Source organism: Notothenia rossii (genome assembly GCF_949606895.1).
Source record: "Notothenia rossii genome assembly, contig: scaffold_58, whole genome shotgun sequence".
In the NCBI taxonomy this organism is placed as follows: Eukaryota; Metazoa; Chordata; class Actinopteri; order Perciformes; family Nototheniidae; genus Notothenia; species Notothenia rossii.
Window position 1 is genome coordinate 237466 of NW_027640126.1, and position 144179 is coordinate 381644.

The window sequence follows — 144179 nt, forward strand, 5'->3', positions numbered from 1 at the left end:
ACTTTAATTAAAAGAGGCGCGGTAGTGTTACAGACAGAATATTGTTCCGGCAGAAAACAGCTGTGATCTGGCTCTCCTGAGCAAGAAGAGAAGGCCCATCCCCCGTTCGGTGCCGTTATATCCTCTGCTGGCTCCTCCCCGCCAGCCGGCTCGCCTCGCCTCTAATGTCCATTGTTGCATTTAAACAGAGGATTGGTACTTTTCACCTTCAACATATGCTTAACACGCCTTTTCTCCTCATATTCTCTTTCATCACTTTTCATGTAACACATTCTAAACGCTGTAATCAATACTTTAAAACATACAGAAAATACTTCACGGCTGGTTTGGTTTCCGGATGTTGTCACATGCTACTCTCGTCTGTAAACAATGTATTCAAATAAACTGTACTTTCATTTAATATTCAGCATGGTAGTATCTCGACATCTATAGTTGTAGTGTTAAATCAGTAGGTTTCGGTTTGCACCACTCCATGTCATTTCGCTACTCAATTCACCTCTTTAGGAAATCGTATATTAGCCACATGCTAAATGCTAACCGTAGATGAAGGATTTTCAGAATAAAAGCTTAACTGCTTGTGCACAAGAATTTCAGTTTTTTCAGTATAAAAGAGCGTTTAAACTGACGGTATGTTTAAGCTACATTATACCATCAAAACATTGATTTTAAATTTCTAACACTTTGTATACAAAGCATGTTTGTATCTTTGCCCTGACACATGTCTATCTGATGTATTGGTTTCAACATATAAATTGCCTATTACCATTTTAACAAATCTGTAAACAATCTATAAACAAGTAGGCTAATTTTGATGGAGGAAATGTAGGAAATGAAATTTTATCATTACTAAACACAAGTTAATACGTCTAACAAATGTGTACACTGATATAGCCTACGCAAAAACAATAAAAGTAAGGAAAACCAGACAAAAAACGTGAATGCGGATTTAACCTTCCGTATCCCGTTCTGTGTCATCTTCCGACGAATTGTTCTTTCGCACACTCCGAACACCTGCGCGTGTGGCACCAACGAAGATGTGCTTCAATAACGTTTGGGTGCAACATGTAAGATGGACGCCCAAGGGTCGCCTCCTCTGTTTCCGAGAGGATTTCAAGTTGGCGGGCAACCTCTTGAAGACTCTCAAACACAGCCGGGTTAACATCCACATCCATGTTGAGCTGATCCAAGTCCTCTATACATCGTTGCACACGAAACTGGACATAATGTTTTGGTTCTCCGTTCTCTAAATGGTCCGCTAATGATCGTAAATGATCTCCAATGGCTTCTAAACCAATATCCATAAATAAACCTTACAACTGTGGATAAAGTATGGATGTATAAAGTTAAGGGCTAAACAGTAAAGCTCCTGCATTCGAATCAGCGCGGTTAGCCAGACGTTAGTAGTAGAGCCCTCTGCCAGAAATGATCACACACTCCAATAACCAATCGTGCTTCAGACTGAGGTTAGGACCGCCCACCTCATTAGCATACGGGCACATAAATACATAAATAAATAAGTGTATGTCGTGTAAATGTAGAAATATATGAAAGATATATAATAACGTGTGTTCTGTTTTATTTTTGACTTTTATTGATTTATTTATACATTGGTGTATTTATTTCCATATTTATTTATGCATTTATTTATTCTTTTATTTATTTATTTGTGTATTTATTTCAACATTTATTTATTTATTCATTTATTTATTCCTGTATTTATTTATTCCTGTATTTATTTATTTATGTACGTATTTATTTATTTATTCCTGTATTTCTTCATACATTTATTTACACATTTATTTATACTTATGTCATGTTCCGTCCTCCATACAGTAGAGCGTTCCCGCATTGACGTCACTTCCGGCTCCCCCCAAAACCTCAAAATGAGTCGAAGAAATTTCCCCGCGATGTTCGAAATTATTGATATTTATCGGAACGGTATCGCTTTTTCTTTTTTAAACTGACGGTTCGAGATTACTAGTAGCCCAATATTTCATTGCACAACAGTTGTTGGGTCGCTGTCACAGGCTCTTTAATGTACCTTAATGAACTGTGGGCTAAGCCCCGAATGTTTCCAGGTCCAGGAAACGCCCCTGATGTGACATGAAGCAATAGAAAATAAATGACACATTTCTGCTACATTTTCATCACAATACCTAAATGAAATAGAACAGTTAGTACAATTCTATACAAAGAGGTGGGTCCTAGTTGTGTAACAAAGTCATTTCAAGATTTTATATTTATTGGACTACAATTGTGTTACTTAGGTCTCACTTTAAGAATACATGCATGATTCAGCATACAAGGTTTGCCTTAGTCGCTCCATCATCTATTTCTTTCAGTAAAATATTAGTTCTTAAACTTACATCTGGATCTGGATCTGGATTAATACTGAGCAGAATCCAGAGGTATCACGCTCAGTGGGGGATGGATGATCCCCGCTAAATGTCTCTTAAAATTTGCCGGAAGCACTCCACGGTTTCTGCGATGACAGCTTCTTCTGGTAGCAAGTTCCACTCTCTGATTGTTCTTGGAAAGAAGGAGTATTTAAGAGTGTCACTAGTTGCGAAAATTCGCTCGAAGTTCAAAGAGTTGGCTTTGCGGGTTGCACTTCTTCTAACTGGCTCCAGGTACATTGATGCATCAATGGCTGAGATGTTATGGACAATCTTGAAGAAGAGAACCAAACGAGCCAATCGCCGCCTTTCACTTAATTCCACCCAGTTCAACCGCTTGAGCATTTCTGTGACACTGCTGTCCCATTCATAATCTCCAAAAATGAATCTTGCACCTCTTCTTTGTACTGATTCCAGGGCATCACTGTCTTTATCAGTGTAGGGGTCCCAGACCGAGCTGACGTACTCTAGTTTAGAACGTACTAGAGCCACAAAAGCTGTCTCCTTCAGTTTCTGGGGACAGCGTCGCAGGTTCCGGCGTAGGAAGCCGAGCGAACGGTTTGTCTGTGTTACAATTTGGCCAATGTGTTGGCCAAATTTCAGGTTGTTATGGATTTCTACCCCAAGATAAGGCTGGTGGGTCACCTCTTTTAACACCTGGCTACATAGAGTATAGTTTTTAATGTGCGAGTTTGTTGATCTGCTTGTTCGTAGGATGTAGCACTTACTAGTATTAAAGCACATTCCCCAAGTGTTAGCCCATTCCTGAAGTCTAGTCAGGTCACCCTGTAGGTCTTCTTGGTCACTTCCATTTTTAATGGGCCTGTGGAGCAGGCAGTCATCCGCGAATAACCGCACTGTAGATGCTACATGTGACGGCAGGTCATTAATGTAGCATAAGAAAAGCAATGGACCCAGCACAGTGCCTTGTGGGACACCAGAGTCAACGTGAACTGTACTTGATTTCACCCCTTCTATGACTACTTGTTGGCTCCTTTGCATAAGAAAGTTTGTGGTCCAATCAAGTATTGGGCCGGTTATACCCATGTGGGCCAGCTTTAGCAACAGGCACTTATGTGGAACCGTGTCAAAAGCCTTTGAGAAATCAAGGATTGCCACATCGACTTGCAATTTCTGGTCATGATATTTTGCCAGGTCATGCATTGTGACTAGGAGTTGAGTTTCAGACGAATGGTTTTGTCGAAATCCATGCTGGAACGGGGTGAGGACATTATGCCTTTCCAGGTGATTCAACAGGTGTTTGCAAATGATGTGTTCCAGGAGTTTACAACATACTACTGTCAGGGAAACTGGTCTGTAATTTGCGGCGGTGTGCCAGTCCCCTTTCTTGAATATAGGTGTAGCGGCGGAAATCATATAGAAATAAAACAGATAATTAACTTAAAATAATACAGCCGCTGAGGCACTAGTTAGTGGATCTTACGCAGGGCAATGATCCAGGTCCAGACAAGATTCTCCATTTGTGCAATTTATTCCAATAACAAAAGTACAACGAACAAGTTTCCTATATCCCTTTTCCTTAAGCCTTTCCTATGGCTTTCCTTTTGCTGGCTTGAAACACCCTGGTAAAAAACCTTTTGCCTACTAGTGATCTGGCTCCCACCACCCACCTGTCTCCAATATATACAATTACACCAGGTGCTCTAATCACGCAGTGCCCAAAACATGCCTTCAAAATAAAAGCATAGAAACTACTTTAACTTATAAAGCTAACTAAGAATACATATAAATAAATGATAATAATAAACAGCAAGAAAATAAATGTTAAACTATTAAATAATATAAAGACATATATAGCTCCAACATTCCGGCCCCTAATTGTGAACTGTGTAAACACACAATTACTTAAATGATATATACATGGAGCTATACTCTATCCGTATCCCAACTATACAAATAATGTTCTCCATTTTATTCAGGCAACAGCCTCCTGGAAAATAAATAGAAAGAGAGAGAAAAATATTATAGAGAAACAGAAAGAATATATATGTCATCCAAATCCTCTTCATAAGGAGGCTCCACTGTGTCTCCATCACTGTTCACAACATCTATCTGGAGGTCGGATTCCATTTCTTCATCCTGTGTTTCAGTCTGAGGTTTATGACTTTGTTGACTCTCTGATGTCTTGGAGCTGGTCTCCTCTTTGTGATCTATTTCCTGCTCCTTACTCTCTGTGGGCTTTTCGCATTGCACTGTTGATGTTTTTTCTTGTAAAACCTGATGGGTTCGATGTTTGATGGACATCTTTTCTTGTTGTTCCAATGCAAGCTGAGAGGTTACTACAACAGGGCAGCCAGAGCTGAATCCATTGTCCTCTCCAGGTCCACCGGCCCCAGTATGAACACTTGTCTGTGACTGTCCAGGTGAAAAATGTGCTTTAATTAAGGATGTGCCTGTATCCTCATCTTCAATCTGAAGGGCTGACAGTTGCTTCTGGTGACACACACTGCACTTCTAATATCTCCAATAGTCTTTGATTATGTGACCAGCATGGCAAACAAAACTAGATCCATCCACCTTTATGGAATTTGTTTCCTCATTTTCTATTTTCATATTGAAGCTTGAACATGTATCCTGTGAGTGATGGTTGTGTTGGAGAGAAAAACTGTTGTAGTTTGGGGCAGAAGGAAACTTTATCTTTTCAGATTTCTGTTTACCATTTTCCACAGATCCTTTCGATCCACGCCTCGAGTGGATTTTCAGTATGTCAATTTTGGCATTGTGTGCAGACAGTTTTAGTTCAAAAGCAAGTTTTGTCTTTTCTTTTCTAAGCTCCTCCTCTTGGGCTTCCAATGCATGCTTCCTCTTCAATGCAGCCATGCGTTCTTTAAGGACTGCTAAATGTGCTTCAGCTTTGATTATTGCAGATGAGCGGTATGATAATCTGAAGGATTTCTGTGGTCTGGAATCATTGTCCTTTAAACATAACATGTGTGGTGCAATGTCCTTAGGATTTACCTCGTCAGAAGATCCACTTCTGTCCTTTAATGCAACTTCTTGCATCATCTTCGATTGTCCTTATTTAAATATCCACATGTGTTATTCTTTTCACAGAAGAAAACGCTGCCTGCGCGTCAGAGATCAATCAATGTGCGCACCCATTCCCAATGTCCGACTATTCTTTAGACTTTTTCCACTGTTCATTAATATGCGGCGAAACAATGACTCCAGCACTCCAATAGTGAGGCCGTTTTCCTATACAGCCACTGGAGAAAATGTTCACATACCGCCCATGTTCCTGTGCCGTTGTTGAAGTCCGTCCAGGGCCCGGTGTGCCTTTTAAAGTGAAATCCAATACTCCACTTCAAACGCGGACAATCCAAAAATCCACAAAAAATAACTTCAAAAAACTATTACGCTTTGACGACAAGGTTTTTTACTTTGTAGCGGCCAAAATCATATAGAAATAAAACAGATAATTAACTTAAAATAATACAGCCGCTGAGGCACTAGTCAGCAGATCTTACGCAGGGCAATGATCCAGGTCCAGACAAGATTCTCCGTTGTACATTTACTATGATCCAATATCATTGACAATGAACAGGTTTCCTATGGTTTGTTCCTTAAGCCTTTCCTATGGCTTTCCTTTCCTGTGGTTGGAAAACCCTGTGGCTCGAAACACCCTGTTAAAAAAACCGTTTGCCTACTAGTGCCCTGGCTTCCACTTCCACCTGTCTCCAATATATACAATTACACCAGGTGCTCTAATCGCCCAGTGCCCAAAACATGCCTTCAAAATAAAAGCATAGAAACTTATGAGACTAACTAAGAATACATTTACAATAAACACTATAAAACAGCAAGAAAATAAATATTAAACTAGTAAATAATATAAAGAGATATATAGCTCCAACAATAGGCGTAACATTTGCCTGCAGCCAGTCATCGGGTAGATTTCCTGTTTGCAGTGACCGCGTGAATACGCACTTGAGCAGTGGGCCTATTTGGGGGGCCAGCATTTTGAGTATACGATTGGGTAGACCATCTGGGCCGCTAGCCTTGTTAATCTTAATATTTGCCAGTAGTTTGGTCACTCCTTCAGTCGTGATGATCAGGTCTTCTATCTGCGGGGCTGGATCTCCTGATACAGAGGGCTGGCTACCATCATCCTTAGTAAATACAGATTTAAATTGTTTTTTGATGAGTTCAGCCTTGTCTTTGCTGCTACTGTAGAGGTATTCACCCTCTCTAATAGGGGAGACTCCAATGTTGTCCGCTCCACACTCTTTGACATATTTCCAGAATAGTCTGGTATTGTTTTCAGCAAGACTCTGGGTGAGTGTGTTTTCGATATAGTCACAGTGTGCACTGCGAAGGTTATTTTGAACATGTTTCTTTTGGTTGCGGAAGTTTTCTCAATCACGAGTTTTGTCTGATCGCTTGGCTTTGTTGTACAACTTCTTTTTATTTTTTATTTGGCATTTCATGCAGTGAGTGAGCCAGGGCAGTTTGTGACGTGTGGTAGTGAACTTGGTCGGGATATGCTTATCCATCTGTGAAAACAGTTTGTCTCTGAGCATATTCCAGTTGTCATTCACAGTTCGCTGGTTTTCTGTTCGAACAAATTCTGTGCTGAACACTTCCAGCTCGGTTTGGATGGCTTCCCAGTCTGCTAATGTACATTTCTGTGTCTGTGGTTGCAATCCTTGTTTCTGTAAAGCCTTCCTTTATGCCGATGAAGACTCCACCTCCATTTATATTGCGCTCCTTCCTAAAGATAGTATAGTGTTTGGGGAATATTGCACCATTCTTTATGGTTTCATCTAGCCATGTCTCGTTCCCAATTATTCAATCTGGTTTGGTGTCATCGATGAGAGCATGCAGGTTGGGGGTCTTGCCCTTTCCGCCACCACAGTTGATCAAGATTGTTTGCCATTGATTATGTCTGTTGGTTGTGGTCCCTACAATTTTGTTGGCTGAGTCATCCGCAGAGGTTGTGTTTATGGTTGACAGTTAGTTTGCTTAGTTTGACTAGTCGCAGGTTCCAGGGTGGACCGCAAACTCGGAAGACGTAGTTTTTTGACTCATCGGCTGCTGTTTTTGCCTTGACCTCCTCGACTTTATTCCTGATGAGTTCACAATCTTCCTTGTTGTAGTCATTTGAAATGCTTATTCTCTGATACTTGTTTTCACTGTTTTTTAGTTTCCTCACATTCTTGAATATTTTCTCTTTGGGCCCTGGGTAGCCTGTGTTCCTAGTCTGATAACTTGTTTGGTCCGAAGTTTCCCTATTTCAAAAATGTTTTCACAAAGACTGTCAAAGAACTCTACCAGGGTTTCTTCAGTACTTTCATCTGCTTGGTAAATAATCAGGTTGTTCTCTCTGGATTCAAGATCATCTGTTTCCTTCAGCTGTTCATCAGCTTCTTTCATTATTTTTCTTAAAGTTTGATGGTGCAGATGTGTCACTTGCTTTGGTCATTTCTGCCCAGGTCTTCACTGTGTCGGCATATGAAATGTGTATCTGCTGCTTTGCGTCTGCCAGGAGACATTCTACTTTTTGGAACACTATTTTCGAAATCGCCTCGGCTGTTTGGTCTATCGACAGTTGGCTAAATAGTTCCTTGGTAGCTAACCTAGCAGCTTGAATTGCAGCAGGTTCACACGATAGGCAGTACCAATGTAATGAAGCAAATTTGTTTATGGCCTTACCCATGGCTGCCGGTGTTGCAGTATAAGTTGAGTCATGACAACTGGCGACATTCTATTATTTTCGTCATAGGAATCCGGGGCGTGTACATTGAGGACCCATTGTTGACTTACCAGGAAAGAAACATGCCGATCGCCTCGTTTGTCGTTTACGTTCATTTTTTGCTATATCTGCCTCCATAGGATCCCTTTGATGTACATTCAGTACTCGTATGTGAGGTTGTGGGGGAGAGGTCGATATCGTGACGCTTACAGGGAGGTATCAAACATTACAAAGTAGGTGACTGTGTAGATGCCTGTTCAAAATATTGCAAACTTGAATAAATCATTTAAATTATATTATTTGTTTCCGACTTTCATTTGTACATCGTTCCTAATGTGATGTATAGTAGCTTTGATAGCTGTCCATACCTTCAGACAGCCTAAAAGTAAAACACAAGTTGTTTATTCACAAACGCTCATCGACATGACTGGATCACTCATGACAAGTTGTGATCAGCTCCGATTAAATTGTGATATCAATTCTGTAGCTATTCTCCAGGGAGCACGTTTTTTTGATAAAATACCTGTATCCCTCTCATCACAACAAGACTCTACACTGTGCAGGAAAAACAATTACATACATGAAAATAACCTTGATGCATGGGAATGAAACACACAAACTATCTTCCGTGGCTATGCTGATATGTCACAGTAACAGTCAACCACATAAAAGTAAGTCCAGCGGGGCACACGTTGAATACATATAAAACATTTGTAAATCATTCTTAAGGTGATGTATAGTAGCTTTGATAGCCTAAAAGTAAAACACAAGTTGTTTAGTCACAGCCCGAAAGCAGCATCGAGATGACTGGATCATCTGCAGTGTTGGGCAAGTTACTTCCAAAATGTAAGACAGTACATTACTTACTAATGTCTTTTTTAAGTAATAGGCTACGTTACATTACAATATTACTGTCTCTGAAATGTAATGACTAACACTACTTTTATACTATTTTTGAGTTACTCTGCCAAAATAACCTTAAAAGAATGGCTAAGTATTTCAAATGCTAAAATGTAGTTTGGTGCAGCTCATTATACATCCAGTGAAGGACAATGTGGTATAGCATAACAACTGTGTAGGCCATTAAGGCTACTCACAACTTTTATTAAACGGCTTAGTTGAATACTGTTGGAGATTTGGCGGATGTTGAAAACCAACCTCGTCTCCGCGTGTCGTTTGCTAAACTGGGTAAATTCGGGAAAAGGGAGGTATTAAGAAACACCAGAATACAAGTTAAACAATAATCCTGCTTTAATGATATACAGTAACGATACAAATACAAAGAAATCACGAAGCACTCTGCAGAGTACTCCGGGCTCAGGTTCTACCACCCGTGTGAGACAGGTCTCAGGAACGGCCGGTGAAAAACAAGAGCGCGAACCAAAGGAAAACACAGTCTTTCATACTAAAACACAGGAGAAGGAGGTGTACGTGCTTTCCCCCAGAGGTCATCTTATTGGCAGAGACCAACACATGGCCTGTCGTACCCAATCAGTGCGACACAGCAGAAGAAACCCGGAAACAAAAAGTCTCATTCAGTTTGACGAAGACCAGACACCTTTTGATGTCTGGTACGAACTTGCTCTCAACAACAAGTTTCCTTATCTTATTTCACATCTTGCAGCCAGCACACACACATCCCCTTTATGGCCCTTGGTCCCTGAGTCCATCTCCCCCCCTCAGGTTACCACACACAAGTTAAAAGTATGTTTTAAGATATAGTTGTTATAGTTGGCTAAATATACGTAATACATGTTAATTACTTTCATATCAATAACAACGAGGAACACATTACCTATGCTCTTAAGCAGTATTAGAGATGCTTTTCAAATAGTCAAACTTCTCACAGGCTTACCTATAGCCCCTCCATTTGTTTGAGCTATTGTTCACATCTTTACTTCAAATAAAAGGTTTCACATTGTATATTTCCAGCTTCCTTTACACATACTGCTATTATTAACACAAAGTAACTAACCACACACCTCTATTGAAAACAAGTCGATTCCCCTGACAATTGACCTGCTGAACCTCTTCGGAATGTGTCCCTCCCCCACCTCTCTCGTCCCTGTCATAAAAACTGCTTCCATTTCATATAGAGTAATAAAAGATGTTTAAGCTAATTTCTCCACAATGTTTGTAGCCATTTAGTACCCACACATGAAAGAATAAGAACAGAGGTATAGTTGACCAGTAATCATGTAGCACTTATATTTACTTCAATGAAAACACATACACATCTGCTACAAGATTGTGTCACGCACACCCTTCTTTTACGAGGAAAACATTCCAGCGTCTGGCACTATTCCCAAATATGGTGTCCCCTTCTCACCTCTCTCTCCATACACAAGGACTTGACCTCAATATATTGGGGGAGGGAAAAGATACTTTGTCCTTTCTAATTTAACACACATGAATATAAATAAGGTGGCATTAAAAGGAATATACCAGATTTAACTTTCCTGTCATACCACGTTACTTTAATACTTCAAATAATTCAAATAATCCTTCAATTCCCCCTTTTTGGTCTCGCATTAACGAGACCAACACACATAAGACATTTGAAACAAAACTACTGTCCTTCTTTAATACTGTGTCTGTCCCCCTTCATTAAACCTTTGAGAACAGAAAACAACCTCCAATGACAATGAAGAAACTATCAGAGTGAGAGCCTGAGTGCCAGACGGCAGCATCCTTGCGTGTTGTTGAATCATCAGGGCCCCCCCCCCCCCCCCCTCAGCGGAATACGCCAACAAGGGCAGCTGATAGGGAGGGGGAGATGCGGCCTTTCCTTCAAAGGTGGAACTGATGAATCTGATCAGAGAGAAGTAGACTCCTCTGCTGCCTCGAGAAGTCCCCCAGCCCGCTGACGCCTCCTTCCAAGTCGTCTCCTGTAGGGATGTCCGCGAAGTCCTTCTCCTCCAGTCCGCTGATGCCTGCTTCCAAGTCGTCTGCTGTAGGGATGTCCGCGTTGACGATAGCCAGGTCCATTCTGATGTCCTCCAAGGTCCTAGCCGGAGTGTTCCTCGCCGCACACTGGCTCCAGTAGTACCAGATGTCCCCCTTTGCTCCTCGGCGGACGGCATGAGATGTCCTCTGGGTCACTCTGTAGAGGCCGGAGAACCTGGGGTTGAGTCACGTAGGCCTGACGACCTTCAGCCAGACGAACTCCGCTGTGTCGGCCTCCTGCTCCTCGGGTCCCCCTTTTGGCGTCAGCAACCTGTGTGGAGAAATCTGATACCCACCCCTCAAGTCTACGCTCAGGGCTTCTGGGCCCTCAGGGGTTTGACCCACCGCTGGTAGGCCGCTTCAGAATTCTAATACTTGGCCTGTGTCAACAAAATAAACCCCAACATCTTCAGGTGAACTAAATATCTCAATAGCTCTGAATTCCTGACAAGCATCTGTGTTATTATAAATGAAATCCTTGAGATCCCATTTAAAATCTAAATATAATATGAACTGCTAACGTCTCTGGTAATGGAACACACTAATGTTATGGATTAAAAACAACTAAAATCATGATACTGACAAAGTGAATAATTTCCAGGCGAGACTGCTTCTACCTGTCACTGCTTGGATATTATCAAGCTGAAAAATGAATACAGAAATCCAACATACTGTCATCAAATGTCTTTCTATTATGACTTTAAATTAAATGTACATCCCCATAATGATCTAAACAGTCTATGGCTTTTACTTCTTTACCAGGCTAGTTACAAGATGTTGTCTAAATTAAATTCTATCTCATTACATTACTATGTTTTAACTTAGCTGTAATATGTTCTTTCTACATTTCAAACCTCAGTTACTTTAATACCTGTTGAAATATTACAAAATTGTTTTCATTATCACAGTTCACCCTCTCATTCTCATTCTGGAATGACATCTCTCTCAGTAGCCCCTTGGCCACTGATTCTGCATCTGTGTTACCTGTTATAACTCAATCAATATTAGAAACATGTCAACATTAATCAAACATTATCTTATCCCCAGATAGGGAGCAGGTTAAATCTAAAACTGTCAATCAATGGTCAGATTGAACATCTGAGTTGGGGCGGCAGGTTTCTTCCAGTCCCTAAATGAAAATATCCCACAATACTCGATTCTGATTCATTGAACATGTGACACGTTGTTAATACAGTAGTACAGACCACTGTTGATGACTACAATGAAGGTTGCTAAGGAGGATCAAGAAAGAGAAAGCAAAAGAGGTTAAAAGACGGAGCGCTGAACGTCAGATAAATCACCAGAAGAAGGCAGAGAGGAAGTAAACACTAACAGGAACACGGAATGGGCTCTGTAGTGTGTTTAGTATGGCCGTGTAATAAGCGGGATATTTGTGCAGCGAGGCAGTCATGGGGAAAAGAACATCCGACAGCCTGGATCTTGATGAGCCTGAACGGTAAACAATTTTTCTCTTGTGTCAGAATGTCTTGCGATGTTGCTAAATGGTTCAAAACATAAAACCATTTAATTTCGGGTTAAAATGTGTTGTTACTGCGTTACTGAGAATTGTAACGGGTAATATATTACCCACATTTTATTAGTATTGCATTACATTACTTCGTTACAGCAAAAAGTTATACATTACTGTAACTCCGTTACTTTTGTAACGCATTACACCCAACACTGTAACTGAAGCATGTGTTCATCACAGGATCGATCACACACTGGCCACAGCTGACCATCTGGGACAAGCTGTGATCTGCTCCTTGATTGTCTCTAGTGCTATATAAACTGGTGGAAATGACACAAATGTATGAGGATAGCGAGAGAGATATAGCGAGAGAAATAGCGAGAGAGACATTTAGAGCGAGAGAGACATTTAGAGAGAGACATTTAGAGCGAGAGAGACATTTAGAGTTAGAGCGAGAGAGATATTTAGAGAGAGACATTTAGAGCGAGAGAGACATTTAGAGTTAGAGCGAGAGACATTTAGAGTGAGAGACAGATACATAGTGTTAAATATGTTCTTTATTCTCGCGTCCAGGAGAGAAGCTTTAAAATGAGACTAAATGGAGTCTCTGAAAAGATTCAAATGGGATACTTTAATTAAAAAAGGCGCGGTAGTGTTACAGACAGAATATTGTTGAGGCAGAAAACAGCTGTGATCTAGCTCTCATGAGCAAGAGAAGAGAGCGAATCCCTCGTCCGGTGCTGCTATACTGTATATATCCTCTGCTGGCTCCTCCCCGCCAGCCGGCTCGCCTCGTCTCTAATGTCCGTTGTTGCATTTAAACAGAGGATTGGTACTTTTCACATTCAATATATGCTTAACCCGCCTTTTCTCCTCATATTCTCTTTCATCACTTTTCATGTAACACATTCTAAACGCTGTAACCAATACTCCAAAATATACAGAAAATACTTCACGGCTGGTTTGGTTTCCGGATGTTGTCACATGCTACTCTCGTCTGTAAACACTAGGCTTGTTTGAGACGCGTTGCGGCTCGCCTCGAAAGTAGACGAGAATAGCCGATCGCAGCTGGGGGAGGTCTCAAAAAGCTCGCCTGAAGTCGGACAGCTCCGAGTCGGCTTCTTCTTCTTCTTCTACTACTTTTTCTACTTCTTCGCCTTCTTCTTCTTCTTCTCTCGGTTTTTTGGTGGATTGCAAACCACTTTAAGGTGCATACCGCCACCTCCGGAGTTGGCTTGACTCAGTTTGCATTTATAAAGAATGCACACATGTGTTTAATCGTTAATGTCAGATATGTACGAAGTAAATACATTTGTTCCTGCTCAAGATTAGATTCAACTGTATTGTTATTGCACATATTCCAGGTACTGAGACAACGAAATGCAGTTTAGCTTCCAACCAGGAGTGCAACAAGCAGTAAAGTGAAAAGTAATGTACACAATCTACAGGATAAAATATAGAATGAATTGAATGATGAATAAACAGTGAGGGGTATGAATACACTAGATATACACAGCAGCCTGTGAGCAGTATGAACAGTGTGTATGAATATGCTAAGATATATAAAGTATGAAAATGGTAAGCAGTGCAAGTATAGTATAACATATATAGATATTAATTTCATGATGATAAACATTGTGGAACAATGATGAAAAATGTGAATGGAAGTGGCGACGTAAAACTGACACAAAACAACAACAAACTTTTGCCGAGCCAATGGAGAGCTTCATCAGCAACACGGGGTAAAAACCACCAATGAGCGCTCAGCTCGAGATACCAGCGAGTCGTTTCCCATCAAGCATTTCGCCTCCGCAGCCCGTGGAGAGGAACTGCGGCGCCTCGCCGTGCCTCGCTCTCAAGGCTGCGGGCGTCTTTGTCCCGCGAGATTTCAACGTCTCATGTGAGCGGCTCCAGAGCAAGTCGGACAAAATGACTAACCATCATGCAACGCACGAGCAAGACGTTGATCGAAATTGCGCAGATAGGTCTGCGCAGGTCTCGCTTGTCTCAAACAAGCCTAATAATGTATTCAAATAAACTGTACTTTCATTTAATATTCAGCATGGTAGTATCTCAACATCTATAGTTGTAATGTTAAATCAGTAGGTTTCGGTTTGCACCACTCCATGTCATTTCGCTACTCAATTCACCTCTTTAGGAAATCGTATATTAGCCACATGCTAAATGCTAACCGTAGATGAAGGATTTTCAGAATAAAAGCTTAACTGCTTGTGCACAAGCATTTCTGGTTTTTCAGTATAAAAGAGCGTTTAAACTGACGGTATGTTTAAGCTACATTATACCATCAAAACATTGATTTTAATTTCTAACAGTCCCTCCTTACACACCTAAAAGGTGTGTATAATACTGAAATCAATGAGTTTTTCATCTGAGCTTCGCATAGTACATATCTCATATTACAAACATGCAATCTAAATGGAATGGTTCAACAGGCTTAACTTTACAGAAATACAAAATAAATTATTTGCCTGTGCTCAAACATAAAAGTTTTCCATTGTGTATAACTTCTAGTGTTTGCATTCAATATCATTCTTCAAAATAGCAGCAATGGCTTGGTATCAGAACATTTCTTCCTCCCTCCTTTCACAGAAACCGTTCTCATACCACGCTCAGTGTTAAGGCACTTGTTTTTACAAAGTGAAAAGAAACAAACCATTTTAGAATAGCAATGATTTATACAACATGAAATCTACCATATTAGAATAGTATAAAATAATAAAGTCAAATAAAATGGACTATCTTAGAATAGTGTCAAATTAATTGGAATAATAAAAATATACTATCTTGGAATAGTATGAAGTAAATTGAAATGGATTCACTCCATTTTAGCATTTTAATTTTGCTCACTTCTTCACATGATTTCATCATTTAAAGAATCACATCGGCTGGACATTCATTGATCAATCTCATCTCCGAACATCCATATCATTTAAACTAACTCATCATTGTCATCAACATCTGTATACGGGGGTTGGTCGTCTTGTTCTGCTAGCATTTGTGACTGTCTCCTCATGAGAAATGTACCCTCCCTCCTTTCATGCCATTTAAGGTATGAAAGTAATATGTTCTCTAGAAGGGGCCGTTGTGCGTTCTACTCTGGGGTACGGCATTCTAGACAGTCATTTCTGGGAGAAGATTTTGGTCAGTTACAACAGTTGCAGAATTTCATCACTTAAAAGTTCCTACTAAATACCTTTGGGTGGTCTGTTCTAATGCAGTGATAAAGTCCCTGAAATGGTGTGAAAACTCGTGGAATATCAATAACTCATTATACTAATTTATTTTCAATTCTGGTCTACTTAAATAGCTATGCTAACCCCTTTAACAGTGTGTGGAACCTTGGGTGCCGAGCATGTGATAATTACTTCCTCCTTTAACAAGGATTTTAAAAACAGAAGTCATTTCATTAATGGTTTGTAGTTTAATTCAGGAATTTACACTTATGGCAGATATGTTTCTCCTTCATCATCTCTAAATGTCAGGTCATCCCTGATTAAATGGTGTCTTTTAAAACTCATACTCTGGTGCCGTGCGCTCCATGTGAAGCTGCAAGTAAGATTTAAAACATCTGCAGGGTGGGTTGAGCGACCCCTTCTCCCTGAACGATATTTGTTGTAACAAATATGCACCATCACAATGAGTGACCCAAGGCCCTGCATGTATTGCTCCCAACTACATTAGTTTTAAAAAAATTAAACTTTGCTATCGGTCTTTGCCCAGTGTCTTTTTAAAACTCTACATCTTGGACGACAAACAAATGTTATTTCCTCCTTAACAGTTATCATGTGGTAATAACCATGCTACAATGGAGAAATCAATACTTTAGATTTGAATACTATCTTTGCCTTGGTACTAGCTCTACCTTTAACATTTTCCATACAAATAAAGATTTGTCTGCATTTATAGAGTGGTTACTAAAACCATCCCTTTAAACTGTAGATCTACAGTATACTCTAACAAATTAAATCTTCCCCAAATTCAAACATGAATAAAAATCTCTTAAAGAATAATTTGTTCATATGATGAAAAGATTGAATAATATGTTCTACACTCAGTGTGTTTTTAGGATTATTTAATAGTTTCCTCTTTCTTTCTTTATAAATTCACCAATTGATTAATTCATGGCTAATAAATCTTTTTCTTTACGTATTTCTCGTTGGTGAATAAGTGTGTTTATGTGTAAACTCACTCACTCCCGTTTCCCTTCCCTCCCCCTCTGGTTGTCAAGCCACGACCCCCTCACGTTCTGCCGGACCATGCCAACTCCTCCGTCCTTTCCTCTCCTCCGTCCACCTTCTCCTCAGTCCATCCGCTCTTGGATCCTTCTGCTGTAACTCTTTTCAGTGTCCCATCTGCTTTGCATTTCATCTCCTCCTTTACAGTCTCTACTGGTTGCATGGAGGGCGTATTCCGCTCTCATGTCCCACACTCTGCTCTTGTGCCCAAATCTTGTGGCTCAGCTTGGAACTTCATGTCCTGTGGGGGACCGATGAGAGTGTGCCTTTTTAGGTCATCTGTAGTTCTGGATGCCTCAGGTGGAGATGGTTCAGCACTGCTTCTCTGTCTGTTCGATGGAGGAGGAGGAGTCTTCCTTGGTGAGGTCTTTTGTCTGCTTGGAAGTTGGGGTCGTAGCGTTCTGACAGGCGGAGAGAGAGAGAGATCTCGGGACGCATTATCTATAGTTAATTCTAACACACTGAGGTAAAATAAATCCAACCTTTTCCGCTCTATTTTCCTAATCTTAACATCTATCTTAGTTGTTAAATATCATCTAAACACAATTCATGTCTACTAATAATTTTACCATATCCCTAAACATTGCTTTCACCCACTGTAACATGTCTACTCCAATTAACTCTTTCTGGAAACCATTTTCTTCTATACATTTAAATACCTACATGTTTCAAGCACCACATATTTCACACACTATAAAAGAACGTCCCCATATTTTCTCCATCCCAATTCAATCTCACTGTTATTTAGAACCTTAGTAACTTTTGTGACTGGACATATCTGCAATCTCGCCACTATCTGCTGGGAAATTTTGTTCATAGAGTTTGTACGTACAAAGCTGTACTTGTGGGTTAGTAGCCTGTTTCTACTGTAATCATTTTCAATAATTGTGCTCAGGTCACCGGTCGGTTGTTCATAACTTAACAGGGGGTGTTTCTGGTACAGACTAAAACATGGATCCAGTATATTTGGAGATTCCCCTAATCTGTGAATCCCCATCACTTATATATCCCGATCACTTAAACCCATCTCATCATTTGATACAAGAACTGCATATGGGGGGGTGAATCATCTTGATTATAACCGCCTCTGGTTTGGGACCGAGTATTTCTAACTCCTCCTCTTGTTGCTCAGCTGATCTTTTGGCTCTGGGGATAAGTGTAAGTCTCTGAAACACAGCTGGAGTCTTGTTAGTGATGTGGGCATTCTCTATGAGTGAACTAATGGTTCCATGTTTTACTTGATATTGTACTCCCCTTCCAACCAGAAAGGTGCCAAGTGTAATGAGCACAATCAACAATGCTATTCTGCCTCTTATCCCTAGGGGACCCCACAATTGGTTTGGCTTTTTTCTTGTCATTATCTCTATTTTATCCCTGGTTGTGTCCGTTACAGAATTTAAATGATGATTACAAAAATAACATATAAAAAATTGGACTCTTTTTCAGATGTAAAACAAAAAATAGGTTTTCAGTACAATCTATAAAAATCTATAGACAATTTTTCTTTTGAGCTGTTTCTATCTTTATCTTATTTCTATTTATTGTTTTGTTCCAGCTCTGCCAAATAAGTCCTTACTCCCAATAATGTTCTGGATGTTTCCAGTGAAGGGTGACAATGTGTGAGGTGGTGTCAATTTGCTCCTTTTTCATTACCTTTAACCGGAGCGCGTGTGAAGTTTGTTACAACTTTTCACGCTTCCGTCCACTGGAGATGAGCCCACTGTCTTTTGTGAACTTTCACCCTCACCCAATCACCTGGCCGAACAGGAGTCTCTTCTGGTGTCTCGTCTGGTATCTCTGTAGTTTTCATAGCCTGTATGCAAAACTTGCATAAAATTACTCAGAGTTCTGACATATTCATCCACTTCTATCTGTCTAATATCTAAAACTGGACCACTCCCTCCTTGGAGAAGGCCCAAGCTTCGGCATACCTCTTGTTGTTATGAGACCTATTGTTGACTACATGTTATTATTTATTAACTACAACGTCACTGAAATCAACATATCTGTATAATCATGACACTCCCTCCTTTGAGCATAAAATGCTCAATTAATATCGCAATGATTATTATGAATAGGACATGTAAAACCCACAACGTTGCATTAAATAAATATAACTTCTCCGTGTACCCACAAGGGGTACAAAAATATTGTATGATTTATGGTTTTCTGATGGTATAAATGCATATTCACTAAAAAATCTGCCATTAGCACAACAAATAGTTTACTTGTTCCAATAATGGCTTTTGTCTTGGTATTATGCATCATCGTTGCTGCGAAAAACAATACCCCTGGTGTCGCTAATGCGTCTCAATAACTCTAAAAAATAACTAAATAACTAAAAAATTCTCTTTCTCCAAACTAGAGGAAAAATATGAACTATTCCCACAGAGAGTGACCTGCATGAAGGGCTGGTGCCCCTCGCTCAAAATGAGATATTGCCTTACGCACTACACTATAAATCAGTAAAGTTACTCAAGAATAAATAAAGACTGATTCGTGAAACTGTTGTAAAAACCCTACAACTTCTTCATCCAAGCTCTTAATCAGTGTTATGTTATTTAATCTGTGGCTCATGCCTTAAAACAGATACTTCAGACCGATTATAAAATTGTGTTTATGAGAAAAAATTAATCTGACTCCATAAACATATGGATTAATTGTTTGATTAAAAACTGCACTTTCTGGCTAAGAATAAATGAAGTTCCCCTTTAAACACAGCCCCGGTCTTCTGACGGGGTCTATCTATGTACTGGCTGGAAAATGTTGGGCCAGTCTCTGTCGCTCGGTCAAAGTTCTCCCGCTAACAGTCACTCTCTAGTCCAGCTGGGTTCTTGTTGACTTCTTTACTGGTTTGAGACAAGCGACCCTATTGGAACACCTCCCTTTGTAGCCAGACTTCACCAAAGCAGAATCGAGTTTCTGTTTTCAGGTCTGGAGAGCTTCACGTCAGGTGTATCGCCGCCCCTTGCATATTTTGGGTGGAAGCCCGTCTTCTTGACCTCACTAGTTGTGTGGACACAATAGTTTTCTGTGTGGGGGAACATCACTCGTAATGTATTTTCCTTCTCATAATTACAAAAATAGTCTGCTAAATGTTCTACTATGTCTTAATCTTCTACTACTCTGTGGATGCTTTATGTGTAAATGCAATATTCTACTCACTATCTTTTAAATAACATTCAACTAAGCAATCCAAGCTTCCTCATTGTTGTGGTTGATACCAGGCTGTCAGTGGCATTTGGTTCATGTTTGGAAATCCTGTACGTCTTTGACATCTCTGGGACCCCCTGCTTCCGTCGTCATAATGGAAACTGCATGGTGGGCCATTGTTTGGTGCATGTGGTGGGTATTTCATTTGTTGTTGTGGACAATCTCTAGCCCAATGGCCCAGCTGATTGCATATGTAGCATCCCTCGAACCGGAGAACTTTTCCTCTGCCTCTGCCTCCTCGGAAACTTCCTGGTTGTTGGTTCTCCATCTGATTCTCTGGCACTATCTGAGATTCAACTGTTTGAGATGTCTGCCCTACATTCTCTGGTTCTTCCTGAGCTTGAATTGTTGGAGGAATCTGCACTGCCTTCTCTGATGTTGCTGCCATTTGCCTTGCCGCTTTCTTGTTTTTATTAGCTTCGGTATCTTTCTCAGCCATTTGTATCTTCAAGAGTCTTAGTTGTAATGTTTTAATTTCTTCGTCTTTTTCCCTCTGGGTTGCTTGGTATTTCATATCGTGGTAAATGAGATGTTGTCTCCATTCTTCAATGGGTATAGCGTCTAATGCCACCACATCTCCCAGGCTTGCCTGCACTGATTGGGGAAGGGCGTTAATGACCGCGTTCTTCCACAGCATTACGACAGACGGTGAAACGTCATGTCGTTCTCCAGTGCAGTCCTCCCACACTCCTTCACATCTCTTCAGGAAGGCATACATGTCTTCCCCCGGTTCTTTTCTCAGGCTGTTGAGGGCATGTAAACTCCGTGTTGTTGGGTAGATTTGACGAATGGCAGCCCAATACCTCGACCTGACTTTGTTGAAGGAAATGTAATCTGGAGAGTTGGTGCATTTGGCCTTGGAATCCACTGCTCTTGCCTCTAGTCTTCCTTCTATTCGTCCAAGCAGTGCCCTCATGTCTCCCAAGCACAGGTGGTCTTGGACTGTGTATTTCTCCAGATCATTCACCCACTTCTGACCTCCTTGTGTAAGTGGAGGTAGTTTTGCCAGTAATGCTTCCATGTCTCTGTGAGCCCATGATTGGTATTTCAATCCTCCTTCTCCAGCCGCTATCACCGGTAGCATGAGTGTTGAGCAGTTCTTGAGTCTTCCAGCTTCAGTTATGGTTGTAGTGTCTGGAGAACCTTCGCCTTCTCTTCTCTTGAGTTGTGCTTCCATACTTTTGCTGAGTTCTTCCATCTTTCTGTTGAGCTCCTCTTCCATTCTTCTGCCTAGTTCTTTCAATCTTCTGTTGAGCTCACCAGATAGGAGTCTTACCTCATACTCCAAGTCTTTGACACGTGTAGCTGTGGGGAGACCGTCCAACTCCAATACTCCTCCTAAAACACTTAGAGTTGGAGCTTGTATTGGGGGTTGAAAAAACTGTATTCTTCTGTCATGTAGGGAGGAGGCGCATCTGTCAGGCTTGGAAGGAGCTTTGAAGGTTGGATTACTGGAGCTTCTTCTGTCTTTTCTTTCTTATCTTCCTTTGTTGTGAGCTCTGCTCCTTGAGCCACATACATGCTGTTCGTTGATTCTTGGCTGACATATTTTAGATGGAGTACCAGACTTGTAACTCTAGATTTTCTTTTTTCAGCTCTGTTTATAGTGCTTTTAGCAGGTCCATACCAAGGGGGTTGTCCGGCTTTGATCCATGCCTGTTGTTCTCGCAGGTATTCTCCATTTTCATGTTCAATTACTGCTTTTCTATGGGCTTTCGTTGGTGCTGGTTGATCATCAGCTGGATACAGTCCTCTCGTTTGCCATTGTTCCAACAGTTTCTCCATGTGGTTCCATGTCTTTTGTCTAAGATTTGGAACTGTTATAGCATCTGATCTGATTTGTATCCTTCCCTTGATATCTGCTGTTGAGCTTGGCCCTGCGTCTAGTCTCAACTTAATTTGTTTTGGTGACATGATCTCTATTTATTTATTCACTTATCAAAGATGAAGCACTAATCTTCTGACTAGCACCTTCGTTGCTGTTCGTCCGAACTTTAAATCTTTTTTTAATTTTTTTGTTTTATTTGCTCAAGGTTTTATTATTATTATTTATTTATTTTAATTACAGATTTTTTTTTTCTTTTTAAGTTTTAGGTAAAATATTAATAAAGTTAATTAATATATAAAAAATATGCAAAATTAAAATATGAAATGTTAAAATAAAGTTGTACCGTGTATGGTTTTGACTTTGAAATATGAATATGGTTCAAATCAAAATCTCCTGTGTACAGTGCATACCGAAATGTATGAAATTATGCTAATGTCACTCCTTGTGTTAGCTTCAATAAATTGGTGTTTGAAAAACTATTATGTAAAGTTTCTTCTCTTATAATTAGAAACCACTTGCAATTCTATCTTGGCGATCAAGCATGTGTTTATTTATAACCCTTAAAATTATACTTCACAATGTTATGGTGTTTCTTCTATTTGTGTAATAATTCTGTACTACCACCAGAGTGCGCTATTTTAATTTCCAGCTTCATCCACTAGGGAATAGCTGTTGCAAAACTGACTTGTTGTTAACAAGGAGAAACTTATTTTCCTTAAAAATATCTTTAAAATAGCTCTCTCGTCCCTGTCATATGTCATATTATTCTTTGTGAATAAGTGTGTTTATGTGTAAACTCACTCATTCCCGTTCTCCTTTTCTCCTCCTCTGGTTGTCTCAAGCCGTGACCCCGGCCTCCTCACTTCAAATCGACCATGCCAACTCCTCTGATTCTGTCTTCTCTTCAGTCAATCAGCTCTTGAATCCATCCGCTGTAACTCTTTTAGACAGCCTTTGGCCCAGTCACTTCTGCAGCCCACATCATGCCACTGTTCTTTGCACTGCTTTGCATTTCATTTCCTCCTTTACAGTCTCTCTGCTGCTTTATGGAGGGCGGATTCTGCTCTCATGTCCCCCAGTCTGCTCCTGTGCCAAATCTCGTGGCTCAGCTTCATGCCCTGTCTGAGGGACTGATGAGAGTATTTCTGTATGTCAGCAAGCGGTTCGGTTCTGGATGCCTCAGGTGGAGACGGTTCAGCTCTGGTTCTCTGTCTGTTTGATGGAGAAGGAGGAGTCTCCTCTTGGGTTAGGTCTTTTGTCTGCTTGGAGGGACGGGGTCGTAGCCTTTCTAACTCAGAGGGGGAGTCCAGGTCCCGGGAGGCATTATCTCTAAGAAATCTAGCACACTGAGGTTAAATAAATCCAACCCTTTCCACTCTGTCTTTTTCTAATCGTACTATCTGTCTTAGTTGCTAAATGCCATCTAAACAACACCATTAATGTCTACTAATGATATTAAAAAAACTCCCTGTAAAAATTGTTTCATCCATTGTTACATATCTACCCAACCTGACTCTTTCAGGAAACCATTTTCTTCTATAAATTGAAATACCTGTTTCAAGCATCACATATTTCACACACTACGAAAGAACATCTCCATACTTTCTCCAATATTTTAAATCCCACTGTTACTTAGAACAATAGTAAACCTGCAGAGCACACTGATCAGATCACAGTAATATAATTTGACTCAAGTGTAGGCCTATGTCTACTTTCCATTATACCTATTATTTTGGTGAACATTTATTTATATTGTCTAAATTCTTTGTATATGATGTGCAAACAGTTAGAGTATAAAAATGTGTTTTTCTCAATGTATTTACACTCCACGGATTCTTGAGTTTACTCATCTCCTGGTGTTGTCGTTCCTAAAAATGTGAGCAAACACAAAACTCCCACTACAACATTTATAGATAAATTGATCTAGCAAAATGAACTATTTTCTAATTCAAAATGTGACAAAAGAACAATGATTTGTCTTCACAAGATGGTGGTCTAACAGAATGACTCTTGACCTCATGGGGTCAAATAGATTTAGCCATGAGGCGGCTGACTTTAAAATGAACTGGGACAAAGAAACGAAATGCATGTGGGTAAATTATAGTTAAGACAAATACCATGAAATTCACAACGCAATGCAACGGTATCAATCAATTCTCAAAGACTATGTTTAAATAGCAGCAAATCATTGTTTCTTATTTATTTCAATATATCTACTACATCAAATCACACATTGATCTGTTAATTTTCAATGTATTTCACTCCAACTTCAGGCATTAGAGTAAAAAACAAGCAGACACACTCCGGGCTGCTGCTGCTCTCGAGAAGAAAAAGGGGGGGGGACTCTCACAGACAAATACTGACACCCCCCTCTATCTCCCCCGCTGTAGCTCTCAGCCTTTTTAGGAAAAGGGGGGCTTCTTTCAACAATTAACACTTCTGCTATCATTTTATTCAATTTTTCTGCTTGAACCCACTGTTCTCGTAAGCCCTTAACTCACGCTCCTCTCGTTCAAATTCTCCCTCTATTATGACTCTGTATCTATTTATCTGACTAAGGCTGTTTCATGTTCAATAATATATTCTATTTATTCACAATGAAATATATCCTCCTTACTGTCTGTCCAGCTTTTAAGATGCGATATTTCTTTCAACAGAATGGGAGTTTAAACCCCAACAGACTTATAACGCACCTCCCGCCCCATGAGCGTCGGATCTGTTATTTAATTTTGTCTTAGATGCAGACTCAATACTAGCACCTTCAGCTAGCTGCTGTGCGGGACTCTACATGTATACCCGCAACCAACACTACACTGGCTTATAACGCACCTCTTGGTTCCTATGAACCTCAGATTTGTTATTCACTTTAGCCATGGATAGAGACTCGATACTCTACTTGGCTTCCCCAGCAAGTATAGCCTGTGAGGACTCCCATACCTCCACTAGGCCAGGGACTCTATACCCTTCCAGCCATTAGAGCAGGGGTACTCAAATACAAATCTTAAAGGTCCAACATTTTTTTTTCAATAAGACAAAGGTCCGTTTATTACGGTCCTTCAAACTTTTAAACAATTACAACAAGACAAAAAGACAAACATAATCTGTATGCAGCAGTTTTCATTGTTATTGTGTCTGTGCTTGATCCCTCAGGGTCGCAGTGTAAGAGCTGCAGTTATGAATAAAGGCAGCTGCACCCTCTTTCATTCAGCATTCCCATTATTGCTTTTGTCTTGCCCCCTTGTGTGTCCACTGAGGTTCGTCAGGCCCAAAACATCTTCAACAAACTCCCCCTTTGCCTCATCATAAAAACTCACAAACACCAGCAATTGAGCATTGTCAGGCGTGTCAGTGGACTCATCCACAGCTAAGGAAATGCATTGTGCATTTTGTAGCCCATCACAAGGCTGATTAATCAAATCACCAGCCAGTATTTATGTCCTTCTGGTTGCTGCGGAATCTGAGAGGGGGATTTGCTTGACCTGTTATTTCCTCTTTTTATTTGCCTTCAAACATGGTCTCCATCACTTCAGTCATGCATTCTTTAATACAGGGGTGGGGAACCTTTTTCCTCTCGAGGGCCATTTCAATTTTTTCAACATCCTCCGAGGGCCGTACAAATTATTGACCTCTGCTTAAAAGAACTAAGATCACAGCCCATTCATTTGGCCTTTCTTTCATGCTGTGCAAAGAAAAAGCAACCTCTTAATCCAGATATCTCACCAGGACTCGCGCATGCATGCACGTGCACGGTTTGGCATGACCACCACAACAGAAAGATATGGACACAAGATGTGTGCAAATGCATTTAGTGTCATATCCATGTGGACATGATTTAAGTGGGGGGGTACCTCACACCCTCTAGGGGGGTCCGGGGGGCATGCTCCCCGGGAAGATTTGTTTTTAAATATTGAAGTTAAAAGCATCAATCTGGTGCACTTTGAGAGCAACATGAAGAGATCTATGGATACATCTCTCAACACCCATTTGAAACAGAACTGTAAGCATTTTTTCTTTTTCTTTATGGATATTTTACAAATCACTCCCCTTTCAAACTGTATTCTTCTTTATTAATAACAACTTTGTTTTACTGTCATACAGTATTTTATACCTGTTTACTTTATTGCAGTGGTCGCCAACCAGTCGATCGCGATCGACTGGTTGATCGCGAGTGTGGTGCGGGCAGATCGCGGACCGTTAAAAAAAAAAGTAACAAAAGAAAGAAAAATTAAATTAAAATAATGTTTGAAAAATACGTTTTTAGATGTAAACCTATCATCCACCACCCCGTTAGCAGGTGCCACTTGATTAACGTATATTTGAGACACCTCGATAATATAATACATTAACCGTGCTTTACGTGAACCTCATCATGACACAAGAGACAACGGCAGGAGTGTAATTTCCCGTGTTCACTGAACGCAACAGAGGCAAGACACCACACCAATCAGAGAGTTGCATGGAAATACACGTGTGCTTGTGTCATTCAAGCTCGGCTCTGTGTGTGTGTGGCAATAGCGCATTTAGTGTGATAGAGAGAGGGAGAGAGGGACGGAGAAAGGGAGAGAGAGGGACCGGTGCTAGCGGGGACCGTGATGTTAGCATCTGGTTAGCTAGCTGCACTAACTAACTAACGGACATAAGGAGCTGTTACCACAACAAGCTGGAGGAGAGTCCTCTCCTGTCAGACTGAGGGACTCAGGTGAGCTAAAGGACTCTCTGAGTGTTTAGAACGGTTTTGTCACAAATTATTCAAAAGATCATTTCCACGGCACACCTTCATATGATCATTATAGTTATACAAACAATAAGAGAATACATGAAAAACAGGTATGAAATAGCCTACTATACAGTATGTCAGTAAAACAAGAATACAGTTTAAAAGGATTTGTAAAATATCCATAAAGAAAAAGAAAATCTGTTTACAGTTCTGTTTCATATGGGTGCTGAGAGAGGTATCCTTAGAACTCTTCATGTTGCTCTCAAAGTGCACCAGATTGATGCTTTCAACTTCAATATTTAAACAATTTTTTTCCCGGGGGAGCATCCCCCCGGACCCCCCTCGAGGAGGTGAGGTCCGCCCCCCAATAGCACTTTACCCCTGCCTATATGCCGTGAGCTGATTATGGAGCCTTCATTGTAGCAGTAATTCAGATGCAATTAGCCTATATAAAAGGCCTCAAATTGGAAGCATTGCCTGGGCCGTCTTTTTCACTCAATTCTGCAATAGGTAGATCTCGCCTTTCACCTAGGCCGAGGTCTGCGATCTTGGGCTTAAAAAGGTTGGTGACCACTGCTTTATTGTCTTATTTTTTTATAATGATCATATCAATAATAATAATAATAATAATAATACATTACATTTATAAAGCGCTTTTCCTGGTGCTCAAAGCGCTTACAAGCAAGTAAAACAAGATAACAACAGATAAATAAAGATAAAATAAATAAAGATGATGATAAAGATGTGCCTTTACCTCACTGGTTGGAGAAAAAGCTTCTTATATTCGTTAGCATAGCTAGCTAACCAGATGCTAATAACAACAAAGTTATTGACTGTATGATCAGTATGACAGATGAACAGATCGCCCACTGGGCTTTCAACTAAAGACACAGCCACGCAAAAACTGCGGCATGTGTACGGCTCCTTATGGGTACGTACTGCAATTTCTCAAGTGCCGGAGCGGCGTTCTGGCTTTCTGGTGCTCTCTGTCAAAACTGCACCCCTGTCAGACACGTTAGGCTCGTGTTGTGTTCAAGGACCCTAATGTTGGCCAGGAAAAACAGGCACTCGTAGGCACACACATTTTTTTGCGGTCTATATTTCTTCAATTTTTTTCTTTTTCTGCGTGTGTTTATAAATTACCTCGAGGGCCGTACCAAATGGTCTCGCGGGCCGTATACGGCCCGGAGGCCGGAGGTTCCCCACCCCTGCTTTAATACTTCAGTTATTATCCAGTGGAAAGCCCTTACCTACTGGCCTAGTTCAATCAAAATGGTTACTTTCTGTGGGAAGTGTAGTTTTACACACCGTCTTATTTGACTTTCTCAGGACTTAAAACAGTTTTTTGGGGGCAGACCCCATTTTTACACATATAAGGTCATCATCTTAACAGTTTTGTATGCTCATCCGTGAGCAGAGCATCAAGTTGACATGTCTATTACAGCTGAATGCCGCGATTACCATGTTGTTCAGCAAAACGCCTCACAAACGTATTAAGATCCAAAGCTTTAGTGCGTTTTGATTCAATGCAGAGTACAGCCACACTGACAGTCTCTTCTCTGTCATTGTAGACCGCAAATACCTCATTCCTTCAGTACTTGAGCCACAACTTTTCTTTCAAAACAAAGCTGCCAACTGGGGTGGCAGCTGGGGTGGCAAGGCCTATTTTGAGGGTAGCAGTTGCCCCCCCATGCCACCCCAGTAGGTGAAACTAGGCTACAGTACAGATGCAACTAGATGAGCTGTTAACTCTCGCTCTGACTTTTTTTTTTTAAACACACGCATTTTTCCCACCCGCATTCCGCGAAGACCCGCCCTACTGTGCCTCTGATTCGCAGAATGTTGGTGGGGGAAAAAAACGCTGACGGGATGCTGAATGTGATTGGACCAATGCGTTCACAGACACACACAGACAGTGGAACAGTCGGACATGCAGAGCGCTGTTTGTAGTGGACATAGCGGAACATTTGGACTCTTTGCGTTGTGGCGATGTCTCGCAGATAACACATATGAAAAGTATAATTTGCTCAGAGTCCAGAGACAGTTGTGGTTCGGTCCGGATCCGGACCGGAGTCCGGACTTTGAGGATGCCTGCATTAGAGACTCAATACCCTACGCTGAAATACTTGCTGATTCACTTTTATATGTACAGGACTGTCTCAGAAAATTAGAATATTGTGATAAAGTTCTTTATTTTCTGTAATGCAATTAAAAAAACTAAAATGTCATACATTCTGGATTCATTACAAATCAACTGAAATATTGCAAGCCTTTTATTATTTTAATATTGCTGATTATGGCATACAGCTTAAGAAAACTCAAAAATCCTATCTCAAAAAATTAGAATAGTTCCTCAGACCAAGTAAAAAAAAAAGATTTATAACAGCAAAACACAATCAAACATTTGAAAATGTCCATTAATGCACTCAGTACTTGGTTGGGAATCCTTTTGCACGGATTACTGCATCAATGTGGCATGGCATGGAGGCAATCAGCCTGTGGCATTGCTGAGGTGTTATGGATGCCCAGGATGCTTCAATAGCGGCCTTTAGCTCATTAGCATTGTCGGGTCTGGTGTCTTTCAGCTTCTTCTTCACAATACCCCACATATTCTCTATGGGGTTCAGGTCAGGGGAATTTGCAGGCCAATCGAGGACAGTAATGCCATGGTCAGTACACCAGTTACTGGTGGTTTTGGCACTGTGGGCAGGTGCCAGATCATGCTGGAAAATGAATTCCTCATCTCCATAGAGCTTTTCAGCAGACGGAAGCATGTAGTGCTCTAAAATCTCTTGGTACACAGCTGCATTTACTCTGGGCTTGATGAAACACAGTGGACCAACACCAGCAGCTGACATGGCTCCCCAAACCATCGCTGACTGTGGGAACTTCACACTGGATTTCAAGCAACTTGGATTTTGCTCCTCTCCAGCCTTTCTCCAGACTCTGGCGCCTTGACTTCCAAATGAAATACAAAACTTGCTTTCGTCTGAAAAGAGGACTTTGGACCACTGTGCAACTGTCCAGTGCTTCTTTTCCTTAGCCCAAGTCAGACGCCTCTTCCGTTGTCTTGAGTTCAGAAGTGGCTTGACCATGGGAATACGGCTATTGTAGCCCATTTCCCGGACACGTCTGTGAACAGTGACTTTTGATACCTGGACTCCAGCTTCAGTCCACTGTCTTTGAAGCTCCCCCAAATTCTGGAAGCGACTCTTCTTCACAATGCTGTTAAGGCTGCGGTCATCTCTCTTGGTTGTGCAGCGTTTCCTGCCACATTTCCCCCTTCCAACAGACTTTTTGTGGATGTGCTTTGAAACTGCACTCTGTGAACAGCTTGCTCTTTGAGAAATTCCTTTTTGTGTTTTACCCTCCTGATGGAGGGTGTCAATGACGGTCCTCTGGACAGCAGTCAGATCAGCAGTCTTCCCCATACTTGTGATTTAGTTTACTGAACCAAGCTGAGTGTTTTTCAAGGCTCAGGAAACCCTTGCAGGTGTTTCGAGTTAATTAGACGATTCAAGTGATTCGTTGAACACCCTACTAGTATACTTTTTCATGATATTCTAATATTTAGAGATAGGATATTTGAGTTTTCTTAAGCTGTATGCCATAATCAGCAATATTAAAATAATAAAAGGCTTGCAATATTTCAGTTGATTTGTAATGAATCCAGAATGTATGACATTTTTGTTTTTTTAATTGCATTACAGAAAATAAAGAACTTTATCACAATATTCTAATTTTCTGAGACAGTCCTGTATATAACTTTCCTACCTACCTAAAATATCTATTGCATATTCCACCGTAACAACTATGACACCGGAATATGTCTCTGACAACTCTAAAATTTAGTTTAGCCAATTACAGACCTTCGATAGAAACAGGCTCGTCTGCTCACCTTTCAATTGTAGGGTCCTCGTTTTAGTTGTCAGAGATTATTCTAGGCCTCTTCTCCGGACCATTCGTCCGCTGGCTGCTAATTTTCCTCTAAAAAACCCTACTCATGACGTCACCACGTCGGCACGTCCTCACGTCGCCACCTCATGACGTCATCACGTCGGGGTCACCATTTGTTGAGGCAGAATCTCTGCTTCGCGCGTTCCTCTATGAGTTTGTTTTAAAAGAAAGAAAAGTCAAAGCAGCCAGGATAAGGGTTAAACAATAATCTGCTTTAATGGTAGAAACATACAATACATAACAAAACAATTCAAAAGGGGCCCCCCTTCGGGTCCCCCTGCTCTGGTCCTCTCGCTGGGAGAGGTCTTACCACCTTGGCCAGCATGAAGAAAAGAAGAGAGCGAACCAAAGGAAAACACAGGCTTTCATACTAAAAACACAGGAGGAGGTGTGTGGATGCTTCCCCCAGAGGTCATCTCATTGGGAGAGACCAACACATGGCCTGTCATACCCAATCAGCGCGACACAGCAGAAGATACCCGGAAACAAAAAGTCTCTTTCAGTTTGACGAAAACCAGATACCTTTTGGTGTCTGGAAGGAACCTGCTCTAAATAACAAGTTTCCTTATCTTATTTCACATCTTGCAGCCAGCACACACACATTCCCCTTTATGGTTCTTTGTCTCTGTGGCCATCTCCCCCCCTCAGGTTACCACACACAAGTTAAAAACATGTTTCAAGATATAGTTGTTATAGTTGGCTAAATATACGTAATACATGTAAATTACCTTCATATCAATAATAACGAGGAACACATTACCTATGCTCTTAAGCAGTATTAGAGATGCTTTTCAAATAGTCAAACTTCACACAGGCCCAGTATAGAGAACACACTCATTTGTCCTGCAGCCTTTCCAGCCATTTGAGCTATTGTTCACATCTTTACTTAAAATAAAAGGTTTCACATTGCATATTTCCAGCTTCCTTTACACATACTGTTATTATTAATACAAAGTAATTAACCACACACATCTATTTAAAACAAGTAGATTTCCCTGATAATTGACATGCTGAAAATCTTAAGAAGAATGTCCCCTCCCCCAGCTCTCTCGTCCCTGTCATAAAAGCTGCTTCCATTTCATATAGAGTAATAAAACATGTTTAAGCTAATTTCTCCACAATGTTTGTAGCCATTTAGTACCCACACATGAAAGAATAAAAACAGAGGTATAGTTGAACATTAATCACGCAGCACATATATTTACTGCAATGAAAACACACACACATCTGCCCTAACCATGTGTAACGCACCCTCTTTTTTACGATGGAAACATTCCATAGATTTGGAGCTATGCCCAAATAAGGATGTCCCCTGCTCACATCCCACTCTAAACACAAAGACTTCACCTCTCTATATTGGGGAGGAAAAATATACTTTGTCCCTTCAAATGTAACACACCCGAATATATAAGGTGGCATTAAAATAAATATCTCACAGCACCTTGCAAAAGTGGTCTTATCAAGTGAAGAAGCCAACGAGCTCTTCATAGAGTTCCACTGCAGCCTAATTGGTGGACACGCTGGAATGGAGAAAACTCATCTGGCCATCATTCAGCGGTTCTATTGGCCTGGCATGACGGAGGACATCCGCAATTGGGTGAGTTCAAAATAATGAGGTAAATTACACATTATGGTACAAAAGTGCAACACATAAAAGTTTATAGTGTGTTTTTTTGTTCAGATTGCTGCGTGTCCCCAGTGCCAATCCAAGAGGGCCACTATCAAGGAGAAGAAAGAGTACACTCCTATTGAAGTACAGGACACATTTGCAGACAGTTTCAGCTTTCAAACATGCCAACAGTAATGTACTGCAATGCTCATGTGTATTTTTTTCATCTCAGGTAACAGAGCCTCTGGAGCTTGTCGGCATGGACCTAGTGGGTAAACTCACAGTAACTGATGGTGGCAATCAGTACATTTGTGTAATGGTTGATTATTTCACCAAATGGGCAGAGGCATAACCACTTAAAAATAAAACAGCAGATGAGGTGACCAAGTGTATTCTTGATTTCTGTTACAAATGTGGTGCACCTAAAAGACTGCTAACAGATCAAGGCAGGGAATTTTGCAATAAGGTACTACTGTGAAGAATTATGACTCCCCATTATGTAACTGCTGTGCTAACAAATTTATTTCCTGTTTGTCCCAATGTTCACTTGAAGGTCAACTATAACCTTTGTGAGAAGCTGGCCATCAAAAGAAGCCTGTGCTCGCCGTACCACCCATAAACAAATGGTTTGGTGGAAAAACTAAATGGCACAATACAAAGGTATATTTGTTCATACAATAGCAAACATTACTGTTCCTATATGAACTAATCAGAATTGATAGCTAAAAATACAACAAAAGTAAATAAATCAGCTGCTTTATTAGAAACCAATTTCTGTTCCACCTTCTTGTGTTTGTACTTTACCTGAATTTAGGTCCCTGAACAAACTGGTGGAGGGTGAGCCCAAACGGTGGGACCAACTCCTCCAAGGGACGATGTTTGGTCTGAGAACGAAAACCCAGCTGACCACCAAGTTCAGCCCTTATTTTCTGATGTTTGGGAGGGAGGCGAGGTACCCGTCAGAGGTGCCCAAGGAGTATGAAGTAAGATCTGATAATGTCCTCATCCTTTTTACTTATTCATAGTATTTCAAACATCAATGTTTTCTCAACATTCTGACGCTTTTCTGTGGCAGATAACGGAAGAGAAAGTGAGCAACTTGGTGCAAATGGAGGAAGTCTTTGAGGGACTCAAAAAACAGGAGGCAGTTTTCGCGGGGGTGAAAGGTAACATAGCAAAAAGCCAGGATAAGATCTGCAAGAGGAAAGAAGGTGGGCAAGTGGACAATTTTCAAGTGGGGGATTTCTTTTTAAAATGCAACAAAAGGTCGGAACAGAGGAAAGGAGGAAAGCTAGAGGCTGACATGTTGGGACCATTCAGGATCCTAAAAATTGAGGGGAAGGTAGCGGACCTTGCTACAAAAAAAGGAAAAAAGACAATGAGAGTGAACATTGATCATTTGAAATACTATGTCCAGCCAGAGGAAAGGATCCCTGCTAAATTACAAAAAGTGTTGGATCCTTCTCCTCTGGCTGCTCCACTGCCCTCCACACCCACACCCACCTCCACAACAGAGTGCCAGGCACGAGGAGCATCCTCTGATGTAGAGACTTGTAAGTAAACTGAAAAAAAGTACACCTTAAAGTATGCATTTCATTAATAACTAACATGCCTTTTTTTATAGTAATCCGAGACATATGGGCAGGGAGGAGACAAGAGACAATGTGGGCCAAGTATGGCCCATACAAAATATACGGTCAAAATCTGTTGGTCTTGGCCCCGGGAGAGGAGTTGGAGGGAGAGGTAAGCCTACTGTATATACAAAATGTAAGTAGGCAAACTGATCATTCTGAAAATGGGTTCAAAAGATACTGGTGTATTCATAGATTGTGAATGCCTATCTGGCATGGGTTGGGGCCAAAGCTGGGGTCTTCATTGTGGACTCCTACCTAATGACTTCCCTCTGGCAGGGAACCCACAAGGGAAGCTTAAGAAAGGTGAGTAGAGTACTAGAAATAAGTGTATATATGAACATATGTATGTACTGATGTATGTACAAATATTTTTCAGTTGGACTTGTCAAAACATGAGGTGGCAGCCGGAGCTGTCTGTGACGGGGCACACTGGACCCTCATTGTAAGTAATCTAAAATGTTAATGGGTCAAGACATTTTTATTTATTTAACACTCAACACTTTAATAATTTCTTTGCACTTCCATAGATCATGTATCTGAATGAGAACAGGTCCCTGTTCTTGAACCCATTGGGGGCCACGGAAGAGCAATTAATCAGATGCAAATATGTAACAAGGTGAATAAAATATAAGCTCTAATGTGTTTACGAGACATATTCAGGATTTTTGATTATATTAAGAGGGAGCAACAGAAAGCCACATAAATCATGTTCCTGATTACTGCTGTTTTACTTGAATACCATTAGATTGTCCTGTGTGAAAATGCAGCTCTTCTTGAGTTAAAAAAGGATCTGAATTGGGCTTATATACAAAACCCAATCTATCTGTTTCCTATGTAGATCGCTGGTCCGGAAACACAGACCTTCAGTTGGGAGATGGGCCTGCACAACAATCGATCATCCCAAACGGATGGATTCTACGTCCTGCGGTGTGTTGGTTCTGAAGGTAACATTTAGTAATGTGTGTGTATATATATAACCATCTGTAATTAACAAACATTATGAAGATACTTATGACAGACCTTTTAAGCTTGCAGAGCAAATACTGCAAAAACAACAGGTCCAGTACCCAGTGGACCAGGAAGGAGTGGCCTCAATGAGGTTAAAGATGGCAATGGCTCTGGTGAACAACTCAGGTATACAGGACTAGAAAGGGGAAACTGAAATATTGTATCTTATTTGGCATTTCAATACCTTAATGCCTGTATTTCTTAATTTTTTTTTTACAGATGACCTATCCGAGCTGTGTCGGGCCTGTGGGGAACATAGCATAGGGCCTAAGGTTGACCAATGGGTAAGAAGTTGTATTTATTTCCTGACCAACATTTGGCTGGAAGACTGGGATACACCCTGGATTGGTTACCTCTACAGTACTGGGTGAACACTCTCTATAACAGATATTATAAATGTTTACTTTAACTCACCAAACTTGCATGCCTTTGCACTATGGGATGACAGTGGAGCAGTTGAAGAAACTTCTGAGCATGGACTCTAAACAGAAAGGAAAACAGCTAACATCTAAAACTATACATTGCTTGCTTAATGAAATGTAAACAACTTGATTACTGCTTACTCTGGATGAGGGATGTTAAAATGTTTGTCAATATTCTAACATGTCGTTTTTCTGTTTATTTTTAAGATCGAGTGCACTGGGTGCACTATGTGCTACCACACGTACTGTGTTGGGGAGCCCTCTGTCAATGCAGATTTCTTTTGTAAAGGCTGCACTTCTTAGACACACATACATATACACACACACACACACGCACGCACGCACGCACGCACGCACGCACGCACGCACGCACGCACGCACGCACGCACGCACGCACGCACACACACACACACACACACACACACACACACACACACACACACACACACACACACACACACACACACACACACACAGTTTATTATTTCTGTTGGCAAAATCCTGAATGTCCTCTTCCAACGTGGGGTACCATGATAACAAAGGTATCAACTGTAGCTGTGAACATGACAGGATGTGTGATTACCTAGAAAAGCATCAGGACTGTTTGAGGCATATGATAGCTATGTGATTAACATGATGATTCAGCCTATATATATAACAAGCATGCTCATTTCTGACGTGGAGCTAATCTGAAGTAAACATTGAAAACTGCTTTCTATTCCTCCATCTTGTGACTGTGTAACTCCCTCTCTTGGATATCAGCATGTGAAGGACACTGTTCAGGAACTACAGTAGTTGATGCTCTGTATGTGATGACTACTTCCATTCTGGAGAGGATCACAGATACATGGATCCTGAGATTCAAGCTCAAGCCGGTGACCAGGGAGATTGTTCTAACAATTTCCAATAAATGTTATTCTGAAACATAACTATCACTGTTGTCTTTCCTTCTATAAATGAAGCCAAAAAGATGTCAAGCTGGCACTTAGCCCTCCAAAAAGTGCATGGTTGCAACTTAGACAGTTAAGCATTTTATATCAGTGGGTCCTCATGGTGCAACACGGAAGGCAGACAGAATTGCTTAGACACAGGTGTCACATGAACTTTAAATGTTCTGGAAAGTTCCTTATACAACTTTAGCCTTTTTTGTCTCATGAAGTCCCTAAGTGACACACACTGAACAGTCTGGTGGGTCATGGTCCTTGTCATTTGCTTTTGTGTTCCCATAACAACATGTCCAAGATGTCCATGTGCCAGGCTAACAAAGAACTAGCTACATTTGGAAATGTTTTTTGTTGCTAAAGTTAACATTCAAGCCATTTAAGAATAAAAATGCTTACATGACATGTCATTTGTTAAACATGAAGCTGTCTTCGGCTCTTTTCTGATTCTGATTACATATAACCTGTTGTAGAAACATTTCTTGATGAAATTGATATGAAACAAATGCCATAAATATTGCTGTGACACTGATGTCACATCGGGACATTAACCCTAAACATTCACAGTAAACCCAGAGTGACATATATGCACAATTACAATTACAAATATGATTATGATCTGCTCAGTTAATTTAGCTGATTCAATTATATTTAGTTAACATATTCTTTATTATTCAATTGAAAGTATGTTCAAACAAATGTAAACCAAAACATCATCCTCATTAATGAAGTTATAAATAAGAGTTACTTTACTATATTAAAGCCCAATGTGACATATATGTCACATTTCAGATATTTGACACTAGGAGGGGGTTACTTGTCAGAAATGTGTTCTAGGTGGTCTATTTAGTCTAAATGACATTCCCCTTAATTTCCCCAAAAGTAGAAATGGGTCCGGGTTCTTATGGGTTAAACGTATAGGCTTAAAGGCATAATAGAACTACTGTATTATATGTATTCAACGTTTGCCCCGCTGGACTTACTTTTATGTGGTTGACTTTTACTGTGACATATCAGCATAGCCACGGAAGATAGTTTGTGTGTTTCATTCCCATGCATCAAGGTTATTTTCATGTATGTAATTGTTTTTCCTGCACAGTGTAGAGCAGGGGTCACCAACCTTTTTTAGGACGAGGGCTACTTTAAAAAAATAAAGCAAGTCGGGGGCTACTTTTACTCCTCTTTTTTTTGTTTTTTGCAGTGTATATATTTAGCAGATTTTAACATTATTATATGCTTACCTTTAACCTTTGTGTGCTGTTTGGGTCTGTGGGACCCGTTTTCAGTGTTTACCTCACATCCTCCAGGGGAATTTTTTTTAAACGTTGAAGTGAAATGCATCAATCTGGAGCACAAAATGAATTGATGGATACAGCTCTCAACACTCATATGAAAGGGAGCTGTATACTTTTCAATAATCCAAACATCTTTAGGATATGATCACAACCAATAACAAATCATTTCAACTTGTTTATTCTTATCTTATGTTACTTAGTTAGCATTCTATCTTTTCATTTATGCATATTTGACTAATCACTCCCCTTTTAAACGGTTTTTTTAAAGGAAATTACGCCATGTGTATGTGTGCGTCAAGTGCAATAAATATATATGCAAGTTGCAACACACACACAGTAAAACTCTGCCCCTCATGTGTGGTATCGGCTGGCATGATAGGCTGTTCAATGGGGCTGATGTGTAGATTCTGCCAGAAGGAAAATCAGCGGGGAGGTGCCACATTGCTTTTCTTCCCGACTGCAACGCTGGTCCCGCAAATCAAGCAAGAACGTGATTGGTCGATATTCATTGTGGGGGTGGGGGGAGGAGGGGTGTTAGATAGACATAGAGTTGTAGTAAGTAGATAGGGTTCGCTATGATTGAGGTTTCGTTTATGCATAGGGTAGATTCTTTTAATTACATTTCCTTTTTTGTTTTGAGTATTTTATACATTTTGGATTTGCTTGGCGAGCTATTTTTAGAACATGCCCGGCGGGCGACTCACGTTGCCCCTGCGTGCGACTAAGTGCCCGCGGGCACCGTGTCGGCTACCCCTGGTGTAGAGTCTTGTTGTGATGAGAGGGATACAGGTATTTCATCAAAAAAACGTGCTCTCTGGAGAATAGCTACAGAATTGATATCACAATTTAATCGGAGCTGATCACAACTTGTCATGAGTGATCCAGTCATGTCGATGAGCGTTTGTGAATAAACAACTTGTGTTTTACTTTTAGGCTGTCTGAAGGTATGGACAGCTATCAAAGCTACTATACATCACATTAAGAACGATGTACAAATGAAAATCGGAAACAAATATATAATTTAAATGATTTATTCAAGTTTGCAATATTTTGAACAGGCATCTACACAGTCACCTACTTTGTAATGTTCGATACCTCCCTGTAAGCGTCACGATATCGACCTCTCCCCCACAACCTCACATACGAGTAATGAATGTGCATCAAAGTGATCCTATGGAGACAGATATAGCAAAAGATGAACGTAAACGACAAACGAGGCGATCGGCATGTTTCTTTCCTGGTAAATCAACAATGGGTCCTCAATGTACACGCCCCGGATTCCTATGACAAAAATAATAGAATGTCGCCAGTTGTCATGACTCCATTTATACTGCAACACCTGTATGTTCTGGCATTTGAAACAAGACCATTCGTCACACCGTTCGCACTGTATAAGCTCTTTTTCCCCAGTGTCACATTTAGCACACTTATCATCCTTGTTTATAGTTTCAGTTGTTCCACTCCTTCCTTGGCCGTGCTTTATTTCAGTATTATCACCCTTCTTTCCTGTTTCTTTATCCACTTTTTCCTCCGATGTTCGACTTTCAGCATCCACTTCCTCATCCCCGTCCGCAGCAGCAGGCAGATTACGAACGTGCATTCCTGAATGCACGTTCGTAATCCTACGTCACTCCAGTCAATACACACGGTCAGGGGGGCCCAGACAGCAGAGCTGTTTTTTTTGGGGGGGATCGTCCACAAAAACTATCAATTAAATCCAATCTGTTCGTTCTAGGTCGAAAAAACCTCCAAACAATTGTCGCGCGCTGTCAGCTGTCGTTTCCTCCGTGGTGTCACCGCAGAGATGCGTCCACACAAGGCGAGTGTCTCCCGGCTTTAGGGCAGGCTACATTTTTAGTTTGGCAACATTTAGCAAATAATACGAAGGAACCTTGTCATGAAAAATTGATCGATAAAGAGAAACCATGAAAAACTGAAGTAATTGGACCGGAAACGCGATTCAGGCTAAAGCGTTTTAGCAACTCGGTCTTTCACGCTGAAATACAGACACAGTTTTAACGGCTTGAATGTACAGAACAGTACTTTTTGCACATTTATTTTATACAAAAAGAAACACACGTTTGTATTCTTATTCTGAAGGTTCACATTCAATAACCGTGTGAACATGGTGCTTTTATTTTGAAAGGTACATTCAGGAAACGGTGTTGTTATGCTAGCATGGCTGCATAAAGGTTACACAGCTACTGTCACACTAGTTGTATAACAGCGGAAGAAACGAGTGGGCGACGTTAACAGGGTAAGCTGACAGAACTGAAGGTAAGACATAGCTACACAAATTATTATGTAAACTATTGACTAATTCTTCAGTTATTCCGCTGTAGCGCTGTGACTACATTGGAACAACACATTGTGTAAGGTAATAGTGGAGAAACACTACCGAGTCAGGGCTGTCAGATAACTTAACAGTAACAACCTATACTTTAATATGTTGGCTATTCTGGGACAGTGGGAAATGGCAGGGTTTAATAACAGTCACCTTTTTTACCATCGTCCAGTGAAACAGCGTCCAGAGACTTTGAACTGAGCAGCTCAACTGAATCTATATGGTGTTTTACAGAGGTGGGAGAAGTACCAGAGTGTAGGAATACTCTGTTAAAAGTACATTTCTTGCATGTTATCCATGTAAAAGTAGAAAAGTATTATCATCAAAATATAGTGAAAGTAGCGACAGTAAAAGTAGTCGTTGTGCAGATTGGTCCATTTCAGAATAATATATATGATATGTTTTATAATGATTGATCATGAAAGTGTTCTCAAAGCTGGTAAAGGTGCAGCTAGTTTGAATGACTTTGTATACTGCAGGGTAGCTTGTGAATTTACTACAGGTGGAACTAAAGTCTGATTTAACACTTGATTATATTTCACATCATTCATCCACATCTGTGAAATAACTAAAGGTATTAAATACTTGTAGTGGAGTAAAATTACAACATTCACCTATTGCCTTTACAAAGTAGCAACAATATTGAAATAATAAAGTAAAGTACCTCAAAATTGTACTTGGCTAAATGTACTTAGTTACCTGACACCACTGAATCTAATTATTGTTTAAGTTTAGTTTAACTGGAACTATGATTCCAGTGGTGGAAGAAGTACTCAGATGTATTTCTTAAGAAAAAGTAGCAATACTACATGTTATATGTACTTTGTCCTAATTAAAAAGTCCTGCATTCAAAATCTTACTTTAGTAAAAGTAAAAGAGTATTGGCATACAAATTAAACACTTAAAATACCAAAAATACCGTATTGGCCATTTTCAGAATTGTATACTGAGTTACTATTATGATTATTTACGTGTTTTCATCACAACTGGTAAAGGTAGAGCTCATTTGAGTGACGTATGAGCTAAATTAATGAAGTTCTTGAAACTAAATGTCAACAAAGAGACACAGTAGTGGTGGAACAGTTATTGCAATGATGAGAAACCAATTACTTGTTTTTTCCCCTTTTTAAAGTGGATATTGTCAGCCTGATTATAACAAGATGGCTCATGAAGTGGCTGACCTCCCCAGTGGCCCGCTGGATGTGTACAGGAAGAAATCCTCTTTCAACTGGAAGGACATGCTCTTCTTCTTGGAGGGAGAGGAGATCGTGGCATTCAAGGTACTGTGTAGCTGTCAGCTTCTACATCTCTCTGTAGAAAAGATCTTCATGTACCAGTCCCTATTATCATCTTAGAGGTACTCTATGCCAGCGGTCTTCAAAGTGTGAGGCGCGCCTCCCCTGGGGGCACCAGAGAGCTTCAGGGGAGGCGCAGCGTGAGAAAAAAAATAACGAAAAAAAGATGAGTAAAGTGACACGTGCACGCTTTTGGCTGTCTGGGGAGACCGAGTTCCCCCACCTCGCCAAAAAGTGCTCATTCCCTTCAGCTCCACCTACCTGTGTGAGTGCGGGTTTTCCGCATTGACTTTGATCAAAAGCAAGTGCCGGTCAAGGCTGCAGCCAGAGTATGATCTGCGTTTATTCCTGTGTTCATCAAAGACGCAGACTCATTGTTCCCACTAAAGTAGGGCTGAGTGTAATAAGGAGGCAAAGTTGACGTTCAGTGTGTTGCCGGGAGCATATAAGGATGTATCCACGATGTTGAAAATGTTAAAAATGTTTAAAAAAATATGTGTTGAGAACACGGCGTGCGAAAATATAAGGGTAGTGCTGCAGCTAGATTTGCCTGTCCTCTGTGAGAAGGTGTCGGCGACTGACATGCAAGGAAGAACGGCTGTCCACGGTGGGCTGTTCCAACTTTAACAACTTTATTAACTTCCAGGGCAGTGAATTGAACATGCAATTGTAATTGGGTATGTGGTATATTTTCATGCACGCATGTCAGAGTTCCCGTTAGAAAAAATGTGTGCCGGTCACCCTGTCCGTTAGGATTTAAATCTTCCGGACAAATTGTAAATTTCCCGGTCAAAGGTCTTCTTTGTTATTCATTGAGCTTTAAAACAAATTGATAACAACTCTATAAGGATGAAATAATCAAGGCATTCAGATGTATCTTTTATTGAAAAGTGACTTTTAATAAAAGTTCAAACAAGTTCTGCCAATATCGTGCGTAACGGAAAATAAATAAATATAGCCTATATTACGCAAGCCATAATATAATAAACAAAAAACCCATGTTCTTCAGCATTAGGCCTACATATAGTCGGATAAAATAAAACATAATGATTATTATTTGTTCACAAACTAAAAGAGTATAGGCCTGTCGTGAGCATTTTAATAAAGGCTCGCAGCTGCCAACTTGTTATCAAATAGCCTTTAAACAAATTGTAACACGCATGTTCCACAACACACAAACTGAACAACACCCAATTGTACGATCCCTACCAGTGTCCTTGCGATCTTGTTATAACAACAAGTGCACGTTACTGATGCGATATGGTTGAGACCATTCGGGCTTATTCTAGAGGGGTGCAAGGAATAGTCCAAGTAGTGGGGGAGTTTTATACAATATGTTTAAAACATAAAGGCAAGGCAAGGCAAGTTTATTTATATAGCACCTTTCAACACAAGGCAATTCAAGGTGCTTTACAAAAATGAAAGACGTGTCATGGTAAGCGTAAAGTAATACAGACGGTTACTTTATTCAGGCTTGTACTCTCCATCTCATTTGGGAGTAGCATGACCAGTTGTCCCCACATCCGGTCTCATACATCCTGTTAGCTCTATCACAATAAAAGCATAACAGCTAACACCACATCTCCCTTTCTTAAGAAAACAGAACAGACTGTCACATTTATATACTGTGACTCAGAAAATGCAAAATCAGGTGATAAACTGATAACTCTGCAAGAACCTCAGAACATGTCATGACACTTCTTTCTGTACAATCACATAGCTATTTACTCAAAAATATAACATTGCACTCTTAAGGCTTCTGATGAAAAATAACAAAAACAACCACTGAGTCAGGCAATATATTTGTGAGCATAAGTGATCTAAACATCAAAACAAAAAATTATTCAACATTCTTCCCTTTTCACATCGTCTTTTTTTTTTCACATTCATTTGTCTCCCCCCCCAGTTCACAAGTCCAGTCTGTGAGGTTTTACCACCACTCTGCCATACCTAGTGGTAGGACCGTGTGTGTGTGTACAGACAGGTGTGTGCCCCTTGGGAGTCTGTGTTGGTGACTCAGGGCGTTCTGGAGAACCCAGTGTAGGCTCACCTGGTTGGGGTGGTGTGCTGGGTGTTGGAGTGTGAGCTGTGTGTGGTACAGTCTCTGGAAAAGGGAAAAGATGGTGTCTGTTCCGCCCGATGGTGCCTGAAGGCCCGTCCACTATGTAGGAACGTGGAGCTGAGTGCGACGAAACCACTGTGCCTTGAGACTTTGTATCTGTAATCCACACTGGCTGACCTGGTGTGAGCTGACTTAGATCTCTCACACGGTGCCTTTTGTTGAAATTTGCAGTGTCCTTCACCCTCCTCTCCCTTTCTTTAGCTGCCACAACAGTGCTGTCTGGAAGCTCTGGGGTGAGTAGAGAGGGATGCTTGGGCACTGGAGTGCGCAGTCTCCTGCCCATGAGGAGCTGGGCAGGACTGTAGCCATTAGCAAGTGGTGTAGCTCTATAGGCCAACAGAGCCAGATACGGATCCTTAGCTTTCTTTAGCAGCTGTTTCACAGTCTGAACGTGACGTTCCGCCTCCCCGTTACTCTGAGCGAACCTAGGGCTACTAGTGACATGTTTGAACCCGTAGGCTACTGCAAAGTCCTTGAACTGTTGACTGGAGTACTGGGGGCCATTGTCACTAAAAAAATTATCTGGGACCCCACTTCTAGAGAATATTGATTTGAGATGCCCAATAACATCCTGAGATCGTGTGGGAGTTAGTTTGGCAATCTCTACATACCTAGAGTAGTAGTCTACTACTAGTAGGTAGTTTTCATTGTTGAGTGTGAATAAATCAGAACCTACTTTTTCCCCATGGTCTCTCTGGGAGCTCACTGGACATTAATGGCTCCACAGGATTGCCACGCTCTTTGATGCATGTTTTGCAATTTCTCACCAGCTCGTTTAGTTGGCCGCTCAAGCCAGGCCACCATACCGTCTCTCTGGCCCACTCTCTGCACCTGGTCATCCCCTGATGTCCCTCGTGTAGTGCATCGAGGACAGTGTTGCGCATCGCTGTGGGAATGACTAGTCTGGAGCCCATGAGCAGGAGTCCATTATGTACAGTAAGTACAGCTCTATCAGGCCAGTAAGCTTTAAATGGACCTGTGAGCTGGCTGCGGTCAGGCCATCCTCTCTGACAGTATGACATGACCTCCGAGCAAACACTGTCTTCCTGCAGTCGCTCTCTCAGTTGTGCCATGTATGTTGAGCTGGCGGGCATGCTATTGATGATTTCATCCACCTAGATGTTTGTGTCTTCCATTAAGTCGTTGTCTGTCAGTTTTGAACTTGAGTTTTGACTGACAGGTGAGCGTGAGAGAGTGTCGGCTGTAAACAGGGCTTTGCCAGGTGTGTGTGGGATTGTGTAACTGTACCTCATGAGTCTGAGTCGAAACCGCTGGATCCTGGGAGGAAGCTCAGTTAGTGCCTGGTGACCTAGCAGGCTGACAAGTGGCTTGTGGTCAGTTTCCATGGCAAAATGTCTCCCAATTAGGAAGTCTCTAAAACGCTCGCACCCTCATGTCAATCCTTGCGCCTCCTTCTCCACCTGGGTGTACCTCTGTTCTGTCTCTATCATAGAGCGCGATGCGTACGCGACTGGTTTCCACTGCTCTCCCTCCTTCTGTAGGAGGACCGCACCCAGTCCGTAGGAAGAGGTATCCGCAGACAGTTTCAGCTCTTTGTTGGGGTCGTAAAGCGTCAGCACTGGAGGTGATGTGAGATAATTTTTCAGCTGGTCAAACGCTTTCTGTTGTGCACAGCCCAGACCCACTGATACTTCTTTGAGAGAAGGTCTCTCAGCGGCTTGTCCTTTTCGGCTAGACCTGGAATGTATTTTCCCAGCTGGTTTAACATTCCCAGGAAACTGCAAACCTCTCCTGTGTTGGACGGCTCTCTCATGGACATGACAGCCTTTACCTTGTCTGGGTCTGGCTGCGCACCGTCAGCTGACAGAATATGACCTAGGAACTTGACTTCACGTTTGCTTAGCTCACACTTCTCCATGTTTAGTGTGACCCCGGCGTCTTGGAGCTTGTTGAGGACAGTGTGTAGTCTGATGTCGTTCTGCTGTTGATCTCTCCCCCAGATGAGGACATCATCCATGTGACATACAACCCCCTGCAGCCCGTCGATAATCATTGACATGCGCCGCTGAAAATCTTCTTGGGCTGACGCTATGCCGAAGGGCAGTCTGTTAAAGTAAAAGCGCCCAAAGGGAGTTATGAACGTTGTGTACAGTGACGACTCGGGGGATAATGGAATCGGCCAAAATCCTCTGTTGGCATCTAACTTGCTGAAGATCTGGGCTCCTGCCAGAGATCAAATTGTCTGCTCAACTGAAGGCAATATGTATTTCTCTCTGCGAACTGCTTCGTTGAGGCGGGTGAGGTCGACGCAGATGCGCACTGAGCCAGTCTTTGTAGGCACCGGAACCATGTCCGAACACCAGTCGGTCGGCTCTTCAACTCTGGAGATGACCCCATGTCCTCCATTTTTTTGAGCTCCTCTTTCACTTTGTCGAGTAGAGTGATGGGGACCCGTCTAGGTGTGGCCAGGGAATAGGGAATAGCGTCTGGCCTGAGTTTAATAGTGTATGGCTGCTGCATCATACATAAACCCTGACACAACTTTGGGTAGGACTCTTCCATCTCTGACTTGTCTACTCTGTAGACTAGTTTAAGCTTTACACTTGCTGGTCTGCTTAACAAGGCTATGTTTAAGTCATTGACAATGTAAACATCCTCCTGTATCACCTGCTCTCCTTTGCATAGTGACTCTCTGTATCTGCCTAAAACAGATAGAAGCATGTGACCTGGGCAGTGGTCTGTCAGGCTTAGCTAAAGTGTTGCTCTCAGCAATGGCATAGTAGGTCTGGGCTGGAATAACTGAGACATCAGCTCCTGTGTCTATCTTAAACCTGACCTTATGGTCCCTTATAGTCAAATCAGCATACCATGGGTCTAAACCTGCATCTACTGAGCCTAGGAACAAGGAAGTGTTGTCGTCGTCGTCGTCGTCGTCGTCGTCGTCGTCGTCGTCGTCGTCGTCGTCGTCGTCGTCATCATCATCGCAACTTTCTGTTTCTACAGCATGTACTGCTTTGGTAGATTTACATACTTTACTGTAATGACCTCTCTTTCCACATGCATGACATGTCACCTCTCTGGCTGGGCACTGTGCATTTGCATGACCAGGGGACTTTCCACATCTGTAGCATGACTGGCAATCAGATGATGGCTGTGGTTTTGTTGATGGGTGCATTGGTTGATGAGGGGACTTTGGGGTGAATGGGTTTTGTCTTTTGCCTTTTGTTACTGCATCTATGTCCATTCTACCCCCTCCTCTGAGGTCTGTTTGCTGCCTTTTAATCACTTCGGACTGTCTGGCCATATTGACTGCTTTTTCGAGCGTCAAATCCTTGTCTAACTGCATCCTCTCAGCTAGACTGGTGTCTCTCAACCCCACTACGAGCCGGTCTCTTATTAACCCGTCGCGGAGTGCTCCGTATTTGCAGTTTTCTGCTAGGGAATACAATGCAATAATGAAAGCGTCTTCAGCCTCGTTTGGTTGCTGCACTCTCTGATTGAATCTTGCCCTCTCATATATCCCGTTCTTTCTAGGCACAAAGTACGTTTCAAGTGTGGCTTTTACCGAAGTGTACTGCTGTCTCTGTACGTCGGATAAATCATGACCCCGTAGGATGTCGTCTGCTTCATCCCCCATGCAGTAGATTAGCGTGTTCACCTGGTTAGCTTCCGTGCTAAGATGGAGGTTGCTGGCCAGTCTGAATCTCTCTAACCTGCATATCCATCGCTCCCAGTTCTGAGACTTTGCAAAGTCGAATGCTTCAGGTGGTTGAATGGTGAACGTAGCGCTCGGAGGAGCGTTAGTATTAGCCTGTAGCTGGGGAGGTTGTGGAGGCTGTGCAGCCGGTGCGGCTGCAGCTCCGCCGTCGTCTAACATCTCGCCGCTTGCAGATGTTAACTTTCCACAACTCTCTTTCCAACTTCAACCTAGCTCTTTACCGCTGCCCACGTTCTGACACCATGTCGTGGTATGGCGTAAAGTAATACAGACAGTTTAGAGCATGGTGGTTACTTTATTCAGGCTTGTACTCTCCATCTCATTTGGTAGTAGCATGACCAGTTGTCCCCACATCCGGTCTCATACATCCTGTTAGCTCTATCACAATAAAAGCATAACAGCTAACACCACAATTCAGACAAAGGCATTTAAAAATAGTAAAAGATAATAAAAGAAATATTAAAAGAAAAAAAATACATGAATAAAAAAGTACATGAATAAAAAGTTACAGTGCAGTTTAAGATATGAATAGTTCACACAGAAGTTCCACTTTACTGATGAACAGAACGGCTCAGTTTCAATTACAAGCAGCGAAAAAAAGAAAAGTCTTCAGCCTGGATTTAAAAGTAGTCAGAGTTGCAGCGGACCTGCAGGTTTCTGGGAGTTTGTTCCAGATATTTAGAGCATAATAACTGAACACTGCTTTACCATGTTTAGTTCTGACATAGAGAAAGAAAGCTGACCAGTCCCTGAAGATCTGAGAGATCTGGATGGTTCATCATTTAGCAGGAGGTCAGAAATGTATTTTGGGCCTAAACCATTCAAAGCTTTATAAACCAGCAGCAGTATTTTAAAATCTATTCTTTGACACACAGGAAGCCAGTGTAAAGACTTCAGAACAGGAGTGATGTGATCCACTTTCTTAGTGTTATTGAGGACTCGAGCAGCAGCGTTCTGAATCCGCTGCAGCTTTCTAATAGATTTTTTAGTGAGACCTGTGAAGACACCATTGCAGCAGTTGAGTCTACTGAAGACAAAAGCATGGACAAGTTTTTCCAAATCCTGCTGTGACATTAGTCTTTTAATCCTAGATATGTTCTTTAGGTGATAGTAGGCTGATTTAGTAACTGTTTTAATGTGACTGTTGAAACTCAGGTCAGAGTCCATGATTACACCTAGATTTCTGGCTTTATCTGTTGTTTTGAACATTGCAGACTGAAGCTCAGCACTAACTTTTATACGTTCTGCCCTGGCTCCAAAAACCATTACCTCATTTTTATCTTTGTTTAATTGGAGAAAGTTCTGACACATCCAGTCATTGATTTGTTCAATGCACTTACAGATGTAGCGTTTCATTTCAGACGCCTACCCGTGCGGGTCCGTGATCTGCACGGGGTGGGCCCCTGCTGAAAAGGAAAACCCCCCCCGCAGGACTTGATACGCCCCCTTGACAAATAAATGTAATTTTAATGAAACCAGTGGGAGCCGTGAAAAGCTGCCACACTGGAACTCATGTGAAATAAACAGCTGATAGATCTACAGGTGTCTGATATAGCGGATATTTGTTAAGATCCATATGTCACGGATAGGATCATATTCTGTGCTAAATAAGAGACATGTAATCATTTACAAAACATCACCATGTTTTTATTTAACAAAATAATGTTGTTTAATTCACGTAGGTGTAAGTACAAAACCATCGCTATGTTTTTTCATCAGGAAATGCAGCCTGGCTCAAACAAACGATTTTCAATCATCATCCTCACGATCATTTAATGTATCATATGTTTGCGAATTGAAATGAATGCACTAATACATGTAGTTTAATCCACGTGAGTTTACAACAACAAAAATAATCGCTTTGTTTTTGTATCACATCCGACCGGAGGAAAATGCAGCACGGCTCTCACTACCGATAATCCTAATCCCACGGGCAAACAATAATATGTACAGTGTTAATAGTTTACTGTATTATTAGTGTCTAATATTACTGCTATAACAATCACACATTGAGTTGTTAAAATCAGACCGTTGTTTTTTTTTAAACAGTCTGAATGAAACGGCAGCTCTCAGGTGATCAGGTGTGTGTTTACCAGTGTTGGGACTAACTAGTGGTGTAGTCTACGTGATACGCTGGTATACGCCGTATACCCACTAGAAAATGCCAGTGATTTCCGTATACCCTCTTAAAAATGAGCGATGATACGTAACAACATCATTTTGTGACTGCGCTTTCACGCTTTCGCCCCTTCTGTGTTAATACTTTTGGACGTCTGGGGCTTCCGTCGCCTGTGGCCTGTTGCTAGGCAACAGCAACACAATCTGTTCGGCTCTGACAAACCCCACGTTTCTCTAACGTTATCAGAATTTGATCCGTCCACCATTCAAGTTCGCGGAGCGCTAAACAGGAAGCAAACATGAAACGAAAACAGACGACAATATTTCAATGTTTTCCGAAGTTTTCCCCTATTACCACTACAGAAGAAGAGCCAGGTCAGGCGGCTGTCCTAAAGGTGACAGAGAACGAGCCCGGCGCTACCGCAAATTTACCCGGTAAGTGAAATTAGCATGGTTATCATTAACGTAGCTAACTAGCTAGCTAACCTGATCAACCTTAGTGTGGTGGATCAATGGAAGAGAAAGAGAGAGAGAGTGTGTGTGTGTGTGTGTGTGTGTGTGTGTGTGTGTGTGTGTGTGTGTGTGTGTGTGTGTGTGTGTGTGTGTGTGTGTGTGTGTGTGTGTGTGTGTGTGTGTGTGTGTGTGTGTGTGTGTGTGTGTGTGTGTGTGTGTGTGTGTGTGTGTGTGTGTGTGTGTGTGTGTGTGTGTGTGTGTGTGTGTGTGTGTGTGTGTGTGTGTGTGTGTGTGTGTGTGTGTGTGTGTGTGTGTGTGTGTGTGTGTGTGCGTGCGCAGTCATAAACAGAACACAATGTTTATAGTATCTCCTTGTTTCGGACACAGATGAGAGCTCCTGGCCAGCCTTGTGGACTGAAAGTCAGGCTATGGAATTTAAGAACAGGCATCCTTGGTTAGAGTGGAGGGACAGAAAGTTAGGTAAATGTCAGCACACATGCAAAGGAAAGCTGATCTAAACAACATAAATTCATAAAGTCAATGACTATGCAAATGAGAGTTAATTCATGGTCATGTTAAAAGTGCATTTAAAACATTTGCACCATTACATTACTATATGTTAGTTATCAGTAGTTGTCAAATAATTAGCTATTGAAAAAGTGGAACATGTTTCTCCTTTTATCTGCTTTTCATGCATTTGTTAGCCATGATGTAAATATCGTGAGCAGTTTATTAAATACTTTTGAGTAAATCTTGGATCTTTTCTGCAGATGTTATTGGTACAAACTTGTATCATGGTTTTGTTTATTTCCAGGTTGTCCTCTTTGCAGCGCTACAAAATCAACCGGTGTCCTCACAGAACAACGAGTGTCTATGTCTGAGGAGTGGGTGCACTTTAAGATCCAGTCCTCAGATTCAAGCAGATCAACTTCTCTGGCCTCTTTGAGAAACAAGATTAGACGACATGAGACGTCCAGAGCACACAAAATAGCCCAGGAGCTCACGGAGAAGGGTGGACAGGATTTAGTGGGAAATTTGGTGAGAGCTGTGTCAGAGACTGTGTTTGCAGAGACAGATTCTGTATTCAGTAGGGCATAACGCGAAACCCGCAGGTCCCCAGGACCCGCAGGTTCACGTATCTAACAGATATTCCCCACTCAGCGAGACACCCGCTGAGAAGCCAACTCTGGTTATTGGTAGCTCTATTATGAGACACGTGAATTTAGAGACCGAAGCCTCCACAGTCACATGCATTCCGGGGGCCAGAACGGGCGACGTTGAGGCGCATCTTAGACTGCTGGCTAAAAATAAACGTAAATACAGTAGGATTGTTATTCACGTCGGTGGTAATGATGTTCGTTTACGCCAATCAGAATGCACCAAACTTAATGTGGCGTCGGTGTGTAGTTATGCTAAAACAATGTCGGACACCGTAATCTTCTCTGGTCCCCTCCCCAATCTGATCAATGATGACATGTATAGCCGCATGTCATTATTTCAGCGCTGGTTGTCTTGGTGGTGCCCAGCAAACAATGTGGGCTTCGTAAATAATTGGACAGCCTTCTGGGGAAAACCTGGTCTGATTAAGAGAGACAGCATTCATCCTACTTTGGAAGGTGCAAATCTCATTTCGGCAAACATTTCAGGGCTTTGTGGACTTAATCCATGACAAACTGGAGTTGAGACCAGGAGGCAGAGTCGCAGTCTTACACGCTTCTCTGCGCTCTCTCCTAGGCAGTCATCCATAGGAATCCCGAACCCAATAAAATACCCAATATTAACGGTGTGTGTGTCTGCCCAAGGACAATTTAAGGTAAAACCTAATAGAGGTGTCATACATAATAACCTAATAAAAGTAAATGTAACAACTACTACAGTGCAACAAAACAGGAAGATTAAATGTGGTCTCTTAAACATAAGATCTCTAGCATCTAAAGCAATATTGGTAAATGATTTAATATCAGATTATAATATTGATATATGCTGTCTCACTGAAACTTGGTTGAGACATGAAGAATATGTCAGCATAAATGAGGCCACTCCACCCAGCCATATCAATACTCATATTGCCGAGGCACGGGCCGAGGAGGTGAAGTTGCAGCAATCTTTGACTCAAGTTTACTTATCAATACTAAACAACAATTTAATTATACCTCCTTTGAAAGCCTCGTTTTTAGTCTTACACATCCGACCTGGAAAACTTTGCAGCCAATCTTATTTGTTACAGTGTACCGTGCACCAGGTCCTTATTCAGAAAGAGTTTTTATCAACTTTGGTACTTAAAACAGATGAAGTAATTATCGTAGGTGACTTTAATATTCATGTTGACGATGATAAAAATAGCCTTACTGTTGCATTTAACTCTATATTAGATTCTGTTGGTTTCTGTCAGAGTGTAAATAAACCAACCCACTGCTATAATCACACTCTCGACCTTGTTCTGACTTATGGTATTGAAATTGAGCAACTATTAGTCGAACCGCATAATCCTGCTTTATCCGACCATTTCTTAGTAACTTTTGAAGTACTGTTACTAGACTACAAAGCATTAGCCAAAAGCTCCTGCAGCAGAAACCTATCTGTTAGTGCTATAGCCAAATTTAAGGAAGAGATCCCACCAATACTTAACTCGATAGCATGTCTGAATGTAAGGGAGGAAACTTATACAAAATGTACACCACCCCAAATTGATCATGTTGTTGATAGTGCTACAGATGCGCTGCGAATAAAATTAGACTCTGTTGCTCCTTTGAAAAAGAAGAAAATAAAACAACATAGATTAGCTCCATGGCATAATGCCGAAATCCGCAAAATAAAGCAAAAGTCGAGACAACTTGAAAGGATGTGGCGTTCCACTAAACTTGAAGAATCTCGTTTAATTTGGCATATTACTCTCAATGAATATAAGAAAGCACTGCGTAAAGCGAGAGCAGCCTACTACTCTTCATTAATAGATGAGAATAAGAATAATGCAAGATTTCTTTTCAGCACTGTAGCCAGGCTGACAGAGAGCCACAGCTCGACTGAGCCTTCTATTCCCATAGCACTCAGTAGTAATGATTTTATGTGCTTTTTTAACGATAAAATTGTTACTCTTAGAAACAAAATCAATGACCTCTTGCCTTTGACCAGTATAGTATTATCAACAGCTCCCGGAAACGTAAGTTCTAATATTACACTAGATAGTAAACTAGAATGCTTTTCAGCCATAAACCTTGAACAATTAAATTCAATGATTCTCTCCTCTAAACCATCAACGTGTATCTTAGACCCGACTCCCACTAAGTTGTTAAAATAAGTTTTTCCATTAATTAGCACTTCTTTATTAAATATTATGAATATGTCTTTATTATCAGGCTATGTTCCACAATCATTCAAAGTAGCAGCGATAAAACCACTTCTTAAAAAGCACAACCTTGATCCAGAGGATTTAGCCAATTATAGACCTATTTCTAATCTTCCGTTCCTCTCAAAAATTCTTGAGAAAGCAGTCGTAAAACAGCTGTGTGATTACTTAAAAAACTATGACTTATTTGAAGATTTTCAGTCTGGCTTTAGAACACAACATAGCACAGAGACAGCTCTGGTTAAAGTCACAAATGACATTCTAATAGCCTCAGACAAGGGACTTGTCTCTATTCTTGTCTTGCTCGATCTTAGTGCTGAATTTGATACTATCGACCATGATATCCTATTGCAAAGACTAGAGCACTTTGTTGGCATACAGGGAACTGCTTTAGGCTGGTTTAGGTCCTATCTATCTGAACGCTCTCAGTTTGTACGTGTCAACGATGAATCTTCCATGCAAACCAAAGTTAGCCATGGAGTGCCACAGGGCTCAGTGCTTGGACCTATTTTGTTTACACTATATATGCTTCCGTTTGGCAATATTATAAGGAATCATTCTGTAAACTTTCATTGTTATGCGGATGATACTCAAGTATATTTATCAATCAAGCCTGATGAAATTAATCATCTAAATAAAATTCAAGACTCCCTCAAGGACTTAAAAAACGTGGATGACCTTACATTTTTTGATGTTAAACACGACCAAAAATGAAGTTATTGTACTTGGCCCGAAGAATCTACGAAACAAATTAGCTAAAGATGTACTAACTACGGATGGCATTAATTTGGCCTCCAGTGAGAATGTAAGGGATCTTGGTGTTATATTTGATCAGGATTTATCCTTTAACACCCACATAAAATCAATTTCAAGGACTGCCTACTTCCATCTACGTAACATTGCAAAAATCAGGCATATCTTGCCTCAAAACGATGCAGAGAAACTAGTCCATGCATTTGTTACTTTGAGGCTGGATTATTGTAACTCCTTATTATCAGGGTGTACAAAGAAGTCAGTCAAGTTGCTTCAGTTGATTCAAAATGCTGCAGCTCGTGTACTAACCAGAGTTAGGAAAAGGGACCACATTACTCCTGTTCTGGCTGCCTTACACTGGCTCCCTATAGAACACAGGATAGAATTTAAAATTCTTCTTCTCGCCTACAAAGCCCTTAATGGGCAGGCGCCATCTTACCTTAAAGCACTCATTATACCCTACTGTCCTACTAGGGCATTGCGTTCCAAGAATGCAGGGTTGTTGGTTGTTCCTAGAGTCTCTAAAAGTACAATGGGAGCCAGAGCCTTTTCTTATCAAGCTCCACTTTTGTGGAATCAGCTTCCAGTTTGTGTTCGGGCGGCAGACACCCTATCCGTTTTTAAGAGTGCGCTTAAGACCTTCCTTTTTGATAAAGCTTATAGTTAGGGCTGATTAGATTCAGCCCCTAGTTTTGCTGATATAGGCTTAGTTTATCGGGGGACATCTTACTTCTTCCTTCTCTCTGTCTATACCTGTGTACTCTCATGTTCCGATTAACCCAGCTTCCCCAAATTTCTTTCTTTTTGGTGTCTATATACGCCGGGATCCGGAGTCATGGATGATCCTGCGGTCCTGTGTCATGGATCGCGAGTCCTGGATCTTGAGTCGTGGCTGTGGTCCTGGATCATAAGTCCTGGATGGATATCCTCGTGGATTCATCTTCCTATTATACACACACATGCATTTCCAAACATTTGGACTACCTATGTTGCAAATGTATTATCTTTTCAATTTACACACGGCATCTATTGCACGTCTGTCCGTCCTGGGAGAGGGATCCCTCCTCTGTTGCTCTCCCTGAGGTTTCTCCCATTTTTCCCTTTAAACTGTGGGTTTTCTCTGGAAGTTTTTCCTTGTACGATGTGAGGGTCTAAGGACAGAGGGTGTCGTATTGTTATACTGATATTCTGTACAAACTGTGAAGTCCACTGAGACAAATGTAACATTTGTGATATTGGGCTATATAAATAAACATTGATTGATTGATTGAGTAGGGGTGCACCGATTGGGAAATTCTTGGCCGAAACCGATACCGAAAATAGGAAACAGTTAGCCGAAAACCGAATGCCGAAAGGCCGAAAATGATTAATAGAAATATATATATATATATAATGTATATATATATAATGTATACATTTTTACCAATGTTGTTCAGCTACCTGACTCTGGCAAAACTTAACTTAAATAATAATCACTATTATGGGTCCATAAAACATTTATTCAGCACTTTTGAATGCATACAGTACATTAATTCCAAGTCAAGTGCATTTTATTTTCTCTGTAGGATAACTACAACAAAGTGCATTCAGAACAAAGCCAAGGTGCTTTAAAACTGCATAAACATCTAGACCAGTAGGCCTACAACAAAACAGTGTAAATAAAGACTGTAACAGCCAGGCCTTCAACAACAACAAATGCACCTATAAGTGCATGCATACAAATGTGCAAACTGGATAAATCCACATGAATGTAACTATTTACAAATGAAATTACAATTGAATTTCAAGAATCTGTATATAAGGCTGTCTGTCCTCATAAGCAAAGTAGTAAACATTGTATAAAGATACATAAAGTGAAAACTGGATACAAAATCCACAATCAATTACAAATTAAATTACAATTTCAAGAATCTGCAAATAAGGTGGTCTGTCCTCATGAGCAATGTAAACAACATTGTATCATTTAGATACCGAAAGTACAATATCTTGAACACTGTGCTGCTGTCATTTCCCCCTAATGATAACCTGAGATGGTGAATTATAACTCACAATGAAAATTGTTCAGGAAAGTGGGTATAGAGTAGACATGTAGAACTAGATAAGCTTATGATAAGCCAGCCTTGTCTACTTATTAAGGAAAAGTGGGAGGTTCTTTTTAATGAACATTAGCTTCTCTGCTTTATCAGCCATAAGTCTGCTCCTCCTCTCATCAAGCACATGAGAGGCAGCGCTGAACAGTCTCTCGCTGTCAGTGCTTGTGATTTGATCTTACTCCGCATATTTGTCCGGGTGTTTTGATTTCAAGTGGTGGAGTAATCCCGAAGTGATGAAAGTCTTTGCAGTTACACCCCCTCGAGAAATGTCAGCTGAACACGTTTTATAAATCGCAACCCGCGCCTCTTTCTCTGATATTTTTAAATATCTCCAAGCGGCAGACATGTTGGCTGTGAGCCAGCCGCGAGCATGGTCGCGCGCCGTGCTTGTCGCCGCGTTTTGATTACGTCATCACAACAACACGTTAGCTTACCAACGTAACCCTGTTCTCTGACATTCGGTGATATTTTTCGGCCGAAAGCCGAAAGGGCCTTCAGAACAGCATACTATCTTGCGAAGATGAACCAACCTTTTACTGACCATGATAGTCTCATTGAGCTTCAGGAGAAAAATGGTGCCAACATGGGCACTAGTCTGCACTCAAGGTACAGTTCCACAAAAATTGTAGAACACATAGCAAAAGAGATGCAGAAAAAAATAGTTCACAGTATTGTGACGTCTTCAAGCAAGTTGTCTGTTCTCATTGACGAGGCTACATCTATCAGCCACAAATCTGCAATGATTGTCAACTTGAAAGCCTCAGTGGATGGAGCTACTCCTGAATTTTTGTTCCTGGAGCTGGTTGAGCTGGAGAGCCAAAGGGCAAAGGATATAGAAGAAGCTCTGCTGAACTGTTTGGACACTGCAGGCTTCACTGAAGAGTGGCTTCAAAATAACTGGGTCTCATTTGTTTCTGATGGAGCCAGTGTCATGTTAGGCAATAACTCTGGTGTGGCAACCAGGCTGACAGCAAGGTACCCTAACCTCTTCACATGGCACTGCATTAACCACCGTTTGGAACTGGCTGTATCTGATGCTGTGGATGAGGTTCAGGCAGTCAACCACTTCAAAGTGTTCCTTGAGAAGATCCACAATCTCTACAGTCAGTCCAATAAAAATTCACGAGAGCTTCTAGTAGCAGCACAAGAAGTGGGCTCGCAAGTCCTGCAAATTGGCAGAGTTTTAAGTACGCGATGGGTGGCCAGCAGTTTCCGTTCTGTAAAGGCTGTGTGGACATCATATGAAGCACTCAATAGACACTTTGAAAATGCTGCAGGCGACCAAACAAGAAGCAGCAAAAAGAGACAAACTTATAGAGGCCTGGCACGTCGAATGCAAAGCAAGGAATTCCTGTGTGACCTCGGACTCATGTTTGATGCACTGTCTGAACTTGCAAACCTGTCTCAGCAACTCCAGGCCCATTCTGTCACACTCTTGAGAGCAGACCATCTTCTAAAGCGCACCATCAGAGTGCTGGCATCATTCAAAGATACCCAAGGAGAGAAATTAGAGGAGGCACTGACTGCACAAGCGTTGGGACATTTAGGATCTGTTCCCTTGGAGTCAAATGCAAAGCTCACACCAATCAATGCAAAACAATTCCTTCAAAGTCTGATCAACAACTTGGAGAAGCGCCTCTCATTTGATGGTGAAATGCTTCACGATCTCAGTGTTCTGGATACAGGCAACTGGCCATCAACCCCTGGCATACGGCATGATGAGGCACAAGTGAAACGACACTGTAGGCGGTTCAATCTTGGTGAAGAGCCAGCAGTTAATGGTATGAGAGATTTCCTTGAGCACCCAGACAGTGAGCCTGAAAGCTTAAAGCCACTCATACAATGCATGAAGACCATCCCTTGCAGGACTGCTGAGTGTGAAAGGGGCTTCAGTCTCATGAACAATATATGCACAGACAAGAGATCGACACTGTTGTTGTCAAATGTAAGTCATTTGATGATGATCAGCATCAATGGGCCCCCTGTAACACTTTTTGCTTTTTGCTTTTACAACCCTCATTTATTGAGGTGAAGCATATTTGTTAATTGGTTTCTTGTTTGAAGCTAATTTGTCTTGTAGCACTTCAACGATGTTTGCTTGTTCATTTAAGCTGATACAGTACATAGTTTGACAATGATTTATGGAAGATAATAGGGCTTAACAAGTTTGAATAAATATCTAATGCATTGAAAAAGATGTTGAACATTATTATTGTGTGATATTTGTGCAGATCTATGCGAAACAAATATGTTTTTTTAAGTGTAGAATATGATGTGATGGTCAGGACATCTGTAGCATGACCATATTTATTGTATATGACTTGAAAATTGCAGTAGGCCATATTGAGATTTTGATGAATATTTCGATTAATTGTTCAACCCTAGAAGATAAGTGGGCTTTTTCCATCATTGTTCATTCTTTTATTTTTTTTATTGTTAATGTCACTGGTAGTTCAAAGTCACATAAAAATGTCTATAATACATTGACATGTTGATAACACAGTCTCAAAACTAGTCTATGCATTAGTGAGTGTGATGGTGTTCATGAGGTGTCGCTCCGCGATGCGTTGCTCTAGGATCGATGAATACAATTATTACAGTATACCCACTACAAAAAAGTAGACTACACCACTGGGACTAACGTGTTACAAACTAACGCACACAACTACCTTTTGCGGTAACTAATAACGTTACTAGTTAACTATTCCCATTCAGTAACGCCGTTATAGTTACTGTGATTTAAATGGGTTACTGCGTTACGTTATGTGATCCAACTGAACCGAATCTCCCTGCGGATGTAATTTACAGGCGAATACAGCGATGTCCTCTCACAGTACCATGGAAAAGTGAAAGTGACCAGAGAGGAGTGATGATTGGTTAACGCGGGGTAACATTTCAGGGTAAGCCAATCAGAGACAGAGTTGGGCGGGTCTTGCCTTATGGGGAAAATACACAGACACACAAACACTTGCTAAGGCTAACACACACACATACACGGCAACGCCCACCACCAGCACACACACACTATGGCAGATGCAAGTATCAGCGAGAGCAGCAGCGCATTTACAACTTGGAGATATAACAACTATTTTCAATTTGTGGGGATAAAGGACGCACAAAATATTACGGTCAAATGTAAACTGTGTGCAGGACAGAAAGCATTGTCCACATCGAATAACAGCAATGCCGATCTCCTGAAGTTGCCAAAGACCCCACCGTCTCAACCCCCGGCAGTGACCCAGATGGAGCAACACCATCTAAACAGCCAAAACACGATTTTTTAAAATCGCCACATGTCACCCAGAGTCAACTAAACAGATTGATTGCTGAAAATAGTTTGTTTGCCTTCAGTGTCAGTCTGACCGTTTATTATTTATCTAATTGTTACTGCCAAAAGAGTGTAGTTCTTGTTTAATTGTTACACTGCCAAAATAGTGTAGTTGTTGTTAATGTGTACACTGTGGTGATTGACATTATTCACCCACGGATCTATGGGTTGGGGTATTGTTCTGCACGGACATTTTAGTGAACCGGACTTCCTGTTTCCGCCGGTCTTCGCTTCCCGGGCATGAAGTTGTTTACAATGGTTTTCAGATGCTAAATAAAAGTCTAGCTTGTACCTTTGATACCCCGCCTCCGACTCCCATCTCTCGGCACCAAAACACTGCCAAAAGAGTGTAGTTGTTTTTATTTCATATTGCACTACTTGGAACTTGATTGTTGAGGCCACAATAAAGATGCCTGCTTTATTGTTATTGCACAGATTACAGGTACTGAGACAACGAAATGCAGTTTAGCTTCTAACGGTGCAACAAGCAGTAAAGTGAAAAGTAATGTACACAATCTACAGAATAAAATATAGAATTAATTGAATGAGGAATAAACAGTGAGTGGTACAGATGTAGCGATTCTTTTCAGACAGTTTGAAATGCGAGGGCCGTGATTGGTACGTGATCTGCCCTCGCTCAAGGGAAAACCTCCAGCTTGACTTGAGACCGCCCCCGTGATAGATAAATGTAATTATAATGAAGCCAGCTGCAATGGATCATTGATCCACCAGGGGGTGCAGTGGGGTTCCACACTGGAGCTCATGTGAAATAAAGTCAGATACAGTACGCTGGATGTACAGCGGAACTTTGTTAAGATCCGTATGTTACGGATATCATACTACTGTGTTAAATAAGAGACATGTAATCATTTACAAAACATCACCATGTTGTTATTTAACCAAATAATTTTGTTATTCGAAAAAAACGAACGGGAGGAAATGCTGCCCGGCTCTCGATTTTTAATCCTAATTTAATCATCATCCTCACCATGATCATTTATGTTTATGTTCGCCGAATTGACATGAAATCACTGACACATATGAATATACTGTATTCAACTTCATTAAAACGTTATTAACGTGCCTAAACTCAGTAATTCACCAAAAATATGTATATTTTAATGGAGCTTCGTCGGTCGATCAGGATCCCAAAGCGTAGCGGAGGGATCCTCATCTGGATGAAGGGTGTTATTTTCCCCCTAAGGAACAAGTCGCTGCAAATTATCCCGCTTATTACATGGCCACATTCTCAACAAAGTAACGACATGACTCCCAATATTAATTTAAATGCTTTTATGGATTTAGAAAATGTTTTTATTGATTTCAAAAATAGTTGTATGTATTGATTTAAATTGACATGCATCCGCTAAGAAAAATTGTCCGTTGTTACCGTTTTTTAAACAGTCTGAATGAAACGGCAGCTCTCAGCTGCGTATTTACACAACTAATGGCCCATCAACCACAGCTCTCTCCCCCCGTCCCCCCCTGATCTTTCTTCTCCAGCAGCTAAATTAACAGTAGGATACTCTGAGTGACCATAGACTGTATGTGACAAGCTTACAGTTAGTGACGTAACAACACCATAAAAGCTGGTGGGTTGAAAGCAATACAGGAGGTACAAATAACTAGAATAATTGTGATTTATTTATTGTGGCTTTTATGTTTTTAGGTATAAAATGTTATGTAATTCAGGCTTATAGTTCACCCTTCTCTAAAAGCCTTCAACAATGACAATATTCATTGTAATTTAATAAATCCTTCCAACACACATTGTAAAAAATAGCCTACTGTAAGTTAAGAAATCATTTAAATATGTACATCTTCTGATGTAACAACAATAACATTATAAATAGTAACATAGCTGAACATGGTATTGCACATTTAGCTTTGAGTGTTACTGACCTGAGATGTTTTTATTACATGAATTAAGTTGACTGAGGCTTTTTAACATACAGGGATGCAAACTCATCAGGTATGAAAAAGGTGACAAGGATCCGAGCCCCCGGCTCCCCCACCCCACGGAATGACAGAGGATTTTAGCAGTCAGAACAACTAAAGCAGCAGTGTTAATAATAACAGAAACGCCAAAGAGTCACATAATAGAAATATATAAAAGCATTTATTTCAAATTGTGGAGCAGTCAGTTTATAATTTTGGCAGCACTGTTGAGCATTTTGAAAATGTATTTTCAGGCCTCTGTGCAAGGCTTAAGTCTTTTTATCTTTATAGCCACATGGTGTAAAGTAACTAAGTTCATAAACTCAACAAGTACTATACTTGGGCACAATTTTGAGATACTTGTATTTATTTAAGTATTTCAATGTTTTGCTACTTTGTTCTTCTACTCCACTACAGTTCAGAGGTACATGGTGTACTTTGACTCCACTACATGTATTTAATACCTTTAGTTACTTCACAGATCTGGATTAATTAAGTGAAATATAATCAAGTGTTAAATCAGACTTTAGTTCCACCTGGAGTAAATCCACAAGCTACCCTGCATTATACAAAGTCATTCAAACTAGCTGCACCTTTAGCAGCTTTGAGAACACTTTCATGATCAATCATTATAAAACATATCATATCTATTATTCTGAAATGGACCAATCTGCACAATGACTACTTTTACTGTCGCTACTTTCACTATATTTTGATGATAATACTTTTCTACTTTTACTTGAGGAACATTTTGAATGCAGGACTTTTACTGTAACAGAGTATTCCAACAGTCTGGGACTATTACTTTTACTCTAGTACAAGATCTGTGCGCTTCTACTTTTACTCAAGTACAAGATCTGAGTACTTCTACTTTTACTCAAGTACAAGACCTGAGTACTTTTACTTTTACTCAAGTACAATATATATATACTCATACCACCTCTGTTTATAGCCTATGAAAAAAACTATTAGAAATAGAAGGCTAAAGCTAATGTTAGCAGATAGTGACAATGTATGCTAGCTAGCTAGCTCAACGATTCCTTAAATAATATTGCCACAGAAAAACGTTTCAGTTCACATCACGCTCTGACGCTCCGACAGGGAGCTCTGCTCTGAACACCTGAACGGCCCGTTCTAACAGCTGTTCACCAGCGATCCAGTCTGTGCCACAGTGTCTCCGGACGCACAGTTAATATTAACGAACGCACCCGTAGGTAATGTAGCTGCTGAAGCTAGACCATCAACTCGGATCAGCAGAGCCTTATTATACATCCACCATGAGCAGAGCCGACAGGCAGGAAGACTCGAGCACACAGCTCGTACTCATTATAATATATAAAAAAAGAACACCATGCGTGTCATGATGGCACATAACAGCTCACGGCCGCAGATTACTCAGGGTCCCAGACCCCCCCATACCCCAAAAGTATTTTTATTGCAGATCTACATGAATCACACAAACGACTTATTTTGGATTCAAAACGGCGAATTTCGCCGAAAGGTGACAAGTTTGCATCACTGAACATATACAGAGCACAACTGAAATATAACATCTGAGATGTAACAACATAATACACTTTTTGGGGATGTGAGGAGTGAGGGACACGGCTTAGAACGGGCGTGTCGCCCGGCAGGACAGGAGAGTGTGTGCACCAGTCTGCCTTGATCTATGAATTCATGTCCGTGACACTCACTGCTGCCCACAGCTGTTTTATAGAAGGAAATTCCTTCACTTCATGAAAGTGTTTTAACCACACACACCTCTACACACACATGACGGGTGTTATTTTCCCCATAAGGAACAAGTCGCTGCAAATTATCCCGCTTATTACATGGCCACATTCTCAACAAAGTAGCCTAACGACATGACTCCCAATATTAATTTAAATGCTTTTATGGATTTAGAAAATGTTTTTATTGATTTAAAAAATAGTTGTATGTATTGATTTAAAAAAGAGTTGTATGTATTGATTTAAATTGAGATGCATCCGCTAAGAAAAATAGTCCGTTGTTACCGTTTTTTAAACAGTCTGAATGAAACGGCAGCTCTCAGCTGTGTATTTACACAACTAATGGCCCATCAACCACAGCTCTCTCCCCCCCTCCCCCTTGATCTTTCTGCTCCAGCAGCTAAATTAACGGTAGGTTACTCTGAGTGACAAGCTTACAATTAGACACAACACTCCCTTACGAAACTGAACTATAGTATTACTATAGTATACTATAAGAGTTGTATAGTATCCTATAGTAAGTTTGTAGAGTTCTATAGTATTTTTCACCAGCTATCGTATTACTATAGTTTTTTCTGTTGTGCCATTTTATTAGCTATAGTAGCCCTATAATATTTCAATAGTAATACTATGTATCTAGATTTTTGTAGTATTCCTATATTATTTTAAATAGTATTACTATAGTATAATATATAGTGTTTCTGTAGTTGTTTTTTGAACACACTATAGACCACTCCTAAAGTAATAGCATGATATTGTCATAGTGAATGCATATTATTATATAGTGTTTTTAAAAGTATTACTATAGTGTTTTTTTTTGGTGTTTCCATATTAAGTCTATATTATTTTAAATAGTACTACTATAGTATAATATTTAGTGTTTCTGTAGTTGTTTTTTGAACACACGATAGAACACTCCTATAGTAATAGTATGATATTGTCATAATGAATGCATATTATTATTATTATTATTATTATATTGTTTGTATAGAATTAATGTTTTTTTTTTTGACACACTGCTGTGTCAAAGGCAATTCAACACATTCAGTATCATTTCTGAACTATTTTACACACACGTGTGTACACAGAAAAAAAAATGCACATAGTCAACACATTAGTGTATCCAGACCGATCCAGACCTATGATCCAGACCCTGTCTATGATCCAGACTCTGAGTGTATCCACTGTCCTGCCCAATCACGGTTGAGTTATTTCAAATGTATTATTTTTCAACTGTCCAACTGTCCATCAAATGTCCCAACTGCCATTTCACCTCTGGCTGCTGAGGATGGATGTCAGCGGAGGAGAGTCTAACTCTAGGTAAGTTATACAGAAACAAAACGTTTTTAACAAAGTGAGCAGATATATTGTCATAATGTGAGCAAGCAATATTTTTTAGCTTAAATAAATATGTTTTGCCAATGTTGAACAGCTAACTATTGTTTGAGTTTAGCTGCCTGGATGACAATTATTTTCCTTCAGGCCGTTCTTCTTCTTTTTTTATTATATTTATTTTTATCTTAACTTAATGTAGCTTATACTCTTTTCTGTGACCATCATTCTTCAATCGACATTATATTGATAGCATTAGCAGCTATATGTTTAATGCTATCTAGCTAATTTGGCTAGGTTTCATTGTTCGGCCAGATGTGGCGAGAAAGTGCGAGTGAGCAGACCGACAGAGGCTGCGTTGATATACAGTCTCTTACAGTGCAAATAAGTCACTTACTCACACTAAAGTTATTTATTAGTAGTAAGTGTACACTGCAGTTTACCTGTTTCTGACTAAAACATCAGCCACTACTCTATAGTTGCAAATATTATATTGTGTAGAAGGGAGATTTCATATCTGCCTCTTGTCGCTAGGCAACTTGTATGTGAGACGCAGCGTCATGCACGGCAGGTCAGGCACGATTTGATTGGTCGGAAGGAAAGCCCGTCGGCCCTTCCCTTCCGACCAATCAAATAATCGGAAGGGAAGGCCGCCAGACTTTCCTTGACATGTCCCTGCCACAGCGGACTGCGGGTGTAGTATAGAGTGAGTGTAGCGTGCAATACTGTGTTTCACCACACATTAATTAAGAGGGGCGCTGTTTCAGTCTTTGTAAAATACTCACTGACAACAGCGGAGAGATGTTTTTTAATACAAATACAAAATATAAAGAAATACCCAGCTTCCAGGAGAAAATGCCACTGGAGGCTGAGCAGAATCTCCCCTGTGCTTCTCTAGAAGTTGTCTTTATGGGTGAAGATAATTAACTTAAAATTACCATACTGCTTATAATTTATAAGGTGTGTATTAATGGGTTTAACTAGAAGATGATAGATGATGGCATTTAATTTAATCTGGCATAATATGATTAGTCAACATCAGGATGAATTTGTCTTTTTCTTATAATTACAGGAAGCGGGAATGAGCAGCAGGAATTTGTTAAAGTCCTAGCAATTTCATTTAAGAACGGAAAGGAAATTGAAAGAAAAATCTACAGTGTCTACTGTCCAAAGCACAAACCATCTCCTGGAAGTAACAGGTGAATTTGGATTGGTCCTTGATAGGATTTTAAAATACAGCACAGACTTCCAAGAGTTTATAGATATTGATAGAAGTGAGAACGTCAGTAACTTTGACAGATTCCATGTGTACTTTTCTGAAGCAACGGATCTTCAGCCTGTCCTAAGAGAAGTCTGTCAAACTCAGGTATACATTTACCATGCTTGTTAATTGTGTTTCAAAAAATCACACAGGCCAGAACTTTACTTTTTTCTGTGCTTGCTCTTATTGTTTTGTTCAGCCTACACAATAACCAGTTCTTCTGAATGGCCTAACTGATCTACTTAAGAAGAAAATTCCAGAAGTATTTGATGAACTGCAAACTAATGGCATTCTTACCGAGAAGACCAGGCTCAAACTTGTCAAAGTTTGCATCTCTGACTTGGTAGAGAGGCATGGATTGTAAGTATATCAATGTGAAATGTGTTTATATATAGGGGTTGGGACACTTTTTCCCTTAATTTCATTGCCAAACCATTTCTGTTTCGGGCCTGAAATTGTTCTTGTCAATTTTTTACATTTAAGTTATTCATATTCATATTCTGTGAACAATGTATTTTATTTTGTTAATAAAGTCCCTATCTTTCAAATTGAAACTGCTCTGATTGCTAACTTTTATTTGTTGAAACCATACTTACTATAGGGATGACTACATCATTATTAAAGCTAATTAACTATAGATTCACTATAAGATCACCATAGTAATTGTCTATAGTGTGTTCCAAAAGACCATAGAAATAATATAGAAAGCACTATAGTGATACTACATAAAACTCAATAGTATAACTATAGTAATTTCCTATAGTGGCCGAAAAACCATAGAAATACTACAGGAAACACTATAGTATAACTGTAACTTCACTATAAGATCACCATAGCCAACTCTATAGTATTACTAAAGTAATTCTCTATAGTGTGTCCCAAAACACCATAGAAATACTATAGCAGTTTTTTGTGGTATTTCTATAGTAATTCTTAATAGTAATTAGGGCCGGGACTCGATTAAAAAAATTAATCTAATTAATTAGAGGCTTTGTTATGAATTAATCGAAATTAATCGCATTTTTAATCACAGATAAATATTTGACCTGAGAACAGTGAGAAGCAATTTTTTTCACATGGATTTTAGTATACCATTGAATAATGACTGAATACATAAGCTTAAGCAACAAAACATTGTTTATTTTTTTCAAGGTGTACTTAAGTACCACCTTTTTTTTCATGTTTTGTCCCCCGAGGGAGAGGCCTGCCGATGCTGAGCCTTAAGAGGCTTCAACAACGGCCACATCCACCGGCATAGTGACACCGTCTTTATTAGTAGAAGAGTGTTTTTATAGCAATTGATCGCATCCGCGCTGCTGCGCCAGTCAACAGAGCGTGCGTGTGACATATTTAGTAGCAGGATGTGCTCTGAAAAATAGGGCTCCCCGAAAGCAAATGGGTAATTCGAAAACTGACAGAGCTCCCTCTTTACAAATCAAACTGTAGACGGTGTCAAAGCACCTATTGTTTTAAATAATGGTCGGAATGTGACCTGTGAGCCTTCTGAATTACCATGGGACAGCACATTCTAAACTAAAATGTTCAATCAATAAAGTAACATCTTATCTTAATAATATCTTCATATTAATAATAATAATAAATCATACAGTATGTGTCCGAAAGGGAGCAGGAGGAAGCAAACACAAAAATATACAAAAAATATACTGCATATTAAAGCAAACGATTGTAAAGGTTAAAGTATGAGCATAACAAATAAAGAAGTGTAATGTAAACATTTACATTATAATTATGATTATTTAACATATAAAGACTACATATTATTGAATTACACGATTAGATATACTTTAGTTGATCTAAAATATTGATGTGTTCAAATGCTCTTCAAAACACAACTGAAAGTCCATGAAACTTGTCTTTCTGTATTTGTCAATGAAGTGCCATCTCCTGGTTAAAACCTGAAATTGAACATCTGGCAACGCCCTCTTGGAAAGTAGTGGGAGGGCTTAACATTCCTCTATACTGGTCTTTGGCAGGTCGTAGGCAGGAAGCTGTAAGCTGGAGTTTGAAATTCAGTGCTACATCTGTATGAATACACTAGATATACACAGCAGCCTGTGAGCAGTATTAACAGTGTGTATGAATATGCTAAGACATATAAAGTATGAAAAGGGTAAGCAGTGCAAGTATAGCATACATGCCAACCTTTCCAAATCCAAAAGAGGTAGGTTTGCGCGTGGCAAATTTGCACGGACAAATTAGGTAATCAGAAGAAATGGAACCCCAGTAATCACATGTATAAAACATATATTGCATAATTTTATGCATTTTTCAGAAAAAGTGGTAGTTTGGTAAACAGTGAAATCAACGACATGTCTGGTCTGTAAAATGCCCGAAAAGTAAAAGAATGGGTGATAAATATCCCAAAGTCTCCACATTTTATTATATTTTTAATGTGTTTCTGGTCCTCTTTCAGTTGAGACAGTGTAGATGAAGGATGTGTCAGGATGTAGAACTCTTGTGTGAACATTGGATAAAGCCAGGTTCATATTCTTGTTTCATGTTGTTGACATATTAGAGGCAAAGGTTTGCACAGAGCGAAATATCTTTTGTGTTGTGCCATAAATCAGAAAATACTGCATTAAAAAAAGTCATTTCCTGCATTTTTATATTGATAAAGTGTGATATAAATAATGTACAGGCTTTCAGATTGCTGTAGTTCACTAAACACATTAACGACATGTTTGGTGTTGAAAATGTCAGAAAAAGTAAAAGAATGGGAGATAAATATCTCAAAATTGCATTATATTTTGTGTGTGTTTGTGGTCCTCTTTCAGTTGAGACACTGTAGGATGATTCCGGAAAAGACCAAACACTGGATGTCTTTCAGTCGCCAACATGTGTTTTCGAGACACTGATATTAACGGGGAAATCCTGCAGGACTCAAATGCCTCGTCGGGGGTAACGCTGCCTTTCCTGCAGCGTTACCCCCGGTCTGCACGTTGTTTCTCTTTTAGAAACACAGAGGACTACTTTTTGTATGATGCGATCACGCTGCAAACGATGTCCACCAAAAGTCGAGTCCAGTGTCTATGGAGTGTCATTTTTATTTGTTATAGTTTGGGAAGATTGAAAATCGGTAGGGAAAGCCAGCTAAGTCGGTAGGCGGTAGAAACATGTCAAAAGCGGTAGACTACCGCCCAAATCGGTAGGGTTGGCATGTAGTATAGTATAAAATATATGGATATTAATTTCATGATAAACATTGTGGAACAATGATGAAAAATGTGAATGGAAGTGGCGACGTAAAACTGACACAAAACAACATCAAACTTTTGCCGAGCCAATGGAGAGTTTCATCAGCAGCGGGTACAAACCACCAATGAGCGCTCAGCTCGAGATACCAGCGAGTCGAGAGAGTGAATTATATCTGCATTTTCTCTTTTGAGAAGCCCCCACCCCCCATGTTGCAAACTCTTTGTTTAAAGGTAATTGGCCATCGGAATGTGTGGAGTAAGTCTCCCAAGGGGGATGCTCAGCTCCCCCCCCCCCCCCTCCTGTGATCTCCCAACCCCCAGTCTGTAGGTTTGTGTTCGCTGCAGCATGTCTGTTAGGCCCCGCCCCCCACACACAGAGAGACACAGGGGCCCTTTCTCATTTCGTCAAATCCCCCTACTCGACTCCTCGACTCCTCTGTCCTCCGGTAGTGACCCGGAAATGAATTTCAGCGCGCCATGTTGAAGGACATCTCAATTCTCTAAATGCACTTCGAGGACCGAGGATCGAGCGTCGAGGAGGCTCTCTGGAGGAGCTATAACCAAGGATACACTGATGGGTCCTCCACGGTCCTTCGCGGATGCATTTCCGGGAACATTGGGTATAAAATAGGCGTGACACACCGCTGGAATCATTTCAAAACCATGGGGGGAGCAATGCACAAATGTAAGTGTTGACAATGATACGTTGCATTAGTTATTTAAGAAGTGAAATGTGAAATCCAACTCCGCCCGTCTGTATGCAGTTAGAGCCCTCTAACCGCATTCCTTATTGACATTTCACCTGATATTCTTTATGTTTTTATCCACATTTTAACTACACCCAATCCTGCTACAGCATGCCATGATGTTTAAAAGTGCACACGTAAAAAGTTTTGTAAGAGTGTTAAATCAACCAGAACTTTGTTGGTCACTGAAAATGTGTTCTGATATCTGTTCTTCACAGAAAATTCAATTAAAATCCTTTATTTATCCAGGTGAAATCCCATTGAGATCATTAATCTCTTTTTCAAGGGAGACATGCAGAGCCAAGGCCATTGAGTGAGTTAGAGAAAATAAATTATCAATTTTCTTTAGAAAAATAATAAACGGGTCCCACAGACCCGAACACCATACAAGGGTTACATCAAGCATGAAGCCTTCTTTACAATTAGACATACAGAAACACACATGTTTACTGAAGATACAAGGAGATATTTATTTTATACAAAGCTGAATATACATTTTATGATTGTGACCTGACTGAAAAGCCAACGTTTTTAAAGTCTTTTTGCAACCCAAGGCATAACTGTCTATAGTCATGGCCACTGATTTCCGGGGTAGTGGTGGTCTAATGGATAGTGAGGTGGGCTGAAGATCGGAAGGTTGTGAGTTCAAATACCGCCTGGAACATAACCACTAGTGTGCCCTTGAGTAAGGCACTTAGCCCTTAGTTTCTCCAGGGAGAATGTCCCTGTGATCGGTAAGTCGCTTTGGATAAAAGCGTCAGCTAAATTTAATGTAATGTAATGTGATGTTAAATCTCCACCTCAAATAATTCTGCGCATAAACCAACCGTGTGTAAAGTATCCAAATGCAATATCAGGGATGTTTTATTATAAATAATATACTGCATGTAGCTCAAACCCTACATAAGTAAAATTGCTAACACATGTCTCTTCTTTCTTTTCAAGTTCAGTCAAAGCATAACAATATTTTATCACTGAACATGACTCAATTTCAACCCTAAACGTAACCCTTTCAAGAGATTGTGTGATGGCCTATTTCACATACAATTTGTAATAAAGATATGGGTCTGTAAAGTCCTTTGCTCTAAATAAACTTGAGCAAGGTGAAATTGGAAATAAGGCGAAAATAATGGATAAACAAAAGAACTGAGTAATGCATCTGGCCAGTAAATGCATTTTTCATCGGTGAAGAAAACAAACGGGTAACAAAAAAACTGGCCATAAATAAAAATCCTCTCAACAATAATCGTGGTCGTTCAGCTGGACCGGGTTGTGGTCAGGAGCCGAGATTTGGTCTGCCAGTCTGTCTCTCCGGCCCTGTCCACCTCGCTCCCCCCTCACAGGACGAGGTGGAGACCTCTCTACCCCCTCCTGCTGCTGCTGCTGCTGCTGCTCCTCCTCCTCCTCCTCCTCCTCGTCCTCCTCCTCCTCCTCCTCCTCCTCCTCCTCCTCCTCCTCAGTTCAGTCATGTCTGCAGTAATGCTGAGATTGTGCAGTACACAGCAGGCAGTTACCACAGCAGGGAGAAAGGTGTGCTTCACCTCCAAGGCCTTCGACAGGAGATACCTCCATCGCCCCTTCAGTATCCCAAAAGCGCGCTCAATGATGCTGCGCGCTTTGGCATGGCAGCCGTTGAAGCGGCTCTGTACCCTCCACTGTAGTGGCTCCCGATACGGGGTTACGACCGTTATGGGGTGTACAATGCATGGATAGCCACCATCTCCCACAATAAAGTACCCTGGTGGAGGGTACAGAGCCTCTTTGTATAAGGTACTGTTTTTTAGGACACGGGTGTCGTCCACTGAGCCCGGACATCCTACGAATGTTTGTAGGAATTTACCCTTCCCATCGCATACAGCCTGCAGCTGAATGGAAGGAAAGAGCTTCCGATTTATGTAGTCCTGGCCACTGGGTCCGGGTGGGGTCTTTATTCTAATGTGGCACCCATCAATGGCACCCACACATAAACTAAATGCCGTGCTATCGGCCAACTGCTGGAAGCCCTGCCCGAAGAATAAAATGTACAGGTCAATACCTTTATCCATCAAACTAAACTGCACATACATATTCTGTCATAACAAATTAATCCATTGTTGTATTCCAATGAAAAAAGCCAGCTATTTTTCAACTATTTAAAACAATTGTAATCGAACACTCAAATACCTCAAGATGAAGCAGGATGGCTTTGGGCATTCTCGCTTTCCAGCGCTGGGATCGGCGTCTCTCCTGATTCCTGTTGTTTGTCAGAAGTTTTTGCCACTGCCGTGAGGCACATGCTACAGCGGGTTTCATGACTCAATTTGTTTCATGTGGTCACTGAATATGTTTTTCGTTGTTGAGATTTAAATCACAGGTGTGCCTGGACCTTATATAGCCTGTCAGGTCCCACATGATTCGTTAATTATTTGGATTAGAAATTCGTTGCAGGTGTTTTGTGAAAGAGGTGTGAGTTGATGATTTATCATGTCATTTAGCCTACTAGTTTAAAAAGGTTAACATAGCCTATAGTGTATAGACAGTCATTGTTTTTTTTTGTATGTGTGCATGTGTGAATATATGAAACGTACATAAGCCTCATGTAGCCTATATGTCTCCCTTTATTTGTAGGGTACTTTTTATAATAATGTTTTAGTGCTGCCCAATACAGAAGAGATGCTAGTATGTGTCGAAAATACTCATACATTCGTGTCATACTTGTTGCAAATGGAATTAAAAGTAAATATGTGGGGGAACAATGTTCAGCTGATCTAACAGAGATTACAAAATACAGCGCTCTAACAAAACACTCACAGCTGATGCAGCTGTTGCCACGTCATAATTAACGGACGTCGCTTTAATATGACCGCGCAGAGGAGAGGAGTTCTCATTTCTCTAACCGCCTGCTGCTTCCCCTCCTCTCTCCTCGGTTCTCCTCCTCGGCTCCTCGGCTCGCATCTCCTATGGGCGGGACTAAGTATCGAGGATAGGAGTCGAGGAGGGGAGTCGAGGAGGGGAGTTGGAGAAATGAGAAAGGGCCAGGGAGATCGCTCTTCTTGAGTGAAGAGAGCAGAAATAATGAGTTAGAAACGTAAGATGCATTTTGACAGACAAGATGGCCAGTCCGCCACTGCACCCAGCCCAGCCCACGTAAACTGTCAACGGGGGGAGCCTCGCTGCTGGGGGAACGGTGGACCTAGTGTCCCGACCGGAGTGGGAATAATAATAATAATAATAATAACAATAATAATCCATGCATTTTATCCATTAATTTTCCCAACATTGTGGTAAAAAAAACACACGTTTAATCAAAGTGATGTCCATAGCAGCTAACCAACGTTTAAAATGAACAGACAAATCCCTCGCCATTTCCACATAAGTCTGACCCTGTTTTTTCTCCAAGGACCTAAAACGCTGTCGATAAGCCTCTGGAACAAGTTCATAAGCTCTAAGCACCGCCCATTTTATTTTAACATAGCTAGAGCTATCCTCCGAACACAACGCGGAATATGCGGACTGTGCTCTTCCTGTGAGTACACACTGAAGCATCAGGGCACAGTCTGCATCCGGCCAATCCCTAGCTTTAGCCACCCGTTCAAAAAGCAAAAAAAAATGTGTCAACATCACTTTCATTAAATTGCGGCAACAAGCGCAAGTTGTTAGCATCGAACCGCTGAGGAGACCTGGGCACCTGTTCACCGTGCCGCTCACCCAACACCGCACTACCTCTGCCTATGGAAAGACGCTGTCCTTCCATATCAAGTTTGGCTTTCTCAGTCTCCTGCCGCATCCTCTCCACTGCAATCTCCTTTTCAAACTCCATCTCATACCTCATTTTGTCATGACTCAGCTGCAACAACAACATCTCCTTCTGCTGCTCAAAGGACAGTAAACTAGCCTGCAACAGAGGTTTTAACACCCCCTCCTTAACTTCCGGAAGCACACCAGTTTCACGTAATACTGACACAATAGAGGTTTTTATAGTGCTTTTTAGCCTCTTATCGCCAACGATTTCCACCGAGAAATGTTCCGCAATAACGAGCAGCTGCTCCATTGAGAAATTTTCAAGGGCTTCCTGAGAGGGAGCACTGATAAACGCGTCTACCTCCGCCATACTACAACGCAACACCGAGTTTACAGTGAGACAAAAGAGAGAAAAGAGAAAAAAAAAAACTGATTGGAGTTTCCCCACTAACTACGACACCCGCTAACTAATCTCCTCCCTGGTCTTCATGTGGTTACTTGCGGCGGGTACTTATGCACTAAAGACCGCTGGCCGAGCAAAGCGACTAGCAAGCTAGCAAAAATACTACGACCACGGCCATGCCCCCAAACCGAAGCTTCCGCCACTTTCACCACAACATTAACACCCCGCACAACGGTCCCAAGGGAACCGTCGCTACCACCTATCACTCAGGAGAAACCCCACACAAAATAACGAACGAACTCACACGCACCCAAGCTTATCTTACCGGTTTGGACGAGCCCCCAGCTGTCACGGCTTGGCTCTCAGCCATAACAAACGCAGCGATGAGACGACGACGTGAGTACGGAAAAAAAGAGGAGTTTATTCACACTCCCCAAAACAACCGACCACCAAACAGGGTTAACAAGCTCTATTCAGGAGGATAGCTGTTCCGGGCTGCTCTTCCTCCTACGTTCCCCCGGGCAGAGAGAGAGCCACTGCAGCCTACTTAGACCCTTTATGGAGGCGCTGATCAGATTGGGAGCACCTGGAGAGAGGCTGCACCTGGATACAATCAGGGAGAGAGAAGCACACACACCCACACACAAAGGCACACCCACACCAGCATAGGCAGTGAAGCAGGGGTCGTCACAACTACAACTACAAAAAGCATCGGTTTGTTTTCTGATCAGGAAATGCAGACCGGCTCAAACAAACGATTTTTAAATCATCTTCCTCACGATCATTTAATGTTTCATATGTTCGCCGAATTGACATGAAAGCACTAATAAATGTAGTTTCATCCACTTGAGTTTACAACTACAAAAATAATCGATTTGTTTTTATATCACATCCTACGGGAGGAAATTCAGCAGCTCTCACTACCGATTTTTAATCCTAATTTAATCATCATCTTCACCACGATCATTTATGTTTATGTTCCACGAATTGACATGAAAGCACTGACGAATATGAATATACTGTAGTCAACTTCATTAAAACGTTATTAACGTGCCTAAACTCAGTAATTCACCATTTCTACGCATGACAACAAACTTTGTCCGTGTTTGGTTCTCTCGCCGCACAGTGAAGCGTTCCCGCATTGACGTCACTTCCGGCATCCCCCAAAACTTCACAATGAGTCGAAGGAATTCCCCCGCAATGTTCGAAATTATTGATATTTATCGGAACGGTATCACACCTTCTTTTTTTAAACTGACGGTTCGAGATGACTAGTAGCCCAATATTTCATTGCACAACAGTTGTTGGGATGCTGTCACAGGCTCTTTAAACTGTCGCACTTTCTGTTGTTTCTATCGCGCATTGCCCGTATGAAAGGGTCTGTGCCGGAAATATCAAACATTTAATAAAATTGAAAAACAATGAACAAGACTTAACGTATTAATAATAATTAATTATATTTATTCCGTTTGGATGTAGGATTTTTGACTTTGTTTAGAGCAGCAGTGATCTTCAGTAGAGAGCTAAGCGCTGTCAGACCGGACCTAACCCTGAAAAGTATTATCATCTGAAATTAATCATTATGTTATTCATATTAAATACATATTGTATTTTTACAACTTGTATTTAGAAATACTCTGTTGTAATTATTGATGCATAAATGTGTTCATCCATTCAATGTGGCATCTGCTATAATGGGGTTAATGTATGATATTACTTAATAATACAATACATTATAATATATGATATGATAATTATCTTTTAGTTTTATTCATTTCTTATTTCATAGTTTCTCATTATTATAATTTTTATCGCTCATCTTATTTTTGATTTTATTAATCTGTGTGAATCTGTGCTATCCTGTTTTTCACTCTTACCCTGTTGCTGTTTGAACTACTGAATTTCCCCATGGGGATTAATAAAGGTCCATCTTATCTTATCTTAATGTATACATTGATTTACTTCAATCTACTGTACTGTGTAAAAACACCCCAACAATATTACAAAAAATATACTGCATAAAGCAAACTATATACTTTATTTGATCTAAAATATTGATGTTTTTTCATTATAGTAGCCTGTGAAAACCATAACAAATAAGTGATTAAATGCTACAGTATTCAGCAAACACAACTGCAGAGCTGCAAACATTGCAAACAGAATAAGTTCTACAACACCCAGTTGTCTTTGTGTATTTGCGAATGAAGCGCCATCTCATGGTTAAATCCTGGAATTGAACAAATTGGGAAAATTTGGCAATGCCCTCTAGCAATTTGGCAACACCCCCAGCCACTGGGATCTGCTGGGCTTTTGACTGGAACACACCCATGTGAGTCCTATCTGGAGTGCTACATATGTACTCAGTGTTTGAATTGGAGCATAGTCTCCTGGCGAAATGGTTAGGTACATTTGTGTGTCATCCGCATAGCTATGGTAACTTATTTTGTTGTTTTTCATTATCTGAGCCAGTGGTAGCATGTAGATGTTAAAGAGAAGAGTCCCCAAGATGGAGCCTTGAGGAACCCCACATGTCATATTTGTCAACTCAGATGTGTATTTACCAATAGAAACAAAGTTGTTTCTGTCCTTTAAGTAGGATTCAAACCAATGTAGAACTGTTTCCGAAAGTCCCACCCAGTTTTCTAGTCGGTCTAGTAATATGTTGTGGTCAACAGTGTCAAACGCAGCACTGAAATCTAATAATACTAACACTGAAGTTCTACCACTGTCTGTGTTTAAGTGGATGTCATTGAAGACCTTTACAAGAGCAGTCTCAGTGCTGTGGTTTGGACGAAATCCTGACTGGAACACATCGAAACAGTTATTTAAATGCAAGAAATTACTCAACTGTTGAAAGACTACTTTTTCAATGATTTTACCTAGAAATGGCAGGTTTGATATGGGCCTGTAATTGTTCATTACTGAAGCGTCTAGATTATGCTTTTTTAAGAGCGGTTTAATGACTGCAGTTTTCAGGGCCTGTGGAAAAACACCTGAGTGGAGAGACTTGTTTACTATCTGAGGCCATGCAAGGAAAAACATTTTTGAAAAACCCTGTTGGAATAATATCAAGGCAGCAGGAGGAGGATTTCAGAACTTGAATAATGTCCTCTAGGTTTTTATCATTAATCTGATGAAATTGTGTCATGGTGTTTGAATTGATTTTAAGTGGACACAGAGACAAAACATTTGCTGTACCTGATGCAGAGGCACTGACTGCAAATTCATTGCATGCCCTGGTGGATAGAAATTCAGAGGCTACTGACACTGGGGGTTTAGTTAGTCTGTCGACGGTAGCAAAAAAGGCACGTGCGTTGTTTTTGTTTTTGGCAATGATATCAGAGAAGAAAGACTGTCGGGCAAATTTCAATTCCAACTTATAAAGGCCAAGTCTCTCTTTATAGATTTCAAAGTGCACCTGGAGATTTGTTTTTTGCCACCTGCGTTCAGCTTTTCGATACAATTTTTTCTCTGTTCTCCCGGTCATGGCCTTTCTCCATGGAGATATTTTCTTGCCAGACACTTCCTTTACCTTAGTTGGAGCAATGGCATCTATAACATTTTTTATTTTTGAATTCAAATGATCTACTAGCTCATTTACTGAGATGTTAGCAGGGGCAAGTGTGGAAGACACATTTATTCATTTCCCTAGTGTTTTCAGTTAAATATCGCTTTGTGGTTACCTCTTTTTGAACATTTTTGTGAACAGAAATAGAGCTCTCAAAGAAAACACAGGAATGATCAGAGAGTGCAACATCAGTCACCACAACCTTAGAGATACTTAGACCCTTTGAGATAATTAAGTCCAGAGTGTGCCCCTTAAAGAGAAAAAGGTTTTAAAAAGTTTTTGGTTAATGTTTTAAGGAGATGACGCTACTCAGCCAATCAAATTGGTGCAGTCAGTGAGTCAGCACGATAGATTCACACACACAGAGACGAGACAGGAGGAGAGAAACAGTCGGAGTCATTTCAAATGTCGAAAGGTAGACAGCGAAAACAGAGAATTTAATGACATTTTCTCTCACTGGACCTCTTTGAAATGCAATTACGGCATTTGCATTATAGCAACAACAACAATAATAATAATAGCAATAATAATTGGGAGGGGGGGCGCAGCTGTTCTTATGTTCTCTGAGGGGAGGCTCACCTTCCCACACTTTGAAAACCCCTGGTCTAAATGCTCCTCTGTGCATTACACCCTTTTTTCTGTTGCAGCACAATTTGTGGAAGACACTTGAGGACGACCCCCTGTTTGCACGCCTTCCTGGTGAAGACGTCTCTATGGAGAAAATGAGAGAGCTGACCTTCCTGAGGTATCAACATATTTATATTACCAACACCCTCCATCATATCCTAATCTATTCAAACTAAAGCGTCAGATACACATTTACAGGGTGAAGCAGCTCTTTCGATACAACTTCCTGACAGAAGAAGAGACGATGTCTAACCCCTGGAAGACTGTGGCTCTCAATGATTGTCTGGGCATGTATGACTGGGCCATGGGGGCCAAGTACTTTCTCAACCAAGGGGTGAGTGTGCATCGGCAGTGTGTGGGAGAGAAACTGCTTCTGGAGGGAACACAGAGATGCTAGCCTTTGCAGGCCATTTACATGCACACAAACCTATAGAACACACTACTGTAAAGAGAAAACCCAAAAAGCATAATAGGGCCTCTTTAAATCTATAGCTGCTTTCACACCAAGTACTTTGCTGTACTTAGTTCCCAGCACTTAGTTCCCAGCACTTAGTTCCCTCATGAAACTAAAGAGCAGATCGTGTTCACACCGGAAAAATTTCCCTGAGGGAAGATTAGGCAAATGAAGCCGCTGACGTCACTTCTTCTTCTTCTGCTTTGGGTTTAGTGGCAGGCCGCAAACCACTTCACGGCGTATACTGCCACCCGAAGTCCCCGGCCGGAAGTCCCCGGAGTTAGGGAATGGCTTCAGTAGAAGCTGCTGGGACTCCCAGCAGCTTCTACTGAAGCCTTCCGAGTAAATCGCCAGAACGCCGACAACTCCTCATCTCCACCGCTCCCATGTTTTCTTTTGTGCTGCCATAAGTTAGTCTCTCTCTGTTGGTGCGCAGGGCTAATGCTAATACTAAAAATACTTCACAAAACTTTTCAGAGTTTTACGGGGCGTGGTTTGCAATTCGCCCAGCCAATCGAAATTGGTACTTTTTTCTCCCCAGGATAGTACCACCTCTCTAGCAGGCACTAAACATGGGGGTAAAGGTTCTCGGAACTAAGTTCTCTTTTTGGTGTGAACGCAAAATTCCATTCACTAACGGATCCACACGGGAAAAGTACGGGGAAAAGTACTCCGGTGTGAACGCGCCTTATATATATTTACATTATTTTTTATCCGTCACACACTTTGTTGGTATGTTGTAACTGCTAGCATTGTCGTAGCCTTTTTTTTTCATCTTAAATGATTGTGTAAGTAATAGAAGCTAAAACCATTTTTGTTTCAGATGTTTGGAATGAATGTTGCTGGCTCAGGATCGCAGAGACACAGCAAATTTGTTGAAAACACAAAAGACATGACGGTAAGAGTTCAACACAGATACTGTGCATGTTAACTCCATACCAGTGCTTTACTCATGGCTGCCTAAAAGCAGAATGTAGTATGAAGATGGTCTACAATAATGCGCCGTCATGTTTTCTTTAGCTCTCACTTACTTTACTTTGTGTATTTTCTTTTTAGGATTTCATATGATATTTTTGATGATGCTACTACATTTCACTCAGTTGTGTTAAGTGTTTCCCACAGATCTGAAATATACTTGGGGGGGGGGCTTTGAGGTGACGTGCAACAACATTAATCTTTCTGTTTGTCGCTTGTCAGCAGACCCTTCACGCGATGACGAACAGGTACAGGCAGGGCCCATACTGATAGCCCTATAGTTTAAATCTATTTAACTACCCACACATAAACATATGGACATGGGTTACTCTTTAAACAAAATTGTAAATGTATTTAGGAACCTATCAATGTGATTTTAAGTGGGGGTGGACCTCACATCTACTAGGGGGGTCCGGGGGCATGCGCCCCCCGCTAAGATTTTTTTTTTAATGTTGGAGTTAAATGCATCAATCTGGTGCATTTTGAGGGGAAAATAAAGAGACTAGATCTATGGGAACACCTATGAAACAGAACTGTTTACATTTCAATAATCATAAAATCATGGCCATAACCAATAACATACCATATCCAATATGAAAAAACACTAAAACTTGTTTATTTATTTAATTTTGGTTCATTTATAGTTGTGAGTGTGTCTGTGCTCCTGAATCAGCCTCTCCTGTCTCCCTCCTCTCCCCCTGCTTCTCTTTGAGACAGCAGCAAAGACTAGTTTTAGCTCTCAACAAGTTTTAAAAGTGTATCTTACCTTTTTTCACCTAGTAAACATTTTATTTTGTATTCATGCATATTTTACTAATCACTACCCTCTCAAGTGGAAATATGTGTTTACATAAATGGTGACCAAACCATTTGAGACCCACTGAGAACTTAGACTAAGTTAATATCTAAAGACTCAGAGTCCTTTACCTCACCTGAGCTGAATGACACACAGAGACCAATCAAGGGCTTTGATTTATGATCTGTATGACAGTGGCCATGTCGGCAGGCCACATCATGTGGACAGCCAGTCACCCTGTGTGAGGCAGGCCACTTAACAGGCCAGGCCATCGGGAAACCCCCCGGTCCTCCCGATGGCCAGTCCGGGACTGGGTACAGGAGGCGTAGAGCGAGGGATCATTGTCCACAAGTTAATCGATCGCAGATGGCATCGTGGTCGCGGACGAATACAAAAAAACTCAAACTAAATGGCCCGCCCAAGTATAGTCTATGTGTGGGAAACCCTGGTGTTTTATTTATTCATCTTCATCACCATGAACTTAGGATTTGTAACGTCTTCTATCTGTTGTTTTTTTTAGACATTTGGATGCTTTGCACTGACGGAGCTGAGCCATGGCAGCAACACCAGAGCCATGAGGACCACAGCGACCTATGACCCCTCCACTCAGGTTAGTGAACACACAAAGAAAAAAAAAGTGTGTTTACATGGCAATATGACAGAAAAAAAGCCACAATGCTTAAACAAAAGTCAAGTTGTTTAATAAAAGGGTGCTTTCCCCTCTTCCTTTTTCATTTTATGTTGCGGGTTGCAACTGACTATGCTGACATAAATCAGCATAGTCACTACTCACTGCTAAACAATTAAACCTCTTGACCTCACCTCAGCCAACCTTTTCCTTGGTAAATGCTGCACGCTGGTATATACATGTATTAAGTAGTGTATCTGTTATCACACTGACAGAAAAACAAAAACAAACAAGACAACGTACATTTTATTTATATAGCACTTTTACAAAAGGTACTCCAAAAGAGAATCACTAGTATTACACTTTGACCCCCTGACTTGTTAACATGGCTTTCGAACATTACATAGGGAAATAGCATTTACCTTATTTTTAGCTATCTTTGCTTAATTAAATAGATTAATGCAAAGCTCTTGCACCAGACACACTTAGTTCTGAGTACAGGGGTAGGCAACCTGCGGTTCTTTAGCCACGCAAAACAATCAAATAAAGGCTAATGTGACACAGAGTTTGAGGTGATCCTGTGACACTGAAATAAAGTCTCAATATTTTATACTTAAATATGCGTCGCATCCTTCATGTCCTGGCGACTTTACCTGGGGGGTGGGGCTAATCCTGACTTTCAAACCCTCGTGCTTGGAACTATCCCTGGATTAATAGTCACGTAGGAAAAACAGAGTTTAATTTTGTGTGTATAGATTACTTTGATTTTACTGCCAACAATGCTGGTTTACCTATATGTGGGATGTATTGTGAGAAATTAGCAAACCACAAAATGTTTTACATTGAAAACATTTCCAAAAAAAACACAAAGCATTCAACTTTCAATTTTTTTATTTTTGTCATTAATATTTCATTTAATGTAACGCTCTTGTTAATCCTTCTTGTTAACTTGTTAATTTTTGCATTTCTAACTCTCTGGCTACAATCCTAGTTACACTCGAACCTTCTTTATCTTTCTTCCCTGTAGGAGTTTGTGATCAACTCTCCAGACTTTGAAGCTGCCAAGTTCTGGGTGGGGAATCTTGGCAAGACGGCAACGCACGCTTTGGTGTACGCCCAGCTGTTCACGCCGGACCAGGTGTGCCAAGGGCTGCACTCCTTCGTTGTGCAGGTAATACTCCGACCTTTAAACCCTGAACTGGTTACAGCTGCAGATACTCTTATCTGTAACGCAGCTGTAATAAAAAAACTGGTTGATATGACCAACATAACCTATTCTAATTTAGGATTTCAGGATTTCCTTTACACATTATCCATCCATCATCTCCACCATTGTTATGTCCTGAGCTGGATGCTTTACTGTATTAAAGGGTAATGGAATTTAAAGGTCCCCTATTATACTATTTTTCAACAATATATCAGATATAAAAAGAACATGTCTCTGACGTGTTGCAGGCGGAAATACCAAACAGATCATGAATTGTAGCATCCCATAATCCCCTCTGTTTCAGCCCTGTTTAAAAAGTGCTGATTCTGGGTCTGTAGCTTTAAATGCTAATGAGCTGCTGCTGGCCACACCCCTCTGCAAAGTGTTTGTCTTAAAAAACACAATGGTGCTCTAGGAGGAGATTCAGGTGAAATGGTGGGGGGGGGGGGGGGGGGGTTACCTTGGTTGGGGATTGGCTAATCGTTGCACAACCCAAAAAACTGTTATGACATCACAAAGTCGCCAAAATCTGATCAGCTCATTTTCAGACAGGTTTTTATAGAAATGGATCAAGATAAAAAGAGAGAGAATCTTTTTTCCTGAAACTTTCTGAACACATTTATGTATAAAATACATGGAGAAGTTGATAGGTGACCTTTAACGGGTAAAAAAGGTTGTGACTTGAAGGTTGCCAGTTATTTAATCCCATTGAATTAAGTGCTAATATAAACAGTGATGAAAAAACAAGCCAAATATTTAAAAGATCTTTCCTCAAAACAAGTAATTTGGTGTAGTATATGCTTGCTTTTTATCAGTTGTTAGCATTAAACCATACTTTATACTGTATATAAACTTGGTTTTTGTTGGCATTTCAGCACTAACAATTAGGAAGTAGTTTAATTGCAAGCAGGGAAATGACTTGAGGTTTGGAAGTGTGACATGTATATTTTTAGGATTTGCATGCTTTTATTAATTGGTACATTTCATGGAGTTGTTTGCTTGTTTTCACGTTTAGTCTTTGATGTATCGTCTTTCTACGGTGGCCAACAGGGGCAAATGCGCAAAAAAAACGCCTAAAAATAACAGACTGAGACCAGTTGAAGTGTAAGCTGACCTTTTAGTGGTGAAAGAAGTTGAAATTGTATTTGAAGTGGTCGTACTGGAGACAGGTCCCACGTAATAAGTAGGTTGTTTTGTAAGATCTGTAGGGAAAGTCTAGTTATAAAAGGTCCCATGTCATGCTTTTCCGGTTATTACTTGTGTGTTATGTAGCTTTTTATGCATGTAAACGGTCTGCAGAGTCACAAACCCTCAAAGTACACCCTGTAGCGAGTAAAACTCTGACACAGAAACACACACACACACACACACACACACACACACACACACACACACACACACACACACACACACACACACACACACACACACACACACACACACACACACACACACTCAGCCTTATCTTTTCTCAGGCTGTGAGTGTGTGGCGAACTGTGTGGCGAACAGCCTGGCTGTGAGTGTATGTGTGTGCTCAGGCTGAGTTCAGGCTGAGTTCAGGCTGAGTTCCGCAATGTCTCGCTGTCTCACAGACCCCACGCAGCAACCAGGAAACGACACCAGTAATCCAGCTCACACTGTCCGCTCCTCAAAGGGCGGAGCAGCGAGCCCCGCAACGTCCCGCCAACACGGCACCCAGACCCCACGCAGCATTTTCATCTGTTTGTCATTACTGGTGTCATTTACTGGTTGCTAACAAACGCCATTGTAACACATAATTACTGATGTTCAGCTGTAACGGTGGTGGACTCATCAGAACAAAGTGGGCGAGCTGACCAATCAGAGCAAAGTGGGCTCATAGGGAGGGGGGGCTGGAGCTCCAACAAGCCGTGTGGGACAGAGAGTGAATACACATACTATACAGGGATGCTGTATGAGAAACCAATGTGAGTTTGGAACATTGAAAAAGGTAAATCTATTCTAGTACAGAAATGACCATGTCATGGGACCTTTAAGTGACATGTTAGAGGTGAAAGCAGTCATGAGATATTGTGGGAGAAATGGGTTTGAATATGTTTGTCCCACAGAGAGGAAAATGTAGAATTTATTTACATTCTGTTGTATCAATTATCACACTGTCACACACTGTACTAACACTGCAGTGTGACTATAACCATTGTTGTGCAGGTGAGAAATACCAAGACCTTGCTCGCTCTGCCCGGCGTGTTTGTTGGAGATATGGGCAAGAAGCTGGGCCAGAACGGACTGGACAACGGGTAGGTGACAGCAGCCATATAAAGGTTAAGTTCAAAAGTGTCTCATAAATAAAGATAGAGAAATGCCAAAGTGAAGTCTACAGAAGGACAAAGCAGGCCAATCACCCCTAGCACACAGGGATGAACTCACTTTGGACAAAGGTCAGAGGACCGAGTGAACTGCGTCAATAAATACAGCGGCAGAACCAGGAATAAATAATAATTTTAATAAAGGTCAACAAATCTGTGAGGTGTTTCTTTTTTTGGAAGCCCCCTCATTTTAGAATGTTTCTGAAGTACTAGGTTTTGGCAACAGCCCCTGTAAATATACAAAACTTTACAATCCAATGCACACGTCTACTGTTTTCTAGTCTAGACAGGGGTGAATGTGCAATGTTAAAATAAAATTACAATGTAACCTTAAAGGTCTCCTATTATACTATTTTTAGGCATATATTATAGGTCTCAGATATATAAAACACATGTCTATGAAGTCTGTAGCTTTAAAGAAGCTCATGCAGGAGAATTCTTCCCAGATACTCATCTACATGTAAACGCTTCCAACCATCATCCAGCATTATTTCTGAAACAGTATGGAGCTCAAACGCTTTCTCTCTCGCGGGTTTACCACAAGGTCAGTACCTTTTTATATCCTGCTTCTTTGTTTCTTTATGATTATAAGGGTTTGGAAGGGTTCCTTTAAAAAATGTATCATCAGTCTCACAACATAAAATCAATGTACCTGAACGTTTCGGTTACTTTTAAATTGCCTCAGTATCAAATGCAATGTGAATAAATCCAAGAGGAAATAAATATCAATAACATGGTTTTACTAGTGTTAAATGTTTTTTAACAAAACAACGTAACCTTGGATAAGAGGGAACCAAGATATTTAGGATCAAAGAGAGATTACATTAAAAACATACACAGTTTGTTTGATAAATCAGGCCTACAGCATCTAATAAAAAAAGGCATTTAAAATAAGGAGAACTAAAAGTAATCTACAGTAAATGAATAAAAAAAAGGAAATTCAGGCAGCATGTCTGCCTATGATATATTGATATTTTTGTTTAGAAATGTAATTTGTCACATTGTAATCCTGCTATTAATCCCAATTATAAATATGTTTTAATGTATCCTGATTATGTAATCCTGTAACATGTACAACATTGATCAATGTAGCAGGGTCTATTCAATTCCACTCTTATTTTTTCTTTTTCTGTTTTCCCAGTTTCCAGCTCAATTTGACTGAGAACTTATTTTTCCACTTAATTTGCCGACACTTAATTCAGTTCATTTATTAATGCAGATTAGTCATTAGTATTTTGCCCTACTTTTCTCTGTTAATAACCGTGATCTTGCGTAAATAGTTCAAACCTGTAAATGAACCCAATGGTTTCAGCCATTTGGCAAGGGATAATCTTCATAATTTATCCCTACCTTACATACTTCAGACCATCCACTGTTCATTTAAAGCAGCAACGTGTTCTGCAGTGCCTCGGTAAGCTAACTAGATGGAGCTATAGTCACAGTTTACATGACAAGGATGTCATACAGGAAATATGTTATGCTAAAACACTACACAGATTTTCACAAAGGAGTCCAATATACCAAATAGGCTATCATATACAGCGCGAAAGTTAATAATCCAATTAAAATATTGTTTGGTTCAAGTTTCTTTTATGGAAGTAAATCGTACTTATTTCTGCCCATAACATACAAAATTCAGTGTAATCTATTTGGGATTTATCTAGCAAGGAAGCAGTTGATAGATCTTTGATTTTATGATTGTTAATATATTTGCTTCTAAAAGTAAATTGATCTCTTTTCTACAAAGCACCTATTAATGATTATAAACATATTAATAATAGTACATCAATATTAAAAAAAGAAGAAAAATAGTACAATTACTTTTGTTAAATGCTGGTCAAATTATAATGGTTGGGTCAGTAGAGTTACCTTGTTTATTTATAATTATGTGTTGTAATGTGAAAATTCATCATAATGTTTAATGTATAATTGTTTTTTGCTTTTTGGAATATGTATACATCTCTGGTGTGACTTTGTCCACGGATATTCCTATTGAATCTTACAATATTATAAAGTTGATGATATGTGTTTTTGTATTATGTTTTAGCTAACACACATATTCTGTCCCTGAAGTCACAAGTATGGCGTTCTTTGGCGGGTATTAATAATAATAATACATTTTATTTTTAGGCGCCTTTCATGGCACCCAAGTACACCGTACAATTTGTTTAAAAAAAGAAAAACGCTAATAGGCAACAGAACATGATAAAATTAAGAGTAGCAAAGTACTATTATGGAACGCCACATCAATATTATAAACTCTACTTATGTCCTACTCTTCTGTCTTTTTCCCTTCAGGTTTGCTATGTTTCATAATGTGAGGATCCCTCGGGAGAATCTACTGAATAAGACTGGAGATGTGACTCCAGAGGGTCGCTACGTTACGCCATTCAAGGTTAGTAAGATTTCTCTAGAAGCATTGCAAGCACCAATTCAAGTTAACTAAAGCTACTTGTTCAATAAAAATGATTTTGTAGCTTGCTGAGGTTTTTGCTTTCTTCTAATGATAATTAGCATCGAACCTTAGCGAAGGACAGCACCAGTAGGGTATGACAAATCGATAAACTAATTGTTTTTCCCATTGTCCTTGTGAGCACGTGTTCATGTTGACATTTTCATTTAGTTAACACCACTGCTGTGCCTAATTACAGCCTTACAAAGTAATTTTCTTTCAATTGTCAACATCATGTGCTCCCCTGAGGATAGACCCTGAATTTCAGAAAAACACAACACAATTACATATATCATCAACTTTTTCAATGTAAGAGTCAACAGGAACATCAGTGGACGAAGTCAACCAGAGATGATACATATTCCAAAAAGCTGAACAAATAAATGCATATCGTCTTGAAGAATGTGTTTAATTTGGCCACAACATTAGAAACCATTAAGATGAATTTTAGAAAGTCAATGAGCTTTCTGAGCACCACAATCATTCAAAAAGGTCCCCCTCTCATGCAATAATGTCATCATCTTACAACAGATTACTATAAAGCCTTCTGAGCACATTCATGCGCCCAAGGTGAATAATGCCTTTGATCTAAATGAGGCACGTGCTGTTCTGAAGAACAAACATATGACTTCTAACCCCAAAACACTAACACAGTTCAGCCTTTACAAACTATTTTCAGGGTTTTTAGACTTTATTTCAACTTCGCTTTGTGTCAAAAATTCCCAAGGAAGAAATATCCGAGATGGAAACCTGCACTCATAAAACCATCTCTTAAAACTAATGTAATTTGGGTGAACTCAACCTTTTCAAAGCAGTGTAAAAAAAATCTAACACCCTTGTATATTCTCAATGTTTATTCCTTCAGCAATCCCATAGGACCTGCTGCTTCAATTACACCCCTTTCAAAATCTCCTTATTTATTATGCATGCAGATAAACAAATGCAGTTGGCAACCTCTGACTGTTAAGCAGTCAAAAGCTTTCTTCAAATAATGGCGGCTTTTCACTGCTGCAGTGATTTGATGAGCTCTCAGGGGCCAAATGTATATGAACGTGTTGAAAAGATGACTGGTAATGACAACCAGACATGGAACATTCTTCTGGTGACCCATGAGAGGTGTAAATAGTCAGGACAGTCCGTTGGCCTTTCTATGAAGCTCCATTAGAGGGTCAGCTAGCTATTTGGGCTCAATTTTAACCAGGTTAAATCACCATGGTAACCTATGATGCACATTTATAATCCTTTTGTCAATTGTTTATTCATTATGCGAAAACCTGTTTGTTCCACTGTACCATCTTAGAAACGGCCAATAAAGAAACATGGAAACAACACTCGGCAGGTCATTGGATGAACCATCTGTCAATCACACTCTTGCTGAAGCCAGTCAGTAGATGAGCAATAACATATTTTGACTTGAAAAAAAGGCTTCAGTGTTGTTCTTTGCTCTTCTTCAATGAAAACATATTCTCCATTTCCAATATCACTGATGCTAGCATCTAAGCTCTGTAGAAGCCGCCATTTTAACATGTTTAGCTATAAACATCACAGTTGCATGGCTTCATGTCCCCTCACTAAGTTAAGGGCGGCTAATATTTTTGCGGGAGGCAGTTCAGTAGTCTCATTTGGCAGCCTGCTAGCAAACAGCGTTTTCTAAGACATTCACCAGTGGGGTATTTACTGATGTATTTTATGTCATAGAACAAAGCTCAAAAACGATCTTAGGCTTGTGTGTAGCACTGACCTTATTCAGGCATCTAACTAAAAACACATTCAGAAAACCTTTGAATGAGAGTTCAGCAAAACAAGCTAAAATGCTAACTACTCCATGTTGTAGGCCTCATTCCTGCACCACTCCAACGCTTTGGAGTTACTTTTAATAACTTGGAACTTATTTCTTGTGTTTTGTAACTTCTTATTATACTCTGAATATTTGGTGTACATTTCATCAAGCTGAATAACCTTTGATAATAAACCTTTGACTTCAAGACGAGCTAAACAAGCTAAAGTGCTAACTATTATCCGGGTTTGAGGACTACATTCATTTGACTGAATCAGACTTCTGTTATTACCAATTGTTCCTGCAGGTATTTCATTTTACATGAAGTCCTCCACTCCTGGTTCTGATGATTTTGCAATTGTTAAACATAAACGTTTTACACTTCCAATGTGAATCATTTGCCTTGGAGTGTGTGTAATATGTAAATAGTTATTTTTCTATCTTTAATTCCGATCCCAAGTCTCTCCTTTGTGTCTTTTGTCACCTTCAGGACCCCAACAAGCGTTTTGGGGAGTCTCTGGGGGCCCTGTCAGGGGGCAGGGTGACCATCACCAGGATGGCTCTGGTCAACCTGAAGCTAGCCCTGACTATCGCCATCCGCTTCTCAGCCACCCGCAGGCAGTTTGGACCCAAAGACACCGAGGAGATCCCTGTTCTGGAGTACCAGTTGCAGGTCAGGAAGGAGGGAGTGTAAATCTTCAAAGTACCTTGTGAACGTTAAATTTGTTTTCTAAAGTAACAAAACTTGGTGTTTTTGAGTGTGAAATGTATTCACACATTTCTTATATTTGTATGTTGTTTCAGCAATGGCGTCTGATCCCCTTCCTGGCAGCAGCGTATGCTCTTGAACACTTCACCAAATCCACCTTCATGAACTTTGTTGAGTTCAGGATTGGACAGGCAATGAGGCTGAAGGATGACAGACAAGTGAGTTTAGATGGGCTGCATGGGTGTATATCCAAATCTAGAATTATTAAAGTTTCAAAGGCTTTATTGGAAAATTCAAAATATCAGTAGTGTAGTTTGGGAAATAGAAATCTTAAGGACCACATCTTCCAACAATGCCATACAATACTGCTGTGTCTCATTCAGACACTTCCCTTAGTACACTGCATGTCGTACAGTGAACACTTCTGCAGTGTGTACATTTGGCCCTACTAGTGTTGTATTAAAACGTAAACAGCACTCAGTGAATGTGACGATCAACTCTAACTAGGAACGTCAGTGCTCAACGGGTAGCAAATCATTATAGATTGCTCAATTAACCCCAGAAAATAAACAATTGCTTATTTTCGTCACCAGTTTACTGGTATGCGTATGAAATACTGAAACACATTTATAACTTTTATTTGTTTTCCACACTCAACTTTTTAGCTATTATGAAAGCACCATTTGGGTACTCGGCGCACTACATTTTGCCATCCTTAGCACTGGGATACATTCAAAACGTACGCAAATTGAGACACAGCATTTACTTCAAATTAAATATATGTAATAGTGCGAGTACAGTAAGTTGCATTGAAAAAGACAAACAAACAAAAAATATATACATACGCTTCTTTTTGCAACTGTACTGTGCAATTATCCCTTTTATGTGCATTTTTTTAAATTATTTTATAAATGTCCCAAAATGTTTTATACATGTCTCAACAATTGATGCTACTGCTTTTTTTTCTGTGTACTTATTTGTCTTATTACTTTATTCTATTACGAATGAGTGTTTTTCTTCTCTATAGTTATTTAAATGGCTTACTTTTTTTTACCTGCTATGCCACTTTTGCTCTAACATTGTACATTTCCCCGCTGTGATTCTTGCAGGCAGAGATGGGCAGGGAGATCCACGCGATTGGCTGCTCCAGTAAACCCCTGGGCTCCTGGACCGCTGCCAGGGGGATCCAGGAGTGCAGGGAGGCTTGCGGGGGACATGGATACCTGGCCAGTCAGTCTCACAGACACAGATTCTCACACACACAGACACATTCAGAGAACTACAGATGTAGCGCTTCATTTCGGACAGTTTGAAACGCGAGGGCCGTGATTGGTACATGATCTGCCCTCGCTCAACGGAAAACCTCCAGCTTGACTTGAGACCGCCCCCGTGATAGATAAATGTAATCATAATGAAGCCAGCTGCAATGGATCATTGATCCACCAGGGGGTGCAGTGGGGTTCCACACTGGAGCTCATGTGAAATAAAGTGAGATACAGTATGCTGGCTGTACAGCGGAACTTTGTTAAGATCCATATGTCACGGATATCATACTCTGTGCTAAATAAGAGACATGTAATCATTTACAAAACATCACCATGTTGTTATTTAACAAAATAATTTTGTTATTCGAAAAAAACGAACGGGAGGAAATGCAGCCCGGCTCTCGATTTTTAATCCTAATTTAAATCATCTTCACCATGATCATTTATGTTTATGTTCGCCGAATTGACATGAAATCCCTGACACATATGAATATACTGTATTCAACTTCATTAAAACGTTATTAACGTGCCTAAACTCAGTAATTCACAAAAAATATTTATATTTTAATGGAGCCTCGTCGGCAGATCAGGATCCGAACGCGTAGCGGAAGGATCTTGATCAGCATGAAGGGTGTTATTTTCCCCATAAGGAACAAGTCGCTGCAAATTATCCCGCTTATTACATGGCCACATTCTCAACAAAGTAACGATATGACTCCCAATATTAATTGAAATGCTTTTATGGTTTTAGAAAATGTTTTTATTCATTTAAAAAATAGTTTTATTTATTGATTTAAATTGACATGCATCCGCTAAGAAAAATAGTCCGTTGTTACCGTTTTTTAAACAGTCTGAATGAAACGGCAGCTCTCAGTTGTGTATTTACACAACTAATGGCCCATCAACCACAGCTCTCTCCCCCCCTCCCCCCCTGATCTTTCTTCGCCAGCAGCTAAATTAACGGTAGGTTACTCTGAGTGACCAGCTTACAGTTAGACACAACACTGTCATTGCAAGTGACCCTCAGTTAGTTGACTTTTATGTTCAACTGCTAAATTCGTTACTGATAAAAAAGGGCTTCTACTTTACCTAATTACCTTAACACTAGAACCGCCAGAGGTTTTTGTATAGGCCTACCTAAACCCGTCAAATCCCGCTATTAGAATGCAATTTGTAACAACATAGGGTGCTACATAACACACTTTCAGGAAAAGTCACGGACTGGGAGACTTTAATATTTTATAGAAAAAAAGTTACATTGCACACACACAACACACATCACACAAATTGACCCGATTGGCGGTTCTAGTGTTAAATAAACTCACTAATTAATTAAACCAGTTCAATACGTATTATTGTTATTCTTATCATTCTTTATGAGTGCAAAAATAGTCTTAAAATCAGATCTGTTTTTTAAATGAAATCTGACGGCAGGCAGTTAGCTCTGATCAACTATGATAAATGCGCCACACCTGGCCATTCAGCCACAGAGCTCCCTCTATACAAATCAAACTGTAGAAGGTGTGAAAGCACCTATTGTTTTAAATAATGGTCGGAATGTGACCTGTGAGCCTTCTGAATTACCGTGGGACAGCACATTCTAAACTAAAATGTTCAATCAATAAAATAAAATCTTATCTTATCTTAATAATATCTTCATATTAATAATAATAATAAGTCATGCAGATGTAAAGTGAGCAGGAGGAAGCAAACACAAACATATATATATATATATACTGCATATTAAAGCAAACAATTGTAAAGGTAAAAGTATGAGCATAACAAATAAAGAAGTGTAATGTAAACATTTACATTATTATTAGGATTATTTAATATATAAAGACTATATATTATTGAATTACAAGTTTAGATATACTTTAGTTGATCTAAATTATTGATGTGTTCAAATGCTCTTCAAAACACAACTGAAAGTCCATGAAACTTGTCTTTCTGTATTTGTGAATGAAGCGCCATCTCCTGGTTAAAACCTGAAATTGAAAATCTGGCAACGCCCTCTTGGAAAATAGTGGGAGGGCTTAACATTCCTCGATACTGGTCTTAGGCAGGTCGTAGGCAGGAAGCTGTAAGCTGGAGTCTGAAATGAGGTGCTACATCTGTAACTACCTTCCCTCTCTTCCAGTGAACCGGCTGGGTGATCTGCGTAATGACAACGATCCAAACTGCACATACGAAGGAGACAACAACGTGTTGCTGCAACAGACCAGCAACTACCTGCTCAGCTGGCTCTATGCCAAACAGCGCGGTCAGTACAGTGTGTACACTGAGGGATAATACGAGATATCATGTCAGTTATTGGAGCTGGTGGCGTGCCACTGCTATGTGCTATTTACGACAATTAATGACCAGTCACAAGGTTTTTAAAGTGCAAGATTTCACAACAAAATCCATGTTATCGGCTTGTCAAATCACGGATGATCTTTTACATCAGTTTTTGTGATGTTTTGATGCAGGAATTCACTCTGACCCAAGGAAAACATTTATATATTTTTGCCTCTTCAGCCCTTTAGACTGCTATATATTTTGAACATTTTTATCAGAAAGATGTCTGCTTTCTATTTTTGTACGGCATTCCACTGTGAATTCATATTACGGTTTGTAAGGAAAGTAAAGATTATTAAATGTATAATTGTTTTGTTGTGTTCGACATATCCTGACATGCATTAAGCAGTCTAATTCAATGTACAGCTTTATTCTCCCTATTGACAAAGTTTTCCCTAAATGTGCACATATTACAGTTTTTTCGTGTTTTTTTAAATCTGAATTTCTACGTGAATATATGGATTCATAAGAGATACAAAAAATCTTTAGCAAACACAGACTGTGATAACATAAATTGTGAGCACAGGATTTATTTCTAACGTTTCTGCTGTTGTGTGTTTTCAGATGGTGTGCGTATTGAGTCTCCTCTTCACACTGTGGATTTCCTGGATGATCTCCAAAACATCCTGCTAACCAAGTTCACAGCAAGAACCATGGAGGAGTGCATGGAATCTACAGGTACGCAGAAAGGATCATTCCCTTCACTGGAAAATCTTATTTTAAGAAAATCTCAGTATAGGTTTAGCCTCTTAATATCAGCATTACTCATTTACTGAATGTGATTTCTTATCTTATTCCCCTTGTTCATAATATCAGTGCCATTGGCTGCCTATAAGTGGCTGGTGTGTTTCCTGTTGGAGGAGTCCCAGAAGAAGCTGGAGCAGCAGAGGGTCATGGGAAAAGATGATTTTGAAGCCCGTAACAACAGCCAGGTAACACACACACACACACACACACACACACACACACACACACACACACACACACACACACACACACACACACACACACACACACACACACACACACACACACACACACACACACACACACACACCACTGTAAGGACCCTTTATGCTCACTCACAGCTATTCCCACAACTCAAGCTAAAAACAGCAGTTGTGGAAAGTAACTAAGTACATTTTCTCAAGTACAACATAGACAACATTTTCTTGTACTATCCTTTTTTTGGCAATTTAGATTTTTACTTTGCTGAAATTCAGAGGGAAATATTGTACCTTTTTACTTTACTACATTTATTTTACGACTTAAACTACGTTTCTGTATAGATTTAGATTTTTCTGCAGTTTAGATAATAATTTCAGTAAATTTTTGTGTGTAAAAACATTTCACAGTATCTCAAATATTTTAATTTATTTCAAGTTTTTTCCAATGAATACAGTTACTCGTAATACTCTAAGTACACTTTCCTGTTCATTGTTAAATACTTTGACTTAAGAATCCTTCTCAAAGCAGATCTGAACACTACTTCCAGCACTGAAATACAGCCGTTTCTTAAGAAATGTGTCTGGAGCTAATCAGATGTTGGTATATTACACATTTTGAGCCAATAACTCCCACTTCTTAAGTAAACCCTTGCCAAACCAAAGCAGGATTAGTGGTGTCTTATCAGAAACTCATTCCAGAGAAGAAGATGCTCTGCGTTGTGTTGTGTCTCCAGGCCGTCTCATTAGAAACGGCAATAAATGGAGTTTGGCTAGGTGGAGTTTTGGGCAGTCTTTACAGAGCCGGGCTGCCATAATCTGGTTTGAGTTATTGTACCACAGATGTATGCTGGAGGTTACAGTGTCAGATGGGTGTTGTAGAAAATGAAATGTGTGGGAAATGTGTGTATCACTGGATTTACTCATGTTGTTGTTGTTGTTTTGGCAATTAATATGATAAACGCACATGTATTGTTTTTAGTCCAAGAAGGTTCAGTTGGATTACATTTGTACTAAACAAATTAAACCCAATTTTTTTAATGATTTTAAACGGATTTGTTAACATAGTTTATTTCTTGTTCACTTCCTGTCATTCACATTCATTGCTAACGAGCAAGCTTGCTCGTTGGGATATCAGAAGCTTTAATAATCATTTTCATCCAAACCTTCGGAAAAAATGTTTCCTACCACACCATTATTTTTTACTGTATTTACACTAATCATGCTCCAAGAAAATTGTGCATTCATTTGCATTACATTGAATGATTTTAATTTTTTAACAATCCCATTTTTTGTTAATCCTGCCTAATTCTTCTATTGCAATCCCCGTTTAGGAAAATGTTATGAACATCAAAACATACCAGAATATTATATTCGAAGTCTAGATTTTTGGTAATTTCTACTTTTGTGAAATTAAATCTGAAGGTTCTGGTGTGCTAATAAGGCTAGCTTAAAATTCATCCTATTTCCTGCAGAAGGCAATGTTAAGCTTAATATCTTTCTTGCTCAAGTGTACAGCAAAAATAAAAAGTACAATACTAATTTATCAATCCCAACTTGTAAAGTAGACACAATAAATAAAATAAACAATACAAGTAAATATATACATATCCATACTAGAATGATAATATAAAATATAAAATGCACAAAATAAAATATAATAGATATTCCAACATACTGCTCATACAATATACATAAGTATAGGAGGCTATAAACATTATACAATCATGCATCTTAGTTGCTGTTTTTGTATTTAAAATGTACTGTTTTAATGTTCCACCTTGTGTGTGTTTAGGTGTACTCCTCTCGTACCCTGGCGATGGCCTACATAGAACACAACTGCCTGCAGAGGTTCCATGACCTGACCGTTGATGAGGACACACCGGCTGATCTCAGACCTGTTCTCAGCAAACTGTGTGCTCTGTACGGGCTGTGGAGTCTCAGCACACACATGGCCATACTTTACCAGGGTGTGACTGCAAACTGCAAACATCAATGTAGAAAGCATATAGTATATTTGTGGTTTCTGTAACATAGTTTTGTTCCTGTACAGGTAACTATCTGAGTGGAAGGAAGCCCGCAGAGTTGGTCCAAACGGCCATTCTCACTCTCTGCTCCCAGGTACACCAACACTCTGCATGGTTACATCTCTCTGTTCATACCATTTTAAAGTGTTATTGTAAATTCTAAATGATGACCAATCTGCTTTGTGTGTCCCCTGTAGCTGAAGGATGATGCAGTATCGTTGGTGGATGTTTTCGCCCCCACTGATTTCATTCTCAACTCACCTATTGGCCACGCTGACGGACAGGTAAACCAATACATACAGTATACATTAAGTGTAACTTTATTTAAGCATGTTTAGTATATTTCTAGACATGTCAGACCATCATATTTTGAATGCTTTTAACAGGCTTCTTTTTATTCGATGTTATCAGTCACAGCTAGATGAGTCTTTAGGGCAATGATACAATAAATCTAAAAAGGAAACTGTTTTCCCTTTTTTTATTCTCTAATCACAGTATCAGTGTGTCATTGATTTAATTGTAATATGAAATAGTCTTTGATGAAACTTTTAATGTGATTTTTCTTCTTGAACTTGACCCTGTGGAGCGTAAAGCATGCCACTGGAATAATGTATATATTTTTTAATAAATCAATAATACAAATTCTGGATACTATACTGCAGGCACATTACAGTAATGTAAAGTACTTTTAAAGCTTGCTTTTTTTTCTTATTTTGTTTTCAGATCATTGATTTCAATTAAAAAAAAAATATTGACAAAAACAAATAGTGAGCCGGTGCAAGTAAAATTAATAACTACCGGTAATAAAAAACATTTTGAAAAATATAGGGACAGTGAAGGCTTTTTAGAAAAGAAACATGTCAATCTAAACATGTTTATTAACTGTTGTCTTCATATTTTTGCATTTGTAATATTAGCAGTAATTGTTTTGTAATTGGCCACAACCAACAGATATTTATAACTAAAATAAATATTATGAATTAGCTTCGATTTATATTGTTTGTTCAAATTAAAACAATATTTCTATCAGTTATTTTAAATGTAACATTAAATCTATAAAATAATTTTGTTGCACTGTCCATACCCCATACTGTATAAACGTTCAGCTATTGGCAAAAGATTACTAAATGATGACTAAATCCAGTGTGCACTCAAAATGATATTAATATTATTAAATACATGAATTAAATAAATTGTACAAGCATAGATTTGTAAAATGTTTAAATGCATGGTAGCTGTGAACACAGCGACACCCATCTCAGTGACTAACGGGCCCTACAATTGTTTTCCCTCTCACTCCCCATTCCCATCATGCAGTCTGCCTGTTAGTCAGGTTAAGTCAGATTTCAGGAAAAACAGTTCAGAGCTTTGGCTGCTGTCTCTCCCTCTTCCAGGAAAACACATCCAGCGTGCTCTTTTGTTATAAATCCCCTTTGACAGTTGTTGACAATGACCCTCTCTGCACTGTCTGAGAACTTCCTGTGTCATAAGAAGGCTTAACTAATGTTTGTTTTGCCTGAGAAGAGCACGTCATGCGGACCTGCAGTGTATTCTGTGTCTCTGTGTCTCTGTGTCAGCCCCACGGTTCACCCAATTTATTTTAGATGCTAAATTGGTCCTTGACTGCAAGATATTGCAAGTTTAATAACATGTATAGTATAACAATGCTAATACGGCTAACTTCTACTCAGTCTTGGCTGTTCAAGTCTTTCTGTGGGTCTTAATTATGGATAAATCAGATAAAAACAAGGGCGTAGAAATAATGAGCCAAACTAAATAGAAAATAAATTACTAGGCAATATAAGGTTTGGGCTTGCTGTGTTGGAGACATTTTTTATTAATTAGAATTGTTTTAACAGCAGTATCGAGTGAAATAGGATTAGTATACATCACCATGACAGTCTATTGTCAGCCAATAAATAAATAAAAAATATGTTTTCTTTTGGATCTGAGTTTAATAACAAATAGCTAGTTCCAGTGAAACAAAGAAAAGGATAAAGACAGGACATCAACTTAACGTGTTAAAGGGGCCCATTAAGGCTCATGTTCAGGTGTATATCAGTATATAGTGTCTCTACTTTAAAGAGTCCTCTCCTGCTGATGTTCAGGTGTATATCAGTATGTATAGTCTCTACTTTAAAGATTCCTCTCCTGCTGATGTTCAGGTGTATATCAGTATGTAGTGTCTGTACTTTAAAGAGTTCTCTCCTACTGATGTTCAGGTGTATATCAGTATGTAGTGTCTCTACTTTAAAGAGTCCTCTCTTGCTGATGTTCAGGTGTATATCAGTATGCAGTGTCTCTACTTTAAAGAGTCCTCTCCTGCTGATGTTCAGGTTTATATCAGTATTTAGTGTCTCAACTTTAAAAAAGTCCTCTCCTGCAGTTCAGGTTCATATCAGTATGTAGTGTCTCTACTTTAAAGAGTCCTCTCCTGCTGATGTTCAGGTTAATATCAGTATGTAGTGTCTCTACTTTAAAGAGTCATTTCCTGCTGATGTTCAGCTGTGTATCAGTAGTGTCTCTACTTTAAAGAGTACTCTCCTGCTGATGTTCAGGGGCCGTATTCACAAAGGATCTTAGGGCTAAAAGTAGCTCCTAACTGGCGAATTTAGGAGAAACTCCTAAACATAATGGGCGTTTCAGTCTTAAATTTAGGACTCCTAATTTTATTCACTAAGAGCAATTCACAAAGTATTTTAGGCCTACAAGTAGCACCTAAGTTTAGGAGAGCTTAAAAGTCCTCGAGAGCACTCCTAACTCAGTAAGACCTATTCACAAAGAATCTGAAAATGGCTGCGAGACGAAATGTTTTGGAGACAATGGAAGACTGTGAATTGATCAAGAGATATAGGCAAAATCGTGAGGGTATCAAACTTGTTTTGGAATTAGTGCGGGATGCAATAACATCCCCGACTAACAGGAATAACCCGATTAGTCCGGAAATAAAATGTTTGGCAACACTACGATATTTAGCAACAGGGAAAATGCAACTTTGCAATGCCGACGATTTAGGAATATCGCAACCATCAGTCAGCCGTGCCATAAACCAAACCATCAACGCGCTCTCTAGACCACTATCATCCAACAGTTTATCCGGTTTCCTTTGGACAATCAACAACTACACAGGATCAAAGCCAACTTCATGGCAATTGCAGGTATGCCCGGTGCGGTCGGTGCTATTGACGGGACGCACATACAAATAATTGCGCCCTCAAAAGATGAGGACGTGTTCGTCAATAGAAAGAAAGTACATTCCATCAACACGCAGATTGTTTTCATTCATCATGATAGGGGGACTTGAACGGCGGTATGGGCTGTTATTGAAAGTGTTGGAAATATGCTCATTGGATAATAGTTTGTAGGGTGCTTTTAATTGCCTCCTTGATTTAATGCAATTTACGTATTTTTATTGTTTGCTCTCTCTCTTTAACGTGCATATACAACGTCATTATCGTGATCTGCACAAACTTGTCATCATGCGTGTATTCTGCTAACTGCACTGTCCATAACTATTTGATAGGAATACATTTCTAGCCTAGGCTATTTCCTTGTTTTAGTGGGCTCGTTTGTGGGATGTTGCGGATGAGTTTCACCGAGACCGCCTGCTCTGAACAACCAATCACCATACTGACCGCTTCTAAACTCATGCACGAGAATCAACGTAATCCATAGCAACGGCGCGTCACTCTTAGTTCACTCTTAGTGATGTATCCTTAGTATGAGTAGGTCTCGGCGGCTTTGTGAATAACTTTTAAGAAAAAACTCCTACGTAAAATGTTTTAGCGCGAGTTAGAAGCACTCCTAGCGGTAACATGAAATGCTTTGTGAATACGGCCCCAGGTGTATATCAGAATGTAGTGTCTCTACTTTAAAGAGTCCTCTCCTGCTGATGTTCAGGTGTATATCAGTAGGTAGTGTCTCTACTTTAAAGAGTCCTCTCCTGCTAATGTTCAGGTGTATATCAGTATGTAGTGTCTCTACTTTAAATAGTCCTCTCCTGCTGATGTTCGGGTGTATATCAGTATGTAGTGTCTCTACTTTAAAGAGTCCTCTCCTGCTGATATTCCGGTGTATATCAGCATGTAGTGTCTCTACTTTAAAGATTCCACTCCTGCTGATGTTCAGGTGTATACAGATGTAGCACTGAATTTCGGACTCCAGCTTACAGCTTCCTGCCTACGACCTGCCAAAGACCAGTATAGAGGAATGCTAAGCCCTCCCACTATTTTCCAAGAGGGCGTTGCCAGATTTTCAATTTCAGGTTTTAACCAGGAGATGGCGCTTCATTCACAAATACAGAAAGACAAGTTTCATGGACTTTCAGTTGTGTTTTGAAGAGCATTTGAACACATCAATATTTTAGATCAACTAAAGTATATCTAATCTTGTAATTCAATAATATATAGTCTTTATATATTAAATAATCATAATGCAAATGTTTACATTACACTTCTTTATTTGTTATGCTCATACTTTAACCTTTACAATCGTTTGCTTTAATATGCAGTAATTTTTTTGTGTTTGCTTCCTCCTGCTCCCTTTCGGACACATACTGTATGATTTATTATTATTATTAATATGAAGATATTATTAAGATAAGATAAGATGTTACTTTATTGATTGAACATTTTAGTTTAGAATGTGCTGTCCCACGGTAATTCAGAAGGCTCACAGGTCACATTCCGACCATTATTTAAAACAATAGGTGCTTTCACACCGTCTACAGTTTGATTTGTATAGAGGGAGCTCTGTCAGTTTTCAAATTACCCATTTGCTTCGGGGAGCCCTATTTTTCAGAGCACATCCTGCTACTAAATATGTCACACGCACGCTCTGTTGACTGGCGCAGCAGCGCGGATGCGATCAATTGCTATAAAAACACTCTTCTACTAATACAGACGGTGTCACTATGCCGGCGGATGTGGCCGTTGTTGAAGCCTCTTCAGGCTCCGCATCGGCAGGCCTCTCCCTCGGTGTGGAGCTGTCAAGCTCGACCTTAACGCCGCTTACAGCCGGCCAACTAAAAGTTGTTTTCCGTTTCACGTTGTCATTTTTAGACTCCTTCGCTTCTTTGCTTGTGAATCCAAAAGCTGTAACGCTTGGCTGTTTTCGTTTTGCCATATTTTTTTATTACACAGCCAGAGTTAAAAAAATATCAATATGAACATTTCAAATACCGCGCCGGCATCACCGCCATAACCATAGCAACGTAAGTAAGAATGCAGCGCCGCCACGTACAGATGCCAACACCCAGACATATTCACAAATATAAAACAAATATTCAGAAACTGTAATGAACAATAACTATTATTTATTTCAAGAACTGTTATTTACAGAAACTCAACATTTCTAATCTGTGTGACACAAATATGCATGATTGTTTTGGGCTCCCCCTATTTATCTCAAAGTCAGCCATCAGGGGAGCTCCCTCCCTCTTCGGGGGAGCCAAGCTCCCCCTAGCTCCCCCCCATTTCGAACAGTGTCTGTGGCTGAATGGCCAGCGATTAGGTGCAGCGCATTTATCATACAGATGTAGCACCTCATTTCGGACAGTTTGAAACGCGAGGGCCGTGATTGGTACATGATCTGCCCTCGCTCAACGGAAAACCTCCAGCTTGACTTGAGACCGCCCCCGTGATAGATAAATGTAATTATAATGAAGCCAGCCGCAATGGATCATTGATCCACCAGGGGGTGCAGTGGGGTTCCACACTGGAGCTCATGTGAAATAAAGTGAGATACAGTATGCTGGATGTACAGCGGAACTTTGTTAAGATCCATATGTCACGGATATCATACTACTGTGCTAAATAAGAGACATGTAATCATTTACAAAACATCACCGTGTTGTTATTTAACAAAATAATTTTGTTATTCGAAAAAAACGAACGGGAGGAAATGCAGCCCGGCTCTCGATTTTTAATCCTAATTTAATCATCATCTTCACCACGATCATTTATGTTTATGTTCGCCGAATTGACATGAAATCACTGACACATATGAATATACTGTATTCAACTTCATTAAAACGTTATTAACGTGCCTAAACTCAGTAATTCACCAAAAATATGTATATTTTAATGGAGTTTCGTCGGTCGATCAGGATCCCAAAGTGTAGCGGAGGGATCCTCATCTGGATGAAGGGTGTTATTTTCCCCATAAAGAACAAGTCGATGCAAATTATCCCGCTTATTACATGGCCACATTCTCAACAAAGTAACGACATGACTCCCAATATTAATTGAAATGCTTTTATGGATTTAGAAAATGTTTTTATTGATTTAAAAAATAGTTGTATGTATTGATTTAAATTCACATGCATCCGCTAAGAAAAATAGTCCGTTGTTACAGTTTGTTAAACAGTCTGAATGAAACGGCAGCTCTCAGCTGTGTATTTACACAACTAATGGCCCATCAACCACAGCTCTCTCTCCCCCTCCCCCCCTGATCTTTCTTCTCCAGCAGCTAAATTAACAGTAGGTTACTCTGAGTGACCATAGACTGTATGTGACAAGCTTACAGTTAGTGACGTAACAACACCATAAAAGCTGGTGGGTTGAAAGCAATACGGGAGGTAAAACTAACTAGAATAATTGTGATTTATTTATTGTGGCTTTTATGTTTTTAGGTATAAAATGTTATGTAATTCAGGCTTATTGTTCACCCTTCTCTAAAAGCCTTCAACAATGACAATATTCATAGTAATTTAATAAATCCTTCCAACACACATTGTAAAAAATAGCCTACTGTAAGTTAAGAAATCATTTCAATATGTACATCTTCTGATGTAACAACAATAACATTATAAATAGTAACATAGCTGAACATGGTATTGCACATTTAGCTTTGAGTGTTACTGACCTGAGATGTTTTTATTACATGAATTAAGGTGACTGAGGCTTTTTAACATACAGGGATGCAAACTCATCAGGTATGAAAAAGGTGACAAGGATCCGAGCCCCCGGCTCCCCCACCCCACGGAATGACATAGGATTTTAGCAGTCAGAACAACTAAAGCAGCAGTGTTAATAATAACAGAAACGCCAAAGAGTCACATCTAATAGAAATATATAAAAGCATTTATTTTAAATTGTGTAGCAGTCAGTTTATAATTTTGGCAGCACTGTTGAGCATTTTGAAAATGTATTTTCGTGCCTCTGTGCAAGGCTTAAGTCTTTTTATCTTTATAGCCACATGGTGTAAAGTAACTAAGTTCATAAACTCAACAAGTACTATACTTGGGCACAATTTTGAGATACTTGTACTTTATTTAAGTATTTCAATGTTTTGCTACTTTGTTCTTCTACTCCACTACAGTTCAGAGGTACATGGTGTACTTTGACTCCACTACATGTATTTAATACCTTTAGTTACTTCACAGATCTGGATTAATTAAGTGAAATATAATCAAGTGTTAAATCTGACTTTAGTTCCACCTGGAGTAAATCCACAAGCTACCCTGCCTGCAGTATACAAAGTCATTCAAACTAGCTGCACCTTTACCAGCTTTGAGAACACTTTCATGATCAATCATTATAAAACATATCATATATATTATTCTGAAATGGACCAATCTGCACAATGACTACTTTTACTGTCGCTACTTTTGCTATGTTTTGATGATAATACTTTTCTACTTTTACTTGAGGAACATTTTGAATGCAGGACTTTTACTGTAACAGAGTATTCCTACACTCTGGGACTATTACTTTTACTCAATTACAAGATCTGAGTACTTCTACTTTTACTCAAGTACAAGACCTGAGTACTTCTACTTTTACTCTAGTACAAGATCTGTGTGCTTCTACTTTTACTCAAGTACAAGACCTGAGTGCTTCTACTTTTACTCAAGTACAAGATTTGAGTACTTCTACTTTTACTCTAGTACAAGATCCGTGTGCTTCTACTTTTACTCAAGTACAAGACCTGAGTACTTCTACTTTTACTCAAGTACAATATATATATACTTATACCACCTCTGTTTATAGCCTATGAAAAAAACTATTAGAAATAGAAGGCTAAAGCTAACGTTAGCAGATAGTGACAATGTATGCTAGCTAGCTAGCTCAACGATTCCTTAAATAATATTGCCACAGAAAAACTTTTCAGTTCACATCACGCTCTGCCGCTCCGACAGGGAGCTCTGCTCTGAACACCTGAACGGCCCGTTCTAACAGCTGTTCACCAGCGGTCCAGTGTGTGCCACCGTGACTCCGGAAACACCGTTATTATTAACGAACGCACCCGTAGGTAATGTAGCTGCTGAAGCTAGACCATCATCTCGGAGCAGCAGAGCCTTATTATACATCCATCAGCAGAGCCGACAGGCAGGAAGACTCGAGCACACAGCTCATACTTCATTATAATATATAAAAAAAGAACACCATGCGTGTCATGATGGCACATAACAGCTCACGGCCGCAGATTACTCCGGGTCCCAGCCCCCCCCATACCCCAAAAATATTTGTATTGCAGATCTACATGAATCACACAAACGACTTATTTTGGATTCAAAACGGCGAATTTCGCGGAAAGGTGACAAGTTTGCATCACTGAACATAGACAGAGCACAACTGAAACATAACATCTGAGATGTAACAACATAATACACTTTTCGGGGATGCTTGGGATGTGAGGAGTGAGGGACACGGCTTAGAACGGGCGTGTCGCCTGGCAGGACAGGAGAGTGTGTGCACCAGTCTGCCTTGATCTATGAATTCATGTCCGTGACACTCACTGCTGCCCACAGCTGTTTTATAGAAGGAAATTCCTTCACTTCATGAAAGTGTTTTAACCACACACGCCTCTACACACAGATGATGGGTGTTATTTTCCCCATAAGGAACAAGTCGCTGCAAATTATCCCGCTTATTACATGGCCACATTCTCAACAAAGTAACGACATGACTCCCAATATTAATTTAAATGCTTTTATGGATTTAGAAAATGTTTTTATTGATTTAAAAAATAGTTGTATTGATTTAAAAAATAGTTGTATGTATTGATTTAAATTGACATGCATCCGCTAAGAAAAATAGTCCGTTGTTACAGTTTTCTAAACAGTCTGAATGAAACGGCAGCTATCAGCTGTGTATTTACACAACTAATGGCCCATCAACCACAGCTCTCTCCCCCCCTCCCCCTTGATCTTTCTTCTCCAGCAGCTAAATTAACGGTAGGTTACTCTGAGTGACAAGCTTACAGTTAGACACAACACTGTAATTGCAAGTGACCCTCAGTTAGTTTACTTTTATGTTCAACTGCTAAATTCGTTACTGATAAAAAAGGGCTTCTACTGTACCTAATTACCTTAACACTAGAACCGCCAGAGGTTTTTGTATAGGCCTACCTAAACCCGTCAAATCCCGCTATTAGAATGCGATTTTTAACAACATAGGGTGCTACATAACACATTTTCAGGAAAAGTCACGGACTGGGAGACTTTAATATTTTATTGGAAAAAAGTTACATTGCACACACACAACGCACATCACACAAATTGACCCGATTGGCGGTTCTAGTGTTAAATAAACTCACCAATTAATGAAACCAGTTCAATACGCATTATTCTTATTCTTATCATTCTTTATGAGCGCACAAATATTCTTAAAATCAGATCTGTTTTTCAAATGAAATCTGACGGCAGGCAGTTAGCTCTGATCACCTATGATAAATGCGCCGCACCTAATCGCTGGCCATTCAGCCACAGACACTGTTCGAAATGGGGGGGAGCTAGGGGGAGCTTGGCTCCCCCGAAGAGGGAGGGAGCTCCCCTGAAGGCTGACTTTGAGATAAATAGGGGGAGCCCAAAACAGTCGTGCATATTTGTGTCACACAGATTAGAAATGTTGAGTTTCTGTAAATAACAGTTCTTGAAATAAATAATAGTTATTGTTCATTACAGTTTCTGAATATTTGTCATGACCGAAAGAACGAGATCGCGGGTACAAGCGGCCGAGATGGGTTTTCTCCGCAGGGTGGCTGGTGTCTCCCTTAGGGATAAGGTGAGAAGTTCGGTCATCCGGGAGGGACTCGGAGTTGAACCGCTCCTCCTTCGCGTCGAAAGGAGCCAGTTGAGGTGGTTCGGGCACCTAGTTAGGATGCCACCTGGGCGCCTCCCTAGGGAGGTGTTCCAGGCACGTCCAGCTGGGAAGAGACCAAGGGGTAGACCTAGAACCAGATGGAGGGATTATATCTCTTCTCTGGCCTGGGAGCGCCTTGGGATCCCCCAGTCAGAGCTGGTTGATGTGGCCAGGGAAAAGAAAGTTTGGGGCTCTCTGCTGGAACTGCTACCTCCGCGACCCGACCACGGATAAGCGGGAGAAGATGGATGGATGGATGGACAGTTTCTGAATATTTGTTTTATATTTGTGAATATGTCTGGGTGTTGCCATCTGTATGTGGCGGCGCTGCATTCTTACTTACGTTGCTATGATTATGGCGGTGATGCCGGCGCGGTATTTGAAATGTTCATATTGATATATTTTTTAACTCTCGCTGTGTAATAAAAAAATATGGCAAAACGAAAACAGCCAAGCGTCACAGCTTTTGGATTCACAAGCAAAGAAGCGAAGGAGTCTAAAAATGACAACGTGAACGGAAAACAACTTTTAGTTGGCCGGCTGTAAGCGGCGTTAGGGTCAAGTTTGACAGCTCCACACCGAGGGAGAGGCCTGCCGATGCGGAGCCTGAAGAGGCTTCAACAACGGCCACATCCGCCGGCATAGTGACACCGTCTGTATTAGTAGAAGAGTGTTTTTATAGCAATTGATCGCATCCGCGCTGCTGCGCCAGTCAACAGAGCGTGCGTGTGACATATTTAGTAGCAGGATGTGCTCTGAAAAATAGGGCTCCCCGAAAGCAAATGGGTAATTCGAAAACTGACAGAGCTCCCTCTATACAAATCAAACTGTAGAAGGTGTGAAAGCACCTATTGTTTTAAATAATGGTCGGAATGTGACCTGTGAGCCTTCTGAATTACCGTGGGACAGCACATTCTAAACTAAAATGTTCAATCAATAAAGTAACATCTTATCTTATCTTAATAATATCTTCATATTAATAATAATAATAAATCATACAGTATGTGTCCGAAAGGGAGCAGGAGGAAGCAAACACAAAAAAATTACTGCATATTAAAGCAAACGATTGTAAAGGTTAAAGTATGAGCATAACAAATAAAGAAGTGTAATGTAAACATTTGCATTATGATTATTTAATATATAAAGACTATATATTATTGAATTACAAGATTAGATATACTTTAGTTGATCTAAAATATTGATGTGTTCAAATGCTCTTCAAAACACAACTGAAAGTCCATGAAACTTGTCTTTCTGTATTTGTGAATGAAGCGCCATCTCCTGGTTAAAACCTGAAATTGAAAATATGGCAACGCCCTCTTGGAAAATAGTGGGAGGGCTTAACATTCCTCTATACTGGTCTTTGGCAGGCCGTAGGCAGGAAGCTGTAAGCTGGAGTCCGAAATGCAGTGCTCCATCTGTAGCTGATCAGAGCTAACTGCCTGCCGTCAGATTTCATTTAAAAAACAGATCTGGTTTTAAGACTCTTTCTGCGCTCATAAAGAATGATAAGAATAAGAATAATGCGTATTGAACTGGTTTCATTAATTAGTGAGTTTATTTAACACTAGAACCGCCAATCGGGTCAATTTGTGTGATGTGTGTTGTGTGTGTGCAATGTAACTTTTTTCCAATAAAATATTAAAGTCTCCCAGTCCGTGACTTTTCCTGAAAGTGTGTTATCTAGCACCCTATGTTGTTAAAAATTGCATTCTAATAGCGGGATTTGACGGGTTTAGGTAGGCCTTTACAAAAACCTCTGGCGGTTCTAGTGTTAAGGTAATTAGGTACAGTAGAAGCCCTTTTTTATCAGTAACAAATGTATCAGTTGAACATAAAAGTAAACTAACTGAGGGTCACTTGCAATTACAGTGTTGTGTCTAACTGTAAGCTGGTCACTCAGAGTAACCTACCGTTAATTTAGCTGCTGGAGAAGAAAGATCAAGGGGGAGGGGGGGAGAGAGCTGTGGTTGATGGGCCATTAGTTGTGTAAATACACAGCTGAGAGCTGCCGTTTCATTCAGACTGTTTAGAAAACTGTAACAACGGACTATTTTTCTTAGCGGATGCATGTCAATTTAAATCAATACATACAACTAATTTTTAAATCAATACAACTATTTTTTAAATCAATGAAAACATTTTCTAAATCCATAAAAGCATTTCAATTAATATTGGGAGTCATGTCGTTACTTTGTTGAGAATTTGGCCGTGTAATAAGCGGGATAATTTGCAGCGACTTGTTCCTTATGGGGAAAATAACACCCATCATGTGTGTGTAGAGGTGTCTGTGGTTAAAACACTTTCATGAAGTGAAGGAATTTCCTTCTATAAAACAGCTGTGGGCAGCAGTGAGTGTCACGGACATGAATTCATAGATCAAGGCAGACTGGTGCACACACTCTCCTGTCCTGCCAGGCGACACGCCCGTTCTAAGCCGTGTTCCTCACTCCTCACATCCCAAGCATCCCCGAAAAGTGTATTATGTTGTTACATCGTTTCAGATGTTATGTTTCAGTTGTGCTCTGTCTATGTTCAGTGATGCAAACTTGTCACCTTTCCGCGAAATTCGCCGTTTTGAATCCAAAATAAGTCGTTTGTGTGATTCATGTAGATCTGCAATACACATATTTTTGGGGTATGGGGGGGGCTGGGACCCGGAGTAATCTGCGGCCGTGAGCTGTTATGTGCCATCATGACACGCATGGTGTTCTTTTTTTATATATTATAATGAAGTATGAGCTGTGTGCTCGAGTCGTCCTGCCTGTCGGCTCTGCTCATGGATGTATAATAAGGCTCTGCTGCTCCGAGATGATGGTCTAGCTTCAGCAGCTACATTACCTACGGGTGCGTTCGTTAATAATAACTGTGTTTCCGGAGTCACGGTGGCACAGACTGGACCGCTGGTGAACAGCTGTTAGAACGGGCCGTTCAGGTGTTCAGACCAGAGCTCCCTGTCGGAGCGGCAGAGCGTGATGTGAACTGAAAAGTTTTTCTGTGGCAATATTATTTAAGGAATCGTTGAGCTAGCTAGCTAGCATACATTGTCACTATCTGCTAACGTTAGCGTTAGCCTTCTATTTCTAATAGTTTTTTTCATAGGCTATAAACAGAGGTGGTATAAGTATATATATATTGTACTTGAGTAAAAGTAGAAGTACTCAGATCTTGTACTTGAGTAAAAGTAGAAGTACTCAGGTCTTGTACTTGAGTAAAAGTAGAAGTACTCAGATCTTGTACTTGAGTAAAAGTAGAAGCACACAGATCTTGTACTAGAGTAAAAGTAGAAGTACTCAAATCTTGTACTTGAGTAAAAGTAGAAGCACACAGATCTTGTACAAGAGTAAAAGTAGAAGTACTCAAATCTTGTACTTGAGTAAAAGTAGAAGCACTCAGGTCTTGTACTTGAGTAAAAGTAGAAGCACACAGATCTTGTACCAGAGTAAAAGTAGAAGTACTCAGGTCTTGTACTTGAGTAAAAGTAGAAGTACTCAGATCTTGTAATTGAGTAAAAGTAATAGTCCCAGAGTGTAGGAATACTCTGTTACAGTAAAAGTCCTGCATTCAAAATGTTCCTCAAGTAAAAGTAGAAAAGTATTATCATCAAAATATAGTGAAAGTAGCCACAGTAAAAGTAGTCATTGTGCAGATTGGTCCATTTCAGAATAATATATATGATATGTTTTATAATGATTGATCATGAAAGTGTTCTCAAAGCTGGTAAAGGTGCAGCTAGTTTGAATGACTTTGTATACTGCAGGGTAGCTTGTGGATTTACTCCAGGTGGAACTAAAGTCTGATTTAACACTTGATTATATTTCACTTAATTAATCCAGATCTGTGAAGTAACTAAAGGTATTAAATACATGTAGTGGAGTCAAAGTACACCATGTACCTCTGAACTGTAGTGGAGTAGAAGAACAAAGTAGCAAAACATTGAAATACTTAAATAAAGTACAAGTATCTCAAAATTGTGCCCAAGTATAGTACTTGTTGAGTTTATGAACTTAGTTACTTTACACCATGTGGCTATAAAGATAAAAAGACTTAAGCCTTGCACAGAGGCACGAAAATACATTTTCAAAATGCTCAACAGTGCTGCCAAAATTATAAACTGACTGCTACACAATTTAAAATAAATGCTTTTATATATTTCTATTAGATGTGACTCTTTGGCGTTTCTGTTATTATTAACACTGCTGCTTTAGTTGTTCTGACTGCTAAAATCCTATGTCATTCCGTGGGGTGGGGGAGCCGGGGGCTCGGATCCTTGTCACCTTTTTCATACCTGATGAGTTTGCATCCCTGTATGTTAAAAAGCCTCAGTCACCTTAATTCATGTAATAAAAACATCTCAGGTCAGTAACACTCAAAGCTAAATGTGCAATACCATGTTCAGCTATGTTACTATTTATAATGTTATTGTTGTTACATCAGAAGATGTACATATTGAAATGATTTCTTAACTTACAGTAGGCTATTTTTTACAATGTGTGTTGGAAGGATTTATTAAATTACTATGAATATTGTCATTGTTGAAGGCTTTTAGAGAAGGGTGAACTATAAGCCTGAATTACATAACATTTTATACCTAAAAACATAAAAGCCACAATAAATAAATCACAATTATTCTAGTTATGTTTACCTCCCGTATTGCTTTCAACCCACCAGCTTTTATGGTGTTGTTACGTCACTAACTGTAAGCTTGTCACATACAGTCTATGGTCACTCAGAGTAACCTACTGTTAATTTAGCTGCTGGAGAAGAAAGATCAGGGGGGGAGAGAGAGCTGTGGTTGATGGGCCATTAGTTGTGTAAATACACAGCTGAGAGCTGCCGTTTCATTCAGACTGTTTAAAAAACTGTAACAACGGACTATTTTTCTTAGCGGATGCATGTCAATTTAAATCAATACATACAACTATTTTTTAAATCAATAAAAACATTTTCTAAATCCATAGAAGCATTTCAATTAATATTGGGAGTCATGTCGTTACTTTGTTGAGAATGTGGCCATGTAATAAGCGGGATAATTTGCAGCGACTTGTTCCTTATGGGGAAAATAACACCCTTCATCCAGATGAGGATCCCTCCGCTACACTTTGGGATCCTGATCGACCGACGAAGCTCCATTAAAATATACATATTTTTGGTGAATTACTGAGTTTAGGCACGTTAATAACGTTTTAATGAAGTTGAATACAGTATATTCATATGTGTCAGTGATTTCATGTCAATTCGTCGAACATAAACATAAATGATCGTGGTGAAGATGATGATTAAATTAGGATTAAAAATCGAGAGCCGGGCTGCATTTCCTCCCGTTCGTTTTTTTCAAATAACAAAATTATTTTGTTAAATAACAACATGTTGATATTTTGTAAATGATTACATGTCTCTTATTTAGCACAGAGTATGATATCCGTGACATATGGATCTTAACAAAGTTCCGCTGTACATCCAGCATACTGTATCTCACTTTATTTCACATGAGCTCCAGTGTGGAACCCCACTGCACCCCCTGGTGGATCAATGATCCATTGCAGCTGGCTTCATTATAATTACATGTATCTATCACGGGGGCGGTCTCAAGTCAAGCTGGAGGTTTTCCCTTGAGCGAGGGCAGATCACGTACCAATCACGGCCCTCGCGTTTCAAACTGTCTGAAATGAATCGCTACATCTGTATCAGTATGTAGTGTCTCTACTTTAAAGAGTCCTCTCCTGCTGATGCTCAGGTGTATATCAGTATGTAGTGTCTCTACTTTAAAGAGTCCTCTCCTGCTGATGTTTAGGTGTATATCAGTATGTAGTGTCTCTACTTTAAAGAGTCCTCTCTTGCTGATGTTCAGGTGTATATCAGTATGTAGTGTCTCTACTTTAAAGAGTCCTCTCCTGCTGATGCTCAGGTGTATATCAGTATGTAGTGTCTCTACTTTAAAGAGTCCTCTCCTGCTGATGTTCAGGTGTATATCAGTTGTAGTGTCTCTACTTTAAAGAGTCCTCTCCTGCTGATGTTCAGGTGTATATCAGTATGTAGTGTCTCTTATTTAAAGAGTCCTCTCCTGCTGATGTCCAGGTGTATTGTATATCGGTAGTGTCTCTACTTTAAAGAGTCCTCTCCTGCTGATGTTCGGGTGTATATCAGTATGTAGTGTCTCTACTTTAAAGAGTCCTCTCCTGCTGATATTCGGGTGTATATCAGCATGTAGTGTCTCTACTTTAAAGAGTCATCTCCTGCTGATGTTCAGGTGTATATCAGTATGTAGTGTCTCTACTTTAAAGAGTCCTCTCCTGCTGATGCTCAGGTGTATATCAGTATGTAGTGTATCTACTTTAAAGAGTCCTCTCCTGCTGATGTTCAGGTGTATATCAGTATGTAGTGTCTCTAATTTAAAGGCCCAGTGAAGTGCATGTTTTTGCACCAAAATGAAATGGCAGTTTCATTCCTTACATATCATTGTGCCTGTTCATGGCTAAAATAATGTTTAATAATTCATAATTAATGAATTAATGAATTATTAATTTTGCCGTCTGAGCCTAACGGAAGTTGCAGACGATAGTGGCTGTGACGTCACAAGATGTACCCAGTTGCGATTGTAAACATGGCGGAGACTCTGGAAAGTGATACTAGTGTGAGAGAAATGATTGATTTGGACAGCTTTTCGGACAGGATAGATGAGGAAAGTGATCGATCTGGTGCACTTTGAGGGCAACATTAAGAGATTTATGGATACAGCTCTCAACACTCATATGAAACATATATTTCAATAATCAAAAAACATTGGAAGGATTTCTTAACCTATTTTATACAACTAATATTACATAGATGGAAATATTTGTTTACATAGATGACCAAACCCACTGAGATAACTTAGGCTACAGTTTACCTCCCTGAGCTGACGTTATCTCTCTCAGTCCCACAGGAGAGCACTCTCCCTCTCCTTATTGTTGAAACAGCTAATCTCCGTTAGCTCCGAGCTAGCACCAGATGCTAACAACAACCCTGTAACTCTGTCAGTCTCTCTTTCTCTCTCTCTCGAATCGACCAGTGGCCTTTATTTATCATGATCAATCAAATAATCTACGAAACAATGACACCAGCCAGGCTCACCTTCATCTTTTGGGAACAGAAACATCGCCACTTCGGCAGACTTGACATTACTACAGCCAGCGGCAATGCATCTTTTCCCCTGTGTGTAGCTCCGAGCTAGCACCAGATGCTAACAACAACCCTGTAACTCTGTCAGTCTCTCTTTCTCTCTCTCTCGAATCGACCAGTGGCCTTTATTTATCATGATCAATCAAATAATCTACGAAACAATGACACCAGCCAGGCTCACCTTCGTCTTTTGGGAACAGAAACATCGCCACTTCGGCAGACTTGACATTACTACAGCCAGCGGCAATGCATCGTTTCCCCTGTGTTTTTCATCCCTCTTTCTTCACTGTCGCCTCCATTGTCAGGTTTTCTCGATTGGCAATCACTTCCAGTCGACTCCGACACACTTTCCAGGAAAATACTAGCTCAAAAACGTTGAGAAATTCGACTTTGAAAAAGAGAAAAAACGAACGGTGGTGAATGTAAACAGTGCGGCGGCGTCCATCTCGTGACGTCACGCAGTAGATCGCAAGCCACGCCCACGAAGGCGAAGGTCGACTGCAGATTTCCCCGGAAAATTCAAAACTCGTCAAATTTGTTGCTATTCCAACATCTTTTGATATGGGTTCCAATGGACAATTTTGGTCATTACTATACGTATTAGCATAACAGATCATGCACAGGTGCACACTTCACTGGGCCTTTAAAGAGTCCTCTCCTGCTGATGTTCAGGTGTATATCAGTATGTAGTGTCTCTTATTTAAAGAGTCCTCTCCTGCTGATGTCCAGGTATATATCAGTATCTAGTGTCTCTACTTTAAAGAGTTCTCTCCTGCTGATGTTCAGGTGTATATCAGTATGTAGTGTCTCTACTTTAAAGAGTCCTCTCCTGCTGAGGTTCAGGTGTATATCAGTATGTAGTGTCTACTTTAAAGAGTCCTCTCCTGCTGATGTTCAGGTGTATATCAGTATGTAGTGTCTCTACTTTAAAGAGTCCTCTCCTGCTGATGTTCAGGTGTATATCAGTATGTAATGTCTCTACTTTTATAGAAAGGAACGCTCATATGTGGCCTTTTGGTTAATGCAGTGTTTAAAACAAAGTACGATTTGACCACAACCTTACCCTGCCAAGTTTCTCAGCAAGTCTGTAACTTTCTGGAATCTTCATTAACCCACATAAACAAACTTCCTCTTCAGCTGTGGTCGTAACACATACTCATTGAGGTTGTGGGCTGTTTTTTTTAATCAAATCTGTTTAAGTTGTGACATTTGGAAGGCCAGCAGTATGTTTATATTATTCTCAAGATGACAGCTTTGTCTCTTCTTGTCGTTGGTTCGTTTCCAAAATGCAGTTTGATTGCATTGCTTTTGGTTGGACAGGAAGTGATGATGACAACTCAGAATATAGAGAGAGGCTACTCTACCCAGTGGCGTCGCCTGGCCTGGGCATTCGGGGCTTTAGCCACACCTTCATATGATCATTATAATTATTAAAAAAAAAAAAGAATAAAGGAAAAACAGTTATGAAATACTATATGGCAGTAAAACAAGAATAGAGTTTAAAAGGGGAGTGATTTGTAAAATATCCATAAAGAAAAAGAACATCTGATTACAGTTGTGTTTTCTTCTGGGTGTTGAGAGATGTATCCATAGATATCTTAATGTTGCTCTCAAAGTGCACCAGATTGATGCTTTTAACTTCAATATTTAAAAAAAATCTTCCCCGGGGAGCATCCCCCTGGACCCCCCTAGAAAGCGTGAGGTCCGCTCCCCACTCCTAAAAAATAGCACTTTACTCCTGCGTAATGCGTATATGTCGTGAGCTGATTATCGAGCCTTCATTGTAACAGTCGCGGTAATGTTCGGGGGGGGTTGGTTTATTTTTTACGCATTAACATCTGTTAGCAAGTTGATTCGCAAAGTTTTCTGCAAAATAATTATAAAGACTGTAGCTAACATCAAATGAACACCCAAAAAAGATAGGTTAAACAGTCAATGGAGGATTCACAAGAATAATATACAGTATATTGTCATGAATTACTTGAATATTGTCATTGGGCGATATGTTACCAAACGTTCCACCGTTAGAACAACAACAGCCCATGTTCCAAAAATCAGTAACTGGTAAAAACCAGATAGATGTGAAAATGGGTCATGCTTTTTTTCCTATGTTTTCCATTTTGGAGGCTGACCATTTGATTAGAAAATAAAAAAAAAAGTTGTGTAGTCACAGATAACCTGTCTTTTTTTTTCTACGATCACAGAACCATAAAAGTCTTGTGATCTTTAGACCAATGAAAACACAGACAATTTGAGTGAGGGGTGTTGGAGATTTTGGAGGTGTCGGAGGTGTCCGATGTATCGGACTCTACAGGATCCTTGATTCCCAACCACATAAACTCACGATATCACAATAGAACGGTGCATTAGCAGAATGATGTCTAAGAAAAGAAAAGGTTACAACAAACTAAAGATAGTGGATCAGAACGGTCAGTGACCTCTTCTCCTTGTTCTCCTTCACGTAGCTCTACAAGAACCTGTGGTCCACAGTGATGCAGGGCAACCAGGTGATGGAGCGGCCTTCATGGTGGAAGGAGTTCTGCTCCGACAAGCCGGTGGTCGGGTCCCTCCGTCCAAAACTCTAGAACCCAGAAACAATCACGACTACACGACGTGTCCTCAGTGTCCGAAAGCTGAAATACAGTGTGTGCCTTAAAATAATTCCAACTGTGCACTTTGAAATGTAATGTCCCTGTGGACTAATGTTTTGCCAGAACCCTACAGTGCAACACTGCACCTCAGTTAAGGTGAAATGATGATTAATTGACGTAAATCTCATAAACATAGTATCTTACCACATGATTTTCCTACTAATACATTATTAATGGTATATTTTAAAAATTATTATTGAGGGAAAGATATGCAAGAAGACATCCTTCTGGGTTCCAGTTGAAGACAACACTTGATGGAAACAATGATACATTACAAATGTAATGACTTGCCATCCCTATAATTTGTTCTACATTTAAGTGTGAATCAGACATATGAGCTCTATCATCGGCACAACAGAATAACCAATGTTAAACATTTTTAAATAACAATATTCCAGTGTGTAAGGTACGTTATGGCCATACCAAGTTTTACCACAAGAGCATTGTTTCTTTAATCTATGGTGCCGATTAAGTGTCAGTAAGATTTGCACGTGTGAAATGTACAGAAATTGGATTTGGTAAACATGTGATTCTGTACTCAAAGCATTTCTTTTTCATATTCCCTGCAATACCTTATGTTTGATATCATTTCTGCAAGAGTTTTATTGCATTTGATTACATTCTCAATGTTTTCTCTAAACAAAAGAATATATTCTATATGTTTTAAATGATTATTTCTGAACATTATATTCAAAAATCTTACTGACCCTTATCCTATAAAATTGTCTCATATTACAACAAATAAGTGACCTCTAAACTGATTCTAAGTGTGATTTCATACTTGATTATGATTATGATTATGACTTGATAATGTAATTATGAAATAATAATAATAATAAATAATTATTTATTCAAAGGATGATTTAAATGTTTGCAATACATTGTTTTGTTTTACAAATAATGCAGAATACATTATATTACTAATACAAATAATATGTATGCCATTCTTTCAGGACATTTAAGATCTGTACAGTGTAATTGTTGTTTCCAGGGAATCGTACAATGCACGATTTAAAAAGGACTGTACTGGTGTTTGCAGCCCAATAATCCCATTGTTCTTAGAACTTGCATTACTAACAGGGAATACGAATAATTATCAGTCATGACTGTTGTAAAACGTGTTTTTAATTTAACACCGATGTATTGAATAGTCAAGGTTTAAGGTTTTTTATTAGTCATATGAACATAGCTACAGAGTAGTTATGCCGATGAAAATCTTACTGTAGGTCATAGGCTTCTCCAACAGTGCAACACAAAACACAGATAAACAGAAAAATATAGTGCAAGTAAATATTAAATACAAAAAGAAAAATAGTTTAAAAGGTGAAATAGTCCAATAAGAGTCTATATGCAAGTTATTGGAATTATATATTAGAGAAATAGATCAATCAATCAATCTATGTTTATTTATATAGCCCAATATCACAAATGTTACATTTGTCTCAGTGGACTTCACAGTTTGTAATAATTACTAAGTAGCAGATGAATGTCATGGATGTTGTTTCAACAGTTCAGGTGTTTAGCAGTCTTATTGCCTGTGGTCAGTGGCGTGTTTACATGTACAAAAGTGGTGGGGCACAAAAAACTTAGATGTCTATATATAAGCCTCTGCAGTGAGGTTCATGGCTGGTGAGGCAATGACACTGACTCTTCAGGTTTACAAATATTATATTTCATCTTGTAGTTGCAAAAGTCTATCATAAATCTAATCGATAGATTTATGATTAGAAAATTATAAAAGTAGGGTAGACATGTGGATATTATCCGGCTGAACAAAACGTGCATTTATCTAACAGGTATGTTTCCCACAGATCTTATTTCGAGCTATTTTCTAAAATCCTATGGAGAAATCTCATTGCTTTTTTGTCAAGAGAACCCAAGCGAAGCTTACTTCCGGGTTTTAGGACGCGTCACTGCACCTCTCTCGTCTCCTCTTCACACACTTTTCGAATTTTCAGCCTTGATGTAACAACATTCATAATTAAGTAAATGTAACACCCTTTTCACCCCGGTTACATTTTCCATTTGTGCTGTAAGTGATGAAAGTGGGGGATGTTGGCTTATCAGGCGCCCGCAGCTCACAGCCAGCGTGAGAGAGAGAGAAAGAGAGAGAGAGAGATAGATGGATGGATAGATAGATAGATAGAGAGAGGGGGTGCACAGGTACCGGCGGGGAATGTTGTTAGCTTCTGCTGCGCTAACGGATATAAGAAGCTGTTTCTACAATAATGTGAAGGGAGAGATCTCCTGTCAGACTGAGAGGCTCAGTGAGGTAAAGGACTCTGAGTGTTTAGATAGTCCACTTTAGTCTAAGTTATCTCAGTGGGTCTCAAACGTTTTGATCACAATTTATGTAAACAAATATTTCCAAGGCACTCCTTTATAATTATTAGGATAAATAAAAACAGGTTTGAAATCATTCCAATGTATAATATAGGACAGTAAACCAAAAATATTGTTTAAAACTGGAGATATTTAAAAATATGCATAAATAAATCAATGTTAACTGATAAAATATGATATAAATTAACCACAAAAATAAAACAAGTTAGCCTACATTTATTTGTTATTTGCTATGGTAGGTTATTGGATATGTTCACATACTTATTTGATTATTAAAATGCAAACCGATCTTTTTCATATGGGTGTTTTAGAGTTGTATCCCCTAGATCAGTCTCTAGTTTGGGGGCTCAAAGTGCACCAGATTTAAGCATTTTACTTTAAAATGTTAAAACAAATCTTCCCGGGGAGGGGACCCCGGACCCCCCAAGAGGATGTGAAGTCCACCCCCGAACTAAAACATGTTCATGCAATACTGAATACATTTGAAGCCTTTTTATATAAGCTGTCCACCATATCAATACGTTTCTCTGTTTGTAGTGTAGTGGTCTTTTGTAGAGGTTTTTCATTGCCAGCTAAAATCTTACCTAGGGCAGCAAATTGGTCAAAACCGGCCCTGGTGTCATCCCCACAGCACCCCCCATTTGAAACATGTTCCCACGGCTATGGTTGTGAGTGTGGACAGTCATTAGACAGTGAGAGACAGGGGCTTGATCGGGGCTTGACCCACATCGCTCAAAACGTCTCAAAAGGCACACTGTAGACACTAATTAGAAGAACAAAAATGTAAACAGCAATGCACAGACGAATCAGATGATTAAACATGATTGTAAAATATATTTTAAGATGTATTTTTTTTTGCATTTTTTTGTAATTATTATTTTAATACTTTCTGCTGACACTAGGTGGGACTGTGCCCCTAATAACCAGTGATGTTCTGTGCAGTTTTCACCACCCTCTGTAAAGACTTATGATTGAGGGCGGAGGAGCTGCCGTACCAGGCCGTGATGCAGCCAGTCAGGATCCTGTAGAAGTTGCAGAGTATTCTGGAGTCCATGTTGAACCTCCTCAGCCTGCGGAGCCAGGGGAGACATATTAAGCGTGGGGTCTAAGCTGAAACTTCATTAATGATTTTTTAATGCACTAATAGAACATAAGCATAAATTAGCAGTGAAAATAAAAACATAGGCACGGCGGCCTCAGAATGTGTGTAAAACTGACAGGGATGGGTATCGTTAAAGTTTTAACTTTTATCGATAGCGCTTATCGATCCGGTACTTTTATCGGTTCTTTTGGAGAAAAAAATAAGGTAAACTTACAAAACAAATTGTGAACAAAACTAACATTGCTTTTTATTTAAATTAAATACATAATATTTCACATCAAAATAAACAACGTTTTAACAAATCGTATTAAATAATCTGATGACAGAAGTGTAAACAGAATAGCTGAAACTTTAACAAAATAAATAACTCTGTTACCTCTAATCATTAACCCATGTTTGTATAATGTAGTTAACTCTGTGTGTTGCTGCTAGCATACATAATACCTGACGTGGAAACGTTACTTATGGACGGGGCTACAGAGCTACTAGAAAGACAGTCGAACCCGGTGCATTTCTCCATCTGAATGTGGTTCACTTTTGCAAGATGTTTTAACAAATTGCTTGTGTTACCGCCCTTAGATGCTAAACTCTTATTGCACTTTTGGTACCGAGCATTGTCCACATCGACACGGCTATAGTTTAACCACACCTCGGAGCGCGTTCTCTCCGCCATCTCCTCCGTGTGTGTGTGTGTTGCATGCATGTAGCAGCTGCGTGTGTGTAAACTGCCCCGCCCCCTCGCACACAGACGGGGGAGAGAGATCTCTCGTCTGGAAAGATCTAAAATACTAAAAATCATTAGACGCATTTTGCTGTCTTTTTGCATATTAGAAACGGAGTTGGCGACACTAAAACTGCAATGTAATGTTTGTGTAGCAATAATACATATGACATATATATATATATATATATATATATATATCGGCGGCCACAGGTTGTTTATCCTTGACAGTCGCACATGGGCACACACTGTGTTTTCATATTCAGCAAATGTGTACACGCTAAACTGCAGACTTCAAGAAGAAATAATACTTTCATTCAATCACGGCAAAAGTTACTTTACTTACTATAAAAACTCACGGTAAAAAAATGCACTCCCTATTCCATTGTCATGAAGGTGGAATCTAACTATATCCAGAATAAGTTTTATTGGATCCAGGCTAGAAACATTTTTATTTCCGCTGTAAAGTTGGGCCTTTTAACATGGGGGTCTATGGGAATTGCTCCTTTCTGCATCCATCCCCTGTCGGCCACTAGATGAACTGCAGTTTGTGGCACTTCCTTCTGGTCTTCCCGGCTCTGCGCTATAAAGCACTGATTGGCTGTGGGTGGGCCAGACGTGCATGTGGGTAGGCCCAGTCCCACCCGGGCCCACCCACAGCTACGCCACTGCCGTAGTCCCATTGATGGCGATGGGGGCGTGTCCCTCTCTCTGCTGCTTCCTGTAATCCACATTCAGCTCCTTTGTTTTGTCGACGTTGAGATGGAGGTTGTTATCCTGGCACCAAGATGTCAGGTTTTTGACCTCCTCTCTGTACGCCGTCTCGTCGCCGTCTGTGATCTGGCCGATGGCGGTCGTGTTGTAAGCAAACTTCACGATGGTGTTGGAGCTGTGTGTGGCCATGCAGTCGATAGTGAACATGGAGTAGAGGAGAGGGCTGAGCACGCAGCCTTGAGGGGCTCCGATGTTGAGGATCAGGGTGGAGGGTGTGATGTTTCCCACCCGCACTGCCTGGGGTCTGCCCGTCAGGAAGTTCAGGATCCAGTCACAGAGGGTGCTGTTGAGCCTGAGGTCTATGAGCTTGATGACCATCTTGGAGGGCACAATGGTATTGAAGGCTAAACTGTAATCAATGAACAGCATTCTCACATACTGGTCCAGGTGTAAGAGGGTAGTGTGGATGGTGAGGGCTAAGGCGTCGTCTGTGGACCTGTTTGCTCTGTAGGCAAACTGCAGGGGTCCAGAGAGTCAGGGAGGGAGGAGGTGATGAGTGTTTTGACTAACCGCTCAAAGCACGAGGTGAGTGGGACTGGGCGGTAGTCGTTGAGGCTGGAGATTTGTGTCTTTTTGGGGACAGGAACGATGGTTGAGTGTTTGAAACATGTGGGGACTACAGACTGCAGCAGGGACCTGTTGAAGATGTCTGTGAACACCTCTGCCAGCTGAACTGCACACATCCTGAGAACACGGCCAGGGATATGCCACCAGGTCCAGGAGCCTTGTGTGGGTTATCCCTTTTAAAGGATTTGCACACATCTGCCCTGTTTATAACAAAAGGGCAGGGCTCCTGGTCCTTCTGTGCCTCTACAGCCTGGCTGCAAAAAAACTGTTCAGCTCCTCTGGGAGGGATGCGAACGCAGACACTCCCGCAGCACCCCCCGCTGCTCCTTTGTAATCCGTCATTGTTCTTAGTCCCGCCCACATTTTTCGGGTGTTACAGCCTTTGAAGTCAGATTCCACCTTGCCTTTGTACTGTCTCTTTGCACTACTGATAGCCAGAGATGGGGTTGTTACTGCAAGAAATATTACATATTACTTTAAAAAAAAAGTAAAACGCGTTACTTTACTCGTTACTTTACTCTTAGGGACGCCCCTCCCTACAGGCAGATCAAGCAGACTGCGGAGGGGGCTTCATTTTGCGGAGGGAGCCTCATCTGAAGCGCAAATGCGGCAGTCTACAGTGTAAGCACGCCACAGTTTCGCCGCTGCGAGGCTCCACTAGCACCCCCGTGTCGGCGGCGTCGCACACTCAACATCCTCACTCTGGATTCGGAGGTCCTCCTTAGCTATTAGCTTCACGTTAGCATGTTGTCTGGTTTGACGTTGTGTTTGCAGCAGTGGATAAAAGCTTCTGGCCTGGGGCCTCATTTATAAAGGGATATACGCTCAAAAAATGGCGTACGGCAGTTTCTACGCAATGTTTGCGATTTATAAAATACTAACTTGACGGGAAAACATGCGGTCCTCCACAAACTCTAGCCCATGCCTACGCACTAAGCACAACAACGGGAGAGACGAGAAACTGCGACACCGTTGGCAGAAGGAAGAATGGAGAGAAATATGTAGAAATAATACCATAAATAAAATGTTACCTCTCATTTATCATATATGAAGAATTCATTTTCAAACATTGATTAAAGCCAATCTTAAAATGATTTAACAAACGCCTGTTTGAGACTCCTCAGTGCACTGCACACAAAAACATAACTGGGAGATATAAATAAATACGGATATGTTATTTAAAACCACCTCAAATATGTTGGGTTAATGTTATGAAATGTTTTCTAATAAATGAGAGAGACAGCAAGCGCATTTCGTGGCATCTGCGGGCAGTGGCAAGTACTTCCGGCTTCTGCCACGGAGGCCGCTACTCCGTGGTATCTGTGGCAAGTATATGCCACAGATGTGGTATCTGTGGCAAGTATATGCCACAGATGCCACAACTTGCAGTGGCAAGTATATGCCACAACACTGCCACAACTTGCCGTGGCAAGTATATGCCACAACTTGCCGTGGCAAGTAAATGCCACAAGTTAAGAGTTAAGAGAAGGTTTACGGTAGCTGCCACTCGCCTTCCGTGGCAAATGCTGATATTTAAACCCGTATTTATCGCGTAAAATGTCGCTGTTTTGGCATGACTTTATTGGACTGATCTGTACATAAGACTGATGATCTGTTACTGATGGTCCGATCATATTTTTCAAAAAGATTAAACATTATATGTTCTATAGATTTTACTTGGAAAACGTGGTTTGTTAAAATAAATAAACGTGCTATTTTTATGATAATACTCAAGATATATTATTAGTAAGTTGACATAAAGATCTAACATTGTTGACCAGAGGTGGGAAATAGGCTAACTTGTATACTCAAGTACTGTACTTGTGATTTAGAAATAGCCTACTTGTACTTTAGTTGAGTATGTAAATGGTATGTTACGTAGTAGGCTACTTACCCCACTACAATTCAGAGGTAAATTGTGTAATTGTAGCCTACTCCCCTACATTTATTTAATACGCTACCTTTAGTTACTTACTACAGATTCTGATTAATGATGATACATATAATCAAGTCTTAAATCAGACTTTATAGTTACTCCTGGAGTAAATTCTACAGTATACAAAGTCATTAAAACTAGCTGCACCTTTACCAGCTTTGAGAACACTTTCATGATCAATCATTATAATGAAAACATGTAATATGCACTTTAAGTATATTGTTATGCTAATCATTTTGCGCTTTTACTTGAGTAACATTTTAATGCATGACTTTTACTTGTAACAGAGTATTCCAACATTTAGGTTGGCTACTTCTACTTTTACTTCACACTAGAACCGCCAGGGGTCGCTGTATAGCCTACCTAAAACCACCAACGTGTCAAATGAACGAATGCATTGATTTTCAAGGTACAATGTTATTTTATTTATCATACTAGAACACAATGAGTGTTGCCACTACTCGCCGTGGCATGTGCCTTGGCATTTGTGGCATCTCCCACAGAGGCCACTACTCTGTGGCATCTGTGGCAAGTATATGCCACAGATGCCACAACTTGCCGTGGCAAGTATATGTACTTAATTTGTATTATTTTCGTTGTTAATAAGCAGATTAATGTCATTGTATCTGTTTTCTTGTTTAATATTTTAATTCTGGTTGAACATTTGTATTTAAATGCTTCAGATTATTCTTATTAGATATTGATATCAGTGAATCTAAACAAACCATGTTATTCCGTTAAGACAATCATGACAGTATATTAAAAATCAAGACACAATGCATGCTTTTTTATCCACCCTTTTATTATTAGATCTTTATGTCAACTTACTAATAATATATCTTGAGTATTATCATAAAAATAGTACGTTTATTTATTTTAACAAACCACGTTCTCCAAGTAAAATCTATAGAACATATAATGTTTAATCTTTTTGAAAAATAGAGATCGGACCATCAGTAACAGATCATCAGTCTTGTGTACAGATCAGTCCGATAAAGTCATGCCAAAACAGCGACATTGTACGTGATAAATACGTGTTTAAATATCAGCATTTGCCATGGAAGGCGACTGGCAGCTACCGTAAACCTTCTCTTAACTTGTGGCATTTACTTGCCACGGCAAGTTGTGGCATATACTTGCCACGGCAAGTTGTGGCATGGTTGTGGCATATACTTGCCACGGCAAGTTGTGGCATCTGTGGCATATACTTGCCACAGATACCACATCTGTGGCATATACTTGCCACAGATACCACGGAGTAGCGGCCTCTGTGGCAGATGCCGGAAGTACTTGCCACTGCCTGCATATGCCACGAAATGAGCCAGGCCCTACTGATGATGCGGTAAGCAGGAGGACAGAATTACGTCTACACTGACGCCATTTTGCATTTCTATAGGTTGTAGATACGGGCATGGTTTTATATATGTTTAATACATGTTTAATCGTGTTTTATGCCATTTGCCAAGACTTAATAAGTCGCTCGTAAAACACAGGAGGTATGGAAACTAAGAGCACCATATGTGGTAAATTGTACAGCTAATATAACACAACACATTAGTTGTATTTCCTTTAACTGGTGGATATAGAGTTGCTGCGGGGGGGTTGAGATGCACAGGCTGCAGTGGTGACGCTGCTCACAGCTGATCGACAGCTGGGACACAAACCGCCAAATACAAAAACATAATTCAGATCCAGTCGTCATGACTCCACTCCGGAGGGATTCCCCGATAATTTCTTACAGTTTCTCATCAAGGGGGTGTCTCCTGTCCCCGGTACAAACACACTGCCTGAGGAGGCTATATATGTTTTGTCATTAACCTTTTTCGGACCACTTATTTATTTATTTTGGTGGCGATCCGACCTCCATGCTGCTACTCTGGTTCAAACTGCATCCACCAAAGAATATGATTTATCTCGACCTCCCCAAAATAACCTAAATCTGACACGGTGTGAGATGTTTTTTTTAGCTGTTCTTTCGTCATTTCCTGCGATCTTCTCCATGCAGTCAGTCAAAATGAATGAATGAAAGGGCGTTTCTTTGACTATTCATAGGCAAACATGGGCGTTACGTGAAGCCCGCAAAAGCTACTCCGCATTTCGAGTCGGTTGTGATTTATAAAGGGAAACAGGCATAGGAAGTGCCATACGCACTTTCCTCGCCGGTATGCAATGTTTGGTGAATCGGAAAGTGGCGGAACATTTATGGACCTATTTTTCGGATTTCTACTACGTAAGCAACCTTCCCACGTCAATCCTACGCACGGCGTTATACATGAGGCCCCTGGACACAGTTTGCACCTCACCGTCACATTCCTGTCCTTTCTTCGAACGAACTCAAAATAATGGGCATAGCTCCACCCTTCGAAAGTTATCACTGTTGACTCAGCCATGTTTATGCACTGCATCTGCAAGTCACACTAATGTTATGTAAATATAAACCTGCGGTGGAAATCCCTCTTGTCTGATGACGTGGTGTCGAAGGTTTATGTACAAACATTCCCAAATCAAGCCCTGGATAAACAGCGAGGTGCGTACCAAGCTGAAAGCACGCACTATCGCGCACAGAGCTGGAGATTTGGAGGAGTTCATGAATTCTAGGTATGAACTCCGGAGAGCTATCAGCAGAGTTGGGTGCAACCAGTGTTCGAATTACCCATTTGCTTTCGGGGGAGCCCTATTTTTTGTTTGTTTTGGCAATCATATAGGCAGACCCAGTGGCGGTTCTACGGGGTGGCACGGGGTGGCAGAAAAAAATGCCTTGCCACCCCAGCTGCCACCCCATTTGGCAGCTTTGTTTTGAAAGAAAAGTTGTGGCTCATCGGACATTTATGAGAGAAAATCTCTAATGTCAGAGTGCAAGTGAATGAGGCACAAGACGCGAGCCTTGTAACCCCTCCCCCCCGGCGCGAGCTTGGAAATATGATTGGCGGCGATTTCATTTGAACGGGAGGACAGCGCAAAACGAGAAGCATTTTGGATACAAGTAGACAGAAGGAACGAGTTATTTGCGGTCAGGGCATGGCTGGGGTAGGCTACAGCCATACCAATAAATGGCTTAGCCCCACCATGAAAAATTATGTTAAAGTAAGCAAAATAAAGTCTGCCAACTCGCGCGGAGTAAATTGCACAGACAGCATAGTAAAATTGATTTCAGTAGCCACTTGTCTGGAAATACCGAAGACTAGAAACGGTTTTGAAAACTTTTGTCACGTAGTGATCGTCTTCTCAATAGAACATCTTTGATAATGTCTTCTGGCCAATCAGAATCACGATTACGGCGTGGTGTTGTTGCAGGAAGTCCCGACGGAGAATACTTTTGCTGTAGTACATCTCTATATACATCGGTACAACTATAAGACCCCACGGTTTGATGATTGATAGGTGTATGGGCTGTCTTTCATTTTGACACACAGAACAATAGGGGCTATCCACCTTTATCCACAATGTAAAGTAATTCACACAGCCTCTTCCCTCTCCTGTCTGTGAGGAGCAGCAGGTTCAGCTTTCAGAACAAAGTAACAAAAAATTAAAATGGCATTCATTTTTTTAAATACGTTGTGTATTAATATATATGTATTTATTTTTCTTCTCAAGAGAGCACCAGAATGTGTATTTGATGTTAGTATTTCAAAAAATCTCCTGGGGGAAAATCCCCCCAGACCCCCCTGCAGGGGTTGGGTTTTCAACTCTTTCACCTGTGGGGAAACTCCAGGTCACCCTTTTTATTTACTACAAGACAAATGTGCCTTTTTATTTCATACAGTTCAATTTGGATTGAGACAGGGAAATAATCTAAACCTCACGCTTGGCGTTTCACTGTCAAGGGGAGCGTGTATGTAATTACATTGCAAATACTGACTTGAGCCCCACCACTGTATGGGTTAGCCCTACCATAGATTACCCAACACAAATACTCTGGCGCCGCAACTGTTTGCGGTCTACTATGACAGAGAAGAGCCTGTCAAGTTTGGCTGAACTCAGCATTGAATCAAAACGCACCATAGCTTTAAATCTTAATAAGTTTGTGTGGCGTTTTGCTGATCAAGATGGTAATCGCCACATTCAGCTGTTATAGGCATGCCAACTTGATGCTTTGCTCACGAATGAGTCGATGAGAATAATAAACTGTTTAAGAAGATGACCTTACATGTGTAAATATATGTTTCTTCTTTGTGGGGGTCTGCCCCCAAAAAACAGTTTCAAGTCCTGAGAAAGTCAAATAAGACGGTGTGTAAAACTTCACTGCCCAGCCAAAAAAAAGTAACCACTTTGATTTAACTAGGCCAGTAGGTATGGGCATTCCACTGCATAATAACTGCAGCGATGTATGTTTTAGCTGAATACACGTTTTTTTAACCCTAACTGATGCAGTCAGTCATTTCTTTAATGTTTGTTCTTTCTGATGTAAAGTCAAGGTTTTAACTGTTTGCAATGAAGTTGTGGGGCGCTGAACTGTTCCTTTGATTCTTTTGAATTATGATAGTAATTACTTGTCTTTCAAATTTGAAGGAGGGTGAGCAAGCATCTTGAGGAATGTTCATCATTAACTCCTCCAAAAAATATAGTTTATTTAATAATAACACTGAATATGTGAATCATAACAGTGATTGACAGCTGATAGGAATAATATGATTGTTAATATTATCATATTCATACAGACACACATCGATGAGACAGTTAATTAATGTACTTATTGCAGCAGTCTGCATATTTGGTACCCCTGCTGGTCTAAGAGTTAAACCAACTCATTCAGTTAAAATTCATTAAAGTACGTGTGCCACCTTATATATTTATATTTAAGGCTTTACTGATGTGCCACAATAATGTCACCTAATGTTATTGAGTTAAAATATCAATATTGTGGCTTTCCAAGTTAACATTGATTGATATGACTGCGATTAAATCAGCATATACTTCTGCCAGGGGATGCCACCCCTGAAATTCTCCTGCCACCTGCCATTGTGAATGATAAGACCCATCATTTAAATGCAAAACCCACCATTAAAAGTCACTTTTAGGGGGAAAAAACAGGCTCTGTCCATTTCGTTAACAAACTGATAGGCAAATGGACAAATAGTGGAACACGGCCCAGCCGCTGCTCCACTGCTCCAGGCTGTGTGCATTGTGTCGGGGACCCTTGTGAATGATAAGATCCATCATTTAAACGCAAGGGCCACCATTAAAAGTCACTTTTAGGGGGAAAACGCAGCCTCTGTCCATTTGGTTAACAAACTGATAGGCAAATGGACAAAAGTGTGATTAAAGCATATGCAGGACCCCAGCGAGCTCCAGACTATGTGCATTGTGTCGGGGACCCTTGTGAATGATAAGACCCATCATTTAAACGCAAGGGCCACCATTAAAAGTCACTTTTAGGGGGAAAACGCAGCCTCTGTCCATTTGGTTAACAAACTGATAGGCAAATGGACAAAAGTGTGATTAAAGCATATGCAGGACCCCAGCGAGCTTCAGACTATGTGCATTGTGTCGGGGACCCTTGTGAATGATAAGACCCATCATTTAAATGCAAAAACCACCATTAAAAGTCACTTTTAGGGGGAAAAAACAGGCTCTGTCCATTTCGTTAACAAACTGATAGGCAAATGGACAAAAAGGGGAACACGGCCCAGCCGCTGCTCCACTGCTCCAGGCTGTGTGCATTGTGTCGGGGACCCTTGTGAATGATAAGACCCATCATTTAAACGCAAGGGCCACCATTAAAAGTCACTTTTAGGGGGAAAACGCAGCCTCTGTCCATTTGGTTAACAAACTGATAGGCAAATGGACAAAAGTGTGATTAAAGCATATGCAGGACCCCAGCGAGCTTCAGACTATGTGCATTGTGTCGGGGACCCTTGTGAATGATAAGACCCATCATTTAAATGCAAAAACCACCATTAAAAGTCACTTTTAGGGGGAAAAAACAGGCTCTGTCCATTTCGTTAACAAACTGATAGGCAAATGGACAAAAAGGGGAACACGGCCCAGCCGCTGCTCCACTGCTCCAGGCTGTGTGCATTGTGTCGGGGACCCTTGTGAATGATAAGACCCATCATTTAAACGCAAGGGCCACCATTAAAAGTCACTTTTAGGGGGAAAACGCAGCCTCTGTCCATTTGGTTAACAAACTGATAGGCAAATGGACAAAAGTGTGATTAAAGCATATGCAGGACCCCAGCGAGCTCCAGACTATGTGCATTGTGTCGGGGACCCTTGTGAATGATAAGACCCATCATTTAAATGCAAAAACCACCATTAAAAGTCACTTTTAGGGGGAAAACGCAGGCTCTGTCCATTTATTTAACAAACTGATAGGCAAATGGACAAAAGTGTGATTAAAGCATATGCAGGACCCCAGCGAGCTCCAGACATGTGCATTGTGTCGGGGACCCTTGTGAATAATAAGACCCATCATTTAAATGACAAAAAACACCATTAAAAGTCACTTTTAGGGGGGGAAAACAGGCTCTGTCCATTTCGTTAACAAACTGATAGGCAAATGGACAAAAGGGGGAACACGGCCCAGCCGCTGCTCCACTGCTCCAGGCTGTGTGCATTGTGTCGGGGACCCTTGTGAATGATAAGACCCATCATTTAAACACAAGGGCCACCATTAAAAGTCACTTTTAGGGGGAAAACGCAGCCTCTGTCCATTTCGTTAACAAACTGATAGGCAAATGGACAAAAGTGTGATTAAAGCATATGCAGGACCCCAGCGAGCTCCAGACTATGTGCATTGTGTCGGGGACCCTTGTGAATGATAAGACCCATCATTTAAATGCAAAAACCACCATTAAAAGTCACTTTTAGGGGGAAAAAACAGGCTCTGTCCATTTCGTTAACAAACTGATAGGCAAATGGACAAAAGGGGGAACACGGCCCAGCCGCTGCTCCACTGCTCCAGGCTGTGTGCATTGTGTCGGGGACCCTTGTGAATGATAAGACCCATCATTTAAACACAAGGGCCACCATTAAAAGTCACTTTTAGGGGGAAAACGCAGCCTCTGTCCATTTGGTTAACAAACTGATAGGCAAATGGACAAAAGTGTGATTAAAGCATATGCAGGACCCCAGCGAGCTCCAGACTATGTGCATTGTGTCGGGGACCCTTGTGAATGATAAGACCCATCATTTAAATGCAAAAACCACCATTAAAAGTCACTTTTAGGGGGAAAACGCAGGTTCTGTCCATTTAGTTAACAAACTGATAGGCAAATGGACAAAAGGGGGAACACGGCCCAGCCGCTGCTCCACTGCTCCAGGCTGTGTGCATTGTGTCGGGGACCCTTGTGAATGATAAGACCCATCATTTAAACGCAAGGGCCACCATTAAAAGTCACTTTTAGGGGGAAAACGCAGGCTCTGTCCATTTCGTTAACAAACTGATAGGCAAATGGACAAAAGTGTGATTAAAGCATATGCAGGACCCCAGCGAGCTTCAGACTATGTGCATTGTGTCGGGGACCCTTGTGAATGATAAGACCCATCATTTAAATGCAAAAACCACCATTAAAAGTCACTTTTAGGGGGAAAAAACAGGCTCTGTCCATTTCGTTAACAAACTGATAGGCAAATGGACAAAAAGGGGAACACGGCCCAGCCGCTGCTCCACTGCTCCAGGCTGTGTGCATTGTGTCGGGGACCCTTGTGAATGATAAGACCCATCATGTAAATGCAAAAACCACCATTAAAAGTCACTTTTAGGGGGAAAACGCAGGCTCTGTCCATTTATTTAACAAACTGATAGGCAAATGGACAAAAGTGTGATTAAAGCATATGCAGGACCCCAGCGAGCTCCAGACATGTGCATTGTGTCGGGGACCCTTGTGAATAATAAGACCCATCATTTAAATGACAAAAAACACCATTAAAAGTCACTTTTAGGGGGGAAAAACAGGCTCTGTCCATTTCGTTAACAAACTGATAGGCAAATGGACAAAAGGGGGAACACGGCCCAGCCGCTGCTCCACTGCTCCAGGCTGTGTGCATTGTGTCGGGGACCCTTGTGAATGATAAGACCCATCATTTAAATGCAAAAACCACCATTAAAAGTCACTTTTAGGGGGAAAACGCAGGCTCTGTCCATTTCGTTAACAAACTGATAGGCAAATGGACAAAAGTGTGATTAAAGCATATGCAGGACCCCAGCGAGCTCCAGACTATGTGCATTGTGTCGGGGACCCTTGTGAATGATAAGACCCATCATTTAAACACAAGGGCCACCATTAAAAGTCACTTTTAGGGGGAAAACGCAGCCTCTGTCCATTTCGTTAACAAACTGATAGGCAAATGGACAAAAGTGTGATTAAAGCATATGCAGGACCCCAGCAAGCTCCAGACTATGTGCATTGTGTCATCGGGCCATGTGAATGATAGCACCCATCATTTAAACGCAAAAACCACCATTAAAAGTCACTTTTAGGGGGAAAACGCAGGTTCTGTCCATTTAGTTAACAAACTGATAGGCAAATGGACAAAAGTGTGATTAAAGCATATGCAGGACCCCAGCGAGCTTCAGACTATGTGCATTGTGTCGGGGACCCTTGTGAATGATAAGACCCATCATTTAAATGCAAAAACCACCATTAAAAGTCACTTTTAGGGGGAAAAAACAGGCTCTGTCCATTTCGTTAACAAACTGATATGCAAATGGACAAAAGTGGGAACACGGCCCAGCCGCTGCTCCACTGCTCCAGGCTGTGTGCATTGTGTCGGGGACCCTTGTGAATGATAAGACCCATCATTTAAACGCAAGGGCCACCATTAAAAGTCACTTTTAGGGGGAAAACGCAGCCTCTGTCCATTTGGTTAACAAACTGATAGGCAAATGGACAAAAGTGTGATTAAAGCATATGCAGGACCCCAGCGAGCTCCAGACTATGTGCATTGTGTCGGGGAGCCTTGTGAATGATAAGACCCTTCATTTAAATGCAAAAAACACCATTAAAAGTCACTTTTAGGGGGAAAACGCAGGCTCTGTCCATTTCGTTAACAAACTGATAGGCAAATGGACAAAAGTGTGATTAAAGCATATGCAGGACCCCAGCGAGCTCCAGACTATGTGCATTGTGTCGGGGACCCTTGTGAATGATAAGACCCATGATTTAAATGCAAAAACCACCATTAAAAGTCACTTTTAGGGGGAAAAAACAGGCTCTGTCCATTTCGTTAACAAACTGATAGGCAAATGGACAAAAGGGGGAACACGGCCCAGCCGCTGCTCCACTGCTCCAGGCTGTGTGCATTGTGTCGGGGGCCCTTGTGAATGATAAGACCCATCATTTAAACACAAGGGCCACCATTAAAAGTCACTTTTAGGGGGAAAATGCAGGCTCTGTCCATTTCGTTAACAAACTGATAGGCAAATGGACAAAAGTGTGATTAAAGCATATGCAGGACCCCAGCGAGCTCCAAACTATGTGCATTGTGTCGGGGACCCTTGTGAATGATAAGACCCATCATTTAAATGCAAAAAACCACCATTAAAAGTCACTTTTAGGGGGAAAAAACAGGTTCTGTCCATTTCGTTAACAAACTGATAGGCAAATGGACAAAAGTGTGATTAAAGCATATGCAGGACACCAGCGAGCTCCAGACTATGTGCATTGTGTCAGGGGGCCATGTGAATGATAGCACACATCATTTAAACGCAAAAACCACCATTAAAAGTCACTTTTAGGGGGAAAACGCAGGTTCTGTCCATTTAGTTAACAAACTGATAGGCAAATGGACAAAAGGGGGAACACGGCCCAGCCGCTGCTCCACTGCTCCAGGCTGTGTGCATTGTGTCGGGGACCCTTGTGAATGATAAGACCCATCATTTAAATACAAAAAACACCATTAAAAGTCACTTTTAAGGGCAAAAAACAGCCTCTGTCCACTTCGTTAACAAACTGATAGGCAAATGGACAAAAGTGTGATTAAAGCATATGCAAGACCCCAGCGAGCTCCAGACTATGTGCATTGTGTCGGGGAGCCTTGTGAATGATAAGACCCTTCATTTAAATGCAAAAAACACCATTAAAAGTCACTTTTAGGGGGAAAACGCAGGCTCTGTCCATTTCGTTAACAAACTGATAGGCAAATGGACAAAAGTGTGATTAAAGCATATGCAGGACCCCAGCGAGCTCCAGACTATGTGCATTGTGTCAGGGGGCCATGTGAATGATAGCACCCATCATTTAAACGCAAAAACCACCATTAAAAGTCACTTTTAGGGGGAAAACTCAGGTTCTGTCCATTTAGTTAACAAACTGATAGGCAAATGGACAAAAGGGGGAACACGGCCCAGCCGCTGCTCCACTGCTCCAGGCTGTGTGCATTGTGTCGGGGACCCTTTTGAATGATAAGACCCATCATTTAAATACAAAAAACACCATTAAAAGTCACTTTTAAGGGCAAAAAACAGCCTCTGTCCACTTCGTTAACAAACTGATAGGCAAATGGACAAAAGTGTGATTAAAGCATATGCAGGACCCCAGCGAGCTCCAGACTATGTGCATTGTTTCGGGGACCCTTGTGAATGATAAGACCCATCATTTAAATGCAAAAATCACCATTAAAAGTCACTTTTAGGGGGAAAAAACAGGCTCTGTCCATTTCGTTAACAAACTGATAGGCAAATGGACAAAAGTGGGAACACGGCCCAGCTGCTGCTCCACTGCTCCAGGCTGTGTGCATTGTGTCGGGGACCCTTGTGAATGATAAGACCCATCATTTAAACGCAAGGGCCACGATTAAAAGTCACTTTTAGGGGGAAAACGCAGCCTCTGTCCATTTGGTTAACAAACTGATAGGCAAATGGACAAAAGTGTGATTAAAGCATATGCAGGACCCCAGCGAGCTCCAGACTATGTGCATTGTGTCGGGGACCCTTGTGAATGATAAGACCCATGATTTAAATGCAAAAACCACCATTAAAAGTCACTTTTAGGGGGAAAAAACAGGTTCTGTCCATTTCGTTAACAAACTGATAGGCAAATGGACAAAAAGGGGAACACGGCCCAGCCGCTGCTCCACTGCTCCAGGCTGTGTGCATTGTGTCGGGGACCCTTGTGAATGATAAGACCCATCATTTAAACGCAAGGGCCACCATTAAAAGTCACTTTTAGGGAGAAAACGCAGCCTCTGTCCATTTGGTTAACAAACTGATAGGCAAATGGACAAAAGTGTGATTAAAGCATATGCAGGACCCCAGCGAGCTCCAAACTATGTGCATTGTGTCGGGGACCCTTGTGAATGATAAGACCCATCATTTAAATGCAAAAACCACCATTAAAAGTCACTTTTAGGGGGAAAAAACAGGTTCTGTCCATTTCGTTAACAAACTGATAGGCAAATGGACAAAAAGGGGAACACGGCCCAGCCGCTGCTCCACTGCTCCAGGCTGTGTGCATTGTGTCGGGGACCCTTGTGAATGATAAGACCCATCATTTAAATGCAAAAACCAGCATTAAAAGTAACTTTTAGGGGGGAAACGCAGGCTCTGTCCATTTAGTTAACAAACTGATAGGCAAATGGACAAAAGTGTGATTAAAGCATATGCAGGACCCCAGCGAGCTCCAGACTATGTGCATTGTGTCAGGGGGCCATGTGAATGATAGCACCCATCATTTAAACGCAAAAACCACCATTAAAAGTCACTTTTAGGGGGAAAACGCAGGTTCTGTCCATTTAGTTAACAAACTGATAGGCAAATGGACAAAAGGGGGAACACGGCCCAGCCGCTGCTCCACTGCTCCAGGCTGTGTATATTGTGTCGGGGACCCTTGTGAATGATAAGACCCATCATTTAAACGCAAAAACCACCATTAAAAGTCACTTTTAGGGGGAAAAAACAGGCTCTGTCCATTTCGTTTACAAACTGATAGGCAAATGGACAAAAGTGTGATTAAAGCATATGCAGGACCCCAGCGAGCTCCAGACTATGTGCATTGTGTCAGGGGGCCATGTGAATGATAGCACCCATCATTTAAACGCAAAAACCACCATTAAAAGTCACTTTTAGGGGGAAAACGCAGGTTCTGTCCATTTAGTTAACAAACTGATAGGCAAATGGACAAAAGGGGGAACACGGCCCAGCCGCTGCTCCACTGCTCCAGGCTGTGTGCATTGTGTCGGGGACCCTTGTGAATGATAAGACCCATCATTTAAATACAAAAAACACCATTAAAAGTCACTTTTAAGGGCAAAAAACAGCCTCTGTCCACTTCGTTAACAAACTGATAGGCAAATGGACAAAAGTGTGATTAAAGCATATGCAGGACCCCAGCGAGCTCCAGACTATGTGCATTGTGTCGGGGACCCTTGTGAATGATAAGACCCATCATTTAAATGCAAAAACCACCATTAAAAGTCACTTTTAGGGGGAAAACGCAGGCTCTGTCCATTTCGTTAACAAACTGATAGGCAAATGGACAAAAGTGTGATTAAAGCATATGCAGGACCCCAGCGAGCTCCAGACTATGTGCATTGTGTCAGGGGGCCATGTGAATGATAGCACCCATCATTTAAACGCAAAAACCACCATTAAAAGTCACTTTTATGGGGAAAACGCAGGTTCTGTCCATTTAGTTAACAAACTGATAGGCAAATGGACAAAAGTGTGATTAAAGCATATGCAGGACCCCAGCGAGCTCCAGACTATGTGCATTGCGTCGGGGACCCTTGTGAATGATAGGACCCATCATTTAAATGCAAAAACCACCATTAAAAGTCACTTTTAGGGGGAAAACGCAGGCTCTGTCCATTTCGTTAACAAACTGATAGGCAAATGGACAAAAGTGTGATTAAAGCATATGCAGGACCCCAGCGAGCTCCAGACTATGTGCATTGTGTCGGGGACCCTTGTGAATGATAAGACCCATCATTTAAATGCAAAACCCACCATTAAAAGTCACTTTTAGGGGGAAAAAACAGGCTCTGTCCATTTCGTTAACAAACTGATAGGCAAATGGACAAAAGGGGGAACACGGCCCAGCCGCTGCTCCACTGCTCCAGGCTGTGTGCATTGTGTCGGGGACCCTTGTGAATGATAAGACCCATCATTTAAACACAAGGGCCACCATTAAAAGTCACTTTTAGGGGGAAAACGCAGCCTCTGTCCATTTGGTTAACAAACTGATAGGCAAATGGACAAAAGTGTGATTAAAGCATATGCAGGACCCCAGCGAGCTCCAGACTATGTGCATTGTGTCGGGGACCCTTGTGAATGATAAGACCCATCATTTAAATGCAAAAACCACCATTAAAAGTCACTTTTAGGGGGAAAACGCAGGTTCTGTCCATTTAGTTAACAAACTGATAGGCAAATGGACAAAAGGGGGAACACGGCCCAGCCGCTGCTCCACTGCTCCAGGCTGTGTGCATTGTGTCGGGGACCCTTGTGAATGATAAGACCCATCATTTAAACGCAAGGGCCACGATTAAAAGTCACTTTTAGGGGGAAAACGCAGCCTCTGTCCATTTGGTTAACAAACTGATAGGCAAATGGACAAAAGTGTGATTAAAGCATATGCAGGACCCCAGCGAGCTTCAGACTATGTGCATTGTGTCGGGGACCCTTGTGAATGATAAGACCCATCATTTAAATGCAAAAACCACCATTAAAAGTCACTTTTAGGGGGAAAAAACAGGCTCTGTCCATTTCGTTAACAAACTGATAGGCAAATGGACAAAAAGGGGAACACGGCCCAGCCGCTGCTCCACTGCTCCAGGCTGTGTGCATTGTGTCGGGGACCCTTGTGAATGATAAGACCCATCATTTAAACGCAAGGGCCACCATTAAAAGTCACTTTTAGGGGGAAAACGCAGCCTCTGTCCATTTGGTTAACAAACTGATAGGCAAATGGACAAAAGTGTGATTAAAGCATATGCAGGACCCCAGCGAGCTCCAGACTATGTGCATTGTGTCATTGGGCCATGTGAATGATAGCACCCATCATTTAAACGCAAGGGCCACCATTAAAAGTCACTTTTAGGGGGAAAACGCAGGTTCTGTCCATTTAGTTAACAAACTGATAGGCAAATGGACAAAAGTGTGATTAAAGCATATGCAGGACCCCAGCGAGCTCCAGACTATGTGCATTGTGTCGGGGACCCTTGTGAATGATAAGACCCATCATTTAAATGCAAAAACCACCATTAAAAGTCACTTTTAGGGGGAAAAAACAGGCTCTGTCCATTTCGTTAACAAACTGATAGGCAAATGGACAAAAGGGGGAACACGGCCCAGCCGCTGCTCCACTGCTCCAGGCTGTGTGCATTGTGTCGGGGACCCTTGTGAATGATAAGACCCATCATTTAAATACAAAAAACACCATTAAAAGTCACTTTTAAGGGCAAAAAACAGCCTCTGTCCACTTCGTTAACAAACTGATAGGCAAATGGACAAAATCGTGATTAAAGCATTTTGCGGGACACCAGCGAGCTCCAGACTAGTTGCATTGTGTCGGGGACCCTTGTGAATGATAAGACCCATCATTTAAATGCAAAAACCACCATTAAAAGTCACTTTTAGGGGGAAAAAACAGGTTCTGTCCATTTCGTTAACAAACTGATAGGCAAATGGACAAAAAGGGGAACACGGCCCAGCCGCTGCTCCACTGCTCCAGGCTGTGTGCATTGTGTCGGGGACCCTTGTGAATGATAAGACCCATCATTTAAACGCAAGTGCCACCATTAAAAATCACTTTTAGGGGGAAAACGCAGCCTCTGTCCATTTGGTTAACAAACTGATAGGCAAATGGCCAAAAGTGTGATTAAAGCATATGCAGGACCCCAGCGAGCTCCAGACTATGTGCATTGTGTCAGGGACCCTTGTGAATGATAAGACCCATCATTTAAATGCAAAAACCAGCATTAAAAGTCACTTTTAGGGGGGAAACGCAGGCTCTGTCCATTTAGTTAACAAACTGATAGGCAAATGGAAAAAAGTGTGATTAAAGCATATGCAGGACCCCAGCGAGCTCCAGACTATGTGCATTGTGTCAGGGGGCCATGTGAATGATAGCACCCATCATTTAAACGCAAAAACCACCATTAAAAGTCACTTTTATGGGGAAAACGCAGGTTCTGTCCATTTAGTTAACAAACTGATAGGCAAATGGACACAAGTGTGATTAAAGCATATGCAGGACCCCAGCGAGCTCCAGACTATGTGCATTGTGTCGGGGACCCTTGTGAATGATAGGACCCATCATTTAAATGCAAAAACCACCATTAAAAGTCACTTTTAGGGGGAAAACGCAGGCTCTGTCCATTTCGTTAACAAACTGATAGGCAAATGGACAAAAGTGTGATTAAAGCATGCAGGACCCCAGCGAGCTCCAGACTATGTGCATTGTGTCGGGGACCCTTGTGAATGATAACACCCATCATTTAAATGCAAAAACCACCATTAAAAGTCACTTTTAGGGGGAAAACGCAGGCTCTGTCCATTTCGTTAACAAACTGATAGGCAAATGGACAAAAAGGGGAACACGGCCCAGCCGCTGCTCCACTGCTCCAGGCTGTGTGCATTGTGTCGGGGACCCTTGTGAATGATAAGACCCATCATTTAAACGCAAGGGCCACCATTAAAAATCACTTTTAGGGGGAAAACGCAGCCTCTGTCCATTTGGTTAACAAACTGATAGGCAAATGGACAAAAGTGTGATTAAAGCATATGCAGGACCCCAGCGAGCTCCAGACTATGTGTATTGTGTCGGCGACCCTTGTGAATGATAAGACCCATCATTTAAATGCAAAAACCACCATTAAAAGTCACTTTTAGGAACGACTTCCGGTTTGCGCCTGGCATGGAGTAGTCGCAAGTCTTACACGCTCCGCATATTTTAACTCATATTTTGAGTAGGACACGACATTTTAACATTTTGGAGGCATAACTCTGTGGTGCATATATTGCAGAATCGCTGGTGTTTGTTATGGCAAGTAAAAATCAGAAAAAGTTGGCCAAGACAGCGGCGACGGCAAGTTTGGCTAGTCCCTCACTCAAACAGACGCTCATGGCTAATGCTAATGCTAGCGCCACGCTTCACCCGGACCCTCCGTCTCCTACGCAGCAGCCCGAGGAGAGGACTCTTTTTCAGTTACTTAAGGCGGAGATGGATGCCTCTCGTCAACTACTTGTTGATATGATTAAACACGAGATGGTGACTTTTCGTGCTGAAATCAAACAGGATCTTGAGACCCTCCGGCGAGACGCGAGGGCTGACATCGCCTCTCTGAGGACAGAGTTCAGGGCTGAGATGGCGTCTTTGCGCTCCACACAGACCGAGGCGGAGGCTGCTGTTCGGGAGATGGAGGGCGCAGTGAACCGCCATGATTCTAACATCACCAGCATGGAGGGCGCCATTTCAGAACTCAGGCGGGACATCGGGAAACTAAAGGACCGGAATGATGATCTTGAGAACAAAAGCCGCCGGAAGAATCTGAAAATTATTGGGATCCCTGAGGGTGCAGAGAACGGCAAACCGACGGCATTCATGTCCTCTTTTTTCACCGAGGTTTTGGGCGAAGAGATGCCGGGTCCTCTGGTACTTGACCGGGCTCATAGAACCTCGGCTCCTAAACCCCAACTCGGAGACCGCCCCAGACCCGTGATTGTGCGGCTACACTACTACACGGATAACGACAAGATTATGCAACTATCCAGGAATAAGGGCGAACTTAAATTCAGAGGGACCAGAGTCCACATATTCCCGGATATGAGCGCGGAGCTCAGCTGCCGCAGAGCTGCTTTCAACCCGGTCAAGGTGAAGCTCAGACAGGCGGGCATCAAGTACGGGTTGTTTCACCCGGCGGACCTCCGCATCACCTCAGACGGCATCTCGCTCTCTTTCAAGGAACACGCAGATGTGGAAGCTTTTCTGGCCAAGCGGAGCCGTCCCTCCCCGGACACATAGGATCACCTTGCCGGTACCTTGTGCCATATACGGACCTCTCTCACCGGTACTGTAAACAATATTGATGTACACTCCTGCTGTCCTGAGCTGATTTAAGTTTTATCCTAGGCTTGGCAGAGATACAGTACCGGTATGTGCATACGTTTAGTGGATTATATGTGTATATGCAGATCATAACCTCATGTTATCCGTGTTTCTAGGAGACCACAATATTGTAATTGTTTATAGGTCTAGTTCCCTTTTATCTCGAGTGGTCCTCCATGTTTATATATGGATGTTGAAGGCTGGGATTTTATTTATTTTTTTCTTTAAATTGTGACTACTGAAGCATTTAACACTTTAAGGAGCAGCGTGTGTTTTTTTTTGTTTTGGTCGTTTACTCTGCGTATGGAAGCGCAACAGAAGATCACTATGTGGGTATGGGGCTTCTTACCTCTCGTTTGGGGAGAGGTGATTTGGGGAAGGGGACAGCAGGTTGTTTCGTCTGTATGTGTAACTTGTTATTTTGTATTAATAGAAGTGTGGCAATGTTATCGATATCATGTGGACGCTTTAACAGTGGTCAACTACCTGTCTACTAGTGATTATGGTTAATTCAGCGCTGACCAGGAGTAATGATGATGATGTCACTGTGAACTGTATTAGTTGGAACGTTAAGGGAGTCAATCACATCATCAAACTTAATAGAGTTTTATCCCATTTGAGAAGTCTTGATGTTAATATTGCTTTCCTCCAAGAAACCCACCTCACCTCTTCTGATCATAACAGATTATGCAAAGGCTGGGTGGGGCAATTATATCACTCTAATTATCAAAACAGGTCTAGAGGAGCTGCAATTCTTGTTAATAAGAATACTCCTTTTATTATGCAAACTGTTACTGCAGACCACCGAGGGAGATATGTTGTGATCACAGGGACCCTGTATAATATACCTATAATCTTGGCTAATGTATATGCACCCAAACGGAGATGATGCACAATTCTTGAAGACTTTTCTTTCCTCATTGCCCAACTTAAACACCCACAAGCTTATTCTCGGGGGTGACTTTAATTGTGTATTACATCCAGTATTAGACCGGTCCTCTAGCACTCCCTACAATGTAACAAGAACAGCAAATACCATTTCTTCCTTCCTTGATGTATATCACATGACTGATCCCTGGCGTTACCTTTACCCTGATTTAAGACATTATTCATTTTTCTCCCATGTACATCATTCCTACTCACGCATTGATTATTTTTTTATTGATAATCAGCTGCTGACCTCTATCAGGGATTGCAGGTATGAGGGTGTAGTCATTTTTGATCACGGGCCTGTAGTTCTGCAAATATCCTTTCCTAAGAAGGTCACTCGGAGACCTTGGCGCTTTAATAATTCTTCTCTCACCAATGAAGGGTTCGTTAACCATATAAACTCAGAAATAGATTTTTTTCATGTCCATAAATAACACACCAGAATGTTAGCAAATCCACTCTTTGGGAGTCGCTTAAAGCCTTCTTAAGAGGAGAAATTATTTCACACACCACCTGGGAGGGCAGGAAGAGAAAACAGCGCCTTAAAGATCTCACTGACCAAATCCACCAGTTGGACTGTAAATATTCAACTGCTCCCATCCCCTAAACTTTTAAAGGAGAGATCAGCTCTCCAGACAGAGTTTGACTTGTTGACTACCCATTATACAGAGCAACTGTTACTTCAGTCTCGATCTAATTTGTATGAACACTCAGATAAGGCAGGTAAGACTCTTGCCCAACAGATTAGACAATTCACAGCCTCTACCCTGATCACAAATATCCGTAAGTGTGACGCTCAGGTCACAAAGGATGAGCAGAGATAAATAATGAGTCTTTAAAGCATTTTATTCCTCCCTTTACACCTCTGAGGTGGTCCACGACCCTTCTAGACTAGAATCGTTTTTTCAAAGCATGGATTTGCCTCAAATACATGAATCATTTATGGAACAATTGGAAGAACCTCTGTCTTTGGAGGAAACAAGAACAGCTCTTTACAGTATGCAGAATGCTAAGGCTCCAGGGCGCTGATGGTTTCACGGTTGAGTTCTTTAAGAGATTCGGAGATAAGTTACTACCAATTTTACTCACTGTTTTTGAGGAATCCTTTGTCGGGGGCCAACTTCCACCAACGTTTTCTCAGGCTTCTATTTCAGTTTTATTGAAAAAGGGTAAGGACCCCCTTAGTTGTGGGTCTTACCCCGCCCAATATCACTCCTGAATGTGGACTGCAAATTACTAGCCAAGATCTTAGCTCATCGCCTAGAACCTACCCTACCTTCGATTATCTCTCCAGATCAAACTGGGTTTATTAAAAACCGCCTTTCTTTTTTTAATATCCGTCGGCTTTTAAATATCATGCAAAATGCGGATCCCAATCAGGCATTGCCCGAAGTGATTATCTCTCTAGATGCTGAGAAAGCGTTCGATAGAGTGGAGTGGGGCTACCTTTTTCAGTGTCTGGAGAGATTTAAGTTTGGTCAAAAAATTTATATCATGGTTAAAGTTGTTATACAAATCTCCAATGTCGTCTGTACGCACTAATAATATGGATTCCCAATATTTCCCGTTACAGCGTGGCACGAGGCAGGGTTGCCCAATTTCACCTCTTTTATTCGCGATAGCTATCGAGCCTCTAGCAGCAGCACTGCGCTCCTCACCTGAGATTCGCGGTATATTAAGGAGTGGAAAAGAACATAAGTTATCATTATATGCTGATGATTTATTGCTATATATTAGTGACCCACAGAATACCCTACCGCACATTATGACTACACTAGATCGTTTTACAGAGCTTTCTGGGTATAAGATCAACGTTTCAAAAAGCGAGCTTTTTCCTGTCAACCCTGCTGCACAATCACTCTCTTTTGACTCTTACCCCTTTTAAGGTGACTAATGATAAATTCACATACTTGGGTATAGTTATAACTCGGAAAATCTCAGACCTCTTTAACTTAATTTTACTTCTCTTTTAGAGCGCACCAAGATGGCCTTTGACAAATGGTCTTCTCTTCCTATCTCATTGGCTGGCAGAATTAACCTAATAAAAATGAACATATTACCCAAATTCTTATATCTGTTCCAAACTATACCAATTTTTATCAACAAATCTTATTTTTCACATCTTAATAAGATCATCTCTGACTTCATTTGGAATAAGAAACCACCTCGTATTCGCAAGGAATTTTTACAAAGACCCAAATCAATGGGCGGGATGGCTTTACCTCATTTCCAAATTTATACTACTGGGCAAGTAATTTGAGAGCCTTGGCTTACTGGCTTCAAACCTATACTATCAGCGAGACCCCTGCCTGGGTCCAAATAGAGGCCGATGCGAGCCTCCGATCATCCCTCCCAGCCTTGTTATAATTCGGCAATGCCCATCACACCACGCCGTACGTCTAATGCCCCCCTAGTCTGTCATTCACTGCGTATATGGGCTCAGGTTCGAAAACATTTCGGCTGGCAGGCTGGCTCGCTTTGTGCCCCAATTGTGGCAAATCATCAGTTTCCCCCCTCACTTGAACACAATTCTTTCTTAGTCTGGCGTGGGAAAGGTATTGTCTCATTTAAAGATCTCTACATAGCAGATATTTTTGCCTCATTTGATCAGCTCAGAGCTAAATTTGATTTACCAAATTCACATTTTTTAGGGTTTCTACAGGCCCGTGATTGGATTCGTAAACGCACCAGTTCATTCCCTGCAATCCCTGAACGACAGCCCATAGATACTCTGTTCCCAGCAAGTCCATCTAACAAAGGCATAATATCTATTATGTATACCAAAACTCTCATCTTTTCAGTTGACATCTCTTGATGCACGGAGGAAGCGTGGCAGGCTGATCTAAATTTACAAATCACAGATTCTGAATGGTCAGATATAGTTTCAAGGATCCACTCCTCATCGATTTGTGCCAGACATGGCCTAATTCAATTCAAAGTAACACACAGACTGCACTTGTCTAAAGCCAGAATCGCAAAGATGTATCCATCAATTGATGATGCGTGTAATAGATGCACATTTTCACCTGCAACGTTAGCTCATACGTTCTGGTCTTGTCCAGGGCTCTCAGGTTATTGGTCCTCTATATTTGATACCTATCCAAGATATTTAATAGACCAATACATCCAAACCCTCTCACGGCCATTTTTGGCATTCAATGTGAGGATGACCATCTTCCTAGGGCACAATCTGATTGCATTGCTTTTGTCACCCTCTTAGCGAGAAGAATAATTTTACTTAATTGGAAACAGGCTGATCCGCTTCCTACAAAACATTGGGTTAGAGATACACTACATCTCTTGAAGCTGGAAAAGATTAGACTGGCTGTACGACGTCCGAAGGATAAGTTCCGCAAGATATGGCAACCTTTTATCACATACCTGCTCGGACAAGTATGAAAGATCTGTCCTATATGTCATGTATATATTGTCATTTATCATTACTGAAAACCACATGAATGTACTTACACATACTCTCTGTTTTGTACTCATTCATTATTGTATTTCGTTGTAATTTATATATTT

At 40.6% G+C, this 144179-nt stretch overlaps 2 protein-coding genes across 7 annotated transcripts; both read left to right on the forward strand.

Moving 5' to 3' along the window:
* Positions 1-30262: 30262 nt before the first annotated feature.
* On the forward strand, positions 30263-36235 carry LOC307027069 (uncharacterized protein). Of its 4 annotated transcripts, XM_079695272.1 has the most exons (13): positions 30263-32094; positions 32179-32250; positions 32339-32378; positions 32660-32766; positions 32921-33089; positions 33182-33659; positions 33731-33849; positions 33933-34043; positions 34117-34182; positions 34268-34356; positions 34579-34684; positions 34769-34874; positions 34968-36235. In XM_079695272.1, exons 5-13 carry the CDS (start codon positions 32982-32984, stop codon positions 35117-35119), a joined length of 1335 nt encoding a protein of 444 aa, XP_079551398.1. In that variant the 5' UTR covers positions 30263-32094; positions 32179-32250; positions 32339-32378; positions 32660-32766; positions 32921-32981; the 3' UTR covers positions 35120-36235. The 4 variants fall into 4 exon arrangements, with proteins under 4 accessions (XP_079551398.1, XP_079551397.1, XP_079551396.1 ...); XM_079695271.1 differs by having other exon boundaries at positions 30263-32250; XM_079695270.1 differs by having other exon boundaries at positions 32179-32766.
* A 1837-nt stretch (positions 36236-38072) lies between these two features.
* acox3 (acyl-CoA oxidase 3, pristanoyl) lies at positions 38073-116161 on the forward strand. Of its 3 annotated transcripts, none has more exons than XM_079695268.1 (20): positions 38073-38195; positions 39553-39663; positions 40883-41030; positions 77498-77595; positions 77676-77811; positions 78755-78829; positions 80223-80312; positions 81358-81501; positions 83725-83813; positions 86181-86277; positions 88602-88784; positions 88916-89038; positions 89930-90050; positions 92226-92348; positions 92990-93103; positions 93242-93357; positions 95165-95339; positions 95423-95490; positions 95594-95680; positions 115108-116161. In XM_079695268.1, the coding sequence occupies exons 3-20, from the start codon at positions 40911-40913 to the stop codon at positions 115225-115227; spliced, it is 2079 nt and encodes a 692-aa protein (XP_079551394.1). In that variant the 5' UTR covers positions 38073-38195; positions 39553-39663; positions 40883-40910; the 3' UTR covers positions 115228-116161. The 3 variants fall into 3 exon arrangements, with proteins under 3 accessions (XP_079551394.1, XP_079551393.1, XP_079551392.1); XM_079695267.1 differs by having other exon boundaries at positions 38074-38195; positions 39553-39683; XM_079695266.1 differs by lacking the exon at positions 38073-38195 and adding an exon at positions 38483-39225 and having other exon boundaries at positions 39553-39683.
* Positions 116162-144179: the final 28018 nt, after the last annotated feature.

Excerpts from the sequence above, each read along its gene's own strand:
- acox3 (XM_079695268.1), top strand. The coding sequence starts at position 40,911 with ATGGCTCATGAAGTGGCTGACCTCCCCAGTGGCCCGCTGGATGTGTAC. Across the intron at positions 88,785-88,915 it reads TTCTGGAGTACCAGTTGCAG|CAATGGCGTCTGATCCCCTT; the intron begins GTCAGGAAGGAG and ends ATGTTGTTTCAG. Across the intron at positions 89,039-89,929 it reads GGCTGAAGGATGACAGACAA|GCAGAGATGGGCAGGGAGAT; the intron begins GTGAGTTTAGAT and ends TGATTCTTGCAG.
- LOC307027069 (XM_079695269.1), top strand. The coding sequence starts at position 32,982 with ATGTTTGGTCTGAGAACGAAAACCCAGCTGACCACCAAGTTCAGCCCT. Across the intron at positions 34,183-34,267 it reads GGGCACACTGGACCCTCATT|ATCATGTATCTGAATGAGAA; the intron begins GTAAGTAATCTA and ends GCACTTCCATAG. Across the intron at positions 34,357-34,578 it reads AGATGCAAATATGTAACAAG|ATCGCTGGTCCGGAAACACA; the intron begins GTGAATAAAATA and ends TTTCCTATGTAG.